General features: G+C 40.8%; 5 protein-coding genes and 3 non-coding genes across 18 annotated transcripts in view; 2 read left to right on the forward strand and 6 right to left on the reverse strand.

Moving 5' to 3' along the window:
* The window catches only part of LOC116043966 (disco-interacting protein 2 homolog C), a 270,352-nt gene extending 268,282 nt beyond the window's left edge, over positions 1–2,070 (reverse strand). For all 5 annotated transcript variants that reach the window (XM_031291012.2, XM_031291010.2, XM_031291011.2 and 2 more), the window contains exon 1: positions 1,804–2,070. In XM_031291012.2, coding sequence (XP_031146872.1) covers positions 1,804–1,882 — 79 coding nt within the window. In that variant the 5' untranslated portion in view covers positions 1,883–2,070. The remainder of the gene's footprint in view (positions 1–1,803) is intronic.
* Positions 2,071–20,951: 18,881 nt separating this feature from the next.
* Positions 20,952–78,833, reverse strand: LOC116043956 (la-related protein 4B). Of its 3 annotated transcripts, none has more exons than XM_031290992.2 (17): positions 78,260–78,833; positions 71,180–71,313; positions 59,699–59,852; positions 54,842–55,015; positions 48,818–48,896; positions 46,839–46,975; positions 44,119–44,222; positions 38,675–38,785; positions 36,754–36,807; positions 35,923–36,129; positions 33,389–33,495; positions 32,810–33,073; positions 30,928–30,973; positions 29,784–29,951; positions 28,696–28,877; positions 26,291–26,402; positions 20,952–24,259 (listed from the first exon to the last, which is right to left on the reverse strand). In XM_031290992.2, exons 2-17 carry the CDS (start codon positions 71,258–71,260, stop codon positions 23,918–23,920), a joined length of 2,322 nt encoding a protein of 773 aa, XP_031146852.1. In that variant the 5' UTR covers positions 71,261–71,313; positions 78,260–78,833; the 3' UTR covers positions 20,952–23,917. The 3 variants fall into 3 exon arrangements, with proteins under 3 accessions (XP_031146852.1, XP_031146853.1, XP_031146851.1); XM_031290993.2 differs by having other exon boundaries at positions 30,928–30,952; positions 48,818–48,899; XM_031290991.2 differs by having other exon boundaries at positions 48,818–48,899.
* Positions 78,834–80,951: 2,118 nt separating this feature from the next.
* Positions 80,952–96,539, forward strand: gtpbp4 (GTP binding protein 4). 2 transcript variants are annotated; one of them, XR_004103578.1, is made up of 18 exons: positions 80,952–81,095; positions 82,281–82,451; positions 82,881–82,984; positions 84,540–84,676; positions 85,452–85,552; positions 86,128–86,220; positions 86,708–86,899; positions 88,299–88,364; positions 88,590–88,679; positions 90,415–90,525; positions 90,629–90,706; positions 91,198–91,249; positions 91,343–91,443; positions 92,355–92,552; positions 93,821–93,886; positions 94,650–94,793; positions 95,714–95,933; positions 95,972–96,539. XR_004103578.1 is itself a non-coding variant. In XM_031290982.1 (17 exons), the coding sequence occupies exons 1-17, from the start codon at positions 81,048–81,050 to the stop codon at positions 95,864–95,866; spliced, it is 1,905 nt and encodes a 634-aa protein (XP_031146842.1). In that variant the 5' UTR covers positions 80,952–81,047; the 3' UTR covers positions 95,867–96,539. The 2 variants fall into 2 exon arrangements, 1 of the variants encoding a protein (XP_031146842.1); XM_031290982.1 differs by having other exon boundaries at positions 95,714–96,539.
* Positions 96,540–97,184: 645 nt separating this feature from the next.
* On the forward strand, positions 97,185–119,351 carry LOC116043931 (WD repeat-containing protein 37). Of its 4 annotated transcripts, XM_036004751.1 has the most exons (16): positions 97,185–97,371; positions 98,801–98,968; positions 102,697–102,732; positions 106,049–106,145; positions 107,220–107,315; positions 107,458–107,522; positions 108,165–108,251; positions 112,053–112,188; positions 112,649–112,720; positions 113,067–113,111; positions 114,242–114,318; positions 114,412–114,649; positions 115,588–115,729; positions 116,839–116,973; positions 117,342–117,456; positions 118,302–119,351. In XM_036004751.1, the coding sequence occupies exons 2-16, from the start codon at positions 98,831–98,833 to the stop codon at positions 118,431–118,433; spliced, it is 1,611 nt and encodes a 536-aa protein (XP_035860644.1). In that variant the 5' UTR covers positions 97,185–97,371; positions 98,801–98,830; the 3' UTR covers positions 118,434–119,351. The 4 variants fall into 4 exon arrangements, with proteins under 4 accessions (XP_035860644.1, XP_031146822.1, XP_035860645.1 ...); XM_031290962.2 differs by lacking the exon at positions 108,165–108,251 and having other exon boundaries at positions 97,186–97,371; XM_036004752.1 differs by lacking the exon at positions 102,697–102,732 and having other exon boundaries at positions 97,186–97,371.
* Positions 119,352–126,815: 7,464 nt separating this feature from the next.
* LOC116043951 (double-stranded RNA-specific editase B2) overlaps positions 126,816–144,179 on the reverse strand; it is a 64,778-nt gene continuing 47,414 nt past the window's right edge. Inside the window, exons 2-10 of the mRNA XM_031290985.2 lie at positions 142,132–142,218; positions 139,228–140,174; positions 134,098–134,218; positions 131,661–131,829; positions 131,073–131,227; positions 129,581–129,734; positions 128,813–128,994; positions 127,886–128,067; positions 126,816–127,663 (exon numbers count right to left, since the gene is read on the reverse strand). Of these exons, the coding sequence (XP_031146845.2) occupies positions 127,499–127,663; positions 127,886–128,067; positions 128,813–128,994; positions 129,581–129,734; positions 131,073–131,227; positions 131,661–131,829; positions 134,098–134,218; positions 139,228–140,174; positions 142,132–142,218 (2,162 nt within the window). The 3' untranslated portion in view covers positions 126,816–127,498. The remainder of the gene's footprint in view (positions 127,664–127,885; positions 128,068–128,812; positions 128,995–129,580; positions 129,735–131,072; positions 131,228–131,660; positions 131,830–134,097; positions 134,219–139,227; positions 140,175–142,131; positions 142,219–144,179) is intronic.
* Positions 135,543–135,624, reverse strand: trnas-uga. Its single transcript has one exon. It is a non-coding gene; the product is annotated as a tRNA-Ser (tRNA).
* Positions 136,711–136,792, reverse strand: trnas-uga. Its single transcript has one exon. It is a non-coding gene; the product is annotated as a tRNA-Ser (tRNA).
* On the reverse strand, positions 137,096–137,177 carry trnas-cga. Its single transcript has one exon. It is a non-coding gene; the product is annotated as a tRNA-Ser (tRNA).

Here is a 144,179-nt window from a genome sequence, read left to right on the forward strand (position 1 = left end):
AATATTTTGGGGTTTGCAATTTGCACAAAAAGCAATTTAAAAAAGGTGTTAAATTGGTTTCTCGCAGTGGTGTAGTCTAATGTATTGTAGTGAGTATACTGTACTGTATATGTACGGGCTTATATATATATATATATATATATATATATATATATAGGCCAGAATGGGCATTTTTTGAGCATCAAAGACTTCATTTCCTGAATTCTGACATACTTTTATGCACCAATTTCATGTGGAAATACCTTTATTTAGCCTATGCGAAGGAAAAAAACACAGATGACAATTCAAAATATATCAAAATTATAATGGAAAGTATGTTGTTGCGTGTCATTGGGCATTTTTAAGTGGGTATATGGAAATCCTGGAGCTTTCTTAGTGGGTATACTGCGTATACCTGCGTTTCACGTAGACTACACCACTGGTAGCGCCTGGGTAGCTCACCTGGTGGAGCAGGCGCCCATGTATGGAGGTTTACTCCTCGACGCTGCGGCCGCAGGTTCGACTCTGCCCTGCGGCCCTTTGTTGCATGTCGTCGTCCCCCCCCCCCTTCCCTTTTAATGTCTTCAGCTGTCCTGTATAAATAAAGGCCTAAAGGCCTAAAATGCCCAAAAGATTCTCTTAAAAAAATTGGTTTCTGGACACTTGTGTTGCTCACTTTTTAATTAATGCATTGAACAAATATCATGAATCAATGTCTGCAGCCCTCATTATGAAATTCTTGTAGAGTTTTGTAGTTTTGTTGCAAACATTTGTCCACTAATCAACTAAAACAACTTTTCACATAACTACATTGCTGCTTTTTGGTTTCATATCATCGTAAATTGAACGTAACTGCAAAAAAAAAGATGATAAATTGGTTTCTGGACCATTGTAATTGGCATCATTTTACAGTTTTGTAGCAATTTAAAGATTGAGAATCAGTTCATTCATTGAAAATAACCAATGGCTGCAGGCCTCATTACAACATTCTTGTAGAGTTTTGTAATTTTGTTGGGTGCAAGAAAGTGTACTTTAGGGTGGTATTTATCTGCCGTGATGGAAAGATGGCTGCTTTTCTGTTTTATAACATTTTAAACTGAATGTTTGGGGTAAAAAAAAAAAGCAATTGTAAGGTGTTAAATTAGTTGTTGGACACCTGTAGTGCTCATTCTCATTGGAGAAGGCAGTCAATAATGAAATGAATTAAAGGCTGCATCACTCATAATATCACTACTACTTCCTGTAGTTTTGTAGTTTTCTTGGGTGCAGCCTAAATATTCAAGGGTTAATATTGTGCTTTTTTTAATCTTGTATGGTATTTCTATAATGTTCATATGATAGGCTACCTGGTGCTAAGTAATGACTCTTGTGTTGTGTTTCTGTAGTAAGTTCTATGATATTTCTGTGCACTTTTTTGACATTTTTATCTCTATTTAGACAGTTTTGATGCTATATTTATACAATAATCTTTTTTGAAATATCAGAGGAATATTATAGGAATACTATAGTTCTTCCAAAGCACGTCAAGTCTGTTCCCACTTCACCATTTCACTGCCACACCGCCAAAACACCACATTCCCTGCATCCAAATCACAGCCAGAAAAACCAAAACCAATGGAAATGTGGGACTTGAACTTGTGGCAGTTGGAGCTCAACACTTTTCCTCCCCGCAGCTCAAACTCTGAACCGGTTCGTCCTCTCAGCAGAGACCGACCAGCAGCGACACAAACACCCCCCAGAGCAGCAGCAGCAGCAGCCGCAGCAGCAGCAGCAGAGCCCGGGGAACAGCCGCCCGAAGCTCCGCGGTGAAATCCAAGTACTCACCCTCGGATAACTCCAGCTCCAGCTCGGCCAGTCTGGCCCGCACCTCCGCAGGAAGCGGCACCGGGTCCCGGTCCGCCATTCCGCCGTAACAAACCGACTTAAATCTCTGTTTTCCCGTGTCTTTCTGCCTCTTTTCTCTCTCCAGGCTTCTCCACAAACCCCCCAAATATCCAAAGTCAGTCGGACTGAGAGACTCTGCGTGTCGCTCTCTGTGCGGCAGCAGCGCTGTTAGCTCTCCGCACACACCAACGTTAAGCTAGAAAAAGCATGGCAGCTCTGCTTCCGGTAGTTTTATTTTAAAAATAAAAGCCGAATTGGCACACGCTATATATGGAGGATCATACCCAAATGGCCAAATAACGGTGTTACAGCTTTACTGTAGCTCATATAATGTAAGTATAATATATCAAATGAATGTTTTCTTTTCTCCATACACTTCTTTCTTTCTTTCTTTCTTCTTTGATTTCTTCTTCTTCTTCCTTTACTTCTTAGTCTCATGTAGTTCTCCCCATCTTTTGTGTTGCGTTGCATTACACACAAGAGTAAAATACAAATATTAATTAAAAACGTCTTTTTTTAAATTATTTTTTAAATATAGCCCATGTTCATTATATTGATTTCACATTGCATTAAAGACAATGTTTTTGGTTACAATTTATTCCGAAAAAGTTGGCATCATTGACTTTTGTGGTATGTATTTTATATTTTTATATTATATCTATCTTTCATTATGAAATACAGCTTAAAAAAAATAAACTGATTAGACTGATTGAGTGAATATAGTTTACACACAAAAGCAAATATCAAATAATTTCTATAAAGTCGTCTACAGACCAAACAGGACGCATAAGGTGTCTTCAGAAAGTTAAACGCAAAGCAGACTAAAATACACTAATTAAGATTTTAAACAATCCTTCTTTACTCACCAAACTGCTCTTGTGCTTTTATTTTGACGGTACACTCATCCGTCTTCCTGTGTGACGCTGGTTAATTGTATGTGACTTCATGCAGCTCGCAGGTAGATTATTATAGTCTGTCGGTGACTTTGGACAGATTATAGAAATAAAATAAATGAACGCACGTCATTTTATATCCATTGACTTCTAAGAACAAGTTGTTGTTTTATGTTTGAAAGGGAAAAAAATGATTAAAAATAATAATCAAATAACCGTCAGAGGGCGCCAGACATCCATCCATCCATCTATCTATATATCTATCCACCTGTCCATCCATCTATCCATCCATCCATCTATCCATCTATCCATCTATCTACCCACCCACCCTTGTTTATCGGTGTTTTTTGCCCCCAACGGCACTAGGATTAGGCACTGGTTAAGGTTATGGTTAAGGTTAGGGTTATGGTTATGGTTAAAGTTAGGGTTATGGTTAAGGTTATGGTTATGGTTAAGGTTAGGGTTATGGTTAAAGTTAGGGTTATGGTTAAGGTTATGGTTAGGGTTAAGGTTAGGGTTATGGTTATGGTTAAAGTTAGGGTTATGGTTAAGGTTATGGTTAGGGTTAAGGTTAGGGTTATGGTTATGGTTAAAGTTAGGGTTATGGTTAAGGTTAGGGTTATGGTTAAGGTTATGGTTAGGGTTAAGGTTAGGGTTATGGTTAAGGTTATGGTTAGGGTTAAGGTTAGGGTTATGGTTAAGGTTATGGTTAGGGTTAAGGTTAGGGTTAGGTGCCTTGGAGGCAGCGGTCGCAGCGCTGCCTGGAAGGAGCCATTGGGGGCAAAAAACACCATCGAGCATCTACTCTTCTATCTATCTATCTATCTATCTATCTATCTATCTATCTATCTATCTATCTATGCAGATAAACCACATATTCCTCATACAGAACAACAACATTATTAAATTCAAAAACATCAAACCAAAGAGAACAGTTACAGATGACAGATATTGGCTTTGTATTGAATGTTGTTGTTTTTTTTACACATTATGTAACACATAAACTAAGCACAAGAAGTCCCATGTTTAAAAAAAGTGATGTGCCAGTGCTGAAGGGGCACACTACAAGTCAGTGCAGTCAAGAGTTATAAAGTTGTAGTGTCAGTGGTAAGCTATGAAGAGCTTTTCAGCTTATTGTTTTAGTGTTATGACCCGAAACTTTACTATAATAGTTTTACCTGATATCAGACAGAATTGTCAACAGGTTCCACTCAGTGGAGTCAGCGGATTCAAAGGTCTAGACCCATCACGCAAGAAATATCTATCAGTTTAAGAGCCAGACACTCAGAGCCGGAGTCATGACCGACTTAATCCAGTCCAAGTCAAGTCCACAGTCATCATCATCATCATCCTCATCATCATCATCATCATCAACATCATCATCATCATCAACATCAACATCAGGACGGTGCAGATGAAGAAGCAGCGTCCTGTGTGAACACGCTGCCATCTTGTGGCTCTTCTCGCTCATCAGGACCAACTGACACCTAAAATTCAATTCACACATATTTTTTTAAGAATCAAATTTTCAGAATCTGTAGTAATATTAAAACTATAAGGTCCAGGAATCTTGGACCGGGATACATAATAACCTATGTGGGATTGCAGGGACCCAGGTTCCATTTCAGCTCCCAGATTATTCGTTCTGGGAGATGGGTCAGTCCTCAACGGGATGGATATAAGCACATAAGAAGCTGGGTCCAGACTAGTTTAATGGTCAGACAGATTATTTTAAGAGGATGGAAGAATGAAGGGGTGCCGTCAATCCAGGAGTGGACTTGGGTGGCGGCGTTTGAAAAAATGTCATACAAACGGTTTTCCAGACTGGATGTCTATACCAAGGTGCAATCTCCCGTGCGCAAATTTTTTTCCCCCTACTATGGCCACGCCAAGACCCTCCCTTCCATAGCATTCACACACTACTATTGGCCAGGCGTCCAGGCTTACACAAGGTAATGTAACCCGATTTGGTCCTGTCCCCTGACCAATTGGCTATCCTAACCTTAACCACTCATGGTCAATGCCTAACCCCAACCAATCGAGCTGCTTCGTAGGGTGTGGCCATAGTAGGATTCGTAATAATACGCCTCCCGCGCTGAGTAGTGATGCACATGCGGAAGTGCCAAAAACTGCAGTTCATCGAGTGGCCGCTTGAGACCGGATCCAGAAGTGAGTCAATTTCCATAGACCCCCATGTTAAAAATGCCCAACTTTACAGCAGAATTAAACATGTTTACAGCCTGGTACACAAAAACGTATTTAGTCTGTATAGCTAAGTTTACCCTTCATGAAAACACAACGCTTCAGATGTAAAGTTATTCGCTGTCAAAGTGACGTCGACCCAATCGTCCCGTTCTTCTTTTACTAAACCCAACGCCCCCGTTCTTCTTTTACTAAACCCAACCGTCCCGTTCTTCTTTTCCTAAACCCAACGTCCCGTTCTTCTTTTCCTAAACCCAACCGTCCCGTTCTTCTTTTCCTAAACCCAACCGTCCCGTTCTTCTTTTACTAAACCCAACCGTCCCGTTCTTCTTTTCCTAAACCCAATCGTCCCGTTCTTCTTTTACTAAACCCAACGCCCCCGTTCTTCTTTTACTAAACCCAACCGTCCCGTTCTTCTTTTCCTAAACCCAACGTTCCGTTCTTCTTTTCCTAAACCCAACCGTCCCGTTCTTCTTTTCCTAAACCCAACGTCCCGTTCTTCTTTTCCTAAACCCAACCGTCCCGTTCTTCTTTTCCTAAACCCAACCGTCCCGTTCTTCTTTTACTAAACCCAACCGTCCCGTTCTTCTTTTCCTAAACCCAACTGTCCCGTTCTTCTTTTCCTAAACCCAACTGTCCCGTTCTTCTTTTCCTAAACCCAACCGTCCCGTTCTTCTTTTCCTAAACCCAACCGTCCCGTTCTTCTTTTCCTAAACCCAACTGTCCCGTTCTTCTTTTCCTAAACCCAACCGTCCCGTTCTTCTTTTCCTAAACCCAACCGTCCCGTTCTTCTTTTCCTAAACCCAACCGTCCCGTTCTTCTTTTACTAAACCCAACGCCCCCGTTCTTCTTTTACTAAACCCAACGCCCCCGTTCTTCTTTTCCTAAACCCAACCGTCCCGTTCTTCTTTTACTAAACCCAACCGTCCCGTTCTTCTTTTCCTAAACCCAATCGTCCCGTTCTTCTTTTACTAAACCCAACGCCCCCGTTCTTCTTTTCCTAAACCCAACTGTCCCGTTCTTCTTTTCCTAAACCCAACTGTCCCGTTCTTCTTTTCCTAAACCCAACCGTCCCGTTCTTCTTTTCCTAAACCCAACCGTCCCGTTCTTCTTTTCCTAAACCCAACTGTCCCGTTCTTCTTTTCCTAAACCCAACCGTCCCGTTCTTCTTTTCCTAAACCCAACCGTCCCGTTCTTCTTTTCCTAAACCCAACGCCCCCGTTCTTCTTTTCCTAAACCCAACCGTCCCGTTCTTCTTTTCCTAAACCCAACCGTCCCGTTCTTCTTTTCCTAAACCCAACCGTCCCGTTCTTCTTTTCCTAAACCCAACGCCCCCGTTCTTCTTTTCCTAAACCCAACCGTCCCATTTTTCTTTTCCTAAACCGAACTGTCCCGTTCTTCTTTTCCTAAAAACCGTCCCGTTGTTGTCCCACGCGTCATGGAAAGCCTACCCATGACCTTTTCCTTAACTTAAGGGGCCATGTTAATTTCACGGAATTGTTCCGTGGGCTGATCACGGAATTTTCGGCGATTCCGTGAAACTGCCACAGATTTTGAGTTAAGGGGCCGTGTTCATTTCACGGAATTCTGTGAAATCAGCAGCCAAAAAAGTGTAATAATTGCTTTAGGTAATAAAGAATATAAAGTTAGCTATATGTTTATATACATCGCTGTTAATAGCAGTAATATCACACAAAGCTTTAGTCCCCTGTGGACATTAATATGAGCACTGTTTTCACTAGTGGGTGGGGAATTAAAGATAATCATAAATATTATCAAAATGCGGACACGGTACACATGGATTTGATTCAAATTGTTCTTTAAACATGTAAGGATATTAAGTAGGCTACAGATTTAGATTGTATTTGTGGTGGTAAATTATCTGACCGGATTGAGGGGGACCTGAGTTAGTCGCTGCAGCAGCTCAGATTCAGCCATCGCAAGGCCCGGTCTATTACACTGTACAAACCACCCCCTTCACTCTGAATTCGTAACACTCCCGTCAGGCCACAGATTTAGAGCAGGGGCGGAGCCAGACAATATAAACATTCGGGGCTTAGCCCAAACCTAGGGGGGTCCGGGGGCATGCTCCCCCGGTGGAGATTTTTTTCCCAATTACGTCAGCTAAATGCACTATTTTTCAGGCTGTTTGAGATAATAGAATGCCTAAAATTCTATACACTATCTGGGAAAATGATGATAGTTACTCAGTAAAAAATAAAAAAATCACCCAGTGGAGCCTCCAACCTATTTTGTATTTAATTGTTCTCCAGCTGTAGTGAATCCAAAACACCAACAATGTTAAGGATGACTCATTTTCACCCCTGGCAACTAAAAAGAGGCAACCATTATCTGACTATTTTGAAGTTAGCCTACATAGGTAAAATTGGAATTTGGTGTAAACATCATTACTAATCTTAAGAGTTCAGTTCTGTTTAGTTTGTGCTTAGCTGATAAATTTGCTCCATCAGAATCCATGAAATGGAAAAAAGAACAATTGAAGCTGTAACTGCACAACAAGGTTCATCGTGTATCAACAATACACAAGTATTAATAATGTAATATAATAAAACAATAAAAATCTGTTTTAGAACAAGAACAATTTATTAATTCATGCATTTCAATTTATACAAAAATTATCCTTAACAGGTAAAATAGAAATTTAGAAAGAAAGCAGTACAGGTGAGGATGGAGGCCAGGTGAGGATGAAGACCAGGTGAGGATGGAGGCCAGGTGAGGATGGAGGCCAGGTGAGGATGAAGACCAGGTGAGGATGAAGACCAGGTGATGATGGAGGCCAGGTGAGGATGAAGGCCAGGTGAGGATGGAGGCCAGGTGAGGATGGAGGCCAGGTGAGGATGGAGGCCAGGTGAGGATGGAGGCCAGGTGAGGATGGAGGCCAGGTGAGGATGGAGGCCAGGTGAGGATGAAGGCCAGGTGAGGATGGAGGCCAGGTGAGGATGAAGGCCAGGTGAGGATGAAGGCCAGGTGAGGATGGAGGCCAGGTGAGGATGGAGGCCAGGTGAGGATGGAGGCCAGGTGAGGATGAAGGCCAGGTGAGGATGAAGGCCAGGTGAGGATGGAGGCCAGGTGAGGATGGAGGCCAGGTGATGATGGAGGCCAGGTGAGGATGGAGGCCAGGTGATGATGGAGGCCAGGTGAGGATGAAGGCCAGGTGAGGAGGGTAGTGATGGTGTCGAGAGGAAGAAGAGCGGCAGCACTTCTGATAATCCTGCAAGAAATGATAAGCACAAATCAATCAGAGGCAAAACATACAACTAATAATCAAACAAACCTAACACCTTTTTAGGGGACATTTTTTGGCCTGTGGTATCCACCTTATTATTCACGGAAGAGTGGCACGGACATTTGTAAATGGAATGTGTCTGGCGTCCGATGTCATCCGCTTACAGTTATTTCTAGCTGTACAAAAAAGCTTGTTATGCTTCTTGATATTGGAAACTGGTATTTTTCTACCCTACCCTATTATTTTGATGTATTGAATTTGTCATAATAGTAAACACTAGTTTGTAGCACAAATATTTTTATCATTAACAGCACTTTGTTATTCATCTCGTTATTTCCCTATGAACCGGAAGTCTCACACATTCACAGAAAATAGCTTACTTAGCTTCAAAGTTGAAAAATAAGGTGGATATACTGATTGCATGTTACGCATATGGACTATATGAGGGGTGGAGGGGGGAAAATTGAGTTTTGATTTACATGAGCTGTAAGCCCTTATCATCAAGATTAAAACAATAAAAGGCTTGAAATATTTTACTTTTTATGTAATGAATGTAGAATATATTAAAGATTTACTTTTTAAATTAAAGTATGGGGGGAAAAAAAACACTTTTCCAGTGATATTGATGCATCTGTACTTGGAATTGTTGTCATCAGGAGGAGGAAATAAACGCTCATGTCTTTCTGATCTTTATCACTATATTTCTCGATTAGTCTCTCTTCTTATCCCACTAATGTGCCGAGATTAGCTGTAAAACATGCCCTGAGATAACTTAGCATTTGACACAAGCTGTGTGTAGCCCCCCCCACCCCCCTGTGTACATGACAAATCATCAGACAAATCATCCGCCCATCTCTATTAGCAACTAATTTCTCTTAATAACAGCTAGAGCTTAGATCGGCCCAAAAAATCAAGCCCGAACCTGCCCGAGCCCGAGCACGTTGCGTCCGAGCCCGGCCCGGCCCGACACATTAACTGTAATTATGAGCCCGAGCCCGATTTAAACCAGACAATTTTTTTAATACGTGGGCCGTTAAAACTGACGTTCTCAACTACAATTCAGAGTTGTTGGAACTACAGAAATCTGTTTAGAATAATACAACAAGGACGAAGCCTGTAAACTGCTGTTTGTTTAGAAAGGAACTGAATGAAGAAACGTAAAAAAAAAAAAGAAACAATGATGAACAACATATTGTTGTCACTGCCCACGACTTGTTTAAACTGCTTCCATACCTCCGACTTTCCTCCACACTTGCTCAAAGTTAATTCTCCTGTTTTTCTTTTTTTCTTTACATCTTCAAGCTCCCGGTGTGATGCGTGCGAGAGGAGGAGACTCCGCGCATGAAGTGCTGCATTTTGTAACTGCAGCCTAACTTTTGTAGGCTACACATTTGTTACTTTTATATAGCCTATATATATATATTTATAATATTTCTGATTATGGCATAGCTTTCTCCCCACCCAAATAGGATAATAAGGTAATAGATAAAAAAAAAAAAAAAAAAAAAAAAAAAAAAATTGCTTGATCAAGGGTCCGGCCCGGCCCGAGGATGTGGCGGAAAATAACGGCCCGAGCCCGACCCGAGGTCCGGTCTGGCTCGGGTCGGGCTCGGGCCGAGAATCTAAACTCTAATAACAGCTAAAAATGTTAACTCGCTAGCTAGCCAGCAATACAGTCACTTAACTCAAGAGTTACAACAGCGGATTCACAAACCTGCAACGCTTGTCCGCGGTTCCTCTGACGCTGCTCCTGAATCTGAGTCTGTTACTATGGTTACTAGTGTTCCTGTTCCGTATAAAAAAACTTTGTTCTTCAGCCGGTTAGCCAGTAAGCTCGCGACACCGATGAAACATACAACATGACAACAGCCCGCCAGCCCCCGATGACAAGTTAACGACGAAGAAGAAGATTTATATTCTTCTTCGTTAGTTTTTATTGGCAGTTGGCAAACAAGCAGAGTGATGCGCGATGCGTCACCGTCCGCCACCACGCACGTTAATAGAGCTTTTGTTTCATTTTTTTGCCGCTCCAGTCAGAAAGACTGAGAGAGGAAATTAAACAAAGTTGAAGTTATTTTAAAAAACCTAAAAGATTCGGGGCTTTTGACAAAACATTCGGGGCTTAAGCTCAATTAGCCACCCCCCCCGCTCCGCCGATGATTTAGAGTACCCCGGTTCAAGAGCAATAGGAGTAAAAACTCCTTTGTTCCATGTGCATAACTCGGATTAATTTGCAAATGTAACATAGTACTTTTTTTGTTTTTAGACATTGCTCCAGTGGTGATAAATGGTGTTGTGTGTATTACATACAGGAAACCTTTTTGTAGGCTATTCATGTCCTTGTATTGCTGTCCTGTCGACTTGTATGTTGTTTGAATATGTTTCTTTTTATCTTCTGACTGCATATCAAGTTTCCCATTTGGGATAATAAAGTGACTGAACTGAACTGATCACAAACCCTAGCACCGTGGTCTGATCCAGGAGCGCCCCGTCCCCCCTCACTGGCCGCCCACTGTGACCGGGGCTTGGCTTCGCAATGGCTGAATTTGAGGTGCTACAACCGCTCTAACGTTCATCCAGGCTGCCGACCTCCTGATAGCAGGGAGGAGGGCCTGCAGGTGAGCTAAGAACTTGGAGGTTTTAGTTTTTATACATGCATGTTAAGTTTGTGTAACGTTACTATCTCAACAACAAATGAAATATGTTTTGTCCATCCATCCATCTTCGTCCGCTTATCCGGTATCGGGTCGCGGGGGTAGCAGCTCCAGCAGCTTGTTTTATAATTTATTTATTTATTTATAGTTATAGCTATACAGCTGCAATAGTTAGTTAAAAGTAATGGCTATACAGCTGAAATAGTTAGCTAAAAGTAATGGCTATACAGCTGAAATAGTTAGCTAAAAGTAATGGCTATACAGCTGAAATAGTTAGCTAAAAGTAATGGCTATACAGCTGAAATAGTTAGCTAAAAGTAATGGCTATACAGCTGAAATAGTTAGCTAAAAGTAATGGCTATACAGCAGAAATAGTTAGCTAAAAGTAATGACTATACAGCAGAAATAGTTAGCTAAAAGTAATGACTTTACAGCAGAAATAGTTAGCTAAAAGTAATGGCTAAACAGTTGAAATAGTTAGCTAAAAGTAACAACTATACAGCTGAAATAGTTAGCTAAAAGTAATGACTATACAGCTGCAATAGTTAGCTAAAAGTAACAACTATACAGCTGAAATAGTTAGCTAAAAGTAATGACTATACAGCTGCAATAGTTAGCTAAAAGTAATGGATATACAGCTGAAATAGTTAGCTAAAAGTAATGACTATACAGTTGAAATAGTTAGCTAAAAGTAATGGATAAACAGCTGAAATAGTTAGCTAAAGTACTGCATAAGCGGCTAATAAAGCTAAAAGTAACGACTATACAGCTGAAATAGTTAGCTAAAAGTAATGACTATACAGCTGCAATAGTTAGCTAAAAGTAATGACTATACAGTTGAAATAATTAGCTAAAAGTAACGACTATACAGCTGAAATAGTTAGCTAAAAGTAACGACTATACAGCTGCAATAGTTAGCTAAAAGTAATGACTATACAGTTGAAATAATTAGCTAAAAGTAACGACTATACAGTTGAAATAGTTAGCTAAGTAACGACTATACAGCTGAAATAGTTAGCTAAAAGTAATGACTATACAGCTGCAATAGTTAGCTAAAAGTAATGGCTAAACAGTTTAAATAGTTAGCTAAAAGTAATGGATAAACAGCTGAAATAGTTAGCTAAAGTACTGCATAAGCGGCTAATAAAGCTAAAAGTAGGTCTACTAACTAAACAGTTTAAATACTTAGCTTAAAGTAATGGATACATGGTTAAATCATTTTGCAATCTAAATATCGCCAGTTCAACAAGTATGAAAATGTTAATATCTACTTTTATGTAATGAGTTGTGTTATACATTTGGAACATACATTGGGAATTGATGGAGTACATGAGTTCATCTGACAGATATACTCAGAAAACACAGACGCTGAAGGTGAAAACTCCCACTTGACTCTGCAGTACTGCATCTTTTGAAACTGCAGATTTTCAGAGAGAGCCAGAGGATTTCCTTTGCCGCAGTTTCAGAGGAATCAGCCGCCAACTTCCAGTTTAATCCGTCGGTCGATGCTTTTGATCCTCAAAGGATTCTAAACCCTGCAGCCTTCAGAGGGGAAACCTGAAAACCTGTCCAAACGTCCCAAAGCCTTAAATAGCTGGGTAAGTTAGCGTACAGGCATATTTAAAGATAATATAAATGCATATTATGGAGGTAAGAATCTGACTCGCACAAAACCTCAATTTTAAATCCTAAAATCTTTGCATCTGTGTTTTTTCTCTGTGAGTATTTGTCGATTACAGATAAATGTTACGTGTAGGCCAAAGGTAGAAGCAGTATTCAGATCTTTTACTTAAGTAGAAGTATCAATACCCAGAGTTGTGACCAAGTCGTCTTTGCTAAAGACCTAACCAAGTCTTGAGTCATTTGGTCCGAGTCTTAAGCCAAGTCTCGAGTCAATTCCAAAATCAAGTCCCTTTTTTTTATACAGGCAAGATAAAGCTGATGCTTATTATATTTATATGTATTTATTGATGATTGATGTTACGTGTTGCCATAGCGAGATGTCATCCAATCATGACCATCACATACTGGGAAGATTTTTGAGTCGTCCAATCATGATTCAGTTTGTGCTGCTGCCGTCGCACAACACACTTGATCGTTAGATGCAACAATAAATTATATTACAGCTAACATTCAAACTTATGAATACACAGAAGTCATCCGAGTCATCAAGTCTCCAGTCAAGTCAAGAATCATTACTGCTTTTATTTGCAGGAATGTACATAAATGCGCTTATAATTTAAGGGAAATACATTAGCACTATCTAAGATAACCCACAGGGTTTATTATACTCCAGAGAAATTAAATAAAATGAACAATGACATATCATTCCTCTCTTGGCTTTGTAAGAAATATAAAAAGGTACTTTTTTTCCCCACATGCTTTGGTCATGTGAACAACTTTTTTGTTACAAAGCTGATATCTGTTTAAATGCATCTGTTCCCCTTTCACCTCGTTTATGTCTTTTGGGAATTAATATGTCTGACAAGTTGAATAAATATGTAAGTATGCGCATAGATCTTGCTTTGATGGCAGCTAGGAAATGCATAGCTTTAAAATGGAAGGCGTCTAAACCCCCAGCAATGTTAGAAATAAAAGTCCTGCTTTCAAGATCTTATTTAAAAGTACAAAAGGGAGTGAAGCTGGGAGAATGTATTGAAACATTTCTATCTATTGTGATTGCAGTTAAGAAACCTATATGTAATGTTAGGTATTCGTTTGAATTAGGGCTGCCAGCATTAATGCGTTAATTTTTTTTTTTCCTTTTTTTTTTTTTTTTTAAAATCGTATTCATCGTATGCCGCCATTTATTAATTTATTTTCACTTCACTTGGGTTTGCGTCGTGCCTAACAGGCTACTATTTTGCCGTACTTCCTCGTAACATCTTGTCTGCACTTCTCTCTGATGCTCTGAAACAGACGTTACAGGCAACAGAAACATCGCTGCACGTGAGGCTAGTTAACACTATACTCAACAGCAGCTAACGTTAGCCTACCGCTAGCTAGTTAACACTATACTCAACAGCAGCTAACGTTAGCTTACCGCTAGCTAGTTAACACTATACTCAACAGCAGCTAACGTTAGCTTACCGCTAGCTAGTTAACACTATACTCAACAGTAGCTAACGTTAGCCTACCACTAGCTAGTTAACACTATACTCAACAGCAGCTAACGTTAGCCTACCGCTAGCTAGTTAACACTATACTCAACAGCAGCCAACGTTAGCTTACCGCTAGCTAGTTAACACTATACTCGACAGCAGCTAACGTTAGCCTACCGCTAGCTAATTAACACTATACTCAACAGCAGCTAACATTAGCCTACCGCGAGCTAGTAGCTGGATTAAACACGGTTACAATGCTGACAGCTAACGCTGAACGGTGTAAAGTCTGTCTGTATTTCACTGTAGAGGATTCCGACACCGGGGTGTAACAATCTGCAGCTGCTGTTGTCGGAAAAACACAGACGGTGCGTTCAATGAAACTGGTAATTTACAGCCTCGTGGTGCATTCAAAGTTGTTAAATGCCCTTTTCCCATCTGGTGGTTGTTTTTGTCATTCAACAGCTATTTACTAGTGAAATAAGTTATTGTTATAGTGATTACATTATTATTAAATCATTTAATTTTGATATGGCCTTAGCAATAAACAAGCCATTCTTTAATGTTGCCAACTGTTTAGTACCCTTCTTTTTTAACTTTCTTAAAAAGTATCGGTTCAGGCACCGTTAAGGCACCGGTACCGTTTTAAAAGTACCGCTTTAGCAACAATACCCAACCCTAATATTGACTCTAGATTCAAATGTGTGACTAGGTTAAATATATAATAAACAAATACAAATCTTAAAATCAAGTTCATAAAGTAACTTTCTTTGCATTCATTTGATTCCCAATCAACAGCCACTGGTAAGAATGGCTTTCCATTGTTAATACGTACTTAAACTGTTCTGAAATGCAAAATAATAGAATTTTAATCATGTGATAAAACATGCGATTAACTATAGAAATTCAACGATTAATTGCGATTTAGAAAATGTAATCGTTTGACAGCCCTAGTTTGAATCATAAATAAACAAATGGTCAAGAGAGAAAATACGAGGGGTGCACGATTCAGAAAATGTCAACATTCAAAATCGATTTGATTCAAAAACGATTCGATTAAAAAAAACGATTCACAGTAGGTAAATGTAGTTACTTTTCCCATGTGATTACAATGTGTACATCACAAATTACAATTACATGTGACAATTTAAAAAAAATTTAAATAATTTATTTTTTTTAATTACAAAATAATCGATTTTTGTAATTCTATGAATCTATTTTGAGATCAGTAGAGCCTGAATCGCGATTCGAATGTGAATCGATTTATTTTGCACACCCCTAGAAAATACATTTAAAACAAAAAAAGGTGCACAAGCCAAAAGAAAAAGACAGCGGCTCCTCAACAGTGCCTAAATCTTTATTTTTCAGTAAGCTACATTTTTTTTTTTCCTCTCCAAATTAGACAGTTTTACATCATGACACAGTAACTTAAATTATCTATAGCCGACATGTACGCTTGATTCCAGTCTCGATGGAAGAATAGACCCACACACACAAAAAACAAAAAAATAAAGTAAAAAAAGAAAAGAAAAATCAAAACAAAAAAGCCCTCTTGGAACCTCCGTTCCACATCTGTTAAAGGTGTCGTTAGGCAAAGTTATCTGTCCAAACCCCAACAGGATGACGTCATCGATTGTCCACAGCGGTTACAGAGCACGGTTACGAGTGTTAATGAGTTAAACCACAGTGAGTTGATAAAGAGATCCGAGTCTTGTTCCAGTCAGTTGGTGTGCATTCGTTATTATATATATATATATATATATATATATATATATATATATATATATATATATGTATATATATCTTTGAGAAATCAAAGCTCCATTTTTTTTTTTACGACAAGATGCAACCCTTGAGGAAGAAAACAGAATGGCACTGTCAAAAAAAAAAAAAAAAAAAAAAAAAAAACAGGAAGTAAGGAGGAGACAGAGAGCTGAGGCGAATGACAGGCTGATATGAGGCTCCGTGTAGAAGTCCATGAGAAGAAAAAATAATAATAGAAAGCTCCTCAAAAACGCCAGGATGTGAGCGTTTAGGGTTAATGCCGGCGATACAGGAGAGGCGTGCAGAACAGTCTTTACCGCCAAAATGAGAGATCCCTTTGAAAGCGGTACCATACAGTCTGGAGGTACCTGCACTTTGCATCAGTCTGGGTTTCTGGGTGGTACGCTTATGTATTCCACACATGCACACATTCACAGTTCAGGGATGCCCAGTTTTTGGATAATCGGCGTTTGTGTTTTTTACGTCTCAAAAAGTCTGCGGTCGAACGTGCCTCGACCCTCGGCACGCTGTCGACCGCTCGTACAACGCCGCACGGAAATCTGCTCCTACGGTCAGTGCTGTCACATTGTAGATCTCTCCAGATGTGAAAAGTCTTTGATGGAATCCCAAAAAAATAAAATAAAATAAAAGCCATAGATGGCAAGCGCTCAGCGATGTACAGGTTTTAACTTGCCCAGTCGAGACAAAAAAAGCAACAGCTGTTATTATGGCACAGTTACTGGTTTTCTTTGCCACATCAAAATGCAGTCCAAGTGTGATTGGAACGGTTTTAAACAGACACCTCAATGTGCGCACGTTACTGTACTGTATGTGCCAGAAAAAGTATGTCACTCTGAAACACGTGTCAAAACAACAACTCCAGTTGAGCTTCTGTCCCCAACTCCCACCCCCCAAAAACAAAAACGTATACATTTATTTCTCAGGAAAGGAAGTCGTAAAAGCTGAGGAACATGAACAATAAACCTCAAACGGATTAAAAAAAAAAAAAAGGCAGAGACCTATCGCTGAGTGGATGTCTTGTGTGGTAGCGACGTCGACCCTCGGGTGGGGACTTTTTTTTTTTAGCTCAACCTGCTGCAGCGACAACAGCTTCAACATTTCACTTTATTTCCCAAAAAGTGTCTTAACAGATGAGACCACACCCCCCCCTTCCCTGTTTTCACGTCGCCAAAATGTACAATCCACAGACCCGTAAATGGGTCGTCAACTTTGCAGGTGGCTGCCAAAAAATAAATAAAACCCCACCTCGAGCGTCCTGCACGGTACGAGCTGAATGTGCTTAATTTTGAGATATATATATATATATAGCCCATCGGCATCAACCCGTCACGCCGCCTTTCAGCACAGCGTGTCTCGAAGACAAAAGACAAAACTGGGACGTGTCCATCACGCATCGCTCTTTTATTTCTCAGATGGTTAGAGGAGATGCAGCTCGTAGGGAAGGGTTAAGGTCAAACATCAGTGCAGCGATAAGTCGCGCTAATAAAGAGAGCCATAAGTTCTGCCCCATTTCTTCGTTTTTGCTCCCCGTTCCTCTCTCTAGCTTTCGGCGGTCGTCTTTTGTCACAGACTGTTTCTTTCATCGCTCTGAAAAAGTTTAAAAACGAAGTTCCTGTAGTTTCTTTCTGTCCGTAATTCTAAGAGGGAACAAGCAACGGCAACCCGTAAACAACCTACCACAACCGACATGCAGAAGTTACTTTCCACAAAAGCAAAGGGGAGACGTAAAGGAATCATTTTTTTAAACCAATCGTAACTGTATTCGACTCAACCGGAAACCAAAAACAATTTAAAAAAAATGAGAACCCCAGCACCGATACCAACACAATTTGGACCCCGCCCAGCTTCTGTGGTCTGGGGTCAGTCTGAATTCTGAGGACCTTTACTGTACAATTAAAAAAGAAAAAACACCCCATTTCAATAAAGATAAACTCAAAACGTACTAGCATTCAACAACTACATCTCCCATGAGTTTTTGCCATATATACCAACTATTTCAAGTACCAAAAGCTGGCGTAGAATGTCTGGTCTGATTTGGTCACAGAGTTCCTCATTTACATTGGTTTGATTTGAGCAAAGTTCTTCGACAAACACCCCTAATTTTGAAGTAAGGTGCTGAAACTCAAGATATTATAAAAAAGGGACTAGTCGTAGAAATTCAGATAACGGATAAGAGACAAGATATCCAGCCCTATTCGTGAGAGCTGTAGCTGTTGTATGCTAACAAAATTAGCATTTTCATCTGTCTTTATCTAAACTGTTCAACATCAAGTGAATCCGCCTAACCACTTTCTTTCTGAGAGTTTGAGTGGATCAATACCTTCCTATACTCTTTACGTGTGTACGCCGAAAACAGAGCTGGAGTCAGGACGTGATTAGCATAGCTTAGCATAACGACTGGAAACGGGTGAAAACAGCTAGCCTAGCTCTGTCCAAACACACCTACCAGCACTTCTAAATCTTACAAATTAACATGCATCTTGTTCGTTTAATCCGTTAACAAACAGCAATGTAAACACGACCATTTGCGATGTTTAAGCGCTACGTTCTGGTCACCCTTTGTCAAAAAATACAAACAAATTGGCATTTTTAACAGTTAAGTTTGTGTGCAAATTAGGCAAACAACAAACATGTTAAATAATGAGCTGTGGAGGTGTTTGGTAGATGCGTTTCTAACCCTCTAAGTTCCTCAAATGTGACCATGTGACCACCCAGTACAGCAAAAGATTCTCATTCATCTTTCAATACGGACAGAAGAACCACAAATAGTTTCAGCAAAACCTGATAAAAGAGGGAAACCCTTGGCCTTGAAGAGAGCAAAAACAGCGGCAGAACTTCAGCTCTCTGTTGCATTAACACGGTCTAAAATTAGATATTGTCGAGTCATGCTGCCCACCTCACGTGGACACAATGCAATGATTATATACACTGCTGAGCTGCATTACGTATGAACATGTCATCATCATCGGCGTATAATCGATGTTCGGTATTAGTGTTATCGTCTACATGAGGATACTTTCCCCCTGGATATTAATACGATTCGGTTAATGTTGCTTTTACGTTACATCTATTCATCGTCTTGGCATTATAAACCGTCGTATTTAAAGACGTCAAAAAATACCTTGCATTAGTAGCTGCTGCACAGCGACGACAAAAAAAAAAAATCTCAAGTAGTGCCTTTTTTTGTTTCTTGCATCAGTATTCAAACTTCTAGATTTTTGTATCTGGAAAAAATATATATATTTCAAGCGTAAAAAGTAAAAGAAAAAGAAGCCAGAGCTTTAAAGAGGATGCTGGTGGACACGCAGCTTTGTAAGGTCCGTTAATGAGATGCTTGTCAGTAGCACAGGCGCTTTCCAATTAGTGCACAGTGGGGCTGAGACACACCTGTACACCCAGGTGCAACAGATCACACACGTACGAAAAAAATGGAATGAAAGACGACAAACTTAAAACAAAGAAATGTACAATCAGACAAGCTGCTCAACCTGCAGAGGGGAGCAGAATTCAAACTCTGCACACCCCAAAAAACTAAAAAATTAAATGTTAAAGAAAAATATTTTCCAAAAAGCACGACATTGTTTTTGTTTTTACAGTTTTTTCTTTTTTTACATCCTACATCCGGCTCGATAGCGACATTAATAGTTCAACAAGATCAATATATTTTTTTTTTTTATCATCATTTTAAGGTACCTCTTATATTTTTCTGAGTATTTACAACTGTACAAGCAAAAGCACACACTTCAAAGTGCACAAATCAAATACAGTATTGACTAGTTTTGCATTTACAAGGTTTATATCCCGCCCCCACCCCCAAATAAACCTGAAACTACAAGAAACAAAAACAATCATTTTTTTCCCGTACATTTTACACACAAAAAAAGGTTAAAGAAAGAAAATGCTGCTAAATTTGTACTTCCTCTCTCTCTCTCTCTCTCTCTCTCTCTGTGTAAGACTTGCGACGTCTGGTACGACTAAATATTCTCCACGTGTCACGCTTCGTTAACATTTTGGGGATTTTTTTGTGTGAAAAGAAATAAACTCTATGCTTGTCTTGTATAAAAAGTTAAGGCAAAGTCATTTTTCAAGTTTAAATAAAATTCAAGTTTCTCAAACACTGGATGGAAATTCTTGTTTTTTGTGTATGTATGTATGTATGTATGTGTGTGTGTGTGTGTGTGTGTATATATTACATATACACACACACATATATATATATACACATACATACATATATATATATATATACACATATATATGTGTGTATGTATGTGTATATATATATTACACATATATATATGTGTGTAATATATGTGTGTGTAATATATATATATATATTACACATATATATACATATATATACATATATATATACACACACACATATATATATATATATATATGTGTAATATATATATATTACATATATATATACACATACATATCTATACATATATATACACATACATATCTATACATATATATATATACATATACACATCTATATCTATATATATATATCTATATCTATATATATCTATATCTATATATATCTATATCTATATATCTATATCTATATATATCTATATATATATATCTCTACACACAGACACACACATTCATATATATCTATATAGCAAGAGAGACTTTGATGCTTTTTCTTCTCCCTAAAAAGAAAACTTCACGATATTTCTCATGAAATAACCAGCGTTGGTTTATAAATAGGTGGATATGGTGCACTCTTTTACCATTTCCACCGATGAGAAAATAATAATCGACCCATCCGAGTGCATCTCAGTCCTTCAAAAAAAAAAAAAAAAAAAAAAATAGAAATGTTTTTTAGTAAACTCTAGATTTTGCGTCCAAATCAAAAGCAGCTGTGAGCAGGAGGACAGGCTTTTTAAATGAAGCTGAGCGCCCCCCCCCTCCAGATGGGCTCCTGTTTTATGCTTAGTGGGATTACCCATAATGCTCCTTGTCGCAGGAAGACTTTTGGCGAGACATGCGAGGGGTCCCACGTCGTTAAGTTTGCGTTTAACCCCCGACAGATAGTGTGTATAATACAGTGGTATTTATTCATGGGTGCTTTTGCATCTGAGGCGACAACTTTAAAAAGAGATTACACCCGAGCACGCGACGAATGATCAGGGAGGTATGAGACTAACCCTTCGACATATCATAATTACAGTTTTATCATTAGGTTTTTACCATTTCGTCCCAGCCAATTACATTTTTAGAATACAGTAAAACATCTGCGACTCGGTTGGTTATCTGGCTGCTACAGTAGACGGACCTCCCCAACAAAAAAAGCTGAATTTGACACCAGTTTCCTCCCTGTATCTGAATTCTTGCTACTTCACTCTGACGAAAGGGATGAAAACGTCACACCAGCCCACCGACTAACCAGCTGTCGCCCGAATCGCTGCTCGATTGAAGTCCCGTTGAGCCTGATTCTGTGCGGTCGCCAGCGTTGGCGTCTCCGCCCGAGGGCGAGCTAAGCATGTAAAAAGGCTGTTTTCCTTTTACACTCTGTGCTTTGAATTGAACTCCCGTCAGGCGCAATTTATCCCCAACAACACAGGAGTGAAGCAGTAAGAAGGAGCGTGTGCTTTGGTAAATCCTTTCCAGTCTTTTTTTTTATTGATTTTATTTTTTAAGAAACAACTCAGGATTAATCCAAGTGTGCAAACTCAAACTGGAAGAAGCCGACGAGGGAGCATGCCGACAGAGAAAAACAAAAACAACCCGAGTGGTTAACGACTCGCCAAAGAGGAAGAAGGGAGAGCTGAACATCGTCACCCAGAGGATGGATCATACATACGACCGTTTTCAGATTTCCCCGATCGCATTTCCTGCTGTAAACCCACCCGCTCTTATCTGCCCGCCGACGGTTTGTTCAAAGCTTGAATTCTTAAAAAGGACGTTTGGTTCAGCGCCGTTCAGATGAGCCCCGACGGGACTCCCAACATTTCTTTCACGCTCCGACATGGCAAACTACATTCCAAAATAAACACACGCTCATCATTTACCTTGATCGGTTGTTTGTCGTAAACATTCTGGGTCTAATCAACCGTCTAACTTTCCATATTCAACAGTTTCACAAGCATTCTTTTCCATAGAAATCCTCATTGATACAGAACCAGAGGCCAAAAATCTAAACCACGGCATGCCTGTAAGAGCACCAACTCCTTCAGCGAAAAAAAAAACAAACAAGCTAGATAGAAATCTGTAAAGTCATTCGACGCTGTATATAAACGTCCATCCTTCACCACAGTGTGTTTTCAACAGGCATCCACAAAAGGCACAACAACGAAAAAAACAAAACAAAAAAAAGGCTTCAGCGATTGTGTCTACAGAGAGGGTGTCACAGGGAAACTATTTTTATTTTTTTCCTTCCCTCGAATTTCAGGATCAATTCCCTTTTTTTTTTTTTTCGCTTCAGGTACTTATAATCTAATGCGTTTGCCTGCGAGCTTGAGAAAAAAAACAAAAAAAAACCGCTAACAGTGCAAATAAAGTCCCGTCGACGTAAATCGAGTATTTTCTACGTAGACTTATCAGTCGAGCTGGAGTAACAGGTTCCAGGATTCTAGCACCATATCTGGGAGAAAGAAATGAGAAACATCACACCGTCACCTCCCTGTACCAAAACTCTGAACTCTTGGTGCATTTCAGGCGGGAAATTAGCACTCTGCGTCCACTGAAGGGTCACGGCGTCTCGGCAGACGATCGGAGCGAGAACGCCCCATTTAACCGAGCGTCCGAATGGTAGCTAGTGTTCATTTTTCTCCGTCCTGAACGCAGCTCACCCGCGTTCCCTCGCCTCCAGGGGGAACCGAACCGCTTCAGACAGGACGCAGCCGTTTTATCATCACAATTGGATTTTTAAATTTGTCTCCCTATGACCCACGTCCCCCGTCCCCCCCGCCTCGCCTCTTCCTTAGACAGTATGTGCCTGCTGATAGTTTAATTCCACAGTTTTTTTTTTTTTTTTTTTTTTAACAGGAAATGAAAAGAGAGGAGAGCGTAGCTGTGAAAGCTTGCTCTGCTTTTCCCAAAAAAATGCAATGCCACAAAATGCTTCACGCGCACGCACCGCGAGCAACTACAAACAAAAACGGCCCGAGCCACTTCCAGACATTTTCGACGGCCTACTTTGTCTCGAAGCGTACGTTTCGGTTGCAGATACCCACGTGCCCTCCGCGTCTGGCGCTCAAACCAGCACGGATGTCACATCACGGCCGTTAGACACAAGCTATGCAATACAGCTAAGCTAGTTAGCAGTGTTAGCACACAGTAAACAAAAAACAACAACAACAACACAGCGGAGGCAGGTGATCCTTTACAGAAAAAAAAAAAAAAAATGATCGAAGGAAGAAATCGCTGAGGCGACGCTCAGCGACGATCAGCAGGAGGAACTGTACCGATAGTCCACAGTCAAAGCTGAAAATAAAAAAAATTAAAAAACAAACAAACGAAAATCATCTAGTGTAAATAAACCTACAAAAAAAAAAGAAAAAAAAAAAAAAAGTTTGAGGCGACGTACACCAAAAGATCAGAGTCTTGTTTTGATGAGATTTAGATGTTAAGTCTTGCATATGGATGTGAACATGTGTTTAAAAACACATCAGCTAATTATGAGCCATAATTAAGCTACATAGAGATGCACAAGAGTGCCACTCGACATGCAAACAAGCCCCCTCGCTATGAGAGCCAATCAGGGCGGAGTCGGTTGTACGCGTGGCCCTTCCCATCATCCACCCAAGTGGCTTCCGACCACGCCCTGACGCTTCGCACACAAGACTAGTGTAATCCCACCGGGGGCCATTTGGACAGAACGAATACATTTCAGTGTCGTCTGTGCCGACTTAGAAAGCCAACACAACTACGCGATGCAAAAAGAGAAATGGAGAAATAAGACTGAAATAAAAAAAAAAAAATAAATAGAATAAAAAGAATGAAACGGTGCTCTACATGCACAGTAAAGTGCTTTTTGTCTGCAAGCCCTGATCCAGGAAAGAAGGCGTCCTCTATTCTCGTTTGTGACCGGTGATTCTGGGATATAAGTATTGAGTAGCCCTGACTTATATTTCCTTTTTTATGTTTTTTTTTTTTTTTTTAGACGCATCCATGGAGTGTAGTGGGGGGGTGGGCGGGGGGCAGGGAGTTGCCCTACTGCGGGGACTTGGGCGGGGTGTGGTGTGGATCTTTGCTGGGCGTTTTCCCTGGGTGCGAGGGCGGGGAGGCCCACCGGCCGGCCGGCCTTCGCGCCTCCCTCGCGGGTCTGCCCGGGGTGACGGCAGTCGAGCCGGGTTTGGAGGAGGGGGGGTATGTCTCTCTGGCCTTGGCCTCCCCTGCAGGAGGAGGGGCGGCGGCGGCGTCGGGGCACTTCCTCTCCTCGCCCCCGGGGGCGGCGCAGGCTGGCTTGGCTTCCTTGGGGGTCGGTGGGTGCTGTGATGTCGCCGTGTCCTTCACCCGCTGGCAGATCTCAGCGTAGGAGGGCTTCCTCAGCTCCTGGCAGGAAAACAACAACAACAACAACAACAACAACTGAGTCAGGAAATATTCTGCACAGCGCGCCCGTCTACTGGCCTCCATGTCTTTCTGCACACCTGTTAATGAATATTTCCAAATACGATTTATGTTTTCACCACAGTTTGGACGATACGATAACACAGTTAACACAGATTTTCTACCAGCACAGACATTGTTATACAACCATCTTTACCATGTTTAAGTACTTAAGTTATTGGCTAATTCTGTGAATTAACTATCTGACTAATCATTTCCACGTCATCGTTTTATCTGTAAACGGTAGAACTAAATGATAGGACATAAAAACTATCAAGGCAAATGACCACCATTTACCTTGAAAACGAAAATGTAGTGGATATATGATATATAGATATGGCAGTTTAAGACAAATTGATTGTTGAATAAAGCATTTCTTATTATTCATGTAACCCCTGGATTCATACTACTTCAGGTATTACACTTAATATGTTTAACGTACAAAGCATCTCTGTTCTCAGTGCTATTCAGAGGACGGGGACAACGTGTCTGAAATGATAATGCTTGACCCTGAAGCTGGATAAATAACAGCTATCCTCACTCACTGGGGCATACATGCACTTGATGTACGTGTGTTGCTGTGGGTCCCTCTGCAAATGATTAAATACACCTAGAGAAAAATGTTGTCTAAAAGTGTTTATTCAAACAAGAATTGCCATCAGAGCGCGTACCATGAAGGCTCTCTCTCCCCCTTTCCTCTCTGTCACTATGTAAATAAAGCTTAAGAAATGCCTACAAAAATAAAGCCACCAATCTTAAAACATGGCTGTTACTACTACTGTACTGTGCAAAAATCTGAAAAACGATGAGTTAATGAAATGTCAACATTTTCAGAGGTTCAACCTGACAGCAGTGATGTTTCTGAGCAAGTTATTGAACCCACATTTGGTGTGTAGACAGATTTTAATTCGCTGTACCCAACATAACCTTTGGGGATTTCTCTTCACATCTACATCTTTCTGTCATCCTGTTTCAGCTGCAGCTTTCAGCACTTCTCTTACTGCAATTCTTAAAACTAAAGCCGAGGGGAATGTCACCAGAACTGAAGCAGAGATTGTTTTTTTTTCTGCCAGAGCCAGCCTTTCCTTAAAGGTCCCATGGCATGAAAATTTCACTTTTGGGTTTTTTAACATTAATATGCGTTCCCCCAGCCTGCCTATGGTCCCCCAGTGGCTAGAAATGGTGATAGGTGTAAACCGAGCCCTGGGTATCCTGCTCTGCCTTTGAGAAAATGAAAGATCAGATGGGCCGATCTGGAATCTTCCCTTTATGACGTCATAAGGAGAAAGGTTACCTCCCCTTTCTCTGGTTTACCCGCCCAGAGAATTTGGCCCACCCATGAGAGAGAGAGAGACATCATGGCTTTCAAACGACCAAAGTGGTAGTTGGTCAAGGCCACACCAGTACACCACCACAGTATTAGGGGACCACTAAGGTCTATATAAAAGAGACTTCAGATACAGTATTAGGGGACCACTAAGGTCTATATAAAAGAGACTTCAGATACAGTATTAGAGGACCACTAAGGTCTATATAAAAGAGACTACAGATACAGTATTAGGGGACCACTAAGGTCTATATAAAAGAGACTTCAGATACAGTATTAGGGGACCACTAAGGCCTAGATAAAAGCATCCAAAAAGCAGCATGTCATAGGACATTTAAAATGGCACCAATTTTCTTCAAGAGCCTTATGGGAGAGTGGCAACTGCGATCAATTCCGAATAACAAAAACTTTCCTTGCAGTTGTTAAAACTAAATCTTTTAGACAGACACCTGTATAGGTTTTCAAAAACGCACAACTTGTTTTCCCAGGAGTTACTTGTTTGTAATCAAAATCAATATGAAACGGTTTAAGGGCAGGATTAAGGGGTGATTAATTTCCCCCCTTTTTGTTCATGCTGAGATTGATTTGTATGAGAGGTTGAGGTGAGACACCGAATACAAAGTTAAAGAAGAAATCAATATACTGACTGTGGCTGCGCCGTTGACTTGCACCGATTTGCTTGCAGTGGAGAGCGTGCCGGGAACTCGCTCCACAGACAACTGCACCTCCTTCGACTTCACCTCCGTCACCTTCACCTCCCTGAAACAAACACAAACAAGGAGGCAACGCAGTGTCAGATAGGTGGTGAAAAGGTCGCGAAACATGACAGGAACTCAATGTGAGCAGCGGGACTGACTCACGTGCGAATTACATGATCATTACAGCACCTAGGAAGCCTGTCAGAGTATTTATGGGGGAGAAAAGCTATGTTCTGTGAACATGGGGAGAAAAAAAAAAAATCGAAAGAGAGAGAAGAGCAACACACAGCAAATTTGATGCTCAGTGATGTCTGTAGCGTACAGCGGATGCACAGTACAGTAAAAAAAGTAGTAGTCGAGGTAAAGCAGCCGGGATGAGGGACAGATGTCATGAAATTACTGCTTTTCTGGTTGTCAGGGCAGTGTCATAGCTTCCCGCTGTGTTATTGTACACATGGACATTAACATGACTGGATACAGAGTTTTATAAACCTTGTCTTGTCTTTAAATTATATGACTGCAGATGTCAACTGCAACAGAGAAAGGTGATGAGAAGGACAGGTAGCACAGCGGGACGTAGAGACTCTCAGCTCTGGTGCTGAATGCCAACAAAGACGGCTAAACTACTCATCACCCTGATTGCTGGCATCGATGTGAAATAATTTGAGTCTTTAAGGCTGATTTATGCTTCTGTGTTAAAGTGCATAAATAATTGTATTTAGAGGTTGTATCAGCATAGGTTTACATGGTTTAATTACCAAAAAACACCATATTTTATGTTGTACTGCACATTGCTGCAGCTCCTCTTTTCACCCTGTGTGTTGAGCTCTCTGTTTTAGCTACAGAGTGAGACCTCTCACTTCTGTTACATCTTTGTTGGGAGTCGCACATGCTCAGTAGCTAGGTAAGGACTACTAGCCAGTCAGAAGCAGAGTATGAGGACGTGCCCTGACAGTAGCTAGGTAAGGACTACTAGCCAGTCAGAAGCAGAGTATGAGGGCGTGCCCTGACAGTACCTAGGTAAGGACTACTAGCCAGTCAGAAGCAGAGTATGAGGGCGTGCCCTGACAGTACCTAGGTAAGGACTACTAGCCAGTCAGAAGCAGAGTATGAGGGCGTGCCATGCTAGCAGCTAGGTGAGCATTATAACGTGTGTTACAAAGTGACTAAGTCCCTTTGGGGTGGACTTTGGGCTTTTTTCACTTTGTAAACCTATAACATGCACAAAAAAGATATATAACACAATAAAGGAAAGGGAAAAAGCCAAAAAGCATAATATGAGCACTTTAAATCGACGCCGTGGGTACGTAAGTAGGTACATGGAGATGCCGACCCTACGCCGTAGCCTGACGTGCACCTCTCAAAAAATTTAACTACACGTCGCGGCGACGCACGTTACTTGGCCGTGACTTTGTAACATTGCATTCCACCAACCCCCCCGACTCATTTCCTGGTTCTCTTTCTCCATAAACAACATGAAATCAAGGAGAGGGTTAACTTTTCCTGCTACAGATTTCCCACCGTGGTCAGAAAGAACAGGGGAGACACTTTGTTTCTCTCACTGTGACTCTCTAGATTCCTCCCTCCAAAGCTAATCACAGACACTTTCTCACTTGCTCTGCCACACACTCGACAGACAGACACACAGACAGACAGACACACACACACGCGCGCTGGCCCTGCTATTATCTTAAAGAGATCGACGCACACACCAACGCACAAATATAAACTTCAGGCCACTTACGTAGGCTACTGAGAAGGCTCTGCAGGGAGCCTCCACAGAACCATAAATCAGCTTTAACAGGTGAAACATGATGCTTGATGTGTCAGCTGTTCTAGCACTGCAGGTGCACCGTGTAGTGCAGTTTACCCGGCAGAGGCCATGATTACCAAAGCATTTCTCACAGTTCTAGAAAAAAATGGATTATTGAAAAAGCAGTTATTGTTTTTATTTCATTATTATTTTATAACTGAAAAAGCAGGAGGAACCAAGTTGAGTTAACAAAGTCTCTAACCTTTAGAAACGCTATCCCAAACTTCACTCAGAGTTGAAAAATTGAGATTGAGTTACAGACCTAATTCTGACACACCTCATAAGTCACCGGTGTCTTGCCCTTTACCGTTTGTTCTCAGGTGTATCCTTAAATGCCATTGGCTTCTACGCTTGTCCGGAAAACAGATCAGCTGTATTTGTTATCTGTAGCCTCTTAAAAGTTACAACGCACAGCGCCCCTCTAGCCATTGCCAGTATTTCCATTTTCTCTTGCAGTTACTGCACGTAACGTGCATCAACTTCTCAATTTAAAATGCCCATGGTTACACTTCGCATTCAACGCGGTCAGTGTGGTTCTTACGCAGCTGGGAGGGAGGGAGCGGGACTGTGTGGCGGGCCGGTGGCTGGGGTCAGAGTCGAGGCTGCGGCTGGGGTCGGCGAGGGCTGGAAGCTTGTGGGCATCGGGGACGGGGAGGTCCGAAGCGGCTCTTTGGGGCCCGCTGGAGACAGCGCTCCTCCAACACTGGAATCAGCACTTACATTCTGCAATGAAAACACACAAACAGGAAGATATTAAAAGCATAAAAGCAAGTTCTTCTAGTAGTATCATCATCATCATCATCATCATCATCATCATCAGTTCAACTTTCTATACTACCTAAATATTGAAGGAACAGGAATATTTGATAATAAATCTACAGTCTTGGTGCTGCAGCTAACCTTGAATTCGTTAAAAAAAGTTCGATACCGATACCCTGACTTCAATACCGGTTCCTAAACAATACTTTTTTCGATACCAATTTTATAAAAACAAAAAGAAATTACGGCACAATCTTGTTATTTATTTTTCAGCTCCTACTACGTGAGCCGTCTCTGTGCGTAACTGAGTTTTTCCTGTGTGCCTCTGCGACGTGTAACGTTCGACAGCCAATCACAGACATTATTAGATCTTGGTAGAAGCGTGCTGCGTGCTTATTGGCTCACTGACGCTGATGAGATTTACTCCTCAGGTATTGAAATTGGGTATTGAATGACGAGCCATTTTTCGATACTCTATACTTTAGAGGGAATTCAGTCGAATTCGGTACCCAGCCCTAGAATTCTCATAACTAAGTAGGTTTGAAACGCAGCATCTAAAGGTTGTAGTTACTCTCCTCCTCCACTCTTCTGTCCTCCTGCCTGTGACCCAGAAATCGATCTTAGCGCGCCATGTTAAAGGATGTCTCAATTCCTAAAATGCATCTCCAGGAGAAAGGAGGCTCGACGGAAAAGCTATGAGCGAGGACGCACAGGTTTATCCTTTGCGTAACTTTGATTACTAAATTTGAGAGATCATTTCTTAACTCTTCTTAATTTCTCGATAACATAAAGGGGCTGAACGATATCCTTGTAATACACGGATGACAAGGACACCCAGTGAGTTAGCTCAGTTTCAGTGCCAGTCCTTACCCGCTCCTTGGCGTTTCCGACGACTACGCTGCTGGCCAGCCGGTTGTCGAACACGTCGTCGGTCTTGAGCTGGCCGGCTGCTCCGGGCAGGGGAGGGAAGCTGGAGAGACCCAGCTCGAAGCTCGGAGACGGGGGTTTGGGAGGAGGCGGCGACTGAGGCGTCACTCTCTAAACGGCGGCAACAAACACAGAGTCAGCGCAAAACTTTAAGAGGAGGAGGAGGGGAAAGAAACATCTTTCAAACACAAAGTCAAACTCTAATCAGACGATGGGGCGTCTGCCGATAGCTCTTGACCCACTGTGAGCTTAAAAACAGAAAACAACGACACTAAGGGCCCTATTTTAACGATCTAAGCGCATGGCGTGAAGCGCCTGCCGCAGGTGTGTTTAGGGCGTGTCCAAATCCACTTTTGCTAGTTTGACGGCGGGAAAAAAAGGGTCCGTGAGCCGGGCGCATGGTTCTAAAGGGTCGTACTGAGTGTCTTCATTAATCAGAGTTGTATTTTGGGCGTAACATGCAATCAACCAATCAGAGATCATCTCCCATTCCCTTTAAAAGCCAGGCGCGTTTGGACCTTGGAGCATTGCTATTATGATGGAGGATTTGCACCGTAATATTTTTATTTGTAATATTTTGCGTGTGTGTGTGCTGCTGCGCTTCCCTGTGTGTGTAACAAGCATAGTGTGCGCGCTGGGCATAGGCCTAGGAGCATTTTAGTAATTTGCTGTTAAAATAACAATGAAATGCTGCGTTATTGACTTTAGACCAGGTTTTTGTTGGTCAATGGCGCGATCACTTCCCGCTGCCTCAAGATAGCAATACGCCCAGAATGCACCTGAACACACCTCCCTGTAAGACCAGCACGCCCATGGGGCGCACAGATGGGCACCGGTGCATTTGCTATTTAAACGACGCGGACGCTGGACGGGAAATTGACAACTGCGTCGGTCTTAAACTAGCAAAGACACTTGCGTCGGGCTTTCCGCTGCGCTGCGCCGGGTGCAAGATAGGACCCTAATATACATAATGACATTACAGGATCAATTTAATCCTGCTTTCATCGTTTCCTTTACATTTGTCTAAATTAGCTAAATTCATACCAAGGGTACATTAGAATGATGAGGACAACAAAAAGGTACTTACTGTAAACTTTTCGTCCCTCTTTTTCCTAGAAGCAGAAACATTTTTCCTTTAAGAAAGAGAACACTTCACTTTACAAACATCCAGTCTAGCTGAAACAATGACTACACCTTGCACAATGTAAAAAAGAAAAGAAAAAAGATGACTTCTGCACCACATTAACCATATTTAATTGAGTATTTGCATCATTTGATTTAACGGCCTGCAGGTTCACGTCTCAAGACTGACTGACAAAGTTAGATCCAATATCCACTGTTAATGCACACATATTTTATAGTGATCTCACAGGTTTTTTTCCCACATAGAAAGATTGTGTGTGAGTGACTGTGTCCTCTCTCCCCCCACCCATATGCATCAAAGAGGTGTTACTACGCAGATTACCGCTGTGACGTGCATCATGTCTGTGTGCTTTTTTTCTGACTATAGCAATTAAGTATTTCTTTAATCTCAATTTATACTATTGCTTTGGACCTTCAACCTTTTTTACATGTTGAGTTCAAGAGGCTCCCTTCAGGGTGGAGGTAGCACTAATAGATACAGATTGTCCTTTGTTCCATCTGCTATTAGTTTCTTGTAAACAATCTATAACCCCCGTATGTCATTCATCGTGACAGTGTAGGAGAGATGATCGTGTGCCGTGTATGATGCATCATTTGTGTTGGACTACAGTCTATGAAAGCAAATTTAACCCTCAGGGTGGCCGGGTTGGGTCAGTGGGTAGAGCAGGCGCACATTTACATAGAGGTTTATGCCTCGACGCAGAAGGTCCAGGGTTTGAGTCCGACCTGTGACGATTTCCTGCCTGTCTTCCCCCTCTCTCTCCCCCCCCTTTCTCACCTAGCCGTCCTGTCCATTAAAGGCGGAAAAGCCCAAAAAATAATATTCAAAAGAAGAAAAAAAAAACCTAACCTTGAATCTTTCCAGTTGTACTGATTTGAAATTGATAAGTATTGCTTGTGGGAGCTTTTGAACCACTTCAAAAACAACAACATTAAAATACAAATGATTTTGGATCAAAGACAAAAGTTTCCACAACTCCTCTAAGTATCTGTTAGCGATCTCTAAATAATTAATCCAATGTGTAACTGTATTCATATTGCTACTACTACATACTACTACATTTTCGGCACGGTTTGGCTTAAAAAACAAACAGCGCGGACCTATCGAGTATCGGCCCAGTTTAAATGTAAAGCTGGCGGTCGCTACTTTGGTGGAACTGAAGCCTTTTGGACATTACTTTAGAAATTGATAATAAATAAATCTATATTTAAAGGCCCTAATGTTTTGATTTGTAGCTAGCGACGTTCAATGTGAAGATGGTTGATCATCTACCCTAGGGTTGGGTATCGTTGGGATTTTTACGATTTCGATGCCGAACTGGTACTTTTAAAACGATTCCGATTCCTAAACAGATTCTTGAAAAACTGAAAAATGACATCAAAGAAAGGCTTTAACGTCCGTTTTGGTGAGCCCGGAGGGAAAATATGGCATTTTAAAAGTAGCCTACATTTACGGTAGCTAGCTAACGGTAGACTACAGAGAGTGTGATATTTTTACATCCGTTTCGGTGTGACGGAGGGAAAATATTTCAGTCGACACATTCAGTGGAACTGAAATGAGGAACCGGAATTTGCATTCTAATCCGGTCCGATTCCTACCGGTTGCGTAGTGGAACCAGGTTTCGCTACCCAACCCTACATCTACCTGGTGAAATTGTACATGTATAAATGTTTCCACAGATGCAAAGATCAGACCATCTAAAAGTGCCGGGTGTTAAAAAAACCACAGAAAGAAAACGCATCATCAGGACAGCACGGTGCCACTATTGAACCACAGCCGTTGAGCAGCACGTAGCCAGTACTTCTGCTCTGGAGCAGTGCCGTACCTTCCTCGGCCGATACCCAGGGAGTAGTCCGGGGTTATGGGCTCGGTCACGCGCCCCGTGCCCACGGTGTCTCTGCGAGGGAAGGCTGCGGTGGAGGGTAACCTGGTTCGGGGCTGGCTGGCGGGGAGTCGTGTCGGCGGGCTGCTGCGGATCCCGTTGAGCCGATCGCTGGGGAAGCTGGGAAAGAGACCCGGGCTGTCCAGAAGCCCGGCGCTGCGGTCCGCTGTGGGGATGGTCGGCCTCAAGTGAGGTTTACTGTGATTCCTGCAGGACACGGGAACACTTCACTCAACAGGTGTGACGTGTGAAAAATGACTCCGCAAGAACAATGACAACAATAAGCTGCATATAATGGAGACTTTTTTTTGATGTTGAGAGACAGATTTTAAAACTGAAATTAACTAAAAGATATCAGATAGGTCTACTGTTTGTGTCTATTTGTCAAAAGGAGAAAGCGAACACTTCTGAAAATAAATTCAGACATTTAACCATATTCAGGACTTTGGGTTTAGAGAATATGAGCTGAGAAAGTCCCAACTTCATTGTAAGACAGATACAAAAATAATAAGCCATTCAAACCTGTTCCTGGGCGAGTAGTGTCTGACAGTGAGGGGGGACGTCGCTGGTTTGAAACTGTGTGATGTGGTAAATCCATTGATGAACCGGTTGTTGTGAAACGGGGAAACCTGGTCAACAGAAAACATTCAAACGTAGTCATCCTCAACATTATCAAAAGCACTGGTACAAAAGGTGACCGTCAAGGCTTTAATGTAGATCATTTACCGTTAACACGCAACTGACTAAACACCACTTTCTTGACTTCAATGACTCCAAAGTCTTTTTTTGAAAAACTAGGGCTGTCAAAATAACGCGTTCATTTCGATTAATTAATCTGAGAAAAAAATAACGCGTTAAGAAAAATAACGCAGATTAATCTATTCCATATTGACGTTTGACCCGGAGCCGTTCTAGCCACCATTGGACTGTAAAATGAAAGAGGGAGACGAGAATGTGCTGCCTGGATCATTAATTATTCTCTCTGATGCTCTGAAGACGATAGGCAACACAAACACCGCTGCCTACCACTAGCTAGTTAACACTATACACAACAGTAGCTAACGTTAGCCTACCGCTAGCTAGTTAACACTATACTCAACAGTAGCCAACGTTAGCCTACCACTAGCTAGTTAACACTATACTCAACAGCAGCTAACGTTAGCCTACCGCTAGCTAGTTAACACTATACTCAACAGTAGCTAACGTTAGCCTACTGCTAGCTAGTTAACACTATACTCAACAGCAGCTAACGTTAGCCTACCACTAGCTAGTTAACACTATACTCAACAGCAGCTAACGTTAGCCTACCGCTAGCTAGTTAACACTATACTCAACAGTAGCTAACGTTAGCCTACCGCTAGCTAGTAGCTAGATTAAACACGGTTACAATGCTGACAGCTAACGCTGAACGGTGTAAAGTTTGACTGTGTTTTACTGTAGAGGATTCAACACCGGGATGTAACAATCTGCAGCTGCCGTCGGAGAAACACAGATGGTGCGTTCGATGAAACTGGTAAACCACAGCCTCGTGGTGCATTTGAAGTTATTGTAATTGTCCATTTCCCATCTGATGGTTGTTTTTGTCATTCAACAGCAATTTACTAGTGAAATAAGTTATTGTTATAGTTGTTATATTATTATTAAATCATTTAATTTTGACCATATGGCCTTAGCAATAAACAAGCCGTTCTTTAATGTCACCAACTGTTGTTTAGTACCCTTTTTTTGGTTAATTATGTATGCGATTAATTTCGATTAATTAATCACAGAGTATGAAATTAATTAGATTAAATTATTTAATCGATTGACAGCCCTATGAAAAACATTTGTTTGTATCGTTGGTTGTTATCAGGGTTTCTACTAGGGCTGCACGATATTAGGAAAATATCTATTAGTGATTATTTTGACTGATATTGTGATTGCGATGATTCACGATATTAGAGGGAATGATCATTTTTGTATCATTATTCTCATTTTCATTGAAAAATATATTTTTTTTTTTTAAATGATTGAAGTGTGATTTTTTGAGAGGATCTGTACCAAACAAAGATTTTTTTCTTAAGTCTGTAGGATAGGATTTGTTGGCCGGGACATCTTTGCAGCCCCACATTACTTTATTTTAGAATGGTCTGACAAATATTTTGCCTTTAACAAATATTGCGCCCCCCAGCGATTTGGATATTGCACTAGTCCATATTGCGATTTCGATACAATTGCGATTAATTGTGCAGCCTTAGTTTCGAAAGGTTTCACCAAGTCAAATTGAAGAATTTTTAAGACCTTTTTAAGACCATTATGAATGAAATGTAAGACCTATATCACAACATAAATAAAAAACTAAGTCAGAGTCAACAAACATAGTCTGAAACTATTCCACGATTTCTTCATTGGCATTATAGGACTGGTGTCTAGACTGGCTGCAAAATAAGTTGCATGTTGGTCTATTTGTAGTTGTAATACAGCGAATTATATATTTAGACTAGCGACAGAAAGAACTACAACACCACAGAATAATAATAATAAAAAATAAAAATATTCTAAAGCGCTGCATGGACGTAGGAAAATTAAGACCTGTTGAAAATTATTTAAATCCTAGAACACAATACTTCACCTAATTTAAGACTTCTTAAAGCTATAGTGCGTAGTTTCTGTCGCCCCCATGAGGAATTCTAAGTAATGACAACATCACTGTCGGCGCGTCCACATGATACAAGCCTTTCCGTGACCGCCCCCACCCCTCCTCCACAGTTGCTAGTAGCCAAGGAGGACACGGAGGATTAAAAAAAATATGATGGACTCTTCAGAAGAGGTAACTATCTTCACTCAAGCTTCTGCGCGGGAAAGTTGCCGGACGACACAATCTTCTGAACGTAGTCATACTGAGAGACACAGAGAGAGTTGTGTGGAGCTGATAGTCTTAATTAGCTTTGTAGCAACTCATTTGGCAACGGCTTGAATGTAACGGACGTTCATTAATATCAAAAAGTTACGCACTAAAGCTTTAAGGCCTACAATTTTAATATTCTCCCGATTCAAATCTCCCCGCTTACTCTTACCATTGTGGGGTCGATGAAGCTGTGTGTGGTCGACCAGGCCTGCGGCGTGATGAGGCTGTACAAGGGAAACTGCTGCTGGGGGCTGTAAACCGGCGGGATGTAGTAGGAAGTGTAGCGCTGCTGGGCGTATGGGTTCACCTCCACCGGCCGGTAGCCGTTCTTTGGCATGAAAGTGTTGATAGCGATTGCCTTCGCCTTTATCCTCGCCTGGGAGGGAGGGAGAGGGGAGAGAGAGAGAGAGAGATTAGCAGCAGCCAGCAAGCGTGGATGCATTGTACATTTCTTTGCATTTTTTAAACACCTGGGCCTTCTAAGAATTACACATTAAAAAAAAAAAGAGCCAACATCAGCGTTTAAATGTTTTTGGCTGAATGTGAAGAAGCAACTTAACACATCTCTCCCATTATTCATCCTGTTTAAGATAGAACTTTATTGATCCCATGCAGCAGTTACAGTACAAAGTAAGAAAAGAGTGCAAATAAACAAAATGTATACGATAAAGATTTCCAGTAAGGTGCAAAAACAAATGTACACAATGCTAGAAATGTTAACAGGTTAACAGTAAGTGTCATAAATATAAACCGGTGAAAGGTAAGGTGCAAATCCAAAATATTCACAATTAAATTGACGACAATTGACCAAAGTTCATACTGATAAGTATATGATGCTGTCTTTTAAAAAAAAAAGGTTATTGTTTAAAGCTATAGTGCGTAGTTTCATGCCTCTCCCATGAGGAATTCTAAGTAATGACAACAAAACTTTTGGCGCGTCCACATGATGCGCACCACCCCAAAAGCCTCAACTAGCGCACAGTAATGTAATGTAACCTACCTTAATAGGCTTCCCTTGAAAAGTCTTCACCTCCTCACGGAGATACTGATAGGCCTTTATTAAGAGAAAAAGAACAACACGGTGTTAGAAACAGAAATACGAACGACAACTTGATTCATCGGAGTACTACAAGAATCATTAAGGACTAAATTATCAACAGCGCAATCACTCAAACAAGGTAAAAAAAATGATGTTGGGAAAACAAAGTACATTAGTTGGAAAGAGTTTTAAGAAAGAGGGGAAGCAATATGAGAAAATTGGGAAATGATCCAGCACATATAAAACAAGTTGATTGAGAGATAGAAGGAAAATGTAGTATGGGCTTAAAGGTCCCATGGCATGAAAATTTCACTTTATGAGGTTTTTAAACATTAATATGAGTTCCCCCAGCCTGCCTATGGTCCCCCAGTGTCTAGAAATGGTGATAGGTGTAAACCGAGCCCTGGGTATCCTGCTCTGCCTTTGAGAAAATGAAAGATCAGATGGGCCGATCTGGAATCTTCCCTTTATGACGTCATAAGGAGAAAGGTTACCTCCCCTTTCTCTGGTTTGCCCGCCCAGAGAATTTGGCCCACCCATGAGAGAGAGAGAGACATCATGGCTTTCAAACGAGCAAAGTGGTAGTTGGTCAAGGCCACACCCCCACCCTCCACCTTGCCCCTCCTCCTCAATAGCATTTAAAGCTACAGACACAGAAATGGCACATCCTAAGGAAAGCTCATTGTGGGACTGGCTCTAGTGGCTGTAATTCTGCTCCAAGGCTGAATTTCAGGAAAGAGACTTCAGATACAGTATTAGGGGACCACTAAGGTCTATATAAAAGAGACTTCAGATACAGTATTAGGGGACCACTAAGGTCTATATAAAAGAGACTTCAGATACAGTATTAGGGGACCACTAAGGCCTATATAAAAGAGACTTCAGATACAGTATTAGGGGACCACTAAGGCCTATATAAAAGAGACTTCAGATACAGTATTAGGGGACCACTAAGGTCTATATAAAAGAGACTTCAGATACAGTATTAGGGGACCACTAAGGTCTATATAAAAGAGACTTCAGATACAGTATTAGGGGACCACTAAGGTCTATATAAAAGAGACTTCAGATACAGTATTAGGGGACCACTAAGGTCTATATAAAAGAGACTTCAGATACAGTATTAGGGGACCACTAAGGTCTATATAAAAGAGACTTCAGATACAGTATTAGGGGACCACTAAGGTCTATATAAAAGCATCCAAAAAGCACCATGTCATGGGACCTTTAAAGACTGTCTTTTTGTCCCGTGTTATATGCCAAATAAAGGTCAACACAATTTATTTTTAAAAGAAATATTTAATTCCTCTTCCTGTAAAACATAAAACTAGCTAAACCCACTTGAGCATTAGCTCGTGAGATCATCATCTAGCAGAGCAGTATCATTGGAGGCAGTGACTGAGTAATGGACTCGGACTCTAATCGCTATTCTCTGGACTTGTGACTCAACTTGGACTCATGAGCACTGATGACTTGGACTCGAGGATTCATGAAATAGGACTCTGAAGATGGATGAAGTTTCTGACTACTTTTATGCGTAATTGTGACGGTGAAGGAAAATTTGACTCGGACTCGAGTCGCTATTCTCTGGACTTGTGACTCGACATCTTTGTTGACTCGACTATAACACCGATTGGAGGTGTACGTCTGGATGTCACTTGGCAAAAACGTTAACATAAAAAAAGCAAAAGAAGTAGTAGTAAAGATATGACTCATTAGTTTCACCCTCATCCCAATTCTCCTAACCCAACAACGCAGGTGAGAGTGTTTGTGGAGGCCAATAGGGCTTGAGACCAACTCTTGTTTCGCTGTGACTTTAAGGAGAATAATAAATACCAGTCAAATAATAAAGTGTAGGATTTCTTGTCACTTTTGTTGTTACCTGCTGTGCATCTGCTTCTGATTCAAAGGTGATGAACCAGTTGTCGTTGTATGCAAATTCACAGTTGATGAACTTGGGTAAGTTGTCCCCTTTAAAAAGAGCCTCGACCTCCTGCAGAACAAAACAGGAGATCAAGTTATTTTTATAGTGACGCACTAAAACAACCTTTCCAGACAGCAGCAGCTATGCATGCACCAGTAAATAAAATTCAAACCAAACCAATTACGAATGGAGTCATACAGGAAAAAATGAGTTTGACCGAAAACCAAGCAGCAACCTCCGGTGCTATAGTGAGAGTGGCCCCTGGAGGCTGGCTCCAAAAGGTAGTCAATCCCCACTAGTCTATCTTCTTGCCGTTCCACTTCTGGGATTGCTCCGGTGCCGCAGGAAATTCCGCCGGATGCATGCATTTTTGCCGATGTCAGTTACCTTCCTCTTTCTTTGTGTTGTCGTTCTAACCTGCGGTGGATTCATGAGGACTATGGTTACCTGCTCCTCAGATCTCTGCAGGGTAAATCCAGACAGCTAGCTAGACTATCTGTCCAATCTGAGTTTTCTCTCGCACAACTATTTAACAGCGGCTCCGTGTGGAGCTTAGCACCGCCCATGACAATTGTGATTGGTTTAAAGAAATGCCAATAGACGAGAGCACGTTTTCTCCCATCCGGAATGCTATGTGGACTAGAGCTGAAGATCTTTGCCCGAACCCGATGGGTTCGGTCTTCATTTCTATCATTTTACACAGGCTTGCGCTCCGGGTTGCGTGGTAACTGAGCGGTCAGGTGATGCCTTTATTTAGTATTGATTAGTTAATCCCGATTAATCGCTGAATTTCTATAGTTAATAGCGATTAATCGCATATTTTAATCACATGATTAAAATTCTATTATTTTGCATTTCAGAACAGTTTTTAAGTACATATTAAAAATGGAAAGCAATTTTTACCAGTGTGTCTTGATTGGGAATCAAATGAATGCAAAGAAAGTTACTTTATGAACTTGACTTTAAGATTTGTATTTGTTTAGTATTTATTTACTGTAAACAAAAGAAAAATGTGTGAATCTGTCATTATTGCACAATTACTCCAAGTACCTAACTAAAAATCCCTATCCTTACTAGAGTCAATATAGTGTTTAGTAACTCCTAAATAATGTTGATTACTCACTGACGTCCAGTGATCACCGGTTAATGAGACAGCGTTTGCAGCACCTTGCAGCAGTTCCAGTGTGGCTGCTTTCTCCGTGTGGTACAGGCTGTGTATGGTGAAACTACTGTCCCCCTGGACGGCAACGAGACAGGTCAGAACATGCCAACCATAGTACGTCTTTAAGACCAGAGTCCTCTACGATGCTGACAGGTCTGCAGTTAGTTGCCACTCATTTCGCAAGAGCTGTAGTAATTTTTTTGGATTTGGTTTCATCCACAGGTCGGCAAGTAGGACTCTTTGCCTGAGCGGGTAGCATGCTAGCAGGTGGCATCAACCTGAGTGACGTTAATTAGCTCATAGGTAGTAGTTCAAGCTTGACGTGCTTCGGTGATATTTTAATCCGGCTTTACACAATGTGCATGTGGTTTTCGACTTGTCTACTGAGCCGTCCGGGAGTTTTGGAAAATAAAAAGCGCAATTCAGAATTGTGTTGCTGCTGTCTTTCTCCATCACGCCTGCAGCCTGCAGCAGCAGGATGTGTTACGAGAAGTATCGCAGCTTGATGATAAGTAACGGTGCTGCAAAGGGTCAAAATAGTAGCCTGTTAGGCACAACGCGAAGCCGAGTGAAGTGTAAAATAAATTCATAAATTCCGGCATGCGATTGAAAAAATTTAACGCGTTAATGCTGACAGCCCTATATATATATATATATATATATATATATATATATATATATATATATATAACACAATAAAGGAAAGGGAAAAAGCCAAACAGCATAATATGAGCACTTTAAAACATTACACGCTTGTGTAACATTTAGGAACTGAGTAATTCTGTGACTTAGATTTCAGGCTTGTTTTGTTTGAAAACAGAACTGAACTACATTCTCACTTGCCACACCTAATGAACACTGGACTCAAAAAAACATAATAAAAAAAGAGAGCACCCAAAACTCAATATGCCTGGGAAATTAACACCAGAATGTAGTTGCGTTGCATGCAGAGCTGCTGCATGTTTGTTTTTAAGAGCTATGGGTCAATTATCATTTCTAAATCCTGCTGTAAATAATTTAGTTGGCTCTGAATACTTCATGTGGCTGATACATTTTGTTATGTGCCTGTACTGCTGTTGATGCACAATAAATAAAGTAAATTAAATAACAACAATATTAGGTTTCCTCCCTTGATTTTGACCCCGTCATTGGTTCTGAATAGGCTTGCTGCGGCAGTCGGTGGTACACGGTTGTCGAGCATACGTCGATTACATTTCTTCCCCACTTTTTTTTTATAGAAAGAAAACCCCTTTTAAATGGGCTCATACAAATTTTTACCAATACATTTCAGGGACATTTTCATGACCATACGTTCCTCTGAAATGTCCGGGTATACATGAAAAATAAGGATAAAAATATACATCCTTAAATTAATGACAAGCTATATGGTGTCATACAAAAATCAACATGTATTCAACACTGAAACCAGTACGATGTTTACAGAATAAAATCTGTCAAACCCTGAGAACGCCATTATCTAGTCCTAATTGACAAATTTCTGGGAGGCAACGATATTTGAAAAATAAATAAGTAAATAAAAGTGTCCAGTAACAGACATTAACTTCAAAAGGCAGCAGTATCAGAGAGAAACCGTTTTTTGGAATACAAGATTTTGTAACCAAGATTTTTTCTTTCCCTCTATGCAGGAAGAACCCTGCATTTCACTTTGGCTCCAACAATGGGAGGAGTTCAGCTCTATTGAATCAATAAAAACATTCAACTGCACATTACAAACATTCAGCAGAGAATTTGCAAATCAAAAAAAAGTTCCATCTGCAGCTCCATTAATCAAATGATCATTAACGTACCATTTTATGGCCTGCGCCTTTAACGGTGACACAAATGAATACAACAATGTAAAATGTAAGAGATACTGCAGAGCTGAAAATGTACCGCTGGGACAACCCTCTTTAACTCAGAGTCTGTCCAACTGAAAATGTGCTGTCATGCTGAGGCAGATAAGCATTATTGCAAATATTCTACAGCTCGACTACGGCCGTAGCAGGAAAAGGCTTCAGAATGACATTAGACTTCCTAAAAATCTGCACTGTAGCGTTGGTGAGACCTGTGCTGTGGCTGCATTAGTGGAAAAAGAAGGACGGCCTGTGCCTCTATATTGAAATCCTGACCGGGTGAAGGGAACCACAGATGAGACGTTTAACTTGGATGTATGAATGCAGGATGGGCTCCATTCTCTCGACGCCATCCTGCAGTCATTCAACCGATTCTATTATACAGATGGTGTTCTGCAGACTAAATAGCCTCTGGATTCCACATGCATCACCGAGACCTAGGATTGGGCAAGCTACTGATATTAGCTACAACCAATGATGCATTCGAAATTCTGTTTTTTTTTTTTTTAAGATTCTTTTTTTGGCCATTTTTAGGCCTTTATTTTCACAGGACGGCTGAAGACATGAAAGGGGAGAGAGAGGGGGAATGACATGCAGCAAATGACTGCAGGTCGGAGTCCAACCCGCGGCCGCTGCGGCGAGGAGTAAACCTCTATATACAGTATGTGCGCCCGCTCTACCAACTGAGCTAACCCGGCCACCAATTCTGTTTTTTTTTTTTTTTTTTTTTTTTTTTTTTTAATTATTCTGGATTCATAAAAATGGCTAATTGGTGCATGTAAAAGCAGTTACACACCGGGCCGATAATCGGCCGTTGGACAGTCTGGCGAGGTCGGTGACTCGAGTCTGTTCGGTGTGTTCCGTGCCGTCGTCCGTTGGAGGAGCCGTCGGCCTTCATTTTGGCCGACCTGACATGCTCAGTCGGAGACAGGGCCGTCGGGACTCACCCGGAAATGGCGAGCGGGATGAGCGTGACTAAGCTTCTCAAAATCTGACGAAAATCTTTTAAACTGACCTTTGTTGATCTGAAATGAAGACAGATTCAGCAACTGCACGGCCTATTTCTCGCTTAAAATGTTTTCACAAACACGTTTCGGTGAACTATTTTAGTACGATATAAGATCGTAATCTGAATGAGTCGCCGGTAATGGCCGTTCGAAAAATCCAAAATCCGGAAGCAGCAGCCAGATCCACGTGACGCGTTCGTCCAATCAGCTGCCGGTTTTCATTTTTTGGGCGACAATACAGATTAGCGCTGCCTGCTGTTATGGAGACGTATTACGTCTCGTCTCTTCGGTGTGTTCTGAGGAACTTTTTTGACCAACTCGGGGAGACTGATCAGTCCAACTGCCTTTCCTGCCAACGGTCGGCCGTCTGGTTGGTGTGTAACTGCCATAAGAGCCTGCCTCTCTTAGTTATGCTATTATAACTCTAGACTGCTGGGGGAAGCTCCTTCCAAGGACACAATGAGCTGCTCCCTCTTCTCTCTTTTCACTTGTCTCCTTTTGTGTGCATCTTAGTCCCAGAAATGCCTGTTACTAACCTAGCTCTGGGGAGTTTTCTCCCCGGAGTCCCTTTGCTTCTTCTTCACCCAGAACATCGCCTTGGAATTGGGTGGCACCTACACCGGGGTCCTGGGTGCAGCTGACGCTATGGACTTACTACACCCTGCTACGCTCTGCGATTCCCCACAGTGTCCGACTGCGTCCTGCCGCGTCCAACCGCGTCCACCCAGGCTGCTGTGCCACACCACACCCCGTAACGCCCTGCTGTACCCTACTATGACATGAACTACTACGACTACCATTGTGATCACTGTTTCACTATCTTTATTATGACTATTATTGCCACCATTCACCACTCCCCCAACTGGTGCCGTCAGACACCGCCTACCAAGAGTCTGGGTCTGTCCGAGGTTTCTTCCTAACAAAAAAGGGAGTTTTTCCTCGCCACTGTCGCAATAGCTACTGCTAATGCTTGCTCTTGAGGCAACCACTGTAATAGTTGGGGCTTCGTAAACTACAGAGTTTGGTCTAGACCTACTCTATCTGTAAAGTGTCTCGAGATAACTCTTGTTATGATTTGATACTATAAATAAAATTGAATTGAAATTGAATTGAATAAGAAAACTAAATAACCAGATAAGCAGAGACGACATTTTAAGTTAAGTTTAAACACCACACAAGTGTAATTTCAGCTCTAATTTGTGTCACATACGGTTGTAACTTGAAAATGAAAAATAAATATCAGGATGATCTAGTTGAAGACATACCAAGAAACGTGACTAGACCGTGAAGTCAAACTATCAATCGCACATCCAGACATGTTTGGTACCTTCAACGCACATATGTTATGACATTATGTTACACCACGCGACATCCACTGACCTCTATAGGCGTGCTCTCAGGAACCTCCCTGAGGATCACGATGCAGCGGTTCTGATTGGGCCGCACCTTCTCCCCCTTCTCATCCACTTGGACCAATGGCAGAGCTGGAGATTAGAACGACAGAAAGGCATTTACAGATTTTGGTTGGAATTAAAAACAAAAGAAAAAACACACACTGACCGTCTTTTAACCTTGAACTCCTTACTCTTAGGGCCTTTTCACACCTGAAAGTAAGTCCGAACCAAGGTCTACTCTTCCTAGGTGGCATTGTTTGCTCGAGTTTCGTGCAATCAGTCAATTCTGCCGGTGAGCTCAGCTGTCACACGCCTCGCCTCTCGCCCCACCAAGGTCCTAGTTTTTGTTACATTTTATACATTCGATCCAGCACTAAAGAACCATACATGACATACAGGGCTCAGTGTAAGTGAATACACCCATGCTAAAGTTGACTAAAAAGAGGAATAAAAAAAAAAAAAAAACATCTTTTGGAAATTGATCTTAATGCCTCAATTTAAAAAATGAGGAAAAATCCAACCTTTAAGGACACCAATTTTCTTTGTGAATGAATAATGTATCGTAAATAAATAAATGTTCTTCCTTAAAATACAGGGGGCATAAGTAAGTACACCCCTATGTTAAATTCCCATAGAGGCAGGCAGATTTTTATTTTTAAAGGCCAGTTATTTCATGGATCCAGGATACTATACATCCTGATAAAGTTCCCTTGGCCTTTGGAATTAAAATAGCCCCACATCATCACATACCCTTCACCATACCTAGAGACTGGCATGGGGTACTTTCCATAAAATCATCTCTCAATTCAAATCAAACCAGCTATTAGGCTAATTGTAATAAAACCATGCCAATCTCTAGGTATGGTGAAGGGTATGTGATGATGTGGGGCTATTTTAATTGCAAAGGCCAAGGGAACTTTATCAGGATGTATAGTATCCTGGATCCATGAAATAACTGGCCTTTAAAAATGCCCCCTGTATTTTAAGGAACAACATTTATTTATTTACGATACATTATTCATTCACAAAGAAAATTGGTGTCCTTAAAGATTGGATTTTTCCTATTTTTTTTAAATTAAGGCATTAAGATCAATTTCCAAAAGATGATTTTTTTATTCCTCTTTTTAGTCAACTTTAGCATGGGTGGGAGCTGAGTCTCCTGATACTTGTACATTTACTACCCACTTAACAACTTAAAAACTAGTTTCTTCTCAGCTCCAATCGCCAACAATTGCCCGACCACACACTTGCTATGTACACACTAAGCGCTGAGCCACCCTCCGTGTAGGGTGTTCCCTACTCTCGTAACATGACGATAGCCTGCCCAAACTTCCTGTAATTGGTCCGAAAGTCCTTACCTTGCACGGCAGCTGGATTTTCGCGATATCAATATCACATGAAAATCCATCTGGTCAGGCTTCAGAGTAGCGCTTTTGTGTCCGAACAGCAGCGGACCGAACCAATCAGCGTCCGGTGAGGAAACAAACCGGACCTAGTTAAAATTGTATCCGTTGTCAAGGGGAGGTTTTACACCTGTAATTTTGATTTCGGATCACACTGAAAAGTCAGAAAGCCCGGACTAAACAAGGTAGGTGAGAAAGCACCCTTAGTCTTTTAAGGCGCTGACACACCAACCCGATTATCGGCCGTCGGACAGTCTGGCGAGGTCGGTGACCCGAGTCTGTATGGTGTGTTCCGTGCCATCGGCGTTCGTTTGGGCCGATTTGACTTGTTGAATCGGCCAGTCGCACTCAATGACCAATTACCTGAAATGACGAGCGGGATGAGCGTGATGAACGCCTCTCAAAATCTGATGAAAATCTTTTAAACTGTCTTTTGTTGATCTGAAATGAAGACGTATTCAGCAACTGCACGGCCTATTTCTCTCTTAAAAATGTTTTCAGAAACGCGTTTTGGTGAACTATTTTCATAAAATACGAGATCGTATTCCGAACGAGCCGCCATTTACGGTCTGGCTTTGAAATTCGGGAGAAGCCAGACCCACGTGACGCGTTCGTCCAATCAGCTGCCGGTTTAAATTTTGTTTTTTTGGCCGACAATACAGATTAGCGCCGCCTGCTGTTATGGAGACGTATTACGTCTCGCGCACGCGCAGAACGTACGCTCAAGTCGGCGTCGCTTCGGTGTGTTCTGAGGCACTTTTTTTGACCCACTCGGGGAGACTGATCGGTCCGACTGCCTTTTCGGCCGACGGTCGGCCGTCGGGTCGGTGTGTCAGAGCCTTTAAACTGTAAAGTGTCCGTGAGTGTTAACCTGGATGCCTCAAACCTAAGTGAAAAAGATGAAAAACTTATATATGAGGCCTAACAGCAGCACAAATAAGTTACAGTTTGTTTATCCTGACACCGTGCCATAAAATAAGAGCGCCGCTTCAAGCCAGACAGGATCAATTTATGTAGTGAATTAAGTATGTGGATAAATCAAAACACAAGCAGGTATGACTCTGCTGAATGCACTTTAACAGCCTCTCCTGGGAAATCAACCCGACCACATGCTGAAGGAGAAAAAAAAAATAAAATAAATAAAAATAATTCCCCGAGCCTGGTAGGTTTGTCTGGTTTTACAGCCTCCAGAGCAGGTAAGCAACAACATCATTAAAAGTCCTGTTTCACTCCCATTCTACCCGCCAACTAGAATCCTAAAAATGGATAACAAGGCAAACAATTAACCCCAAGTTTGACTCACATCGTAAAATGTCCACGATCAGCTCCACGTCCGTGCTGAGCTTTTTGACGTGGTCCAGGTTGGCCACCGTTACAATTGGCACATATTGGTCGCTGTCCATCTGGGAGATGAGGTACATGTCACTGGCCAGATTCTCCCTGATGGTAAGAGAAGAGCCAGAGGCGGTTAGCTCCGGTGACACACGTGCCAACGTGAAATCAAACCTTTATTTACACAGATTACGTTGACTGCACTTCTCCGATTACCACCTGCAGTGTCCTCACCTCAGAGGTGTCACGTTAAACCGCACTCTACGTCTACTGAGCATTAAGCCGCCTTGTTTGGGAAACCCAAAAGGTGACAAATACGGGAATGTGAACCAGTGCTCTTCTGGCCACCAGTGAAACTCTTGTACTTCAGATACTTCAGTCCACAGCTGTTGCACGCCTGGCTGCGTTATTTATGCAACTGTGAACCAAGTTTGTTTTCAAAGGAAATGTTACGTAGATGTTCATGGTTTCACTTTCTAGAAACATTTTTCTAAGTATTTCATAAGCAAACGTTCTGTCCTCCTGGTCTTTGTCTCTCCTGTCTGTCTCCTGGCTGCCAATTTGGTTCGGTTAGTCGTCGTTTTTTTTTTTGTGGAGAAGCTACCAGAACAGTAAACTATACTTGATGACAAGTTGATCCAAGTTTATGAAGAGGGGAGGAGAAAAAAAAAAAGCCACCACCACAGAGGCCTTCGACAGTATGATATAAAGCCTTCATTTAGACCACGCCTGACACACACACACACACACACACACACACACACAGAGAGAGAGAGAGAGAGAGGGAGGGAGACAACTGTGCTTCTAGTTGATTAGTCTTCATGAAATGAATACTGTGCCACTTAACTTTAATTTGATCTGGTAATGGATTGTTAGCAAACACAGCTAATAACATACACGGAAGCACTGCTCATGGAACAATTCTCTCTCTCTCTCTCTCATAAAAATCTACCTGCGGGTACTGAACAGTACACACTGCCTCATAATTAGTCGAAGGTGCACATGTTTACTTTCATAATTCTAATTTCATAATTAAATAGGTTTTACATTTTTATAGCTGCTACAGGATACATATCTGATCTGTAAATCACCTGCCCTGTGTTCTCTTGAGAAAATATTCAGAAGGCAAAAGGAAGAAATTTCATTTTATATTTTTTCGTTTAGTTTTTGTGATGCTATCGCGGTGACAAAATCTGCCCACAGGAAGACATGAACAGTACTCCACCCACCCACCCACACACACACACATCCACCCACCCACACACACCAACACACACCCCCACGGGGGGAAAGGTGCACTGCTAACGTCAGCTGCAGTCCAATTAGATAATTAGCTGCAGCACATGAACTGACATTTCCCCTAAAACCTTTATTCTTCCTGTTAATAATACAAACATGTACTGTATTGGGTTACTTATTAACATTGATGATAAAAAACATTTAAGGAGTTATAATAACCAGAGAGGGGGAAAGAATCCACCAAGTCATCCATAAGAGCCTTTCTTCTCAGGTCCCAGTGTTCTTTAATGATCACTTAAGAGCGGACATTTTTCTTGCTGTGGCTCAATTTAAGTGCTCCCCCCCCCCATTAACAAGTGTAAAACAGCTGCTGGACAACAATAGAAGTAGTGTTGTTGTTGTACATCAAAGGAATTCCTGAACAATTTGCGGTTTAGTATCTTATTTTCTCCTTCCTTCCTCTGTCCCATTGTAGGGAAAATGAGAATTGAGAATTTCTTTTTTAAAACGGGTTGACATTGCTCATCCAAAGAAAAGAACTACCAGTCATACACAATGACTACAATCTATAATTTAGAGAACGTGAATGATTAACCTCACCATTCAGTGCCTTGGTTTCCGAGAAAAACTATTTGCTGAAACCTCCGTGTAAGCAAACCCACTCCGTGTCAACCATACGGCCAGCGCCTCGTTAGAGATTATTGAACTCACCGGGAAAGACAGAACTCCAAGGTCTTCTTCAGGTGCTCCCTCAAGCCCTCCTGGGGACTCTCCTGTGGGGGATCGCTGCCTGCTGACACACAGGTGGAAGTGGTTGGGTAAATTAAAGAGCACCTTAACTAGTCCCTGACCCTGGGAGCAAAACATTCAATTAAAACCAGAGAAATGCAAGGCTGAAAAAGATAAATAAACTGAATTTAAAGCAGGATGAGGAAGAGCAGAGCCGCAGAACATTTCAAGGATTACTTACTATTAAGAAGTGCACACACAAAAGTGTATTTATACACAAAACATGCAACATGCTTGTTAGTACTTTAACAAAAACCCCAACCAGTGTAATTTCAGGTTAACCACCTTTGTTTTTTAAGCAAATTTACTAGGGCTGTCAGCACTGACGCGTTAATATATCTTTTAATCGCATTTATCGCATGCCGCCATTTATTAATTTATTTTACACTTCACTCGGCTTCGCGTCGTGCCTAACAGGCTACTACTTTGACCCTTTGCAGCACCGTTACTTATCATCAAGCTGCCATACTTCCTCGTAACACATCCTGCTGCTGCAGGCGTGATGGAGAAAGACAGCAGCAATAACTCTGAATGGAGCTTTTTATTTTCCAAAACTCCCGGACGGCTCGTAGACAAGTCAAAAGCCATATGCACGTTGTGTAAAGCCGAATTCAAATATAACCGAAGCACGTCAAGCTTGAGCTACCACCTACGGAGCTAAGCATATAGTTCAGTTAACGTGACTCAGAGTCAGGTTGATGCTAGCGGGCTCAGGCAAAGTACTATTTTGGAGACTGCTAGTTGCCGACCTGTGGATGAAACCAAATCCCCCAAAAAAAAATTCTTGCAAAATGGGTGAAATAATATACAAAATACAAATCTTAAAGTCAAGTTCATAAAGTTACTTTCTTTGCATTCATTTGATTCCCAATCAAGATACACTTGTAAGAATTGCTTTCCATTGTTAATATGTACTTAACTGTTCCGAAATGCAAAATAATAGAATTTTAATCATGTGATAAAACATGCGATTAATCGTGATTAACTATAGAAATTCAGCGATTAACCGCGATTAAGAAAAAAAAGGGAAAAGTTCAATGAGAATCAGGGTTTCCCGCAGCACTTTGCAGTTAAGGCGGCCGCCTTAACACACGCATGCCGCCTTAACTAAGTCTTCAAAAAAAAAAAATCCGCCATGTTACTCTGTCCTGTTTGAGTGGCTGTAATGTACTGTTGCATCAACACAGTCTGTAGGAAACAAGGTAACGGCGAGTTGTCAAGATACCACCAATCACAATGGAAAGAGCATTTGCTGGCGGTGAGTGTAACTGTCATTTATTCACATTTAAAGGGATAAATCGCCATTTCACCGTCGTAGTTTCTCAACAAATGTGTGGCCAGCTGGGGCATTCCCGGGCAGAGACGGGGTGAGTGGACTTCTCGGAGCGTTGGCATACGGCAGGCAGAGAGCATTTATATATGCATCTCTGTCCTGTTCTTCACATCAGTGAGGCTTTCTTCTCTTGTTTCAACGAAGTGAAAACATGACGAAGTGACTGGAACTATCCATCACCTCTCGCGCGTGGATTCTCAACGTCCCGGCTGCCGCCCGGTCTTTGAGACACAGCCGTTGTCGGTTTGTTTTAATCAATACATGCGGTTCACAATACACGGTTAGTTAGCGTAGTTAACACTACACACAGTGAAATGACGTGTCCTGTTTTTATTTCACGCATGCCATCTGCTTGAGTGAGTGAAGCTATGGGCTGAGCTCTGTTATCTCACAGCTGTTGGTTTTGGAGAGCGTGTCACGGAGGAAATGGGAGCAATGCCAGTAAAACTTTTTTTAAATAGTTTAATGAGCTTAACATTGCACATTGCAACTGTTATTTTAAAAAGCTGGTTATTTATTAATTATATCATTATTGCCCACCCCCGTCAGATGGCAACCCTACCACCTTAACTAACAAATTTTCTGCGGGAAACCCTGAGAATTAAACCGGGTCCAAGACTTAAACAAGGAACGGTTCTTGTAACTCACTACTGCAATACCCAGGGTGTAGGGCTGCACGATATTGGGGAAAAACTGACAGTGATATTTTTTTCCCCCTGCAATATATATTGCAATATGAAAAAAATGACAAAAAAAAAAAATGACAAATATGAAATAACTTTAAATAAATAATGCTTTACAAACACCAAAGCAAGTAAGCGCTGTGACTACTCTTCTGAAGAGATTTTGGAGAGGGACATTAGATGGTTAAATACACTGGTTGACTGACATGACACCATTGTATTAATATAATACTATCAATCCAGGCTAAAGTGAATGATATTAATAATGCATGCATGTTGCTTCCTCTAAATTTCAGGTTGTAGTCGACGGGGGCCTGCTTTGGTTGTTTGATACATTGATCAACACTGATTGTGATTGGTGGTTTCCCGTGCATGCAGAGCCTACATGTCACGCACTAGCAACAAACTGTGTATCCAAGAGCACTTCAATCAGTGGAAATTACATTATATCAGACACAGACTGCTGTTGTAGATTAGTGTTACGTTTCCATCGTCGCGGCTAGTAACCATAATGTTAGTTGGGACAGACGCCTTGTTTCTTAAAGCCTACTACACACCGAGCCGATAATCGGCCCTCGGACAGTCTGGCGAGGTCAGTGACTCGAGTCTGTTCGGTGTGTTCCGTGCCGTTGTCCGTCCGAGGTGCCGTCGACCTTCATTTTGGCCGATTTGACATGTATAATCGGCGGGGCGGACACTGCTGGCAGTCGGACTCTAATGACCCATCTGATTGGTAGGGATGAGCGTGACTAGAGTCACTAAAATCTTTTAAACTGACCTTTGTTGATCTGAAATGAAGACAGATTCAGCAACTGCACGGCCTATTTCTCGCTTAAAATGTTTTCAGAAACACGTTTCGGTGAACTATTTTAGTCCAATATGAGATCGTATTCTGAACGAGCCGCCATGACTTTGAACTTGAATTTCCGGAGAAACCAGAACCACGTGACGCGTTTGTCCAATCAGCTGCCGGTTTTCATTTTTGGGCGACAATACAGATTAGCGCCGCCTGCTGTTATGGAGACGTATTACGTCCCGTCTCTTCGGTGTGTTCTGAGGCACTTTTTTGACAACTCGGGGAGACTGATCAGTCCAACTGCCTTTTCTGCCGAGGGTCGGCCGTCTGGTCTGTGTGTCTGGGCCTTTAGGCTAACTTTATTAGCGTTAGCCTAGCTGGTAGCAGCTTTCTGCGGTGAAAAATGTCCAGGAGACGTCGTGATTACGTTGCATTAATCAGGTGATTTAGTTTCTCTTTGCAGCGTACGTAAAAAACTGGACTTCTGTAGCTTCACTACCCATGGAAAAGTATGTGCATCACTGTGTCGGCGGCAGCTGCCGCTTACGGTACTTTTCTACACACGGAGAGACTCATATCCCACAAACCCCGTCGGACTAACGTTCCGTCACATACACACGCTGCCCACATGGCCACCTGTCTTAAAGGGGAAGGGTCGGCCGGTAACGATCATGTAAAAGGAGAACGGTGAAAGTTCACTTTTCTATCAAGCCGCAAAGAAGTTGTAGCGTCAACATCGCAACGTCCTGCGATGTGACTATGTTTACAATATTTACCAAATCAATGGGGAAACATCTTGAAAACCAATCATATCTTTAAAATCGGAGTAAAATATATATCATTTGATTACATTTTTACTTGTTTTTTTTGTTTAGATTTTTGGGGAATTTTAGGCCTTATTTATAGACAGCTGAATACATGAAAGGGGGGAGGGGAGGAGATGACATGCAGCAAAGGGCCACAGGTCGGAGTCGAACCCCCGGCCGCTGTGTCGAGGAGTAAACCTCTGTATAAGGGCACGCTCTAGCAGGTGAGCTACCCAGGCGCCCACATTTTTATTTGTTTAAGAAATCAATTTAGCCGTCTTATTCTGAAGCACAGCTTTCGGAGCTGTACTAGTGGCTCATATACACATTGGAGTCTCTCTAATCATTTGCCAGCCTCCATAGACCAATCAGAGCTCAGGTTAATCGGCAGCGGATCATTGAGTGGGGGTGGAATCTCTGAAAACAATTGCACTTGCACAATGTTTTATAACCTTTGCGGACACTACGCCTCCCTTCAGCTTTGGGGGTGGTGTTGACGTTTCGTTCAGGTGGACGGCATTTGGAGACAAATGTCTCGTCACGGATATGGTCTGCTACTGGTCTATTAAACTTTAATGCTGCCATAAATAAAACAAACGACAAAAAGCTCTTAAGCGGTCACTGTATGCTTCAAGTCTATAAACTCTGCTACTTGAGACGGAGCACAGATCTTAACAACATGATCCCATTTCATCCCAATCGCTAAGAAAATAAAAGAGACATTACTGCTCAACAGGAGATTTACTACTCGGTACTTTGAAAGCACCTTGACACAAAAAATAAATCAATCACTTGCATCTTTAAAATCACATTGAATTAAGGCTGCACAATATTGTTTTTTTTATCGTCCTCACGATATCAACTCGCGCATAAACAAAAAAATAATCAGTAGAAAACTGCACTTTAAAATATAACTCACTTTTTTTAGTGGCGCCTTTTATATTTAATTCAATGTTCAATTTGTTCAATACAATAATGTTGAAATGATTTGATTTCAACCAGCAGTTTGTTGTATTTCAGCAGAATACTGAAAGCAGCAGAACTGAGAACGCTTTAATATGTTTATTTATTGTTAAGTAATATCGTTATCGCGATTTTTTAAAGCCCTAAAAACTATATCACATTAATAAAAATGGAAAAATTTGATTTTATCTTTTTACTTCAGCAGCCGCAAACCACACAGTAACATAAATCCTGTTTGATTTACTGAAAACCTACACAGCCACATGACATTTTGGTCCAGGTATTGATTAATAAACCATTAAACTAATTATTGTCCAGTTGTCCCTGACCGGGGTTGGGCATCGTTTGGATTTTAACAATTCGGATTCCAATTCCTCCTTTAGATTCCGGTTCTCATCGATTCTCGATTCCGATTCTTTGAGGGGTGGAGTTGAAACGGGTCACATGTCTATTTCACAGATGAGGACATTTTTATTTTTATTCAGTGGTGATTTACAGTTTTACCGGGCTTTTTCCAACATCAAATTAATCCGCACTTTAGAGCGCCGCTTACTGTGCTCCATGGCTGCAACACAATAAGCTTCAATCAGTCTGATTAGGTCTGAATGGCCCAAAAAATGCTTTTCCTTGTTTTCTATTTACTTTTTTTCTTCATTTTTGGACATATTAACATTATGTACCTCTTTTGATATATTTTAAAAGGCCCCCCCCATTTTTGAGATGTATGTGGTGAAACCCTCTATGGAATTGTCATGGGTGGGGCTTTTTTGGGCCGTTCAGACCTAATCAGACTGATTGAAGCCAGATGGCGTGTCAGCTGAATGTGAGCCCTACATATATCCCTTCATCAGATGTGTTTACAATTTGCCTGAAGAAGACCCAGTAGGGTCAAAACGTTGCATCTATATTAAATACGGGAGTTTAAAGCAGTGTTGCGGATATTACACATTTTTTCTTTTTAAGTATTTTCATTTGTCCTGCACCTGCCAGAAGGTGGGATGTGCACACAACTACTTTTATAAATTGCAACACAATAAGCGCCTGGAAGTACGGTGGCTGCAATGTAAAGCAAAACTTGCGCGTGTTAAATTTGAAACCGATGATCAGATCCCAAACGATCTGAAACGATTCTAATAAAGAAACGATTCCGTTGGAATCGTAATTTATTTAACGATTCCAAGTTGAAACCGGTTCTCGATAACCAATCCTATCCCTGTCTGGGTGCCCACACGACTAACATGTATACAATGTATGGTTGGGAGCTGTGCAAAGTCTCCGGACCTTGTAGACACACGGAGAATCCCCACTCATCTGCAGCCAGCCCACAGCCGGCTCCGACAAACAACCAATCACTAACCAGCCCACCTGTGCGCCCTGGTTGCCCAGGCTCGGGGTATTCTGTGTAGGCTGGCTCGGAGCACTCCAGGGTGACGGGCGCCACGGGGGCCGGCTCGGCCAGCATTACTGGCACCGGTGGAGGCTCATCTGGGTCAGTTAGAAGGGGCTCCTTGAAAGCCTTGCCTTCACTGGCTTCATAGCCTGTGAAAATCAACAAAGGGAGGTATAATAATTACTAAAAAGGTGTACGGATAGGAAATCTCAATAGCATGACTTGTAGAGATGGCCCGATACCATTTTTTGCTTCCCGATACCGATTCTGATACCTGAACTTGCGTATTGGCCGATACCGAGTACTGATCTGATACCAGTATGTCATATATTTTATTATGTTTTAACAGCTGTATACTACTCTCTCTGCATGGATGATATGATGTATAACAGCTGTATACTACTATCCCTGTATGATGATATGATGTATAACAGCTGTATACTACTATCCCTGTATGATGATATGATGTATAACAGCTGTATACTACTATCCCTGTATGATGATATGATGTATAACAGCTGTATACTACTATCTCTGTATGGATGTGATATTATTTATATATCTTTGTTGTCAGTCTGGCTCAGGTTAAACTCTTTGTGAAACATGAACAATGAACACCACAGAACTTTCTTTTATTATTCAGTTTGACAGTCAGTTATAACAGAAAAATAACAGAAACTACTTTAATGTAGATTTTCTTTAGGGCTTTATTACGTGGTATCGGATCGGTGCATTAACTCCAGTACTTCCCGATACCGATACCAGCGTTTTAGGCAGTATCGGAGCCGATACCGATACTGATACTGGTATTGGAACATCTCTAATGACTTCGTCAAGCGAAACCGTGTTGTTCTTAAAGAGAGCAAACTAAGATCAACAGAGTGGTGAGTCTGACATAAATAGGTTGTTGTACTGACTTAAATAGGGCTGCAGAACAAACAGTTTATTCAATTAAATAAAGACAACAGGAAGTGCTGAGGAAGAGTTTAGTTTGCGGGAAATTAAAGCAGGAAACGGATCAGAAAACTGGGAGATGAAGCAGCATGACACTTATAAAACAGAGGAAATTAGAAATAAAGATCGGTCTCTGATATGAAACCGGTAAAGCATACATTTAATAAGCCATTTCATAAGCCAAATTGTTCATACAATGAGTTCAGCAACTTGTGACAATGCCACGCAAATCATTTTGTATTATGTTACTCTACACATACAATATCCATATTTATTCTGTTTTTCTGATCACATATTCTGTTAATACAATGCCTATATCTATATTATTCTTACTACTAGTATGTTACTGCTACTACATTGCACATATCTGTACATGTTGTTCATACATTGTTCATATTACATAGCCATATTTATTCTGCTCTTATTACACTGCAATATATTTCTTGTCCTGTCTATGCACCACCTGTCTATACTTGAATGTCGCGTTGCACTTTTCTGCTTTTTTTGCACTTCTGGTTGGACGCAAACTGCATTTCGCTGTCTTTGTACTTGTACACTGCACAATGGCAATAAAGTTGAATCTAATCTTGAATCTAATCTAATATATGGCCATTTCAATAAAGACTCAAAGCCAAACAACCTTCTCGCCAACGCGCAGGAAGCAATTCATTTGAACTTTTAGATTGAATTGAAATAAATAGGAAGACCTGAATATCTTGTGAGCGGCAACGGTCACCACTGCCAGTTAACACCGCACTGTTTGACTGGCAGGTAATCTCTGTGAAGTGCAGCGTGCGTCATATTAGCACACTGGTTTTTGCAGTTCGTAAACCTGCAATTACCTGCTGTGTAACTGTTTTTTTAGACATCCAAGTTAATCCTCCAGACATCCCTTCACATTCACAACAGTCTAAAAACTGCAGACATCTCTTCATGTATTCTAGAGACAACCATCTGATCTGAATAATCTTCAAGAGGATGACTTTTAAAAAGAGCAACACAAACACTGAACACAAAGTTCATACCCCCAAGCCCTGAAGTTTAATTGAGCAAATGCACACAGACACAGATTAAGACTAATCCTTAGAGGGGGAGGTATTTAAAAGGAGAATTTAGAAAGTGCACATGGATGTTATACACTTCTTATATTTTTCTTTCAAAAAATGTATTTATTATTATTTCAAAAATTATTTAATTCACTAGATTTTTAAAAGACTAAACACACAAGATATTGTCGAACACTTGACCATGTAACGTGTTGACCTTTTATTAAGATTGTCAACATTTTAGACATGGAAACAAAGTTATTTGCTACCAAAATATGGGCGATCCAAAAGAAATTGAAAACTTATGAATGTTTAAAGAAACGTGTGAGAGTGGGGATTGTAGTGAGGTTAAAATGTTGGAAGCTTCCATTTTTTTGGGCATTTTTAGGCCTTTATTTCCTCAGGAGAGCTGAAGACATGACAGGGGAGAGAGAGGGGGAATGACCTGCAGCAAAGGGCCGCAGGTCGGAGTCAAACATGGGACCGCTGCATCGAGGTGTAAACCTCATACATATACGCGCCTACTCTACCAGTTGAGCTAACCCGGCCACGGAAGCGTCCATTTTTAATGCCAGAATTCAACACATAACTCCTTTACGGTGGTGAGCAACAGATACATATACAACTCCCATCTGCAGGTGCTGTTATTTCCAACAGATATAGCTATAGTGACATTGAGTAAGGAGGAGGAACTGGCCACTTGCAGCAAAAAAAAAAAAAGTTTCCTTCCCTGACGGCAAATTCACAATTACATTACATGTCATTTAGCTGACGCTTTTTATCCAAAGAGACTTACAATGGCTACATATGTCAGAGGTCGCACACCTCTGGAGCAACTATGACTTAAGTATCTTGCTCAGGGACACATTGGTTGACGTATCGCAGTGGGAATCAAACCCAGATCTCCCACTCCAGAGGAATGTGTCACATCCACTACGCCATCACCACCCATACAATAAGTCTGTAGTGGTGAAAGGAGGACAGTATTTGAATGGCCAGACTATATTACATCTCCAGTTTTATGCAATTCATTTTCTATAAATGTCCTTGCAGACGTAGGAGAACAAACAGGCCAGGGCGTCAATCAGAGTCAAACGGAGACTAATCAATAACTTCTGTTTCACCACCATATCCTTGTTGCCTCTGCGTTGCCTATACTTGGCTGGCCACATTAAAGTGAGTAATTACAGTCATTTGTGTGAAGGGAACAGTGACTGTGATTGGAATATTCATAGCTCACACCAAATTGAGCATGAATGATTTAAGAGGCGTCTCGGCATGACGAGATAATGGACAGAGGCCGGCTGCAAAGTATAATAAGGGGTTTCCAAGTAAAGGCCAACTGTTGTTTCAACAACAACACTACTAGATTATTACGGACATATTGTATTTGCATATATGTTGGCAGATGTGACACGAACTAAGCGGTAAGCTCTCTCTTTTATACCTCAGACTATCAGACGGCACAACAAGCACTTTAAACGTGCATTTTTATAGATTCTGTACTGTATTTATGTATTGTATATTGTATTTATTGTATTGTATTTATGCTCTATTTTTTTATGGGCATTAAGGCGGGTATGAGCACTGTAATTTCCATTTTTATGGATGAAATAAACTTGACTTTGAGATGAGCAGTAAATAGGCAGCTCCTTTCAATGCCTCAACTCCACCTAACCCGTTTTTGTTTTTTGTTTTTTTACTACGAGCAGTGTTCAAGTCCAGCTGACACTTCAATTCCTTTTAGTTCTTCAAATTCAACCCCTCTCAGCATAGTAACACACAAACACCGCAAGTGCTTTAAGTTCTTACACATCTGTTACTTCCATACCAATACAACTCCAAGAAATCCAATTTTTAAAAGACCTTAAAAAGGGATATTTAAAATAACAAATCTCCCATTTTGGAGAAGCAGACAGGAGAACCGACACAGAAGCTAAAAAAATTACTGCTGTTGATGAAGGCAGCAGCTAAACATATTTTAGACACCTAAAAACTAAAAAAATAAGGTTACTAATAAGGTTACGATATATTTAGATTATTATAACCGCTTTTCCTTGCCACCAGACAGCCTTTTTTTACAGGTAACTGAAGCCACCAGGCTCCTATGTCAAAACCAGTAATTGTACCTCACATAACACAGGAGTGGATGGTCTACTGCTGCCTCGATCAGTTCGGTTTTTTGTTTGGGTTATTGTGCGACTTTCATGAATCTGAACTAACCCTTTAAAACACTAAAGTCACACAATACCACGGACAAACTAACCGGTCTCGGCGGTGGTAGATGAGCAATCCCCGTGTTCCGAGAGGTAAAATAACAGCTTCAGTTCCCTGTTGTTAAGGACTGTGACAGCAAGGTAAAGCGGTGGAAATATTCTAAATATAGCATACACTTAAACGGATACTGATTTTTTAAATGATTAGTACTCGTAAATGTTACAGTATGAAGCCAGTGCACACATCCTTGCCTGATAGGTGGCGCTAGACCGAGAGGAAGAGCTGCACAAAGAGGTCTCACTCTACTTTAAAATTGTAGCGTTGTTTTTTAACTTTTTTATTCTACCATCTGCATCTTTAATGGACGTCATGTATTCGATACTTTGACAGTCTAATAATGAGCCCATTATTAAAAAGTGGCAGGAATCTTTTTAGTGTCTTTCTAGCTTTTTAATTGCCATCTGCATCCCATTTTCATCGGTGTTTAGATTACTTCTGTTGACTTTCTACTCTCATGTGTATTGCAGATGCAGTGCATTTATATTTAGTTTAATTTGCTGAAAGGGCCAATAAAACAGCGGCCAACATATTTTGCATCCCAAATCGTTGGCTGACCTTCTGGGCCGGGGTCGGCCGAACTATCGCAGCCTTCCTTCCATGGCTGCAGGGCAGCAGTTGTGGTGTCCGCACTCCCGCTGTGGTCCAAGCTAAACATGTGGTTGGCCCATGCTTTCGCATTGGGGTTGAGGTCTGAAACCTTGGCGGATTCCTGTGAAAAGAACACATTAAATCATAGAGGTCAATGTTAGCGGACGCAAACCTGCATGATAATAAAAAAGAAAGACAAATATTCACCAAGTTATTGTACTTAATTTTTTTTAATTCATAAGAATGTACGGAGAGTGTTCTAGTAATTATATAAAAATAGAATACAATATGCAACATATTATTACACTCTACGGAAAGCTGACAAATTCACATATTGTACATTTTAACCTGCCAGTGAAATTGTGGACGAGGAAAATAGACCCCAGTGCAACAGATTTTGTATAAAAACAAGACTGACATATTGAAACCATATATGTTTTTAGTTATTTAAAGTTTGATATGATATTAACCTGCTTAAGGATCCATAACCGTTAAAACAGTTATGGGATATCACAAGTTATACTGTTGTGTATGCCCTTTTACATTTTGCCAGTGGGAATATAGTTACTTTACAATGTATTTGCATTATTTAAATTAATATTTAGACCGTTGTCCTACGTATTGTTTTTGAAAGCATTTTTAGTTCCATCAGCGTCTCTGTTGACTAGATTTTCACTCATTTCACCATGCAAGCTGAAAAAAACTGAAAAGGTGCTTCACACATTACACGTGCACAACACTGTGCTTACAAGTCGTTTTTGCTTATTTGACAATATAGCCTGTTAGAACAAGTGTTTGCAGATCGGCAAGGAAACCAGGCAGTGGCTTATTATTGCTTAACAGCAAAGAACATGTTGCCGAACTACACTTAGACAGACCGCATAATCAGGAAAACAATTAGAGCAAAATCAAAACTGAAAGTTTAAACTGACGACCCATGTAATTTCCTTTTTGCTAAGCTTACTGGCAAACACAGGGGAGAAAAAAGAGGGACTGACCGTCACTTTAACTGAATCTTTGCACGAGTAAATAAGGTACAGAAGGGCCCACGATTTTAATGAATTTTCTGACTTGAGCAACAGGAATCCTTTAATAGATGCTCATCAATCATCCCTAACACTAAATGTCAGCTGCCTGCTGGACATACTCACAGGATCAAAGCAGCAGTTGAGCATGCATGTCTCACAGGTTAACAAACTGTAACCCAGAGCCGTGGTCAGAGCCAGCGTTTCATTGAAGTCCTGAGGCAAAGCAGGCCAGGCGCTTCCTGACGGTGGGGATATAAGGCTCCACTGCATCCAATCCATGATTAACACACATAAACAGACTAAGTATCTCCACAGGCAGGCAGAGGGAGACTCTCGACCCACATTGTACGCCTTAAGCCGGGCTCCTTAAAGGGACGCTGCGACCACCGCACCTCTCTAAAATCATCCTCGTCAAACCACAAGCACTGACACTCTCCGATCTACTGGGTTGATTCAACAAATCTGATGACAGCACTGAGGCTCCACTGCCCCGGTGGGCTAGGCTGACGTTGCAGAAGCTGACTGGCTGTCTTGCTCCTGTTGAGCAGCCATCTCGGCTTTGGTTTTGTCGCCGTAGCACTGAGTCATTCTCCAGCAAAATACTGGAGCTGTGGAGGGAGTGTTGAGTTGCACACCTGAGCCTGCTCCAGTGATCCATGTGCTAAATCAACCCGGGAGGCATCACTTAAATTAAATCAGCCCTCTTGAGCCTGGGTTTAAATAGATTATTCTGCTAACGAGTCGAGTCGCTGAGGCAAAAGAAAGGCTGGGAAATCCTGCTCCTTGTTCAAGAAGCAACAGTTAAAAGAGTTAAATATAGAATTTGCCACAGAAACAAAAGAAGAAGGATTAAAAAAGGAAAAAGTTAAGGAGGTAAGACTGACTTCATACAAGATGAGCAGCAAAAGACATTGTTCCTGGGTCGTATTTCACAAACGCTGCACTTGGAGATCATTCAGGATGTGTCTGGCCAGACAGACACACATCCCCGCCCTGTGCTATTAATCCAGCCCTGCTCTAATGAAAAACTCCCACTCCTGTCCGAGCCCGCTGCCATAGAAACTGTTGCTGACATCACCGGATATGTGTTCGTTCTGGCCACCACTTGACCTTTGAAATTTTTTTTTTTTTAAATGTTCCCTTCCTTCAAAGAGGAGGAAAAGGTTATCCACTTCCCTGATTGAGGGTGTATTTTGGGAGGAGACGAGAAGATGTGATTCATCATGAAGCGCGGACAGAGACAAGTTATTGTCAGTGTCATCGTAGAGCAGCCGGTGTAGCGCTGGGTTTATTGCTCTGCCTGTCTGATCGAGGCAAGCTCACAGCAGCAGACAAAAACAGAAAGACAGCAGACACGCAAGAGTCCTTCAGGGGGAGAAGACAAAAAAAAAACAAAAAACAGCTGAATTTGGACGTATCTGTCCGTCTGCAGACCTGAGGCTCATCTTCACTCTGACAGCTGCAGAGCTGAAGGGAACAGCGGGCCAGATTGGTGCTGAGCAATCGGGAGTCAAGCGCATCACAATTACTGTAAAATGCTTCGCCCCGTGCACCATTTCCTGCTGCATTAGTCTAATTTAGCATCAACAGAAGTGGCTCAAGGTGATGAAGTTGTACCAATGCAGTCACACGACGAAAACACCACTGGCAAGCAAAGTTATGCACAACCTGTTGTGGTTACAGCAAAACGTGCATAATTAGATTCATTGTGAAAAATGCTTTCCAAAACATTCCGTTTTTTTAAGACTGCAAAAATAGATTTTTCCATTTTGGTTTATTCATTGATGTAAATAGGCTTTGTTCATGCTCATTAACGACAAGTTTCCACTAAAGGGAAAAATAATCCCACCAGTCAATCGGAGCTTTGAATGCAGGATTAAAAACGGGGGACATCATCTTTCTTCAAATCCACAAGCTACCCATCTGCATTCATGAACAAAATGCTGGGAAAATGGCCACAAAATTGGCAAATGGCATGTGTGAGATCGATACGTCTGTAAAGGTTGTTGAAAAATCGACTTTCAGAAATGACAACTCTTGTATTGGGATTTTTCTACAAGTAACGGCAGCTTTTGTGTTGACCAACAATGACATCTGGACAGATTCGTAACTTGCTGAAGTTGGCTAAAGTGCGTTATGTTCCAGCCTTACTTATTCTGTAGTAACATACAAGTGCCACAAGAAAAATGTAGCACTACATTGTAAGTACTGTATGGAAACCGTGCAATACACTGAATTTTCCACAACGCGGTCCTGCTAATGTCTTACAAGAAAATCTTTTTGAAATAATTGCTCCATCCACTGAAACTTTTAAATTTGAAACCAATACAGGAAGTGTTTGTATAACAAGCATGATGCAGTTACAGCAATTTGAAAGGGCCAATGGGAGCAAATCAGATAAAAGGAGGCATCATACTAAAATACCACTAAATATATTTATCAAACGGAGAGAATTAGAAACGAAGGCCTGTCTCTAATATAAGCCTGCATCGGTCTCTTTTTTTTTGCCTTTATTTGATAAGAAAGCTGAGATATGAAAGGGGAGAGAGGCGGGAAGACATGCAGGAAAACTGTAACAGGGCGGACCTGAACCCTGGACCTTCTGCATCAAGGACCAAACCCTTGCATATGTGCGCCCGCTCTACCAACCGAGCCAACCGGCCACAGCCTGCTTCAGTCTTAATGAATTCAGTCTATCTTGCTACCGCAAGAAGGCCTGGGGAATAATCTATTGTTCACCAATTTTAGGTAAACTCATATTGTGATATTATGTTTTCCTTTTACAAAAGTCAAAATTAATGTTTCCAGGCAGTTTGTAGTTAGAAACTCCAAAACAAAAACCGTATTTAAGGTTTAGTCTGATAAAAAAAACACGACAGTTGAAACAGTTCATCGCACTAAACTATTTTATTACTTTAATGTACTATAGTTATAGATCTGTATTGATTTTCTAGGCATATTCCCCAGCTCCATAGGCGTAATTTACAGGGGGGGATGGGGGCGTTGGAACCACCCCCAATAATCACAACTGGCCAGTACAACCCACCCCAAAAACCTTTTATTATTTCCTTTACATAAAAAAAGACATGAGCACCATAAATTGATAGAAACATTCACCAGAATGCAGAAAAAGGAAGTGTTAGAAGCTCAAAATTTAAATTTTGCCCAAAAGTGAGGATCTCAACAGCACCCCCAATGTTCAACCCAAAGTTACGCCCTTGACCAGCTCTAACTATAAGTCCACTGCTGACTTCGACAGATGTGACCAAGTTAGAAATTGATAAGATTTCACAAACTTTTTTTTTTGCACTTTGTCGGACTTCAGCACAATCTCTAAATGCTACACCGTTTTAAGATCATAGTTCTGACATAAAAAAAATAGCCCAAGGAATCAAGTTTGACATCCAACACTGCAAATATTTCACCCCATCTGTGCCGTAAATGGTTAAAAACGGATGTGTCGTGTGAAGTAGGCCTGCAGCGACGCGTCGACGTCAAAATTACGTCGACGTCGTATTTTTGCGTCGACGCTTCGCCACACACACGTGGGAGACCAAAACATTGCAGGAAACAGCAACCTCCTCACAGAATTCCCAACAAAGCCCTGCAAAAAGCCCCATGAAAAGAAGAAGTCCTAAAAAAACAGCTCACCCTTAATCATCGAGGGTATGGGAATACTTATAATATAGTCCCAAGTACTAACGTTAGCTAAATTAATTTCATGTTTGTGTAGTGTGTTGTGTAGCCTGCGCACTTAGGTGGTGCTAGCTAACTATCTTAGCTCTCCGTGCAGTTTGTTCGTGCTAGGTTAGTAGCTAACGTTAACGTTAGCTAGCTACTGGCGCCTAGGCAGCTGTGTTTAGCTAACGTTAGTTATCATCTAATGTTGGCTTGAATGGTAGCTAGCTTACAGCTGCAGAACACAGCTATCTATAGTAGCTAACGTTAGCTACTAACCTAGCACGAACAAACTGCACAGAGAGCTAAGATGCGTTGGTTAGCCTAGCACCACCAAAGTGCACAGCTGCATTAGCATGTAAACCTACAGAATAGCAGTTAAGAGAGTCAGTTTGATTATGCATCAGGTTTTATGTTGGGACTGTTATGTTGTGTTAAACACTCTCAGGAATGTCTGTACAGTGCACTGCACAGTGTTTTTCTTTTTTGCACTACAACTTGATTTTTTTGAACAAGAGAGTTATGTTGGTACTGTAAAAGAGTAAACAGGCTGGCCTTTCATTTTGTATAACAGTAAAATAATTATTTTATTTTGTGTAAAGCAGAAGATTTTTTGCTGTGCAAAATTGTTTAATAAAATATATTAAGAATTTTTTGGTATTTATTTGAGATACATTATGGTTTTTATTAATCGAGCAACAGAAAAATAATCGTTATATTAATCGTCCAATTAGTCGTTAGATTAGTCGACTAATCGATAAAATAATCGCCCGATTAATCGTTTAATAAATAATCGTTTACCCCCAGCTCTAGTGTGAAGTTTTACTTAATCAGCCATGTAAAGCTGATAAATATCAGTGTGACATAACATTAGCAGCAGCATGGGGTTGAGTTGAGCCATTTAGGTTTCTTCTGGTTTTTCAGAGCTGGACTACTGACTAAGAATGAGCAGCATTTTGTTTCTGCGCCCACATTTGGTATTACTTCCACATTCATACACAAACAAAGCATTTTTATACCTGCAAATGCCCTTTAACTAAATTCTGGCTTGGCTCTTACAGTAACGTTCCCAGATGAGGAATCTAATACCAGTTGGAGTCCTCTTTTCTTTCCAGCTTTTGTCTGTAACGGATTTCCTTCTACATGCAGGGCTGTAAATAGGTCATGTTCAAATTTCTGCTCGGTTTCTAACACATATGTGCAAAGCATATGGTGCATCATCTCTGTGTGTATGCATGTGGTGTGAATAAGGAATGAGTTGGAAAACACACGGGTTTGGTAGCGCCACATGGCTTGTGTTACCATGGCACCAGTTTGATTTGGGGCTACACTAGATTTTAATTTACTTAGAAGATTCATAACTGGATTTTACATAAGCTGTATTCTTAATTTGAATATCCACTTAGTGCTCTAAGTTCAAATATTTCCAAGTTAATATTCCATAATCAATGATTGTGCCAGTTTAATTATGTTCTACAGTCATGTAGCATTAAGTGTGCAGCAGCCTTAGCAACAGGGTTTTCTATCTTAATTCTGATGGAATTACTGACATTTTGTGTGTCTTGGTTGACGTTTCAATTTTACTTCTTGTGGTTCCAACACTGTTTTTTCATACATTACACATTTTGGAAATCTTAATAAAGTATACTGACAGCAGCAGAGCAACATGTAAAGCGACAAGTCTATAAGCAAAAAAAGTGAATATATAAAAGATAACCTGGACTGAACTACTTCTTTGCAGACGTCTTGTGCATTTTATGACTTTAAAAAAGTGTGGGGTGAAGTATTTTCTATAATGTCTCAGACTTTGTTCAGGAACCTTTACATCCTGAACTGTGTGTATTCAACCCTGGAAGCAGTATTTCGGTTCTCTGAACGCTTTTCCCACCACTAATCCCGGCTTGTAATGAGACCTACAGCCTGAGGCATTTGCCCACTGGAGTTGGCCCCTTCCTTTTCGCTGCCAATCTTCTTTCCAATCTTGAGCGTGTGTAAATGACAGTGGGGGGGGGAAAGACAGCAGGCTCTTTCCATTTCCTAATTTTGGAGCACTCCGGAATAATAACTTTTTCTTTGCCTGAAGGCCATCCGCTTATTTATAACCCATTTCCTTAGTTCCACATTCTTTCCTATTTGAAGAGGTTGATTGAAACCCATCAAGGAAACATGGAGACACATCCCTGCGCTCGCTTTGTGACAGACATAGGTTAACTTTCTCAATTCAATTCATCCTCTGTCGTGAAGCAGCAGTCGTAAATTAACATCACTACTAAAGAAAGTGTTGAGACCGAGAAAGACTTTCCTCTAAAAAACAGAAAGAAGCATGATCTCTGATCCGAGGAAGAATGATTTAAGGCGCTGGAGCTTGAAACTTAACTGCAACCAAGCCAGGGAGTGATTTGGAACCTGAACACTCCCCCCCCCCCCCCAAAGCCAGTGTTGGTGCCAAATATTGTTAAAGTAAAGTTTTTTCATCTAGTTTACGCAGCTTCTATAACTCACCACTTACTTTGGGTCTAACTTTCTTTCAGCCGTGTCTTTTCTTAGGAAACAACAAGAAATCTAAACAACAGTTTATTAAGTGGCTGGCAGATGGGGAAAGTTTACTTGTCAGTCAGAATTTACAATATTTGGCTGGAGGCTGGTGCAAAAACCCACCCTGGTGACTGTATTTAGCCCCGTCGGTCTTTCCTAAAGTGCCACATGTGCTACCATCAATCAAACCAGCAGGGTTGTGTAGCACCCTGGCAGAATCATAACCTATACAGCCTGGGCAAATGATTTGCCAAGCCTGTGGGGATGTGAAATTACTTACAAAGGGAGGTCTGTGAGAAAAGAGACACCTTAGAATGAATAGGGCTTCCTCATTGCAGTACACTTTAAACCCTAGGATGTTTTTGCTTCATTTTTACTTCTTGAATCTACAGGCTTTCCGGCACAGACACTACATTTCTTAGCTAGACATGGCAAATTTTACTCCCAAGATAGGTTTGGTTTGTCGGTGGTATGACACGTTCTAGGACAAATGTTTATAATTTGCATGCATGTCCAAGGGATTTCAATAAACGGCAAAAATACATATGTAAAAACACAGGAGAGTGTCATTCTCTCATGCCTTGCTTTATGTTGTCCAGTTGTTGTAGCCAGTTCTCAGCAGGTACTTCTTTCGGTTCACCTGCCCACAAACATCAACCACTTCCCTCCGCACCTCATAAAGACCCATTTACATCACCTCAACCTCCGAGGACTAAGTGCAGCGATGACTGCAACAAGATATCGTTTTGTCTTTGGGATGGATGACGACAGGCAGAGCACTAAACTATCAGCTCAGACGAAACGTGGGTCCTGAGGCAACATTTCTAAAAAAAAAAAAATTAAAAAAAATAGTTTCCAAAATAATAGTTACAACTCTGCTGGATGTTTCCTCTCTATTACGATGATGAAAACTATTGACTTGGGTTTAGTTATAATAGCAAATGTCTGGTGGTGCCCTTTTGTAATTCTAGACACACCCATCACAAATAGAGACGATGGATTTACATCAAAAGATGCTGTCACTAATGACTTGAGGCCACAGAATGAATATTTAACTGTGGATTATCTGGGAGGTGCAAAAGCCTCAACAGCAACAGGAACATAAGGTTACGTCTGTGATCAATGGAGCCACTACAGGCTCATGAAAAGCAAGAAATACAAAAACAGGTCATGGTTATTTAGTTAGATGAGTTGCTACTTCTCTCTGCTTCACACACTTCTCTATTATACATAATCAGTGTGGGAAATTAATAGCAGCTGAAAGCAGGCTGCGGCAGTTATCTTACTTTCCAATCTGCCGCTCGTCTGGTTACAAAAAGCAAAAATATTGATAACTTGACAAATAATATTAATAAAGCCAACTTAGATCAATGAGAAACATCTAGAAAATGGGCGGCAGAACCTGTTTGAACAAAATTCTTATTTGCAATTGATTCCTACATTTCCAAAAAGACTTTATACCAGACCGTACGTATTATAGCATGCAGGGGTGGGCGATATGATGTATACTGTGACAAAATATACGTCAACTGTCAGAGATTTTCCATAATATTCCTTAGATATCTACACTTGAATAAAATCATTATGAAGAACGTTGCAAATCCCTGAGTAGGGTTGGGTGCGCATCCGGTAGGAATCGGACCGGATTAGAATGCAAATTCCGGTTCCTCATTTCGGTTCCACTCGATGTGTCGACTGAAATATTTTCCCTCTGTTGCTCCGAAACGGACGTAAAAATATCACCCTCTCTCTGTAGTCTACCGTTAGCTAGCTACCGTAAATGTAGGCTACTTTTTAAAAAAATTTCAAGAATCGGTTTAAGTATCGGTTCCGCCTCGGAATCGTAAAAATCCAAACGATGCCCAACCCTAACCCTGAGCAGTTGTTATATTGGATTTTTGTAAGAATTTGCATTAATGGCATTTCATTTAAAAATATTTTGGCAATTTACAACAATTTAAACTGGGCTTGTGACACCACAACATTTACATTTTATCTACATTGCTGTAGATTAAACTACCCAACATAACCGTAAAATGCAACATACACAATGCAGCAGTAATATTACATAATATACATTTATGTGTTGTGTTTACTTTCTATTGATATACAAAATATGAAGTCAAATTTTAAGACTCCCAGTTTTCAAACTACAAGGAAAAGTTTCTGTTTATCTGTCAGTGGTAAACATATTCCAATTCAAAAAGATGTTCAAAGACATTATATTCCAGAGGTACAGAGAAACAGTGCAATTAATAACCTGGGCTTATATTGAACAATTTGTGGTATGTGTATAATTATTGTTGTGTATGGGTAAATATATTAATGTGAATAGAACTTCTGACAATATATTTTCATTGATTACAGATCTATTATCTCTATAGCCTTATTATTTTGTAGCTAACTCATTTAATATGATAGAAAGGGTACAAAAGGGGTAGGAGTACATCAGTTTGACTTCTTCCTACTCCTTTTTGCATGTGTAAATAGATGTCTTTAAGTACTGGAAATTATGGAGTTTTATTTTTTATTACTATTGTTTTCTGAGGTTTTATTTTATTTACATGTTCAAAATAAAAGATATCAATCAATCAATCCATTTTTTTGTTCAATGGATAACCTGCTGCTGTAAGGTAAGATAAACATGCACAACAAGTGAGTCTCAATGAATGCCAACAGCTCAATTTGAACCAAGAAAGAAGTATGGTCAATAGTGCAAAACTTACAAGGCAACAAGTTGCATTTAACAAAACATTTTATTGTACAATATGTCTAGGGAGAGGGTGGATAGGTTTTTCATTTAATGGGCAATCTTCAAAGAAAATTTGACCTCTTACTGAGAGAGATAGATGGCATAAAGCAGGCCAGAAAACTTCAACAGCAAGTCTGTTTTCATAGGCATACTACGCTATCGGGCAAGGACAAGGCCGAAACTTGGATGTCACGGATGAGGTATTCACACCTCACCCCCGCAGCCGAGCACTCATGTTCACACAGCCACGGTCTTCCACTCCTGTTGTTGTTAGTGCTAGATCCGGCCCTGCAGTCAGAACTTTCACTGACAAACCTCAGACACCACCCACATCCCCACCCACACACACACACACACATCCCCACACACACACACACCCCCACACACACACATACACATCCACACACACACATACACATCCACACACACACACACACACACACACACACACACACACACACACACACACGCGCGGTTGGTCTCTAAAGCTTTCACATCAGCTCTGCAACTGAAAAAAATGTGAAGTAATAAGCTACTTGCACAACGCTCTTTTTACTACGATCATCCACATTCATGTTGCTGACACAATCATGAGTCATTGATGCATTGCCTAAAAAACAATGCGAGTAATGACTATAAATTATTAATTAACCAAGAAAAAACCTTTGTAGATACAAAGCTAGCCACGTCATCTAGTCGAGCAAGCTACCATTCATTGCAACAATTAACAACTTTAACAAGAACTGTAATAACGGAAGATAAACTTTGTATGCCAACAAACGCCAATAACTGCAATTAATGTAAGGCAATGTTGAGCGTAATGTTGAGTAACTAACATCTAGTTATGTTACCATTAGCTTGGGAAGTGTTGCTAACTGCAATTGTAATCCAACTACAGTAGTTACTTCACAATAAAAAATGAACTTAAACTGGCTACACAAGAGCCACGCATGAGCCCAACACCCATATCATATCTATTTTCAAACTTCCTGACATCTAATTCCTTCAGTTTCAAATCGGGTCCTCGCAACCGTCTGTGCTCGCGTCCTAAATATAAAATAGCATATACCATGATGAAGGATTTTATCCATATTACCCAACCGTAATGGGAAACGCTCCAATACAACATATTACTGAGTCATTATTTGTTAATCTACTCATTTGTTTATGATTGATGTTTGTACTGCCAGCCATTTCCATGACAGTATTGGAGGGAATGATTCACTATAATGTTATTCTTATTTATGACAGTCTCATTTATCACTACAATTAGATTTTTGCTCCCCATTTGTTGTGATATTTCACACTTTTCTAATACATTTCTACAACTAAAACTTCTAAACCTTTTGGGGATTTTCATGGTCACTGGAAAGACTTAAATGTATTAAGATGCATACAAATTTCGGCAGCACAACATGTAAAAAAAAACATGCATCTGTGTATGTAAAAACTCACCAAATGAGAGTTCTCTTTTGCCTCTTGTACTTGCTGCACCTGTGGTCCGGCTACAACTTTCGTGTCCTGGTCAGAAGTCATGAGCCGTCTGCTTCTTGGCTCCTCAGGGAGAAGTCTCTGTGTCACCAAGTAAGCTACAGGGGGGGGGAGGCAGAGGGGACAAACAAGTTAGATTCAAGAATGGGTGTTTATCACACAACTGTGGCTTAATATCAGTTGTTACACGTGTACGATGAAAAAGGCCAGGGGGGCAGTGTCCGATAGTTACTTTATAAAAGCCTGTCGGGGACTGGTGAACTTTAAAATATAAAAACAAAACTGGGCGCCGGGTTAGCTCAATTGGTAGAGCAGGCGCACATATATAGAGGTTTACACCTCGACGCAGCGGTCCCGGGTTCGACTCCGACCCGCGGCCCTTTGCAGCATGTCATCCCCATGTCATGCCCTCTCTCTCCCCCCTTTCATTTCTTCAGCTATCCTGTCAATAAAGGCCGAAAAAAGGCCCAAAAAATAATCTAAAAAAAGAAGAAAGAACTCTCATATGTGTGTGTGTGTGTGTGTGTGTGTGTGTGTGTGTGTGTGTGTGTGTGTGTGTATGTATATATATATATATATATATATATATATATATATATATATATATATATATATATATATATATATATATATATATATATATATATATATATATATATATATATATATCAAACTTCCATGTTGCCCGGGACTCTTGGGGATTTATCTAAACACAAATTCTACTGGCACTCTCTTGCCAAAACACCGAAACAATACTTCTAAAAAAGGAAACGTTCAAACCAATGTGACAAGGAAATGTGAAAAGTAATCTCTTGCTAACACAATGGTCTGACTCATTCGCCAAGCTGGAGGAGAGACAGGTTTAACAGATATTAAAGGGCTATAAACTGGAACAACCAAACCAACAGTGTTGCACCGGCACAACCGTCACTTAAAGTTCACACGGGTTGAAAAATATGTCGCCTGAGGATACCGCTCACTGGTTTACAGTAACTCAGAACACGTTTCACGTAATACAAAGTGAAAAGAAAAACAAACCGACTGGGATTAACTCGGACTTGATCAAGAACACACCAAATGGTTAGTAAAGAAAATAATCTGTGGGTTATTCAATAACAAAAATAACTGCTGGTTGTGGCCCTAGTGAGGAGCCTGCAACAACTGGCTTTGCTGATTCAAGAAAAGCGGTTTAATAGGAGATCAAAATTTGATTAAATTGAATTCACTCGCTGTCAATCAGCCCTGTAATTGCTTCAGCACAGCCGACTATCCGCTCCACACCTCGGTTAGTAAGGGTGTAGTCTATATCCACGGCGTTCCACTTCTGGGATTGCTCTGTTGCCGCTGGAAAATCCGCCAGATTTCAGTCATTTAGGCCGGATATCCGTTGCCTTGGGCTTCCTTTGTGTTGGCGTTTTAACTATATTAGCTTTAGCCTGGCTGGTAGCAGCTTTCTACGGTGAAAAATGATTGTCGTGATTACGTTGCATTAATCAGGCGATTTAGTTTCTCTTTGCAGCGAACATAAAACACTGACTTCTGTAGCTTCACTACCCATGGAAAACATGTGCATCACAAGCTCAGTTTCCATCCACTTGTCAATCGAATTATCTGAAGTTTGGTAAAAAAACTCATGCCAATAAAGCTGGTGAAAGTGTGTTTCCATCCAACGGCTTTAAAGCGAATAAAAACCTGTGCGTAATGACGTCACATGCTGTTTTGCGGGCAAATTGGTATATCGAATTGATTGGAGACATTTTAAGGTGTTTCCGTTCATTTTCGCACTGAATCGCTCAACATTCAAGCTAACATTTGCGAACAAAGTTTTGCCAGACAAAATGGATCGCGCCATCTACCAACAAATGATCAATATTGCACAAGTTGTAATAGTGCTTATGTGCCAGCTGATAGCGACATATCACGCTATAATAAGAAAACGACGCTATCAACACATTGCTGTGATGATGCAGATGCACGTAAATGCCCGACGACAACGGAGGCGGCCTGTGGTGTGGGAACGACAGCGTTATATTTTGCTCGTAAATTAAATTCAAAAAGTCTCTTGTCTCCTCGTTCGTCCAATTCCATCTGTCTTTGTTGACACCCGCCATGTGTGCAAACAGAGCGGAAATACTGGGTGGAAATTAACTACAACTTCTTCGTTTCGTGGCGGGTTGCAACCATAAAATGACCTAAAACTTAATCGCAATTCATTATTTATTCGGCAAATAACGTTTCCATCAGCGTTTATCACAAAAGCCGTATATCGATCAAGATAAAATCCGATGAGACCAAACGTATTTCCTTTGAGTCGATATTCATGAAATTCAATCGAATTTTACTGTTTCCATAAGGCATTTTTCATTCAATAGCACTTGATTCGGATAAAAACGTGTGGATGGAAACACAGCTACTGTGTCAGTGGCAGCTGCCGCTTACGGTACTTTTCTACACACGGAGAGCCTCACATTGCCCTAACAAACCCCGTCGGACTAACGTTCCGTCACATACACACGCTGCCCACATGGCCACCTGTCTTACCGTGGATTTCCACAGGATGCAGAACGTCTGCGGACCGGCTCCGCTGCAGAACGGCTGCGTGCGTCCGTCCGTCAATACCCACCAGGTCCGGATTTGTTACGTAACGGCTGCGGCCAGCCGACCACGAGATCTCGCAAGTTCACGTATGTTTGCGCGATATAACAGGATGTAGTTTCTATAAACACAGGTTGCTATGCCATTTTTAGACTAGACTTGTATGCAATATAATATCTGACCTTTGTTTTCAACTACATTCAGGGGTTAAAGTGAAAAAAATCCTGAGCCTGAACTTTTTTCGGGGGTGGGGAGAAACTGCACAGACGGACTTGTCTTTAATGGCACCATTTACTTTCAAGTATTACGGCTGTATGTTAAAATTGTAACTGAAATACGTAAATAATGTAAAATAAATAAAATATGAGATGCCATGAGTGTTCATGTAACTCGCATGTTGATTTGAAAGCGACAGGCTAGTTAACGCTTTGTTGTCTTCTGCTAGTTTTCTACACAGGGTGACCAGTGGCTGCCAAATTGTGAATGACAAATCACGTTCCGCAATAAATGTGCACAAACACATTTTTAAGTCGCAGACACGGTCAGTCACAGACAACGGTGCGTCAGCTGTTAACAGTTGCTCCCGGCAACGTCGTGGTTAAGTTGAGTGCACGGGCAGCGGCTCTATGACCGGGGCCTAACTCATGACGAGCAAGCACTTTCTTTACCGCTGCTGGCATATAGTAGCTTCCTCGAGCAAAACGTGCAGAAACAAGCACCGGGCTCTCCCAGTTTCTGGCACCAACTGCCAAAAGGCTCGCCGTCTCTACCTACTTATTCTATCCACGCCCAGTGCCATTTCTTTTTGAGTCCTTTATCCATGGGTAGGACATCATCCCCAGGCTTCATGAACTAGCGCTCCATGCTTTCACCGACGACGCTAACGTCACCTATGGATCTCAATCACACTGCGTTGCCGGGACCCGCCCTGCTCTGCTTCCGATAGGCGTGTAACGTTAGTTAGACCTGCGTTCCTCTCATGTGATTGGTAGGTGAAATCAATTGACTCGGAAATTTTTAAACCGCACGCAAGTTTACCAAATTTTATTTTATTTTTTTTCCTCACGGCTGCACGCCGGAGATCCGACACGGTGCCGGAATACTTTAGGCCCCTTACATTGTCAAATTCAAAAACATGTATTAACAACATAACAACTTATATCTATAACCTGCCATCTAGTTTCTCTCTTGTAACTGCAGTCTTCTTCACAGAAGACGACATTCAAGTTCACAACAAAACTAACAATAAAACAGCCGTGTCCATAGCCATCTCTGAACAATTAAGCGCCTTAAACTATTTCCAAACAGCTGAACATACAGTATACCACACAGATTAACTTCCATGTTAGTCGTGCTGCCAGTGGAAGAACATGGTACACGCACATAGCAGAGCTTGCAAACTGTGGCTTTTTTCGTCGACAACGCGAACATTGTCACCATAGCTCACTGGAAATCCAAAATACTTCCACACCCGCGACTTCAGTGAAAGAGGAGGGGGTTCTGCCGATGGGTCTCCTACATCTGCAGTTGCCGTGCTATCTTTTGACCGGCTGTAGCTACATTAGAGGAGGTTGACTGACTCGCAGCACTTCAACAATGTGTGTTGACGAACTGACCGAAGAGCCGGTTAATTAACCCGAGTAGTGTCACTGAACCGGGAGAATGAACCGACTCACTCCTGTTTGTGGTTTTACCTCGTTCGTGCCGGCTGGCAGCGCTTCGCTCAAGCTGAGCGCGATCGGTGTATGCTCAGTTGTGTGTTGAAATTTATTGTTAAGAGGATAACCCCTTGAGATGAAGCATCTCATTTTCGAGGGGGTCCTAGCTGGTGTGTAGCTGGTCTTCTTCTGCTACTGTGTGTGTAGTAATCTAGCTCATTAGCGCCTCCACTGGACTGGTGGTAGAATCAATCAGGAAATACGCTACCTCGAGCAGGCTACACGTGTGTTTTTCTCCCCTTGGCAAGCCGACCGGTCGACAATTCCATTTTTTTAATTCGAAATCCGAGATTGTGACTTCATTTCGGTCGATTTCGATTCAAAACGAGTTTTCAACATTACTCTTGCATCTCTAAGGCTGAAATTTCAGCACCAGCAGCCCGATTGGCTAATCCCTAAGGCTACATCTGACCTCAATGTTACACATCACAGAGAAAAAGAGTGAGGAGGAGGACCCCAGAGTCCAAACATCACTGGAAACTGCTTTTTTTCTGTCCCGTTGGAGCCATTTGTTAGAGCAGCAATAATCCGCCACAACAATCGCGTGCCTGTCTCTGACACGGGCCCTCGCGGTGTTTGCACACAAAGCAGAAAAAGAATGGCATTGCTTTAAAGCTGGTGACCTTTGATCCACATACTGATACCCATACACGGCATGTGTGTGTGTATGTGTGTTTGTGTCATGCCACCGCGATGAATGGGGCTAAACACATCTCCACATCCATACAAGGCGGCTATCAAAACAGCCGTTGTGTGATAGGACTTTTCTGAACAGTAGCCTTTAAACCTGTCAACTGAAATGTGTGGGTTTTTTTCCAACCACAGTGTGGAACAAGCAAATAAAATGAATACCAGGCTGAAGTGATATGTTAAATAAATATTATTTCTGCGATTTTGCAGCATTCACATGTAGGTTTAGACCAAGATTGGTGAGCCACTCAAAAGCCTACTTGCAAAGAGGCCTCTCGTCAAAAAAACAAAAATAAACAAATTGAGCAACTGATCTAAACATGGCCATACACATCCTACACTGCTACAAATCCTGAGAGTTTGTTATGTTTTGGAAACAACTGCTAATGTCATGTATAAACTGCGTCAATACATTTCTAACTTCATGGGGTTTATCCTCCTACATCAGTCACAGAAACTATTTTTACATAATTCTGTGAAAATCTCACAATGTTCACCTTTAAAAAAAAAAGGTGCACTATGAGTTCCTGCATGGTTTCAGCCGATTTCATTTGTGTCTCAAATCGTAGGCATCTCTCCTTGACCCGCTAGCTGCCTGCCCCCTGAACACACCGTGGAACAGCCCGGTCTCAGGAGACCACACAGGGGTTGTAAGAGTCAACAAACACTAGAGGCACAGGATAGGCACCAAAACACAACAAACCACATTCCAGCCAATCACTGACAAGATGGTTGGGGGAGTGGGGTGGGGGTTAGTGACAGTTAGTTAGTCACGACAGTTACGGAAACACGGGGGGAGGGGCGGTGTTTGTATTTACTTGGAACTTCAACAGAAGTGACCAAGCAGGAACTCATAGTGCACCTTTAAACAAGTTTTTATTTATTTTAATCTTCAACCATAAAACACCAAACAGTTTAGAGATAGAGAGAGTTAAACCACAATGCAGCACTATATTAACAAGCCTACAAACCTATATTTTACAAACACACAATCTTGCAGCATGATGCAGAAAAAAACAAAAAACAAAAGCTGTACTGGAAGTGACCATGTCTTGGTATTGATGAAATATGGTGTAGAGGGTAATCACATGATAACCTTTACTAACGCAGTTTGACCTGATTATGATACATCCCCTAAAAAAGACTGACCCCCGGTCACAGTGCATGGCATTTCCTCTACAGATGAAGTGAGTCCGTCTAAACAAGGTCTAGACAAGGCCTGAACCAAAACACAAGCTCGGCTCGGTCCTCCTCCTCTTCCTCCTCCTCCCTTCACTGCATTGTTTCCACCCTACATAAATCACAAGAGGTGATTTATAACCCAAATTGCTTCTCTGTTGTTGCAAAATATGTCTGTTGGTGGGGGCCAAGAGGGGTTTATTTTTAGTCGGTGGGTAACCGGTGGTGGAGGGTGTTCACCGGGCATCTTACATGTCCCTGTGGGGGGGGGGGGTGTTGAACCAGTGTTTATCTCCCATCTCTCCATCCAAAACAAGGCTACCGTGCGCTTCAGATGCGTTGGTTTGCCACAACTTTACTAGGCGAGCATTGCAAATTCTACTGAAGACGCAATGCAGGCGTATTTAGTAGCTGACACAGCCGAGAAAGACTGCAGCTCACATGCCATGCCCATGCCAAGGGCCAGGCACAGCGGCGACGCTCCTTCCTTCGTCACCGGGCTATAAGCAGCTTCACGGGAGCTAAGAACAGGCTGAATTTCTGTAGTAAGTGGACAAAATGGCGAGGCTTTTCAACCGTTAACACGCCATAACATGTTGTTTGAAAGTTGACTCGGGCTAGAAAGTAGCAGCCATGTCTAGTAAGCTGGCTTACAGCAGCATCCAATGAAAGATGGCGACCTCCGGCGTGATTTCGCGGATTCCCCCCCATCGTTTTGAATCAAGCTAATTTTTAGTTAGCAAGCAAGCTAACTTAGCCACTTCCCAGAGCAGAAATATAACAAGTGTGTAACCCGTGTGTTTGTTATTCGTGTGTCCAATTTGACATGACAATTAAGTTTGAAAAACAGTTTCTTACTCACCTGTCAACTGTCTTACAGCACGATGCAAATACTATGGTGTGGTAGTGGCAGCTGATGGTGGTGTTGGACTGAGGCCTTAAAATACGCAGGGTATTAGCTAGCAGGCTATATCGAGCACGCTAGGTAGAAGCGACCGGCTTATCGCTCTAAACCTCACAGCAAATAGTCGGCAAATTTCAGGGGGGGAAAGCCACGACCTGTAGCAGTGCAGGGACAAAACGACGCCCCCAAAAAACTGTCTCCGAAAACGAGCTCCTCCGACCAGCACTGCAAGCTAGTTAGCTAAGAGTTAGCTCTAGCTAGCTTGCCTATCAACTTTGTGCAGTCGGGACTCGATAAATCTGGCGCCTGGAATTTCACGCGAAGCAATTTCCTCACGGTCAACAGCAGGCTGTACGGGAGGGGGAGTCAAAAACCAGCATACAAAGCCTGAAACCGAGAAATTAAACGTTACTCGAAGTCTCAACGCTTCCGATCGATCAAACACTCGGTGCAGCTAAAGATGAGAGAGGCGGGGAGGAGGGGGGGCGGAATGGAGAAGTCGCCGTTTCCTTTCCCTTTCGTGTGCAGCGCAAAGATCGTCTATGGTGTTGTTGATGGAGCACTCAAAACTAAAAAGGCCAGTCATCCGGTATTATCGGATAGACACTACAGCCAAAAACATCATTTTTCAATTTTGAGATATTGCTTCCATAACATGTCTTTTTTTCCAGACTAGTGGGGAAAAAAACATCCAAAAATACACAATTAGGTGTTATTTTATACTACATTTTATCTATTTATCTAATTGTGTACCTAATTGTGTATTTTTGGATGTTTTTTTCCCACTAGTCTGGAAAAAAAAATCCAAAAATACACAATTAGGTGTTATTTTATACTACACTTTATCTATTTGCGCATGTAGATTTCTCCTAATTTTTTCAATTTTGAGATATTGGGCTATTTTGCTTCCATAACATGTAACAAAATAGCACCTAATTGTGTATTGTGTACAATTAGGTGATATTTTATACTACACTTTATCTATTTATCTAATTGTGTACCTAATTGTGTATTTTTGGATGTTTTTTTCCCCACTAGTCTGGAAAAAAAAATCCAAAAATACACAATTAGGTGTTATTTTATACTACACTTTATCTATTTGCGCATGTAGATTTCTCCTAAATTTTTCAATTTTGAGATATTGGGCTATTTTGCTTCCATAACATGTGTTTTTTTCCAGACTATTGGGAAAAAAACATCCAAAAATACACAATTAGGTGTTATTTTATACTACATGTATCTATTTGCGCATGTAGATTTCTCCTAAATTCACCAAAAGTTAGCATTCATTCGTCATTTGCATATTTAAACATACACATTTCAGAAAACTTGTAATATAAAGAAAAATGAATGTCTTAAGTAATCAACTGGGGAAGTTTTTACGGTGCTATCTATGAGTTAAAAATAAAAAATAAAATTTTTTTTAAAAAAAATATATATATATATATATATTTTTTTTTTTTGTATGTGTGTGTATGTATATATATATTTTTTTCCCCCATTCTCCTGTAGTGTCTGCCCTTTAAAAAAAAAACAATACTTGTTTCATAAAATTCAGGATGTTTTAATTGTTCTGATATAACAATGTGTATTTTGCTTTATAATATTTGTTTATGTTTGTCTTGTGTTGGACCCCAGGAAGAATAGTCTTTACTACGGTGATGACTAATGGGGATCCTTAATAAACAATAAACTCACAATAGTCTAATTTAAAACATTTTAAAAATAAAATGTACTATATCAGTTTTTTGTGTGTGCTTTTTCATATTTTGACATTTCCTTTTCGTGTGCAGCACAAAGATCGTCTATAGTGTTATTGATGGAGCACTCAAAAAGAGATATTAAGTCATTTTTTGGGATACTATCTCATTATTTTGAGATATACTTCGTCATTAATGTGAGATACTAAGTTATCATTTTAAGATACTATGTCGGTATTTTGAGACACTAAGTCATTATATAGAGATATATAGAGATACTAAATGGGCCCCTGAATGGGGCCCCTGAGCCTAAACTACACCAGCTAGCCAGAACGAGGAAGAGACCATCGCAGTATTGAATAATTGGAGCCCAGACGCAATTTTGTAATTTTCTCAATTTCTGATCCTCTGAGTAAAAACAGAAAATTGGAAAAACAGGTTAAAGATCCAATTTTTTTAATTTGTCAAGGCGGGAAAAAAATGAAAAATTGGACATTTGAACCCATTTTTCTGTTTTTCCAAATGTCCGTTTGTGCTTAGAAAATTGAACTGATAAGCGTTACACTGACCTGTTGGGAACCGGAGGGTTGCTGGTTCAAGTCCCCATACGGACCAAAGTATGGTGGTGGACTGGTAGCTGGAGAAGTGCCAGTTCACCTCCTGGGCACTGCCTATATGCTCTTGAGCAAGGCACCAAACCCCCAACTGCTCGGGGACCCGTCTCTCCATTAGTGCATGTAGAGGTACTGAGCATGTGTGTGTAATTCAGGCCTGTGTGTAATGTGTATAATAATAACAACAGTGGAAACATTGTAATTTCCCTTGCGGAATTAATACAAGTATAAATTATTATTATTATTATTATTTTTATTAATAATAATAAATAAATATTTAGATAATGTTGTTTTTCTATGCCTGTATTCGGCCATTAGGGGGCGATGTGAAGGAAAACTCGACAGTGTTTTTCAGCGTCTTTTCCGGTTCCAACGGAAGGAGGCGCTTTCCTTTCCCCGTGCCGTCAGCGGACTACAACGTGTCGCGACAAAATGGCACTTTATAATTTCAAGAAGATTATGGTGGTTCCCACCGCAAAGGTACGTTTTGTTCGTCGTCTTTAGGCTTTTAAACGGGTGGCGTTTTGTCAGTCTTGTTATTGAGCGTTAAGAGACAGTGGAAGGTGTAAAAAACATGGTGGGCTCCTGGTGGGAAGGAAAACACGTGCTGAGCTGCTGTAACGTTAACGTAAAGAGACAGCAGCAGCAGGTTTCTAACGAAATAACGTTATGTCCCCGTATTCTATGTAGTTACGACTTATGAGTTAGTATAAAAGGAGGTCAAAGTGCCAACTATTGGACCTGGCATTAGGCTATAAATAGGCTTTCTTGTCCAGTTGACGTGAGCCAAGATATGTCACGCACCAAACTCCGTTCGAAAGCCTGGACGTTTAAGACGCATAATTCTCCTGTCAGCAAGGATCTACTATCCATCAAGTAGGCCTAGCACATATTAAATCAAGCTAAACTCGTGCTTATCACTGTTGCTCCAACAGTGTCTGTCCATTTAAAAACTATGTCGCTAACAGGGAGCTTTGGTCACAAAAGTTAGTTCCTCTCTCCAGAAGAAGAACATGTGCTATTTGTATTGCGTGTATGCCGAATTAACAAGAGGACACGGATTGTTTTGGACATAACACAAAAAGTTCTTATAAGGTGACAGCGTTTGCCGACAAGCGATTATATATTAAACTGACCGATTTCTTAATGAAGTTTGGCAGGACTGGGTGGAAATATAGTCAAGTCAGCTTTATTGTCAGATGTGCTATACATGCATGACATACAAATTAAATTTCAGTCCTCTCAGACCCACGGTTCAAAATGCAATAAAAAAATGAGTGTTCTATAATTAGAAAAGACAGAATAATCAATCAACAATTTAACATGACATGAAAACCAAACTCTATAACTATAGGAAGACATCATGTATTTTGTGGATGAATGTTAAATAGAGGTTCCAGTATTGATACATATGAAATACAAATAACATGACAGTAAATGTAACTAGTAATATGCAAAGTAAGTACAAGTTAAGACAATAAAGGCCAAAGACATATCAGATGAGGCAAATAATGAAGTTACACAAACTTCTTTTTAAGGAAAAAAATCTTAAGCTTTCAAAAAATAAAATGGTAATGAATGTTTTGTTTGTCTAGTTTCCGATTAATGAAAAAAAAAAGTGTCTTTTCTTCACTAATAACTTGCGTACGTTTTCCCTCTTTGCAGGAATTCATCGACATCACTTTATCCAAAACACAAAGGAAGACGCCCACGGTGGTACACAAGCATTACCAGATCCACCGCATCCGACATTTTTACATGCGAAAGGTGAAGTTCACTCAGCAGAACTACCATGACCGCCTCTCGCAGATCCTCACCGACTTCCCCAAGCTCGACGTAAGTCAAGATGCTTCGAAAAGTCTCTTGTGTGCTTTAAATAACCAGTGTTTACTTTTGCCTGACACCAACAATGGATTGTTCTCTCCCTGATTGTGCATTGTGTCATGTGTGCAATATGTAGGCTATTGGGGTTGGGCAATATGTTAGTTGTGCAATATCTCATTGTGCAAGGGCTGTGCAACACTTATTGCGGAGAATGCAGCCGACGGGGTTGTTCAATTAAAAACTGCCACTGAAAGGAGGAGTTAATGTGCTTACTATACAGTATAGGTACCTGTCTAATGTGTATGAGAGCATGTGTTGACAGATGCTTATTTTCTGTATTTGGTGTTGTCTTTGTAAAGCTGCGGAACGTACAAATGAGTCCAAAACAAATCTCAAAGTTGATCTTATCTTAATCGGTTTGTGAAATTTGTCTCTCTTCAGGACATCCATCCATTCTACGCTGACCTGATGAATGTGTTGTATGACAAAGACCATTATAAGTTGGCCTTGGGACAGATAAACATCGCCAAGAATCTAATTGACAAGTAAGTTAGTCTAAAATGTTATATTTGTTGTCTTGCATATTGTTGCCCATTGCTGCGGTTGACTAACTTTTTAATCTTTAAGGAAATGGAAATGTTAAAATCTGACAGGAAAGAGCTGTGAGTTAGTGAATGTTGAAGTTGCAGGGTTAACCAGAAGACCATGAAATTTAAATTCAAATGTCAGTCAGTCAGGGTTTCCCCTGCTATATAAGGGTTAGGTTCAGCACCGGAGCCGTTTTGAACAGCACCTAAAGCCGAATGAATGTAACTAAAAGACTTTTCTTAGATCTAATGATTGTAGTTTGGCTTCTTTAGCTTTTAAGTTTTTTATCTTTAAGCTTTTTGAGTGCTTATTTTCTGCTCTAGGTTTTCCAACGTTTTAGACACAGATATGGTGATAATAACGGTGCAAAATGATGTAAAAAAAAAAAAAAAAATGTGACGCAAAACTACCACAGAGGGGCACAAACTGACTACATTGACTCAAAATAACCCCAAAGAAACCAAAAATGACCAAAAAAATCAAACAGGACTACAAAGAGACAAAAAAATGTATAGGGCAATTGCTTTTGATTGTTATTGAAAAACGTGACATCCTCTTGAGGAATGGCGCCTAAACCCCCCCACCCAAACGTGCGCCCCAAAGTCTTCCACAAAGCCAGGGAAAACGCTGAATCAGTTTAAGTTGAAGTCCAGATAACGTGACTGAGATTTAGTTGAGCCGGGCAGCTGGAAGACTGATGATGATGATGATGATGACGACGACGACAACAATCCCTGCTATCTGTCAATTTTAAAATGAGGTTTACAGTTTGTTGTTTTTTCTCGCTCTGACTGGATAAAGTAAAGCCAGCAAGTGCTTATTGTCTTTGTCCGTTAATATACACAAATGTACCTGGAACAAGGTCTAACACATAATCAAAATAGTTATAAAAGGGAAGGAAACACCTAGCCTGACAAGCCAGACCCACATCAAGGTGTTGGGTCTGGGAACTCCCCATTGGCAGGGCTCAATCTGAGGGGCGGGATAAACGATTGTCTTTCAAATTCCCTCTGCACGCAGTAGGATAGCGCTACAACCAGGCAGAGCAACGCTAGTTGATAGATTCAACTTTTGCCGTATCCGGTCGGCAAAACTCCGAACACATCTTCCTTTTTTAAGAATGACTTCAGTGCCGTTCTTTGTTCTTTTCTCAGAGAAAAGCTGAACTCCAAGTCTTCCAGAGTCGCGGCCAAAGCCGATTCCAAAGACCATCTTCTTTGTTTTCTAGTAGCAGGGAATTCACACGGAACCGTCGCAACTCTGCTGTCCTTACGTTAAGCCCGCCCACCGACTCTGTACACAATGTGATTGGCCTGACCAGAGTTTGGTTTTTCCAGCTCGCAAGCCAACGGAGAGTTGCTAGACTGACCCTGGCTGCAAATTACATTTGCTGCCGCTAGGGTGGCCTAGATTTCTAGGCTAGGGCACACCATCATCACCTGCAATTAAACATAACTTAGAAAGGGATAAAAGACAAGCTTGTAACATTTTTTTTTTTTTTCCAACTTCCAGTGTTGCCAAAGACTACGTGCGCCTGATGAAGTATGGAGATTCTCTGTACCGGTGTAAACAGCTGAAGAGAGCCGCTCTGGGTCGTATGTGCACCATCCTGAAACGACAGAAGTCGAGTCTGGAGTATCTGGAACAAGGTAATAAAGAGGCTCCGTGTCCTGTGGCTGGAAGGCTGTAACGGAGGCCTTTTCAGAAAATAAAAATCAGATTTTTCCATAGATTAATTGATCATTTGTTGGCTTCACACGGGTCAAAGGTATCCCATCAAATTCTGCTTTTGTTTTATTCAATCACCTGAGAGGTTTTTAAAGCCTGTTTTTAAAATACTTTTCTGACCATAAAATGTTCCTTCACACTTACACACATGAATTATACACAGCTGCTTTGTCAGGAAATCGAAAATAACGTTTCCCAACTCGGCAAGCAAACGCAAGAATGTACAACCTGGTATCATGAGCATCCACGAAGGGAGGAATCTCAAGAAAATTACGTAAATAAATGATATCAAAAATTAAATCATACTTTCAGAGAAACAATGTTAGTTTTGGCCAAATTCACTGTTAAATCCATACCGCACCTTATCACATTTGTAATTTAAAATAAGTAATTACACGAGCCAATCGATTTAAAAACATGCCCATCTTGTTTAAAAACTTTTCTGTTTTTTAACGTGAAAATAACTAATCTCGTGGCGCCCTGCTAGCTCACCTGGAATAGAGCGTGCGCCCCATGTACCAAGGCTCAGTCCTTACTGCAGTGGCCCAGGGTTGGAATCTGACCTGTGGCCCTGTGCTGCATGTCTTCCCCCTCTCTCTCCCTGCTTTCCTGTCTGCCTGTATCACTTAAAGGACAAAATGCCCAAAAATAATCTTAAAACTAACAACTAATCTCCCTGTCGTCCCCCATCCACAGTGCGCCAGCATCTGTCCCGTTTGCCGAGCATCGACCCCAACACGAGGACTCTGCTTCTGTGTGGTTACCCCAACGTCGGCAAGTCCAGTTTCATCAACAAGGTAAACGGCTCCCTGGGAAATACTTTGGTAACGGCTGCGCGTGAGTCTGTGCGGTCCAGACTCGTACACACTCATTGGCTGCGGGATGTTTCAGGTGGACTTCCCCTCGTTTAACCCTTGTGTTGTCTTCCAGTCGACCGTGCAACTTTTTATGTTTCTGGGTCAAAATTTACTTATTTTTTTTACGTTTTTTTTGTCACTTCTTACCAATGTTTTTGACACATTTTGGCGCTTTTTGGACGTTTTTTTTTTATTTCTTTTTTTCACATTATTGAAGCTATTTCTGACATTTTTTGTCACTCTTCAACATTCTTTTATCATTTTTTTTTCTCCAAATGCTGTAAAATTGAATAAAACGCCCAAATTCAATGAAAGTACTGAGCTGATCTTTTATTTTACTTGTGAAGAGCAATGATCGTATGGAACCATCCACGTTATTTCTTTGAAATGGGGTTGAAAGAAACCCAAATTTCTGATTTATAGAAACGTTTTTAAATATGGGTCAAATTTGACCCGAAGACAACGGGAGGGTTAAGTAAAGTTTAACATTGTGTAAATGGTCTTCCTTTTGTCAGGTGACCAGAGCAGATGTCGATGTCCAGCCGTACGCTTTCACCACCAAGTCTCTGTTCGTGGGTCACATGGACTACCGATACCTCCGCTGGCAGGTGAGACGCTGCAGCTCATGAGGTGCATTCACACCAAAAAAAAGTGATCCGGCCCGGATGTCCATCACCTTCCGCTTTCTTAGTGTCTGCATTTTAAACTCCGGTGGATTTCTGAGGACTATGGTTAACTGCTCCTCAGATCTCTGCAGGGTAAATCCAGACAGCTAGCTAGACTATCTGTCCAATCTGAGTTTTCTGTCGCACGACTAAAACTACTTTTGAACGTACACACGTTCCACCAAAACAAGTTCCTTCCCGAGGCTATTTTGCAGAGGCACCGTTATTGTGTCTAGCGCCGCCCAAGACGATTGTGATTGATTTAAAGAAATGCCAATAAACCAGAGCACGTTTTCCTCCCATCCCGGAATGCTGTGTGGACTCGCCAGACCCTCCTTTGCTGCGCTGTGGAGATAGGTCTAGAAATGCGAGATTATTCTTATGCCGACTCTTAGTGTGTGTGTGTGTGTGTGTGTGTGTGTGTGTGTAGGTGGTGGACACCCCTGGTATCCTGGACCACCCTCTGGAGGACAGGAACACCATCGAGATGCAGGCCATCACGGCTCTGGCTCACCTGCGAGCGGCGGTCCTTTACGTCATGGACGTATCGGAGCAGTGCGGCCACAACCTGCAGCAGCAGCTGGAGCTCTTCAACAGCATCAAACCCCTGTTCGCCAACAAGGTCAGACTCCCGTAACGTTACAGCGGCTGTGTTCAGCAGCAGGTGGCAGAGACAACGCAGGGGGTTGTTTAGCCCGAGGGCAGGGCCCGGCTGGGGCCAGTCACAGACCGATGGCAGTATTCGTGGAGAGCCTGGTGGTTTCTGTGATCACAGAATCATGGACGGAATTGCGAAATTGAGGTTTATTCCCGGATCTAACACGCGTTGGGTGTTGTATTGTTTAAAGATTTCTGACATGGTCCCACCTTTTTTCAGTTTGAAAGCTTCTGACTGAATAATATATATATTTTTTTTTAAATAGAACCGTTGTAATCAATGGAGCAGGTTGCAGGGACAAAGTACATTTGCGTTGCGCTTTTGTGTTTATATTTCGTAGAACGTTGATGTGCATATTTCCTCCAGTGATCAGCTGCGACCGTGTTGACGCTGCTGACCTTTTCAGAGTCTGAAATGAGGGCGCCACCTGTTTCCTAAAGATGCACAAATGAATTTAGCTGTGCCACTGCTGTAAACGGACACTTAACGTAATTACAGAGATATTGGGATTATTTCTGGTTAAAAAGAAAAATATGAATGTTCTCAGTTTTTCCATGAACAAGTTTAAAGTTGGCAATTTTTGACTTAAAGAGAATACTTTGACTTATGAGCAGCAGTTAGTTCTGGGATGTTATGACTGTGGGATGGCATCAGAACATGAAAAACGCCGTAGGTGCAAACTTTGCTTTCAGAAATCGACAGGAAAGTGCATTTTCCCTAGCCTGGTTGACACCAGACCCTTCTCAGTTGTAACTGAGAGTGGGTCTGGGGAACGTTCATTCACAGCTCATTTCCAAAGGGGCGTCACCAACGGACGCCGCTCAAATGCCTCTGGGCACAATTCAACCTATCAGACCAACGATCCGGGTGACGTAGCAGCGACACCGGCGTCAACGGGTTGCTGCGCTTCGGCGGCCGTCACGTTGAATGTAAACAAAAAGCTGCTCGTCATCGTGTAAAGGCCGCCTCAACGGTTGTGATTGGTGCCTCGATTTGGAAAAATTTGGAAATGGGCTTGAATGGGCTCTTGGCCAGACGGACTTGCAGAGCAAATCTCAAATTTGCCAGAAGTTCGTCAGGGTTTTCCCAGGCTACATTTTTCCTGGTTCTTGTACTTTTGAAACCTTTCACAAATCAGAACTGGCTCTCAAAACCCAACCATCCATCTAACCACAGAATTTAATTTAAGCAAAGGCAAAATCCGCAGTTAGTGTCTCTGTTAGTGGAAAGTATCCTGCATGTTTAGCATCTCTCTCTCTCTCTCTCTCTCTGAGGATTAATAAAAGATGAAAAAGCATTGGTTTTGACAGCGTAATATGTGAGAGTGCAAGTAATTGAAGTAATGTTGTCTCGCTCCCCGCAGCCTCTCATCATTGTGGCCAACAAATGTGATGTGAGGAAGATCAACGAGCTGCCTGAGGAGAACCAGGTGGGTGATTTACAGTTAAGACCCAGTTTGATCTGCCTGAAATGTCTCCAAGGCTCTGATTTAGTCCCAAAATCAGGTGGTTGAGGTGACTTAGAAATACACTTGTAGGGAGTTATGTGTTTGTTTTAGTGAAACCTAAATATTAAACTGCAGAAATGGGATTTATACTGATTGGGTTTATCAGCACAAGGGTTTATCTTTGACTGTTGTCTTTTTGGCTGGCAGAAAATCTTTGCCGATCTCTCTACCGAGGGAATCTCTGTGATTGAGACCAGCACCCTGACCGAGGAGGGAGTCATGCAAGTTAAAAACGAGGTGAGCTGCAGCGAACTTCAGGCTCCCCCTGACACGTGGATTACGCTTCTGCGGGGGCTCCACGCAGAGCTTTTCTCAGTGTGTGGGTGTGTGTTGTGGGTGTGCCGCATCAGAGCGAGTGCCGACTCTTCAGTCACAGTGAGAGAAACAAAGCGTCTCCCCTGTTCTTTCTGGCCACGGTGGGAAATCTGTAGCAGGAAAATTAGCCCTCTCTTTTGATTTCATGGGGTTTATGAAGAAGGAGAACCAGGAAATGAGTGTGTGTGGTGGGGGGGGGGGATGCAACGCTGCCAAGCGGACCAATCACAGTTGTTGCGGCGTGTAGTTAGACTTTTTGAGAGGTGCACGTCAGGCTACGGCGTAGGGTCGCTATCTCCACGTACCTACGTACGTACCCACAGCGTCGATTTAACCCAGAACCATAAATTGGCCTTTAGCCCTGGAGGTCAGTGTTGTAGTCGAGTCACCAACTGTCGATTCTCGAGCCCCCAGTGTTCGAGTCCAAGTCACCAAAGAAGAGTCCGAGTCGAGTCACCATTACCTGAGTTCGAGTCTCGAGCCCCCAGTGTTCGAGTCATCAAGGTTGAGTCTGTGTTGAATTCCAAGACTGCCCACATTTCTCCACTCTGGCATCTTTTTAAAGAGCTGATATACTAATAAAATAGGGTCCACATCAAACCAAAATCACACCGCTGTCACGATTGCAAAGGGAGTTTATTTACTGACTTTTTAGCGGTGCTCTTTCCAGCATTGGATGTAAGATCCGTGTAGGCGAGTCACGATCCGGGGCGCATCTCTCTGCATTTTCCAAATGTGAACATGCAGTAGGGAGGCCGCGAATCACGCACTACAGTTGCATCAATATCCATTCCTTTGTTACGAGAGTAGTGAAAGTGAGAGCGAGAATGCAGCGATAAGTGAGTGACGTCAGTGAGTGTGTTGTCAAGCGAGGAGAGCGAGCGGTAGCGGTGTCCGACTTGAGAAGCGTATGTGTGGCTGTGAGGAAAAAGCGAGAGAAAAAAAAGAGATCCCAAAGACGATGTAAAGTGACTTAACAATAAACAAGAAGCTTCTCAAGACATGGTGGCTTCATCTTTTGTTAATGCTGTCGGTGAAGTAAAGGGTGTTACCCCCAAAAGAGCATCAGCCCTGGATGGAACGTGTCCCCAGCTGCTTCCCGGCTGGTCTTGAAGCCCGAAACAGGAAAAGTGTAACATCTTCTATAAATTTTTTTATAACCTATTAAGTCAGAAACTTCATCCAACGTCCGATTTTATATATAGTCGAGTCTCGAGTCCTCAGTCCGAGAGTCCAGGACGATATCACTTGCGATAAACGGATATTAAAGTGTACTCAGTTCTGCATTTCTGCTGCTTTCAGTATTCTGCTATAATACAAAAGAAAGTGTTACAACAAATTTGTAAAACCAATAAAATGAAATAATTTCCAACATTCTTTTATTTACCAAATTGAACATTGAATTGAATATAAAAGGTAGCACTGAACAAAGTTAAATTTTAAAGTACAGTTTTCTGATTTTCTTTTAGCTAACACAAGAAATGTGATTGCCTTTTGCGATGTGTACGTTATATTGCGCCAGTTATTGCAATGATGATAAAAAAAAAAACATATCGTGCAGCCCTATTAAGGAACATAGTATTGTTGTTGTTGCTGTGAGTGAGCGTTGTTGTTGTTGTGGTGGTGGTTCATGGTCGTTGTCGTGCATGTTTGCCAGGCCTGCGACAGGCTCCTCTCCCATCGGGTCGAAAACAAGATGAAGGGCAAGAAGGTCCACGACGTTCTCAACCGACTCCACCTGGCCATGCCCGCCAAGAGAGACGACAAGGTAAACGCACGGACTCGATCAGAAGCCTGACAAACGGCACCCTCTCGTTCGTTGCTGCTGTTGTGTTTTAGCCGTCTGCTGATATCAGGCCTGTCGTTTCTAGGAGAGGCCTCCGTTCATCCCAGAGGGAGCCTTGACGCGCAAGAAGGCGATGGAGGTGGACGCACCCAAACGCAAACTGGTACGTCCCGTGTTTCAGGGTGTCCGCGGGGTCTAAAATAAAAGTCTAAAATTTCAAAATCCAAATTTTAGGCCTGGAAAAAGTCCTAAATCTCAAAGTATTGTGTTCTAGATCTTAAATAATTTTACACGGGTCTTAATTTTCCTACGCCCAAGTAACGCCTCTAATGCTCAACTTTTTTTTACATTCCTTTGTGTTCTTTCTTTCACTCGTCCAAATATAATTCGCTGTATATGTACAGAGTATTATTTCTCCGTGTCGCTTTTAATCAATTTTAATACATTTATTTACTCTGCAAGTACTTTTGTGACTCTGCATGTCGTGATATATGTCTTAAATTTCATTCATAAAGGTCTTAAATTTGACTTGTTGAACGCTGCAGAAACCCTGGGTTAGCTTCAGGCATAAGGTCAAAGAGACAACGGCGCTTTCGTTGACATAAAACGTCTCTCTGTATGGCTGTATCCTAAAACATTTTATTCATTTCGCAGGAGAGGGATCTGGAGATTGAGCTCGGCGATGACTACATCCTGGACCTACAGAGTAAGACGAGTTTTCCGTTTTCCCCCACTATGAATTTGTAGAAAGTAAATGCTTCAATCTGCAATGCTGATCTTTTTTCTTTTTTTTTTAAAGAATACTGGGATCTGATGAACGAAGACGAGAAGCACGATAGGGTCCCTGAGGTGTGGGAGGGCCACAACATCGCCGATTACATTGACCCTGAAATCATGATGGTGAGTCGCCGCAGAGAGATTGGCATGGTTTTATGTCGGTTAGCCTAATGGCTGGTTTGATTTGCATTGAGAGATGATTTTATGGAAAGTACCCCATGCCAATCTCTAGGTATGGTGAAGGGTATGTGATGATGTGGGGCTATTTTAATTCCAAAGGCCAAGGGAACTTTATCAGGATGTATAGTATCCTGGATCCATGAAATAACTGGCCTTTAAACATAAAAGTCTGCCTGCCTCTATGGGAATTTAACATAGGGGTGTACTTACTTATGCCCCCTGTATTTTAAGGGAGAACATTTATTAATTTACGATACATTATTCATTCAAAAAGAAAATTGGTGTCCTTGAAGGTTGGATTTTTCCTCATTTTTTTTTAATTAAGGCATTAAGATCAGGATTTTTTATTCCTCTTTTTAGTCAACTTTAGCATGGGTGTATTCACTTATGCTGAGCACTAGAGGTAAGGTAGCCGAGCAGGATTGACTGTGCCTTCCACGTGTATGTTTAACATTAAAACCTAAGTATAAATAATATCCATTCATTGTCATCCATCCCGCCTAGTTTAATATGCAACTCAATTGTATATGTAGTAAGGGGTCCCTACTCTGTCTCTCTTCAGCTAAGGGGTCCTTGGCCTATAAAATGTTGAAGTCCCCTGTTTTTAAATGACCTGTTTTGTCAATTTGTATTTATGGTTTTACAGAATGGTCAGAACACTGAGGCTTACCTGGTTATACAATACGATTAAATGATTCCTGGATTATTCTAGAGGAGCAAAGTATAGAAATGGAAAGGACGCATTTGTATGTATTTTTCCGTCTTCTAAACATCTCTCTCTCTCTCTCTCTCTCTCTCTCTCTCTCTCTCTCTCTCTCTCTCTCTCTCTCTCTCTCTCTCTCTCTCTCTCTCAGAAACTGGAGCTCCTGGAGAAGGAGGAGGAGCTGAAGGAGAAGGCCGGCGAGTACGACTCCGATGACGAGAGCGAGGACGAAGAGATGCAGGAGATCCGCATCCTGGCCAAACAGATCCGCGATAAGAAGCAGCTCATGGTCAGGAAGTCCAAAGATAAGGACGTGCACGGGCCACGCATGCCCAGGACCGCCACCAAGGTGAGGATACCGTTAATATATATATATATCGGCCTGACTAGTAAATGCATTCTCTAGTTTATATACGTGTTGGTATCATTTCATAATTCTCACTGTAGGAAGGCAGAGAGATATTTGAACATATTTGTTAATGTCTCAGTTATTTCCCCCTCATACTCTTAAGATTCCAGGTGTTCAGAGGTGTCTCCTTCCTAAATATAAGACGCGTTGTGTGCGTAAGACCTTCAAACTTGAGCGATTATGTTTGTAATGCTTTTCATTTTATTTTTGTAACATTTAAAGCAAAACGGAGCATTAGTTGATGTATAGTTGATTTAAAAACCCTGACAAATGTCGGCGCGACACTAGAGAAATCAGGAGACCTGAAGAAAAGTATTCCAATCTGAAACGCCTTTCAAGTTTGTCTCGTTTTGACGGTGTCATTGAACGTAGACGTCCACCCAAAGTATCTATTTGATACGTTGTCAAGTAGGTGTCTCCATTTTCATTCAACCCCTCAGCTCCACAGTGATCGTGCTTTTGTTTCATAAAATGACTTGAGAGCCTTTCTAACATTTGTCTAAAATCCACCTCTAACCTTGTGTGTGTGTGTGTCTCTCTCTCTCGCTGTGTGTGTGTCTGTCTGTCTGTCTGTCTGTCTGTCTCTCTCTGTCTGTCTCTGTGTGTGTGTCTGTCTCTGTCTCTTCTCTGTCTGTCTGTCTGTCTGTGTGTGTCTGTGTGTATGTCTCTCTGTGTGTGTGTGTGTGTGTGTGTGTGTGTGTGTGTCTGTCTGTCTCTGTGTGTGCCTCTGTGTGTGTGTGTGTGTGTGTGTGTGTCTCTTCTGTGTCTGTCTGTGTGTGTGTGTGTGTTTCTGTCTGTCTGTGTGTGTGTGTGTGTGTGTGTGTCTCTCTTCTCTGTCTCTGTCTGTCTCTGTGTGTGTGTGTCTGTCTCTGTGTCTTCTCTGTCTGTCTGTGTATGTCTCTCTGTGTGTGTGTGTCTGTGTGTATGTCTGTGTGTGTGTGTGTCTCTGTCTGTCTCTGTGTGTGTGTCTCTGTCTGTCTGTGTGTGTGTGTGTGTGTCTCTCTCTGTCTGTCTGTCTGTCTGTCTGTGTGTGTGTGTGTGTGTGTGTGTGTGTGTGTGTGTGTCTCTTCTCTGTCTGTGTGTGTGTGTGTGTGTGTGTGTGTGTGTGTGTCTGTGTGTATGTCTCGCTGTGTGTGTGTGTCTCTCTCTGTCTGTCTGTCTGTCTGTGTGTCTCTCTCTCTCTCTCTGTGTGTGTGTGTGTTGTACAGGTTGAAAGAAAGAACCTAGAGAAGGAGATGGGTGACCTCGGTCTGGACATGGATGACAAGGACGATGTAAGTTCTTCCTTTAGATCAGAAACCACCACTCTATGATATGATTGCGTTAATGTTGTGGACTGTGTCCTGTTTCATCATTTTGTTTGAAAATGTTACAAATTACAGCTTTTGTGTGTGTAGAATTTTAAACTTAAGTACTCATCAATCCAGTTATGACTACAGTATTAGTGGGCGTCATGATTCTGCAGCGGCAGGGCCCAGGGCTCCCGTCCTGTTGCACTTCAAAATCCTGAAATAGTGAATTTGAGAGAAATATGAAGAATTTGAAGTTACAAGATGTCCCCTAAACCTCTGTTACCTCTCTTAGAACAGATTAGAATAGATCTTTGTCATTGTTTTCAACAGCCAAACACAGTTTAGCAGCTGTCAAATATGACTTCCAGACAAACAGAAAAAGAACATTGAAATAGTAAAATATAACAATCAAGATAAATAAACACGATGAGGCGGCACTATATACACACGATGTCCTTGAATTAAAATGTCAGATTCTGTCATTGTCAGTTTTTAAGTAGTTATTTCACCAGGATTTTCTATCTTCATCAGATTATATTTAAATCACATGGCCTTTGATTTCTAATTTTGCACAATGCCATTTTTTTTGCAGACTTCATATCTTAACCCGAAACGTGAAAGCATTGAGTCCTACGCCAAATAAGCCCTTGAAGTAGTCCCTGTGAATGCCTGAATCCTGCTACAGAAGTAGTTCTCCCAAACACAGAAACGGTGATTTCATGACTCATTCCTCCTGTGTTTTCAGAGCCACTACGCACAGCAGGCCCGGCGGTCCCGAAGCGTCGCCAAGAAACGCAAGCGCGAAGTTTCCGTCACGCCGCTCTCCAAAACCCGCAGCCAGAGCGCCTCCCGTCCACCGCGGGACCAGTCTGGTTTACGTGATCCAAAGGTACGTAACGGTGTCTTCACGGATGAGGCCTACGAGTTTGTGGAGATTGGAGATTTCTTGGGAAGACAACTTATTTCTTTTTCTTTTTTTTTTTAATAATTATTTTATTTATTATTTATATTAAGAAGTAATGCATATACCAGCATACTGTAATTTCATACTCCAGAGTACAGCTCCTACTAGTAACAGTATTCCTCTACTCCACATGATCTTAAACCACACTCATGCATGCTCATACTCATACTTTTACACACTACACACACACACACACACACACACACACCCCTACCCAACCATACACTCTCCATGCTTCCACTCATCCACATATACCATTCATTCCCACTCATCCACATATATCTTTCACATTTTTGACACACAAACGCATCGCAAAAGGCTGCGCCAAAGACACTCCGAATTTTGTTAGTTGAAAAGACTATCAGTAGAAAACTGCACTTTAAAATTAACTAACTAAAGTAACTCATTCTGTTAATGGTTCAATTTGTTCAATGAAATGTTGGAAATGATTTCCTTTCATGTGATTTAAATTCAGCAAGTAATTTGCTGTATTTTAGCAGACTACTGAAAGCAGCAGAAATGCAGAACTGAGTTTATTTATCGCGAGTAATATTATCGCGATATTCAACGGTATTGCATATTTTCCTCATTTCGTGCAGCCCTATTCATAAATGTTATTGGCTACTGATAAATATAGGCTTAGGTTGCGAAACATGCCTCCGCCTCAAACACCATTGGGTGAAACATGTTATATTTGTTTTCACATTAAGCAATTAAAAAACTGTACAATATTTATATTTGTGTACAATGTATGCACAGACATTCACAAGGTGCATTAGATAAATCCCCTGTTCTAAAAGTGAACGTGAAGAGAACTCACGTCAGCGTTTTTGTTTGTTCCTCAGATGGCGAGGAAGGCAAAGAACATGATGAAGAACTCCCAGAGAGACATGAACCGCCAAGGCAAGAAGGGAGAGGCAGACCGACACGTGTTTGACCTCAAACCCAAACACCTCCTGGCCGGGAAGAGGAAGTCCGGCACCCACGATCGCAGATAAAACGGCTATTTCTGGACTGTTGAGACCCGGCCACTCTTTTTGGGAAAGAGAGGCTTCTGTGTGGAGACAGTATTTGTGTCTTCATTCTATACATTTCCCCCCAGCAGTAAAAAGAACATGAAATATTTTTCCTTTTTTAAGCAAGGAAACTCATGTAGTATTTTTGTGACATGGGAGCGTCATCTTTGACGATGTTGGCGCCATAGAAAACTGTAAAGCTGCTGGGGAAATGCACCAACCCATGTAACTCATTAGTAATTATAACAACAGTGTGTCTTTTAATTGTCAGCCTTCACACTTTTGCTCACAAAAGATCTCGTAAAACGGAACTATATGGAAAAGCAGCGACTCAGAAACCAGTTGTGTAATAATAATAATGTCTTATTTTGTTAATGCGGTTGTCATGATCAAAAATTTACACCCTGATTAACAGAAAAAATACATGTCAAATATTGTTGAGTTGTTAAACTCATATGCATATGATTTCACAAGTTTCTTTTCCTCTTGGCAACAGCAGTTAAGTGACCCTGGCTGTGTGCCTTACAGCTTGTATGTGGCTCAGGAAATGCTGGGTTTATTTTGGATGAAGTGATGATGATGATCCTTTACAATTCTCCCTGTGATACATATTCACTAACAAGGGAGAGATTAATAAATATATACATGAACTAAACTGCTGTCTGTCAGGTTGTTTTACACACATTCCTCTATTCCACGTGCTTTTATTTTGAAAAATCGAAATTGTGCCCCGAACTTATTTTTCTGTGTGGTTTTAACTTCACTGTATCTACCTGTATTGTGTTGGAAATTTTGTTTATAATAATTTTACTATTGTCGTTGGCGTTCCATTCTTTGGCACGGAAATAGCGACCAGATCAAACTGTATTTGGATTTTAGCAATTTAAGCCATTACTTGCTTCTATCACACACGTTGGAAAATACGAGGTAACATCTACAGCCTTCAACAGCAACTATTGTATTCGGCATATATTTTATTTTATAAGAACCGTCTACAATAACGATATAATTACACACTGTAAATGGTTGTAGGATTGTGTCCGATAAAGACTGCCTACGACGTGCTTAAAAGTGCGTCTGTTAATTATCTTACTATTTTGATTTTATTTTCTAATGGGAATTCCTTTTCAGTGTTTTTATTATGCCGAATTAACAGTAAGGTGCAGTTTATTTTTTAAAAACCTATAATAGTTGATATGTTAAGGTGCTGGCGTGTGGTAACACCCAAGAAGACCATAAACTAACCCCTTTCAGAGTAGAGTATGGTGGGCTTTTCACGTTCTACAATTGGATTTTATTGTGAAAAACCCCGGGCCGGAATTGGCTTCGTTATCTTTTTCTCACGTAACGGAGCTCGTCAACTGTCAACACGGATTCTGGACACACAAAAAAACTGCGCTGCATTCTCACACATTGACGAAAATGTTGGAAACTGCGACATTTATCACAATATCCCGGAATAAAACTTTGTGTATGTAGACTTTCTGGTAAGTTATTTTTTTCTATGTTTGGGAAGGTTGTTTTACCCGTTAGCCCATTAGCATGTTTGGCACCATCATCAGCTAAAGGGGATAACGGTAGCTTTGCTTAGCTTAACGCTATGTTGAGCATCGCGCTGTAACGAGGCTTAACAATGTCTAGACGTGCTAATGTTAACGTTCACGTACAGCCAGGGAATTGTATTAATTATTTCGTATTTTCCTCCGAATGTACCGCAACGTAATGTATCTTAAATGTCTTTTTCATTGCCCTCAACAAGAGGAACTATAACTACCAGCCAAGGTGTCTGACAGCTAAACAAGGCAGCTTGGATGACAGAAATGTCTTCATTTGTTAAAAGGCTCGCCGGTGAGAGACCTTCCTATGTGGCAAAGGGCAAATAATTGTGACTTCTGGAGCACAGCTTATGTTATGTTATGTCGTTACTGTGATATGAGCATTCATGACAATGACTGTCTCCTCCTGATACCCAGATGAGTTGAGTCCTAGGGCTGTGCAATGAATCGATTTTTGACCAATATTGACCAAAATAATCGTGATTCTTTCCATAATCGAGCACCCCTTTTGTGTCATGTGTGTCACTACAAGTAGGCCTGTGCCTTTTAAAGAAATTCAAGTTAGGAAAAGAAAATATGAGACTTGCATTATTTTTCTTTGCCGTTATTATGATACATACATTTAAGGTAATGGATCATGACAAAACTTACAATCTACAGGCTTTGAGATTGCATTAATTATTTAGCAGTTTGTATGATAATGTGTGAAAGAAAGATAATCATTAGTTAGTTACATCCTTATGTTGCATGTATTTTGATTGGATTGGTAGTTGGTTAAAACCAGCTATTTTAGGATGTTACCGTGGGCTTTGGAAACTTTGGCATGGGCATTTTTCACATTTTTGTGACTTTTTATTGACTAAATTGATGAATCTAATAATTGAAAATATAACTGACAGATTCACTGTCAATTATAATTTGTTGCAGTCCCTATTAAACAGTGTAAATGCTTGTTTAAAACGATAGTTGTAGCTTCTATTAACTTTACAGTCCAATGTGTTGAACGTTAACTAGACTTGGTGAAGTAATTTTGTTGCTCCATAGCTGAACATTTCAGCTTTCTTCAGCAAAATATAGGAAGAAACGGTTCTGTTATTGTTGCACACTTCTCAGTTTCTATCTCTCATGTTTCACCTTAAGGTACCCACTGTGGGTGTAATGAGCGCGTATGCACAGCAACACTCTGTCTCACACTCATTCATTTTGTCATTTCACACAGTCACACGAGGAAGCTGCCAAATACAACACCCTGCCAAGTGTAGTTGTTGAGTGACGGACTCGCACCCAGATTATTTCCCACCGGGATTTTGTTGTCTTGATTCTAGTTTCACCTTCTTTCCTTTTGATGTTGTACTTTCAGACTGTGGTTACATCAGGTTTGGAAGGAGGGATGCCTGTGGAGAGTGGGAGCAGCGCTGCCGCCCGCCAGGCCAAGCAGAAGAGGAAGTCCCACAGCTTGTCCATCCGCCGGACCAACAGCACCGAGCAGGAGCGCTCCGGCCTGCAGAGAGACATGCTGGAGGGACAGGTGACGACTCGCTCATTTACTTGGGAACCAGCAATTATCAGCCTGGACGATTATCCAGGCCGATATTTGGCAATTTGCAGATTATCTGTATTTGTGTTTTATTTTACCAATAACCGATAAAGTTAATTATTAAAAAGTGCGCTACAGCTCGGTAAGCAGTCTACAACACTTGCAATAAGCTGTTAGCATGTCTAGACTTCAGGAAGCTATTTTTGTATTTATTTCTTTGACTGTGTATTATGTTTAGTGTTACATTTTTATTACATAGTTGCCTGAAGCATTTAAACAAACTTTTGTGTTGGAGTTTGTAACATTCCAAAATGTAAATTTTTACGTAAATGCATATCGGTTCCAAATATCCCTTAACGGTTTCATTTACTACAAATAATCGGTATCGATATCGGCCCTGAAAAAACAGTCGGCCCCTATCATTCACACAGTGAAAATACACAAAGTCACCAGAAAAAAATGTTAACCAAGTATTTAAATAGTCATAACTTCTAGGCAAAAACCCACTAGATATACCAAGCTGAACTTCCTGCTGCTCATCTGGAAGCGTCAAACTCCTCCTGTCTGTCATCATTAGCTTGCTAACTGTCGTGCTGTTGCTGCCAGCCCCCGTAGCCTCTCGTTGTAAGCCTAAGCCAATTAGGTTTTGATGCACCCATTTAGAGGGGACATAATGGTTTATAATACTGTTGCCGACTTAAGCGTGCCACAATTACAGCATGATTGCTGTAAAGTTATTTTAACTCAGTGGATAAAACAGATGGATTCAGAACAGGCAACGGCATTTGCACTTTGCTCAGGGGGATTGCTTAGATCAGCGGTGCTTGTTCCTGGTTCTGATGCTGTGTTCGAGGCAACCCATAACTCGTGTTTTCACAACCTTCTCCCCGTGAAAGTGCCCTGGAACGACAGTCAAACCCGTAACTTACTCCCTGTGAACTGGTACCAGATGGTTGTACTCCCAGTTACAGTTTTTGACGTCTCACACACGTAAACAACAATGGCGACCTCTGTTGATGCTGTACAGATGCCAGTGATTAACGGTGAGAAATAGAAATAAATACACATGAATAGGCAACGTAAAGTAATTCCGCACATTGTAATCAAAACAATACACATATGATTGTGTACTACTACAGGTTATGTTTATTAAATGAAGCCCAAAATATGTCACCAACTAGAAATTGCTAGTATCAGCTAGCGCTAGCTAACGTCAACGTTAGGTAGCCGCTAGTTAATGTTAGGTAGCCTAACCTGAACCCTGCCAATGTTTAGCTAGCCAGCTTTGACGGTGTTGCCTGGAACGCTACCAAGTCGTGAGTCGTGACTTGAAGTCGTAACTTACGGGCTAAAAATTGTGTCTGGAACGCAGCATTAGGAACAAGAGACCTGCTGGGTTTCAATCTGGCCAATAAGGAACTGAATTACTCCAGGGATGCTGGGTAAACACAGTGACCCAGAGTTAATTATCTGAAAGATGGTAATCCCCCCCAAAAAAAGGAGTGAGATAAACTGAATCAAGGATTGGCTACATTCCTCTTAGATGTAAACTTGTGAGGAAAGTATCCATCATATCTTTATTCTGTGTTTAAGCTCAGTGAATTTTCACTTGCCAATTTGTACGACCTGAACACAACTGAGGTTCTAAACGGCGCCCCCATAGTTCCTCCAGAGCCACAGAAGACATTATACGCTGCTCCCAAAGGCTCTGGAATACTTCTCAGTAAACTGAACTTCAAGTGTAAAATTGGTGGCATACTCCTTTATTATTATTATTATTATTATTATTATTATTATTATTATAAGATAAACCAAAAGAGAGGTTGCATGGTTTGCTGCTTCATGCTAACTGGAGATCAATTATACATGAAATCATAGTTAAAGTGCTCATATTCTTTTTGGCTTTTTCCCTTTCTGTTATCGTGTTATATATATTTTTTGTGCATGTTATAGGTTTACAAAGTGAAAAAGCCCAAAGTCCACCCCAAAGGGACTTACCATCTCCAACAGAAAACACTGTTCACAAACTGCTCCAAACAGCTCTATTGTAGTCCAGCCTTTACTTCAGAGACAAACGTGGTCACTTTGGAACACACGTTATAATGCTCACCTAGCTGCTAGCATGGTACGCCCTCATACTCTGCTTCTGACTGGCTAGTAGTCCTTACCTAGCTACTGCGCATGTGCGACTCCCAACAAAGATGTTACAGCAGTGAGAGGTCTCACTCTGTAGCTAAAACAGAGAGCTCAACACACAGGGTGAAAAGAGGAGCTGCAGCAATGAGCAGTACAACAAAAATATGGTGTTTTTTTTTTTTTTAAATTAAACTATATAAACCTATTCTGATATAACCTCTAAATCCAATTATGAACCTGAAAATGAGCATGATATGAGCACTTAACAGTTAACATAAACACAATTTTACTTTGCCATAGGCGCTTTATTTGGACTCAAAGTCATAACTTTTATTGCATTCAGGTTTTCTGATGCCCTTTTGATGTTTTTTTTACATTTTGCTTTGTGTTGTCCCCTATCCTGGAAGAAAGTTTTGTCTCAGCGCTTTATGGTTAAAACAACAAATAAATTTAACTTGAATTTGCACAAATGCTAACAGGACTGTGGGTTAAGGGAAGCTGTATTACTGTCTGTAGAGTCCAAATCTAGTTTGTTATAACGGTTTCAACAACTCTATTTGATTAATAAACGTGCCAAAACTAGGTGAATTACAACTTTTCCATTAATTTGGGCTCTGCATCACATAACCTGATATAGATGAACATACATTTTTTTCCTGGGTATAACTGTTATGCAGTGAGAGAACTTGGACATTAAACCTCAGTCTATGGACCTTTTTCACAGCAGACATTTTTGACTTGTCATAGAAGGAAAAGCACAGCTGAAATTGATCACCTTAACGATGGCTCAATTCCATCAAGTGTCCCAGTGAGCTATTTCAGTGAGTCAGCATGCACAATACCAGGACCTCTCCTAAGTGGAATACAGCCATCATTAATCATTTTGAATACACCTGTGCTTTCCCTACTACGACATGTCAACATGTCTGCCGTGATAAAGGTCTCCTTGCACTCGGGGCCTGATAAATGAGGCGCTGTGTTCTTCCTGCAAAGACAAAAGAAGGAAAAACACAGGTGCAAATGATACGATTAGCGATGGCTGAACTCTTTTTAACTGACAGAGGCATCATTAGTGTTATTAGTAGCACCTGTGCTTCTCCTGCTATGAACAAGTCAAACTGTTGGCTGTGAAAAAGGCATACAACCATATGAAGAAATGAGACCAATTACCTTTTGTACTGATTTCCCCACCGGTACACTTACGCGAGGTAAAACCTTCTGTGAGAGCAAAATAAGATCGTGGATTAAATGATTAACTCTTACTTTTCTAGATATGTTTATCATGAAGATTCCTCTTGATGTTTAGAGGAGCTTACTTTTTTTTTTTTTTTCCTGACAACTTGCAGATACATTTAACACCCTAAATGAAAGAAAAAGGGTTTATTATTGCTAGCTTGAATGTGGAAGCTGAATTTATGATCTACAGTTGAACATACATAATCACGTACACCCAGTAACCATAAAGTTATTCTGGATTTTGGCCACTTGCAAGGAGCTGTGTCTAACCCAACATGGTGCAAGCAGTGTAATCCCTTCCTCATGACCTTTTTGTTTTTTTTCACTCTGGTCCTTTTTGGTCCCAGTCCTCTGATAATCTGGAATCCCTCATGAGAATGGAGGTAAGTCTCAGGTGTTTCAGACAGTAGTGTGACTCCTCAAATAGTTTTTTTTTTTTTAGAGCTAGCTTTTAAGGTGTAGTTTAGGTTTGATTAGAGCTCAGAGTTGGTGTTGTGTGGTGGTTCTGAAATTGATTTCTTTATTTTGAATCAATATATACTTTTCCTTTTTATTTTTTAAATGTGATGTTCTTCATATTCCAGCAACAGTTAAGGCTCAGATATACTAGCTTTTTAACCATGCATACGTGTCGACTTGCCTGCGTTCTTTGCGTGTACCTGGAGGATTAAACGTGTATCCGCTGGGGTCAAAGTCTCGGTATCGGCACCGGTATAGAAAATGTTTTAACGATACCCAGCCCTACTAATGACTCAATTCTCTGTGTTTCTGATTTTAGATGGTGAGAGAAAGTAGATTTAACTGTTCTGTAAGTTTAACAGATCGTGATACATGTGTCTGAACGGTTTGCTGTCTTTCCAGATGTCAGACGGGCTCTAGACACATGCAGATGTATGCAAGGCTTTATGCAACATGCATATGCCCATTTCCTGTGTTTTCTGTTTTCTGTGTGCACTATTGCACAAACCTTTTCTGCTGCCAACGTCAGCCTGTGAATGCTAACGGCACACTTGACTGGTTTCTTTAGAAAATATAGCTGCGAGCAGCAATTCAGCCCAAGCCAAGAGTGCGTTATGCAGAGTACACTGCACTCAGGTACAAAGACACACTGAGCCATTTCATTATGATTGGACAAAGCTTTGAGGAGATGTGGCCTGGAGTGGGAATTTCTGTAAAATAGAGGCTCACAAACAAGAGAATGTCTTTGGAGTTGTAATGTCACGTTTGCAAACGAGGGCAGCTCGATTATTAAAAATATATAATCACAATTATTTTGGTCAGTATTAAAATCACGATTATTTAACACAGTTACTCGTTGACTTTTGGAAAGATGTTGCCTTTATTGAACAGGGAAACGGTTAAACAAATCAACAGTGAAAACACCTTGAAATGTGAAATTTCCCTTAATACTTTTCCAGTTGAACTTTTTGAATTGCCCTTAGAATAAAAATATATATTACATATGTTGGCTAAGTGAGTTTACCCTTGGGGAGGGGCCAACGTGCGCGTGTTATTCAGATCACAAGACAAAATAAGAGTTACTTGCAAATCGCAATGTGCAGAATCATTGTTTTTCTCAATAACATTGTTTTTGTGATCGTTGGGAGCCAGAATTGCAATCAAAATTCGATTAATTGCATTGGTTTATATTCAGTATATCAAAAATGCCTCCCAAGAGGGGAGAGTGTAACTTATTGTGTCTTAATCAGACAACCTGCAGCTGCTATATTTGTTTTGATACATTGGATACACAGGCTCCGTCTTTGGCTTTAAGGGTGTCTGCTTGCCAACAACTAAACACGGACAATCGGTTCATAAAAGGATAGTTATGTTTTCCAATAGTGCTTTTGCGTTACATGGCCCACTTCTTGTTCGTGTCTGTGCTGTTGACTCTGTCACAATAAATGATTTTATGAACTACAGACGTGTAAAAACTACTCGCTGCTGTAATAGCTTACTACTCCGATTTATTGCATTGTGACTCATAAGTAGGCCTTATAGTTTTTTGTTTTAAAGAATTGGTGTCGATCAGTGTTAATTTGAATGGGTTTAAATTAATAAACATTGCATTTGATAATCAATAATAGGGATAGACCAACGTTTTTTTGGCAGTTTGCAGATGATCCGTATCTGTTTTATTTGCCTGATAACCGATAAAGTTAATGAATTAAAAAGTGGTCTACTTTGGCTCGGCACCAGCTTTGTGTCTGTCCCTCTGCTTACTTCATTTTAATATCGGTTTCATTAACTAATAATTGGTATCGGTATCAGCCTTAAAAAAATAGTATTGGTCGGTCCCTAATCAATAATACAAGTCCACTTGAAAATGAATTATAAACACACCAGTTACAGCACAAATTTTTAAGAATAACCAGTACATTGGTCCTAGGCTTTATCATTTTACTCCTATTTGTTTTTAGTTGTTTATTTCATTCAAGATTTAATTTATTTATTTATGTACTTATTTTTCTCGTATTTGTGGCACTGTCTGTTCTATTTAATTCATTTATTTTTTTTGTTTGTAGCTTCCATTCTCAACCTTTGGTCAATGTGATTCGTGGATAAATAAATGTCTGTATGTAGAGTTAAGTTGAATTCCTGAAACTGTTGTTTTTCAGCTTGATGAGGGGGAAAATGCTGTTCTACTGTACGTTTAATACTAATAAATAAACCAGGGAGAAGGAAAGAGTAATTACCATTAATTTAACCATGTATTGAGTATCTAATTTTAATTTGCTTTGAGGCACAAAATCAACAACTTATTGTCATTTTCTTCCCATTTTCCTCTTCACTCCTTGTTTATATAAATAAAGTAATGGACTATGGTCATCACAGGAGGACTTACTATACTGTAAACTAGTATTGAGTGTCTTGCTGCATGCACACGGACAACAAATCAGTTCATACTGAGCGTCTTTTAAAAAGGTTGGGTATGTCAGCTATTATATGCTTTTAATTTAGAGTATCTGCTTTTCATTGAACATTTCCTGCTCACTGTTGAGTTTACATCTCTGATCCTGAGATAATATATATATGATGATGATATAATGATATGGTACATATGATATCACAAGGAATAGGTGAGTTTTGAATACTTAAATGTGCCTGGTAACAATAAGTTCAATGGGATCTTGTCCATAATGTGTTTTTTAACTGAAACATTGCACGGTGGTACATTGGAATTGATGTTATGTGTTTGCTTGTTCAAGCCAACAGGCCACAGTTTAAAGCCTGTTTGTAGGCTGTCTAAAAACACATTCTGGCAGTTGTAAGGCTGTGCTCTGTAACCCTTTTTTATTGATTCTTTCCTGTTGGAGCCTGAAACACAAGTTCACTCTTATTTCCTTCCTCAAGGTTTTTATTGTGTGATAGGAGTGTTTTCGTCTGGCTTTTTGTTGCAGTGGTACGTTTTGTATTGGTGGTGCCAAATAACAAACTTGTTTTGTATGAAGGCTTACAAATACTTCACAGTCTCATCTCTGTAATATCTTATTTTACTGCATAGTTTTATTTTATTTTGGACATTGAGTTCTTTTTTTCTGACCTTCAGTGATGTGATTTAGTGATTTATCCCTTTTTTTTTTTTAACACCCAGTATTTGAACTGAAGCACCAGCCTCACATACACTTCCAGCTTCTCCCCTCAGCGATGAGCCGATGTTTCCAGGTTGTTTCATGCGCTCCCTTTGTCTCCCTGCAGGACTCCAAACTGCCTCTGTCTCTGAGGAGCAATCTGCTGGACCTGTTCAGTCAGATCGAGAGGGAGTTTGAAAACCTCTACATAGAAAACCTGGAATGTAAGTCAATAAGTATTTTTAAATTAAATATGCTTTTTAACTGCGGTCAATTAAAATCCAGTATACCCAGTACAGCTGTCTCCTGCATTTATGTGTGCAGCTAGACAGGAACAAACTCCCGCTAAGTGCTTTTGCTGAAGGGCAATTTGACTGTAATTGTTGAGGAGAAGCACATTTGTTTTTAACCACATTTCTTCATCTAGTCAAACACAGCTTCTGTTTTTCTACCCTTGGAGCTACAAAAATCAATTAGGCAAGGCAAATTTATTTATAGAGCACTTTCTCATACACAGGTCATTCAAAGTGCTTTACAGGCAGAAACAACAACAACAAATATACAATTGAGATACATGAGAAGACAAACATTATAAAGGGGTAACATAGTTTAAAAACAAATAAAGTAATTCAAATACCATCAAGCAAGACTAATTATGCTACCTGTTCTTGTGACAAATAATGTAGCATTTGACTGAGAAATATGTTTTGATTATGTCATTAAAGAGCAAGAATACATTTACAAAAGATAATAAAAGTAGACCATGTCTCTTAAATTCAACAACTATTTGACTTTCTTTGAAAAAGTCATTCTCACATTGATTCTTTTTGCTATTAAAACAACGGATAAGAATGGCATTCAGTTTTACATTTGCAGTGATTAGTAAAGTAACAACATTGCTATAAACCAAATGATGTATTCAATTACAAGCACAGGCATTTTTTGGTGTCACTGCTGATTTTTGGTCTGATCCTTTAGAGATTTCTGTCTCGAAGAGGCCATTGCAGGAGTTTTTGAGCAGGATAATTTCAGGATCTCCCATGATGTCTGCTCGTGGAACAAGTATCTTATACTAGACTTGTTAGCCAGCTACCTAACAAAGACACAGCATGTTTATTTTCTGACCTGAGCCTCTCTGATAGGCTTTTATAAACACAAAGCTCCTATTCTTCCCTGGCAAGTAACCTGGTCTGAACATGGCGCCATGATGGCAGTGAAACCCGTGCTGTGTTCCAGTTCAGAGTGCAGTTGGTCTTATTGCTGCCAGTCTTTTAACATGTGACCTGTTTGACTCTCAGTACGCCGAGAAATCGAAACGCTGAATGACCGTTTGGCTGCAGAAGGGCAGACTTTCGAAGGGGCAGATTTAGCCAAAGGAGCACTGAAAACGAAAGGTGGGACACATTTCACTCTCCTTTCACATCAGGTTTATGTGCATTTCAGATGGCATGTATTTAGTGAAATGTCTACATGAATTACTTTTTTACTTTTTTTTTTTTTATTATCAATTTATATATTATTTCTGACAATCCACAGCGAGCCATAGCACCAGCCAGCTGTCACAAAAACTAAAGACGACCTACAAGGCTTCCACAAGCAAGGTAAATACCTTTTTATTTTAAAAACATTTTGCCATTGCAAAAAAAAAAAAAGGAATAAGATTTGTAGAGAAAGTATCCAGAAATTGTTAAATCATTGTTTTACATATTATAGATTTAAAGTCTGCTTGCATAGGTGTGTGTTTATATTTATCATATGGTTTTATCACAGGGTACCCGCGGGGTCTTAAAAGAAAAAAATATTCGAAAAATAAGGCCTCAAAAGTCTTAAATTTCTTTAGAAAGTCTTAAAATTCATTCACAAAGGTCTTACATTTGTATTGTCCTTTCATAAGATTAAATAACTCCATTGTTTTATCACAAAGCATGTACGTAATCGAGTACTAAAATAAAATGTATTAAGTTCAAGTACTATTTTCATAGCCTAAAACCCTTTCTGATATTCCATAATATCCTGCATACTTTTGCCAGTATGTTCATGAAGTTGGTATTAAATTTCATTCTAAATGATATTAAAAAGGTCTTAAATGTAACTTGTGGGAACCCGGGGGTACCTTGTATCAAAGCATTGTTGAAGATGCAATGCTTTGAGAACACTGTCCATTGACTTCTATCAGGTGAATAAATCGGCTTCAATGTTTTCGTCAGTGAACTGCTGTCTTTCTTCACCTTCTTTGCTCGTAGCCGCGTTCAAACTCTTGCCATGCCAGAGTAGGTGGATCCCGCAACTTCGGTGTAACCGGTTGGGAGTTGTGGGGTGGAGACTCATGGGTAAACTTGTTGCTTTCTCCCCCTTGTGTGCCAATATGCATGAACAGCCCAGCCAGGGGGTCGACACTCCCTCCCCAAGAGACTTGGTCATTCAAATGTAGGAGTTTGAGCTTTTCTATCAGTTTCTGGTGTGAGATAAAATACGACTTTATTATCTCACTAACAGGCTTCTTCAGTTTGCACCTCCTTGGTTTTCATTTAGCTTCTTGTTGGCATTCACATAATGGTACACTACGGAGACATCGTTAACATGAAGCAGCGGTTACCTCAAAATGCCTTTTTGCGCCTTGATTAATAAAATACTCAAGGTGGAGGAGCATTTGTTGGCTGCTTTAGATCATTGCTCGAGGCAGAGTGTGGTCTGCTGAAAATTGCACAGCCATATCAGATTTAGCTTTTTATTTAAATTTTTTGAATCCTTTTAAGAATAACAAACGTTCACAAAGATTTGAGTAGGTGATACCCTTTTTTTTTTTTTTTTTTTAAAGCACTCTGTTAACAGATGTATCAGGTATAGTGACTTGAAAGAAGTCAGCTCTCTCAAATTACAAAAATAAACACACAGCGTTTTTATATAAATATATAAAAACTCTGTGTGTTTATACAGAGACATACAGAGAGGTACATTTTAGTTCAGTCAGTTAAAACATCCTCCACCCGGGTAGCTCACCATGTAGAGGCTCAGTCTTTACCGCAGCGGTCGCAGGTTCAAATCTGACCTGCAGCCCTTTGCTGCCTGTCATCTCTCTCTCTCTCTCTCTCTCTCTCTCTCTCTCTCTCTCTCTCTCTCTCTCTCTCTCTCTCTCTCTCTCTCTCTCTCTCTCTCCCTCCCTCCCTCTCTCCCCCACTCCCCCTCCCTCCCCCCTTTAAGCTGTCTTGTCAAAATAAAGAGAATTTTTGTTGCGTATTTTGGACAGGACAGCTTAGACTTGAAAGGGGAGAGAGAGGGGAATGACATGCAGCAAAGGGCCGCAGGTCAGACCAGGAACCCGCGGCCGCTGCGTCAAAGACTGAGCCTCTGTATATGGGCGCGCGCTCTAACAGGTGAGATACCCAGGCACCCCCAAAAAAATTATCTTTAAAAAAAAAATATTCGCTGGCACTGGATCGATCTAAATGACCTCAGTCTTATATTTGAAATTTCTCTACTGGCAGTTTTTGTATTTATATCTACAAAAAGCTAAAATCAGCCAACATAATGGTTTACTTAAACTTCTATCACGTGCTAACTTTTGCTAGTTGTTTCTGTAACTAAAGTTGTTTTCACAAATACTGATTTGAAAAATACATCCCTTTTTAATTTATTGATTGTAAAACAAGCTGAATCTTGATGTGGCTACAGCAGACTGCACACTGAAGCTACGAAGTGTAGAGCATTAACCTGCTGGATGCGTTAGATCCTCCACTCGGCTAGTTACTTAAAGCTTATTTTGCAATGCTTCGCGTTTCCTTAAACCTTCCAGTCCCTGTTGCTTCTTCTTTTTAAATGCAGCAAGTTGCTTCAGTTAAAACATTTTGTTCTGGATTCATCCTCATTCTCACAAATTACTGTCCATCCAGAGTCAGCTGTCACTTTTACATTGTCACACTGCGTTATGCATTATCTGACAAACTTAAAGACGCAATTTTTCTATTCTTTTTACGAGACAATCTGCCGTAATGCTTGCAAACAACCAACAACCACTGGTTCCCACCATGCTTAGCGATGGTATTTTTCATCATATCTGCAGCATCACTTCTATCTGTTTTATTTTGACTATAATTTGTTGATTTAATACCTTGTTAACAGATAGAAAAATGAACGGAAATGCTCTGTCGTATGTGTAGCCTGAGATACATTTTTCACATGAATGATGCCGTTCTTTATGCTCTCCTGCTTCCTTTCAGTTGGAAGTTATTTAGTGGTCTGTTTCCAAAACGAACCGAGGGTCCAGTTTGTATCATCCCTATCTTTAACGTAAACATCTCGACCAAACCTTGATACAACCGATAATTATTACTGATCAATTCTTTGTCACACCATAACACAGTATTTTTTTGCCCCCTCTTTTTCCCCCTTCTAGATATTTCTTTTTCTTCTTTTTTTGCAGTTTTGCATTTATAGTAATCCTGGTATGGGAAATGCAGTTTACAGTACTGATACTTAATGTTTCTGCATTTGTGTTGATACCAGATCTGGGTTGACTGGTCTTTGATGTTTGTTTAGCCCTTGTGTTGTCTTCCCGTTGACCATGAACTTGTTCTCTTTCCGGGTCAAAATTGAAAATGTCGTCCCGGCGTTTTTGTCACTTATTCCGATGCTTTTGACAATTTTTTGTTTTGTTTTTGTTTTAAACGTTTTTGTCACTTATTTCAAAGCTTTTAAAAAAAAAAAATGAATTGTCAATAAACCTAAGTTCTATGACATACCTAATTTTTCAGTTAAAAAAAAAAAGCAGAAATTATGATTTTATTTTGACTAATAGTTAAGATCAGAGGATTTTGAGTTTTGTTATGTCAAAGTTTAGTCAGGATACTGTTTTGAAACCATTTAATTTTTCTTTTCAAATGCTATAAAATTCTATAAAACACCCAAAATTCAATGAAAGTAATCATTTTATTTAACCTGCAAATGTTTTATGGGCTCCATACAACGTACATGCATGCATCCAAGTTATTTTGGGGCATTTGGTTGAAAGAACCCCATATTTCTGAATTTTTTAATTTTTTAATTTTTTTTTTAAACGGGTCAAATTAGACCCGAGGACAACACAAGGGTTAAAAAGCATTTGGAGCATCAGATTGGTGGCGACCCCCACCTAGCATGTGCTTAAAAACAAGCTTAAAGCTATAGTGCGTAGTTTCTGTCGCCCCCATGAGGAATTCTAAGTAATGACGACAACGCTGTCGGCGCGTCCACATGATACAAGCCTTCCGTGATCGCGTACACACCCCCACCCCTCCTCCACAGTGGCTAGTAGCCAAGGAGGACACAGAGGATTAAAAAAACATGGACTCTTCAGAAGAGGTAACTATCTTCACTCGAGCTTCTGCGCGGCAAAGTCGCCGGACAACACAATCTTCTGAACATAGTCATACTGAGAAATCCAGAGAGAGTTGTGTGGAGCTGATAGTCTTAATTAGCTTTGTAGCAACTCATTTGGCGATGGTTTGAATGTAACGAACGTTCATTAATGTCAAAAAGTTACGCACTAAAGCTTTAAAACAAATGCCAATAAAGATTTTTTTTTTTGGGGAGGTAAAACCTCTTGAACCCAGGACTGATATGAATAACGCTGTTGACAACCAAAGCTTCTTTAGCCCTGGCATACTACACGGACCCTGCTGAGCAGCTCTTCAGTTCTGCTGACCCGCTTCCTCCCTCTGTCCGACCAGGGTTCCTACACAGCTCTGCAAAAGTCTGAAAAATTAAAATTGCATCATTTCCAGGCCTTGAAATGTTTGTAAAAATGAGGAACGAGTGTGAGGAAAATGTGAAACCTTTAAATTTTATTTTATTATACTTAGGTTTTAAATATTTAAGTCACTAATTTGATAAAAAAAAAAATGATTTTTAAAATAAGAGGCCTTAATTATCTCTAATAATGATCACTGTTGGGTCTTATTAACCCCCCAAAATGCCAATTTCCAAGTGTGACAATGCTAAAACACGTCAGTGTTAATACCCACACAACAAACATGTAGAAGTAATAGATATAAAACGTGTAGAAGATGAAGTTTTTGAGAAGTGTGTAGGAACCCTGTTAGGTTCAGTACTGTGATTTCCCTTCTGTGTTAACGTGAGTTTGATGTCGGTGTCAGATTGTGTCCAGTTTCAAAGCGACCACGTCCAGAGCGGTGTGCCAGCTGGTCAAGGAGTATGTCGGCCACAGAGACGGCATCTGGGACCTGAGCGTCACCAGGACACAACCTGTGGTGCTCGGTACTGCATCTGCAGGTAGTTCACTCATTTTTTTATTGTTAATATCTTTCCTCAAATGTTTTTTTTTTTTTTTACTTGTTTGCTTTCTCTTTGGCTTAATCTTTTGTTTTCTGTCTTTAACTCACCTTGTTATTCTTCTCTGAACCAACTATGTTGAAGAATATTTTGTTTCTAAGTTTGTTTTTTCCCTTAAATCAAATGGCAGTGTTCCTGGTTTTCACACTGTCAATGTTGAAAATGTCAAGGCTTCTTGTCCATTTTTAGAAATGCATTTGTCAAATCTAAATACATATTTTAATTCCAAGGAAGTTAATTTCATGCTAGATTTAACTTCAGAAACTCTGTATTCAAACAATTTGTAAAACCCAAACCAAAAAAACACACTTGAATGTACACAGTAATGAAAAATTGCTTTAACTCTAAATCTCATCTTTCTTTTCCCTCTTTTGTGTCCATCCGTACTCTGTCTCAACAGATCATTCTGCGATGCTGTGGAGCATTGAGACGGGAAAGTGTCTCCTCAAATATATGGGCCATCAAGGATCAGGTAGAGTCAGAAATGTAAAGTACAAGTATAAAAATAGATCTAATTAAATTCACTAGACTGTCCTCACAGACAGAGCCTCGCTTCAGGGCACGTTTTAAAAGGTTTGCCAACATGATGACCTGCTGAATGCTGAAGTGAAAATCTCCAGCCCTTACTGTTACAAAGTTGTACATTTTTAGAAAATGTAGGTAATCTCTTCAAAATATGTTAATTTCTTTTTAACTCATCAAATAAAGGCTAATTGGAAGCGGCCATCAGAAAATTGAAGGTCAGGATTAAGTACTATCACAATAGTGTCTGTTATGGCGTGACGTAATCCATCTACTGTATGTCTCTGTCTCCGCAGTCAACTCGATCAAGTTCCACCCCACTGAACAGATGGCTCTAACAGGTAAAGATCCACTGAAACTGAAACATCCTTAAAATTCTCGGTGGTAGCAGCCACATCAGGTGGTTTTCTGTATATTTCTTTACTGCAGCAGCTGCAGTGCTTCCACAGCGGGAATAATCAACTTGCACATATCAAAATAAGAGCTATCCGAGGAAGGTTACAAAACAAGGGCATCTGGACTTGGTTAAAGCTGCTCGAAGACTATTTGTCTCTTATCTGAGAGACTTCGTCACTTCTGAACTGAAGAACTAAACTGAAGAAGACTCTCGGTCCAGTTGCCCTTGTTGTTAAACCTTCCTTGGATAACTATAACCTGGATGACTGAGAAGCTGTAAAACCTCTCGTAGCCTAACCTGGAATGGGCGTAAGATTGAAATGTGTGTCGAAATGAACCTCAACATCTACAACAACATTTCAAACATGAACATGTTAAAAAAAATAAAAAGATAAATAAGAACATGTACATTTCAGTACAGGCAAGAAAACCAACACAAACAGAACCCTCAGCAAACATACTGTATCTTTCAAAATTAGTAAATGACTCAAATAAGCATTTCCATGTTCAACAAGAGTAAGAACAATGTATATATTATAAATACACACATGCATACATGCCTATATACATACTTACACACACACATGCACATGCATACACACACATGCATACACACATTTACACATACATACACTCATGCACACACGCATGCATACACTCATGCACACACGCATACACGCATGCATACACGCATGCATACACGCACACGCGCATACACTCATGCATACACTCATGCACACACGCATACACGCATGCATACACGCATGCACGCACACGCGCATACACGCATGCATACACTCATGCACACATGCATGCATACACTCATGCACACACGCATACACACATGCATACACACGCATACACACATACACACACGTACATGGTTTTTTCTTTTCCAATTATTATTATTATTATAAAATATATTTTTAATGTTTTACTACAAGTTTTGACCTCAAAGTAGAACTGTGGACACAAATGGTGGCGTGTCTTTACACACTTCTTTCATACAGTGATATTTTTAGGGAGGGTCATCTTGGCTCTGATATTGGTTTTGCCCCATCTCTCTCCTCTTCAGCCTCTGGAGACCAGACGGCTCACATCTGGAGATACATGGTGCAGCTGCCGACTCCACAGCCAGTTGCTGACATCAGCGTAAGTGTCAACAGCACTACCAACGTGATAGTGTGTGTTACTGAGCTATTGAAACTTTCATTGTTTCTGAAACTTAATTTCTTTTGTCGGCAGCAAACACCCTGCGAAGACGACGTGGACTTTTCGGATAAAGACGAGGCCGACGTCGAGGTTGAGGGTCCAAACGACTGTCCTTCTGTCCGCGTGGCAACCACGACTCTACGCAGCCATCAGGGTGTGGTGATCGCCGCTGATTGGCTGGTCGGAGGCAAACAGGTTGTGACGGCCTCCTGGGACCGGGCCGCCAACCTGTACGACGTGGAGACCTCAGAGTTGGTCCACTCACTCACTGGTAGGATGAAGCGACTATTGCACTGTTACTGTGCTCAGTGTGTGTTTATTATAACACTTTTGGACTCCAACAGCATGTATGCAGTATTCTAGTGTGTGTGAACTCTATCCAATCTATCCATCTTTTTAATTCTAGTGGAGACACGGTAATGTTGTACTTCTACCTTTTACACAATGTGTTGCGGCTGTAAGCAGTCCAACAAAGTGATGCCGCGAGGGACTAAACACTGAGAGGTGTATAAACACACTGTGACGTGCTCGAGATTGTATTGCAATGATTTATTCCTCCACACGTAAAATACAACAAGCACTGCAGTTACCAAATGTAAAGTTACTTTGTGAGTCGAAATAAGTGCGTTGGTGCGGCGGTCGACAGAAAGCGTTCGCTCCCAGGCTCACCCCCTTCTCTGTCTAAGCCCAAAAAACCAAGGTGAAGTAAACAAATATGTTATCACTTCCGCTCAAACCGCAATGAAAACGCCCACCACCTACAATATAAGTGCACAACACAATAATCAACAAACAACATAAATGAGATCATAAGAAACCATAAGATCATAAACAACATACAATATGTGGCTCCTACACAATGTATTACTTTCACAGGGAACTAGATTAAAGTTGGGAGTGTTTAATACTCGTAAATGCAGCAAGGAACTATTTTCAGATGCTTTTTCATTTCAGTGTATCAGTTTGGTCAGTAATGATAGCCCCATGCTCAACTCTCTTTGACCACCTTGGAGCTGGGAGAAATTCAGGGGTTTGTCTCCCAACAAGTCAGCCTTGAACCCGGCGGTATCACTGTGGAATCAACCACCCTGCTGCCGGATAAATTAGGTTCTAGAAAAGGAGGTGTAGATATGAGAAAAAGATGAAAATGTGTAAGGATGCAACAAAAGGTCATTTTTAAATGGAGAGATTTTCTCGTTGTGTGTTCAGGTCATGACCAGGAGCTGACCCACTGCTGCACACACCCCACCCAGCGTCTGGTGGTCACCTCGTCCAGAGACACCACCTTCAGGCTGTGGGACTTCAGAGACCCGTCCATCCACTCTGTCAATGTCTTCCAGGGACACACTGAGTCAGTCTAACACACACACACACACACACGCGCGCGCACACACGCACGCCATCTATTCCACTCTCCTGTCATTTCCATGATCCCGTTTTGGATGTTAGATTTTTTTTTTTAAATATGTATGTCGGGACAAAAGTGTTGATTGAAATCATTTTTGATTAATTATAATTATTTTGGCAGAGGACAGCGTAGAAATGGTGGAGAGAAAAAGGGGTATTACATGCAACTAAGGTACCAAGGCTGAAATTGAACCCGGGATGTGGCCGGGTTGGCTCAGTGGTAGAGCAGGCGCACATATACTGAGAGGTTTATGCCTCGACGCAGAGGTCCATGGTTTGAATCCGACCTGTGACGATTTCCTGCATGTCATCCCCCTCTCTCTCCCCTTTCTCACCTAGCTGTCCTGTCAAATTAAAGACGGAAAAGCCCAAAATAATTATTACTTTTTTTCTCGCTTAATCGATTAGTTGTTTGGTCCAGAAAATGTCAGAAAATGGTGAAAAATGTGGATCAGTCTTTCCCAAAGTCCAAGATGACGTCCTCAAATGTCTTGTTGAGAATTTTAGCTTTTTTTCCATGAAAAATGATTCAAACTGATTCATCAAAAGTAATAGTTGACAACTAATGGTTTCATCTTTGTGGCTCTAGTGCAGTGTTGTTCATGAAGTTTGTTAATTTTGTATCATGGGAAGGGTAATGAACTTTGGCTTTTAGTTGTGGCTATAATCTCTTGACATTGAGTCATTATTTTGTGTTCTTTTTGTTTTTCAGTTTTTTTTTAATGTATTTTTATTATACTTAAACAAAATTTAAATATACTATAATTTAAATGTACATGTAATTGTAATTTGTGCCACAGGGGGGCGATACAACATTAGTTGTAACTGCTACACAGGAGAAACTTGAAGTAATCTTCTACTGTATGAAACAATTTACTCAGTATTCAGCTCCCTAAATACTGAATGAAGAACGCAGTTGTAAACGGCAATATTTTTCAAACAAACACGGCGAGAACAAACCTTCTTAACAGTCAAGTTGCTACAGTCCAGGCTGCCGCCGCCGCCGCTCTTCTTTAACCATCAGTCTAAACGTTGTCTTCTTGTCCTGCGCAGCACGGTGACGTCTGCTGTGTTCACGGTGGGCGACAACGTGGTGTCTGGGAGCGATGATCGGACAGTCAAAGTGTGGGACCTGAAGAACATGAGGTCGCCCATAGCAACCATCCGCACTGACTCCGCTGTCAACAGGTCTGTGAGCTGTAAACATGCCAACAGATGTGTTATAGTGTAGTGATATACAGCTTCTCCAGTGTTTGTATTCATTTAGTGATGGACACGCAGAGGAAGCTAAATAGAATGAACTGTTTATGATTTTATATCTTTTACACAACTAATATTCATAATATAGGATCTTTTTTTGGATTTAGATATCTGCTTCAATTGGGTTTAATTCAGCTGATAACAGCAAACTGATTTTTTTTTTTTTTTTTTAAATGGCATTGTAGCTGAAAACCTTTTCTTTCAAAGCCATTGGAAATTATTCATGCTGTTATGATATAGTACCACGTGTTGCAGTTGGAATTTGATCCCTTTCATCCTGCCGTTGTCGTGTCCAGGATCAGCGTGTCGGTGAACCAGAAAATCATCGCTCTTCCTCACGACAATCGGCAGGTCCGGCTGTTCGACATGTCCGGGGTGCGACTGGCTCGGCTCCCACGAAGCAACAGACAGGTCAGTCAGTGGAGGAGGAAGGGCCTCTGAATCGCCCCTCACAGTTTACGCGCGCGCACACACACACACACACACACACACACACACACACACACACACACACACACACACACACACACACACACACCCCTTTCAGTGTGAAATGAGTTATTGCTCTGGATTAAAAATGACCATTTGGAAAAGGTCATCATTCATCTGTACTATATAATGGTATCAATTTAAAGACTTAAAACATAATAGTTACTCTTCCTATGTTGAAATTTACCTCTTACAGCATGTGATGGGAATCTTTCTAAATAACATAAAATCCTCCCAAAAGATTTTAAATGGCTATCCATCATGTTGACAGCAGATTACGTTTAAATTTCAGAGATTTGCATTTTTATGTCTTTGAGTTCAACACTTACTGAGTTTGCTTTTAAAGCTTGCAAGACCGTTGAATATCGTTGTCCTCCTCCTGAGTTCAAGTGAAAGATTTTGGTGTTTCCTGTTGCTCTGAATGCTGAATCAGGTTTTGAGTCACTACTTTTGCCAGAAGAATACATTTTAAATGTCATTGACTTGAAATAAAACCCAACCATGGGGCTCCCTGCTGGTGAAGCAATTGCAACATCCTCAGGTTAAAGTCCAGACAGGGATCTTTGTTACGTATCGCATATGGCAAAAATAAAGAAATAAAATGCATAGAAGCACCACAGATTTTATATTTGCAGCAACTTGCATTTGCACCATTTAATAATCAGTAAGAAATTCAGAATATATCGTCATCAGACTACTTTGTGGTCTTACAACCCCTCACATGTCCTCAGTGTTGAACAGTTTCTGTGTTGTATGTCGTGGTTTAGGGTCACCGCCGGATGGTGTGCTGCTCCGCCTGGTGTGAAGACAACACCTCCTGCAACCTTTTCACCTGCGGCTTCGACCGGCAGGCCATCGGCTGGAACATCAACATCCCCGCCCTGCTGCAGGAGAAATGACCTCCTGCTACTGTCACTTTACTGTGAAACTCCACCCAAAGTCTGTCTTTGGAGCATCAAACACTCACATCCTGCGGGCTTAAAAGGTGGCTTTAAAAAAAAAAAGTTAAATTTTATCCTTCTTTTTGTCTGTGAAAACTTGTCGCATGATGTAATCGATGTAACTTCAGCTATCGCTCAATGACAGATAAAATTACAGACTTTTAACAGCTGTCTTTTGAGTTCACAGGAGGTCAGTTTTTGACACTTCAAGCTCCCTGAAGTCTGACCTCCCCCAGACTGAGGAGGGCAGGAAAGAAAAAGCACTTGTGCTCGCTGTCTACTGCATCTGTTACGCTCTCTTAACTCATCACCGCCAATATACACAGATCACATGTGTGTGGTTTTTCTGCGTGGAAGCGATTCCTCCCCATCCAAAAGATGAAAAAAAACAACCTGTGAACCACTGATGATAAAAAGCACAGAGACGTAACGTAGGATAGGCTTCGTCGTCTTTGTTAAAAACCAACAAAAAAAAAGACGCTGAAGAGTTGGGTTAGTGAGATGCTGATTTAAGCAAATCTATTCTGTGCCACTAACAGCAGATTTATGTTTGAATAAGAGTCTGACGCTTTAAAGGAAAACCCCACTAGTTCGATATAATCAATTTGGTGTTTGCAGCAGTTACTCTGTGATAACTTGGCCATTTGGCTTCTTAAATGTCCTGATTGTTATGATTGCTGAACATTGGTGCAAAATAATAGCACAAGAAAGAAGCACTCACTCTTGTAATTGACGCTAAAATTCTTAGCTAAACACCTATAATACACTTTTAAACCGGACATCATATTACCACTGCTTGGTTCTGCTGAGCTCAGATGTTCAGGAGATAAGTAATGCACCTTTTTGAAAATACTTATAGCTTTTCATTGCTGTTTTTAGAAGAAAAAACCCCCCGCATTTGCAGCTTATCTACATAGTCAACACAGAATGGAAAACAGCTGAGTTTCAGCTGATGGCTGGTAGGATTGTTGACACTTTGGCAAATAATGGTCTTATTTTCTAGTAAAAATCTAGATGGCTGATAAAGGAACTTTACTTGTTTCTCTTCTGTGGCCACCTGAAAAAAATGTGAGTAAAAGTATTTCCTGTGCTGGCAGTGGTGCTGTGTAGAGCCCGACCGATAAAGGATTTTTGAGGCCGATATCGATTCAAATATTTGGTGATTTTAAAAATACGATATTCCGATATATCAGCTGATATATATATTTTTTTTAATCCAGAAATGTATCGATCGGGCTCTAGTGCTGTGTTAGAACTAGTACGGTTTTTCTCCAGTGTGGTTACATACGCTTGTATGTTGTTAGCACGGTGTTATACTACAGATCACGGTTCTGGATGGCTTTCAGACTGAACCTGAACAAGCTTGTTAAAAGTAGGAACTCACTTATAAGAACTATGACTTATAAGAAAGGAAACAATTATGCCGGTATAAAGCTACAAAAAACATGATTTATTCCAACAGAGAGGCGGTGACTTCCATTAAAGGAAGCTATATGTGGTGTTTTTATTAGTGCCATTTGCACAACTATATCCAGCCTGAATGGACTGAAAGACACAAATATAAAATCATAAATTACTTCTTTAAATCTTGTGTAATTGTAACCTAAAAGAGAAATCAAACACATAAATAGTTCATCTTGACTTCTTTTGCATTCTTTTGAGGCAGAAGGAGCAAACTCCAAACTATTATCTGCCCACCAATATATAAATAAGACTCTTGCTTTAATAATTAATGTTTGTAGAGCTTCCAGTCACTAGAGGCAGCACTAAAGTCAGTGAACGAGGAAGACATCCTGCCCCGTTTTTAATTTGTGTGAATTATAATTAAATTTTAATTTGCAGATTGATTTTCAGCAGTTTTCTTTAACAAATTTAGCAAAAACACTTGAGTTATTTAAAATTGAAATGTTGAGTTCTGTTTGATAGCCATCCAGATTTCCTGGTCGCAGTTATTGTTTCTCTCGGTTTCTCTCCACTGTGGAGCCACACAAGTATGGCTTTTTTCCAGTGTGGATGCTGTTTGTTTTTTTTTCCTCTCCCAGTACTGCCACTGGTGTGGTCTCTCTTTTAGTTTGTTATATTATATCTCGTGTTATAAACTGAAACTCTTAAATTGGTCACATACGTCTGCTTCCTGTCCTGTGTGGAGGCTTTAGTGTGTTCTTCACTGACTGTGTTGGTCCCAGTAGACAGGTTTTTCTGCAGTATGACATCCCACATTGTATTTGAATGTGCATTGGTCACTCAGCTCACAGTGTTGTCTGGATCTGACTGCGTTTCTGCTTCTGTAAAGCCATGAACCAGCCACTGTGTGTCTAGTAGACAGAAAAAAGTCATCTCCCTGCCCTGTCGACAGTTTATTGTTAGAGGCGGATAGATGTGTAGACGTTGTACCATCTAAGCCTTGTGTGCAGGGAGGAAAGGGGATTTCAGTGTTTCTGTTCGTGTGCAAACACATCTTTAGTCTCTTAAAGCAGCACCTGTTGAAATGGTTGTTAGGCAGGGCTGGGTACTGAGACACAATATATAGTGTACCCTATGTTATACAAATTTTTTAGAGTATGGAGACCTTTTTTCCACCGTAGACACTTCCAGGAAATAACTAACCTTTTTAGGAACTAAAGAGCTTCATCCTTGATTTGCAAGGAACCAGCGTCTAAGTTTACTTCCTGGCCTGCAAAAACTTTACGATGGCTCAGAGAGTATCAGGGTGGAGTGGCAACTACTATCAAAATCAAGGCGAGGGCTGGACGTTTCTTGTAATGTTAACTGATGTTAAAGTTATGTAGTTGACTCTGTGACAAAGTCTTTAAAAAAAGTCACTTAAAAAATTCAGTGTGCGACAAAGAACTAGCAAGTGAGTAAGAGAATCCAAACTTTATTTTGTAATTAATTCAAGGAGGTTATGCACTAAAATAGAAATAAATAAACCCAAAACACTCAGCTGACTGTTGCTGCTTTGCAGACAGCTCTGGTGTTTTCAGCCTTTTTTCACGTCGTTGTGATGTCCTTTTTTAAATGTCACAGTTGTGCAACTGTAAACTATAAAGAGCAACACCATGGCTCTCTGTTGTTCAGACGAATTGGCTAAATTTTCACAGATCTTCAAATGCGGAGACCACACAAGCAGAAATATACAAAAAGGGGCATTTTAGTTCCTGAATTTAGTTTCTCTAGCTCTTTAGTTCCTGGGACTATTTGGTCAAAAAGGGGCTTTCAGGAGTTTGGTCAGCTGGTCACTTAATGCAGTATATAATTACAACAGTGCGTTTCAAATATTAAGCCATTAGCTTAATTATAACGTGCAACAAGAAAAACCCTAAAAGGAAGAAATGAGAACTTGTAGCTGCTACTTGTAAATTTTTATTGACTCAAATTGAAAAATAATCCTGAAATTGTGCACTTTAAATGACAGGGGAATTCTTCATCCACAATTTTTGTTCACATAGGAAGTGACAATAAGTAGTTAGACAACTTAAGAGCTTGAATAAGGATGAAAAGTTTTGTTTTCAGAAGTAAATGCATCTATTGGCTTCCATTTTTAATCGTCTTGAGCTCAAACCTATAGCTATTAATTCTAACGTTCATCCACAAATCTTAAAACTTATTGAACAATATTAATTTGAATAAAAACATAACATAATGTTACTATGTTACTAGCTGGGAGGAGGCCTCGGGGAAGACCCAGGACTAGGTGGAGGGATTATATCTCCAACCTGGCCTGGGAACGCCTCGGGATCCCCCAGTCGGAGCTGGTTAATGTGGCTCGGGAAAGGGAAGTTTGGGGTCCCCTGCTGGAGCTGCTACCCCCGCGACCCGTTACCGGATAAGCGGAAGAAGATGGATGGATGGATAATGTTACTAAACACATGGACACCGATAAGTCTACACAGAGATAACTCTTTGTACTAGCATGACCATTTGACTAAACTCCCACAAAGCCTGTCGAATCCTTTTAAAAATTGAGAGATTTACACACTGAGTTCTCATGTCAGGGCATTTTAAGCAGGGAATAAAAGAAGTGCTGCTTTCAGTAGAGAAAGGCAAATTTGTACATGTAACATTAAGTAACTCACTTTAGCATATAATGAAAGCTAATTTGATTCAAAAACAAAAAGTGATTCATTTAAAACCAGCGTCAGATTTTAAATATTTAGTAACTGATGTTCCTCGGATGCCCAGCCCTGCCGATGTACCAATACTTGACATGATTGTAAAAAAACAAACTTATTTTTCTAGTTTCTCGCGGTTCCCTTTAGTCATTGGTGTTGTAGGGGATTCTGTCAGTGTCATATTTGTTATGGTACTTAAAACTAGAAACTAGAAATCTTTTGAGGAGTGTCGTGATGCATTTTGCTGTCACCTGCTTTGCTTTCCCACTGCCACTAAAACAGCCAAAGTGTGTGTGTGTGTGTGTGTGTGTGTGTGTGTGTGTGTGTGTGTGTGTGTGTGTGTGTGTGTGTGTGTGAGAGACTGTCTGTCTGTGGTGATACAAATCAACGTCTAAAAACGTGTTTAATGTTGTGATAACAGGCAGTTCAACTGTTGTACTCGTGAGTTACGGCATTAACACGACGAACAAGCACAGTCCATTTAAACTGATTGTTTTTCTACGTCTAGCTTTAGATTTGTAGAGTGTTTGCTGGTTAGTAACAACAGCCTTCATTCAAACAAGTACATCACAAACACATATGTGTATATTTGGTAACACTATACAGCTGCCTTTTTCCGCGTTTTACCCAGCGAAATGTATTTCTAACAATAGAAAATTCTTAGAAATACCATGTTTGTTGAAGTAAATTTGGAATTTTACAGGTGTATAAACGGCATAGTTACATTTAAGATCAAATAAATGCAGATGATCTGTAACAAACTAAAGTAAATACAGTACTTGTCAAATGTAAAGTGTTAACCTCCTTTTACGTTAAAACCGTAACATTTGTATCATAAATTGTAATATATGAAGAAAGTAGCCAGTTTTGGCTGTATGTATTTCAGCTGCAGCCATTGTATTAGCCTTTATAGCTTGATGACATGATTTTGGTTCATCTGCCAAAGGCTTTACATTCACATAAAACTGAGTTAATTTTGTCATTTTTACCAGGGATGGCGACTGATGAAAGTCACAAATGTCAGCTGCAGACTAAACTTTCCTAAAAGCAAATTTTAAGTATTGTACATTATGTTTAAATACTTTTTTTGTAGTGTAGTTATTTATATTCGTTTCCAGGTGTGTATTTTGAAATTCTATTTTTTTCACTGTAGGAATGCACTTTTGCTCAGAAGTACTTCAATGATCGGTAGCTTTATTTTTCCATTTTATTTACTCCAGCTGCAGTGAGCAATTATTTAAAATAATTTTAGCAGAAATATGAGATGAGACCATTGATGTGTTTTCCCTAAATCCATTCTGAAGAAGGAGTCATCCCTGGTTTAACTGACAAAACATTTAGTTTGTGTGAAGGAAATTTACAAGGTGTGTGTGATCTCTACTTTATCCAATACTGTTTTCTTCCTTGCGGAGAGTTTAAACAAGTTTCACTGCACTGAACTGCATTTTCTACCAACACTGAGCCACTATGCTGCCACATTCATATTCATGTTAATATTGTTAACACTCTCAATCACAATGGAAAACCAGATCACATCATCACTGAGCATCAGCCATCGCCAATCCACCGTCGTGAAGCCTTGTTAAACTGTGACTCCTTGGTGTTAACAGTGTTTTGTGTGACAAACGTGGTTGATGTAGAACAACAAACACCACAGCTCAGTTCTCGGAAGAAGAAAAAAAACCTGTTGGATTGACTTGACAGCAGTTTTGTGGGTTATAGCTGTGTAATAAGTAACAAGCATCTGCTTGTTAAAAATAAACCATTTTGTGCTGTTTGAACGTTTTGGTGGTTTGAGTTTTTTTTGGGTTGTTTAATTCTCTTTGCAAAGCGTTCAGATATTTTTCTCAGAAGTTGGTAGCGACCAAAAACAGAGCTAAAAGAGAATATTTGACATACATTCATCAGGTGGACACAGACACAAAGACTCCTAATAAATCATCATGTTGCTGCTGGATGTGTAAATAAGCAGTAAAACAGTTTGGTAACAAGTTCATCATATCAACTTAAGATGTCTAAATGTTGTTTGCAGCTTGTTTCCACTGCCCCCAAAGTGCCATTGTTGCAGGCTTAAGTTTTTTTATTTAAAAGATGCATTAGAAGAATTGAAATTGACTATTCCGATCCTAACGTCTTTTTAAAATCAGAAATTGAATTAGAATTCTTAAAAGTTGCTTTTTAAAAGCAACTCATTTCTTTCAAATAGAGATTTGTCGCAATACTATTAGGACATTATTTAAAATTATATATCTACGTTTTGGACGTAAGTAAACATCCAGTAACCTCCACTGTCTAAAACTGGGGATGCTATCATGTCTTACGCTTGCGTTTGCACACAAGTCACATCATAGTAATTAAAGAATGTTTTTGTGCACGTCAGGAGCACAAGGCCCAAAATGAAGATCCTAAGAGTACCTCAGCTTATCAATTATATGAAGTATTTTTTGGACAATGTGAAGCGCTCCTGTAAGTGACCATTTTTACATACCTGAGCAACAGATTTTGAGCTTTGACTCTGAAGTGAAACAAACACGAACTAACACAAGTAGGATAATTTATTCCCAGTGATTAAAAATAGTCATGACCAATATAGACTACACACGTTCTGCACACCTAATAATAAAAGTTTACATAGCATTCCACACCATCCGTACCTTTCAGTAGAAGTACTCCTTTACATTCCTTACCTCAGAAAACTGTAAATAAACACCAGGAGACACTGACTACACGGGAATAACATTTTTCAGAGAAATAAGAGCCTTTGGGGTATTTGTAATTACATTAATCATTTAAAGAGATAATTGGAAGAAATCTAGAGGGCAGGAAATAAAGGGAAACAAAAAGAATTTCATTTCATGTCAGTAAAACCTGGACTCTCCATCTTGTAATGCACACAATATCCTCTAGGGGGCGGCATGCCTTCACTCTTGAGCCTCATACACTGGCACTCCCCAAAACGGTTTAAAAAAAATTAAGGGTGAAGAACTAACATAATTGAACAGGTGAGACATACAGTTGCATCAAAGATACATTACTGAAACAATAGAACACAAATTTTGGAAAAGTACACAAACACAAACAAGAACAAAATTAAAATTTGAGTTCAGTATTAAAAGAAACCAGAAGCTGTTGTGAAGGGGAGATAAATCTGCTCACACAGTTATGGTGGGTGTCCATATTGACCCTTTGCAAACACGTCACACGACCACGTGACGGCGCCATGACGGACGGCGGAAGCACAGGCTAAACAGTAGTGGACGAGCGGAAAGTTTCATAGTTTCAATCAGTTTGAAATACATAACACTAAATAAACTATTTGTGGCTTTATATGGTTTCTTCTATTGAACAACAAGTTGTCGTGCCGTTATCGGTCGAGGTAGGGCATCTGGTAGGTGCTCACAAAGAGCAGTATTTGGAGAAGTTGGAGATAGCAGGATTGGATACCGACCCTTAATTCGTTCTCCCTCCGTTTTCACGGACCTCATTAAATCACAGAGTCTGCCCGACTTCAAGTTTTAGAGTGCCTTTGTGGCTCTTAACAGACACAAAATGCAATTAATATGTCTGTGCCACATGAACAGGGCCCTTACGTGTCAACAAGATGCGTTTTCAACTCAGACATTGTTTAAATTCACCTACCCTGGTCCCTGTCTCAGTCCTGTTGATAGCTAGCTTGCCCTGCTAGCTGATAGCCGTTAGCTGCTAGCTGCCGTCCGGTGAGTGTATTCAGACAGGCTTCTGTGATAATGATGTTTTCACTGATGGGATCGCCCCCCCTTCCCAGCATTGCACGCTAGTGGGCTCGCCACCAGTTTCTCTTCACTGAGCTCCATAGACTAATATTAACAGTCTATGCTGACCGCTGACAAGCAAAGAAAACAGTTGACACCCTCCTACAACTGCGATGGCTGCAGCTGATTGGACGAACGCGTCACGTGGGTCTGTGTGCTCCAGGATTTCAAAACTGACCATAATAGCGGCTTGTTCTGTACACGCTCTTATTTTACGAAAATAGTTCACCGAAACATGTTTCTGAAAACATTTTAAGCGAAAAATAGGCCATGCAGTTGCTGAATCTGTCTTCATTTCAGATCGACAAATCTGAGTTTAAAAGATTTCCGTCAGCTTTTGAGAGGCGGCCGCTCCTCATTTGCATAAAGTTGGCTGGATTCAACTTTATGCAAATGAGGACCGGGTGACTCGACGCCCCGCTTCTCCAAAGTCCACGCAACGCTACCAGAATGCATTGCACGGCTGCTCCCATAGAGATGAATAGGAAGCGGAGAAATGACGCTGACAATGGACACACACCATTACACTGTGGGGACTCGCCATGGTTGACAAAAACCTGGTCCCCTCAAGGTAAACCATTTAAATGTTAGGTTTTTGGTTAAGTTTAGATTATATGGCGAAGTTAGTCATGTAGTGGTTATGGTTAAGGTTAGGGTAAGTCTCCAATATATTCATTGAGCTTTCATTGATATAAGTCAATGCAATGTCCTCCTAAGTAACAAAAACAAGTTTTTTGTGTGTATGCGCTTCTGTATTATAGTGTTTGTGAGGACCAAAATGGGATTTAGATCTTATAAGTGAGGACACTATTGCGATTTGTTAAATTTTACCCAAACACTGTATATTGCTTAGTTAAACTTACAGAAAATATCTTCAATTTTACTCCAGTGAGCTAGCTAGTAAGCTAAGTGGCTACAGTGACATGGTTAAGGTTTAAGCTTGCAGCTAGCAAGTTAGTTAGTTAGCTAGCTAGTTAATCATTGCTCATGTGAGATAAATAGAGATAAAGTTACCAACTTTCTGCTCTTTCTAGTGTCACATTCTTGGTACCTCATTCACTCAAAGAAAACCATACATGAATTTCACTCTAACCCTCCATATTCAGCTTTAAACAGTTTTTCACACATTGACGTTGAAGTGACCTAGTTCTGGAGGTTTTCTGAGCCATGATCCCAGCCCCCCACCCTGCAGAGCGCTGGTAAACTGCTGCATCGCCCTTTGGTAGCGTCCGGCAGCCATCTTGGCAGCAGAATATGTCCCTGGAGTGGTGTCTGCAGCATTAAACTGAGAAAGTAAGACAGAAACATGCTTCGCTGTTATAACGTAATAATCTAAATACACTTATTAAAAAGTGAGATTTGTGGGTAATAATACCACAATGTGAAAATGATACACTACAAGTAAAGTCCTGCAAACCTTACTTAAGTAAACCAACCACTTTTCTGCCAACCTCCCTTCCTCCTGAGGAGGTTCAGTGTTTCCAGTCTCTGAGTGTCTCGGACCCACCTGCTGCTGCAGCCTCTGCCAGCGTGCGAACATGGAGCGCTTGCAGAGCTGTGACGGCGTCCCTGAGTCCTTCCTCCTTCCTGTGGAGGTGCTGATCTCCTCCAGGCCTCCGTCACCACAGCTCCAGTTCATGCTGACGTTTGGCGCCTTCCCTGTCGGCCGAACCTCGCTGCTGTTCAGACCTGTGCAGAGAGAAAAAGAAAGGGGTGAGAACAGATAGGTGACAACTATTTGGTGGATTGCCATGAAATTTCACTCATTCATGTTCCCCTCAGGATTAATTGTAATAAGTTTGGTGATCCTCTGGCTTTTCATCTCGCCGCCTCATCAGGTCAAAATGTTTTGGTTTACGACCAATTACCTGCAAAACTAATGACATTATAATCAGCCTCAGCTGTATTAATGTTAGCATGCTAACTCACCAAACTAAGATGATAAACATGCTAAACATAATAACAGCTTAACATCAGCATGTTTGCATTATGCACAAAGCACCACACTGCCTAAGTAGAGTCTCACATAGCCACAATAACCCAATGTAAAAATACTCCATTACAAGTACATTTTTACTTAAGTTAAAGTACAGAAAAATGTACATAAAGTATTTGAAATATCTCGTGCAATTCTTTCTTTTTTTCATCTCAATTGAAACAAACTTTCTGTGTATCACATCAGACGTACCAGACTGAGTGAATGAAATTGAACTGAGGAGCATTTTATTTTATTTTATTTTTTTTTTTTAACCTTTATTTATCCAGGTAAGTCGATTGAGAACAACTTCTCATTTGCAATGACGACCTGTCACATTCATACAGTTACACATTCCTACCTGGAAGCTGCCCAGTACAACCACAGTCTGATCTGCTGGCCACTGAGCAGCTCCACTATACAGCATTAATACTTGGTGTGTAAAACCTTTGGACCTACAGCCGAGCAGCAGTTGCTGTCGTCGGTACGGGAAGAGCAGATTCTTGACGGGTGTGAGGCGCCGTGCCATGGCCCGGCTCAGGTGACCCGTGTGGTTGAGCGTCCCCACCGTCAGGCTGTGCAGGTAAACTGGCTCCACCAGGTGAGACAGGAGGGCCCCCTGAAGGCCCACAACGCTCCACCTGTTGAGACAAACACTTTTTTTTAAACCGAGCAAAGTTGCAGTATGACGGTGGTTTGACAGCTTTTCAGCTGAGAAGATTTTCACTCAGGTCTCATTAATGTTGACTGTCTAGGCTGCAGCAAGCTGTTACTCTGCTGTACGAACTGAGTGAATATATTTGGGAACAATTAGATCTGGTCAGAAGAGTCAGGTTATAAACAAACCCAACAGTTTATCCAGATTATCTGTTGGCTTGTAAACCACTTTATTCAGAGGTGGAACTTAAAGTGATCGTAACTAAAATGTTGGTAATAATCCCTCATAGCACAAGGAAACTGTACAGTAAGTATGATAGGTCAAGGTTAAAGTCATTTATAATCTGTGATGGATGTTTACAACAGTTTATATCAGTCATAATTGGTATAAATTATAAAACTACAAAACCAAGACACAAGTTGTGACAAACAAATTATCCTTTAAAATAAAAAGTATTACAACTTTTTTTTGTAAATAATACATGCACATTTTATTACGCTGTCAACTGAAATTCCAACGTATTTTATTAAATATTAGAACACACCTTCCAGGCCTGATTATAAACTCACTTTGCCATCTTGTCAGTGCAGGACATGGTGACGGGAGGTTTGCCCTGCGCCACACCGGTCCAGTTCATATTGGCCATTGGCGCTGTGATGGGCAGCGTCCCCTCGCCTCCGTCCACCTTCACCCTGAGGTGACAGTGGAACCTCCTGCTGGGATCTGACATCAGAAGTAATAGAAGATGGAGACTTGACTGCAGGCAAAAGTGGCCCAAATCAGATTTTTTTGAAGTGAACAGGTCAGACTTCTTCAGAAGTAGTGTGAACACTCAAATCTAGTCCAAATCTGATTTTTTGAAATCAGGTTTAGACCACTTCCATATGTGGTCCTGAATCAGACCCAGATCTGATTTTTTTCAATGCGGCCGCAGTGTGAACAACTAAGGCGGATTTGATGTGACTTTTACGTCAATCCACATCGACATTTGTCACAGTTATGCGCCAGCAGGAGTTAGCTTAACGATGCTCATTAATGTTACGACTGCCATTACACAAACATTTTGAAATAAAAGCGAAAAATGCTTACTTCCTCCATAACCTCCCTAACTTTAGTGCAACAGCGTGCTGCGTCTGATGTCAATGTCATTGTTCTTTTGCGCATGCGGGTCTGTTCGAAACCGCAAACAGTTCACACTGGAATCTGATATAGGCCACATTTTAAAAGGTCATGTGAACAGCCAAAAAAATCGGATCTGAGCAAAAAATCTGAATTAAGCATCGAGACTTGCGGTGTGAACGTAGCCTTAAGGGCTGACGCATAAAGCAGACGGCAGAGAACTAGATGTGAGGCGTCACCAGAGTTGGGTTTCGTCGGCTCAACGTCTTCTCATGTCGCCTGTGTCTTGGCCATAAAGTTGTACTTGAACACACCACAAAATACCTTTTCAAAGATCTTTGGCGGGAATATTAGTACCTACTTTTGTTCCTACATTACCCAGAATGCTCAGGATTTTCACAGACTGGTTGTGAATGTTATTTTTACAAAGCTCTTCTTCATTCACACCCAAAACTGTCCTGTAGCTATATTATTTCCTATGACTCTTCTTCTGCTGAGAAGATGGATTCTATGTTTTTTAACTCTTTTGATGCATAAAGGAGCTGCTGAAAATATGTTGACGTGGATGGCATTTTATTCAGTCATCTACAAGAAGAGGAAATGAAGCTAGAAGTTCTGCTTTTTCTTAATTAATTAATGTTTTCACAGGGCTAAAGTGTTTTGTGATGGATTTGTCCTTTGAAAAAATAATGAAACTGTCTGAGGTTAGTGGTTTGTGCAGCAGCTGAGAACAGAATCTAAATAGCTGTAGAACAAATAGATTATTAAAGGTAAATGTGTCCACAACAAAGAAAAAATTGATAATAATACAAAAAACAAGGTGCAAATGTGCATCTAGATCTACAGAAGCAGAAATGTTAGATTTCTTGACATATTTGACAGACAAAACAACATGAGTCAGTATCATTTATCATCACCATCGTCTAAATGTGTTGGTCTCACATGCAGCTGTGGTCTCATAGGGACAGTTGAGTCGAGCGTCTCCACACGGCGATGAGCTGACGTACATGTGGAAGAGGACGCCATCCTGCAGTCGGAAGCCACCGCCGCCTTTATTTGGTACGAAGATCGATTGTTCCTCACTGTCTGCTGGCTTACTTCAAAGAGGAAAGACACCGAGAAGTTCAACATAAGACAGAGACAGGGTGAAAGAAACAAGACCAACAACAGACAAGGTATGAAACAGTATGAAACTGTGCCTTTCACTGTGGGTATTGGGACCCTAAAATATTTAAGAAAACCCCATTTCGTTCTCTGTGACATTAAGTTGTTGTGACTTAAATGAAAGTTAGAGTAAGAACCTTAGTTATAAATTAATGTAACTCAGCTAATCTGCTCCTAATGTGCTCGGAGCTGAGATTCACAGACGGCGTAGGGAAGTTAGAGATTTGGGAAGTGTGGACAATAAGAGAAAATACAGAATTATGCAAGCCTTGTACTCTAAATTAAAGCTGTTTAATTACCCTGAAGGCAAATTCTCCACAAAGAAAAACAAAATACTTATTTCAAGTTCTGGGCTGAGGATCTTACCGGAGCAGCAGCTCCAGCTGAGCATACAGGAATCGAACCAGCGCCCTCCGGCTTACGACTTCAGCGTGGCAGTCGCTGAGCGTACCGCCGTGGTCACTCACGTTGTCTGAGTCCAGACACTTAGTCCCCGTAGCCAGAGACACAACCTGCGCTGATCTGAGGTCAAATCCTGGAAAAGAAACGGAGGATGTGGGAAAAGTCCAACCCAAATGAAGATGGCCCTCCCCTTCGAAAAAATGTCCACATAAGTCGTTTGTTCAAGCAGCAATAACGACTTCTATTTATGTTTATAGGGGCGTCGCCATTGCCAGACCTTCCTCCACAGCGCTGCGGAGGAGGGTCTGGCGAGTCCACACAGCATTCTGTTTTATTGCCATTTTTTTAAACCAGTCACAATCGTCATGGGAGGTGCTAAGTGCTGGACGGAGCCACGGTGCCGCTGCAAAATAGCCTCGTGAAGGAACTTGTTTTGATGGAACATGCTCGTTCAAAAGTTGTTTTAGTCGTGCAACAGAAAACTCAGATTGGACAGATAGTCTAGCTAGCTGTCTGGATTTGCCCTGCAGAGATCTGAGGAGCAGTTAACCATAGTCCTCATAAATCCACCGGAGTTTAGAATTACAACACAAAGAAAGCGGAAGGTAACGGACTTCCGGCGGCAATGGAGCAATCCTGGAAGTGGAAGGTCGTGGATATAGACTAGAAGTAAAGTGACATAGAGAGAGAAGTAACTTCTGATTTGAACCAAACCACGAGCTTTCTCTAAACTTCACTTAGTATTTTTTTTGCCGAAACTGGGACCGTTTCACAACGTTAATGCTGTGTCTAAAACCGCGACCGTTACGTTCTCTGGTTTAGATATGACGACAGAAAATGCTCCTGTAGGTCTTATTAGATGGTAGGAAAAAAAAACGACCTATATCCTTATGGTTTGACTTGAAGAGTCACAGAAAAAGAAGAAAGAGATTACAGACAGCGGCGTGGCAACAAAAGGCTCCTTCTTGCTTCTTGTTTACGATATGATGATGATGGTAGGTCAGATTTTTTGAGTGGCAGCGCATTTAACAAATGCCAGATCATGCCAAAGAGGACAGAGGAACATACGTTCTGCTTATGGCGGCACAAAGCAGTTTAAGTTTGTCACAAAAACCCGCTGTGAGGAGCAGGAGTAAGAGAATTTATATTGAACATTCAGGCAAGTATAGTTGTAATTACCTATTTACCTAAATGACATTTCCTCTTTGCTCTCCTCCGCCTCGCCGTCCCGTCATATCCAGAACGCTAACTGGCTGAGACGGGCTGATGAAAAGTGTATGACTAAACAATCACTCCAACGCCTCAAAAACATGCTGTTGTGCTGCAATCTGGCCTCATCAGAGACTCACAGGACGGTAAAGACGACTGTCTGATCCGCAGGGTAATTTGAGGTATCTCGTTTGTTTGTTTTGCACATCTTCATGTAAGAGAGACTCGGATGCTCCTGAACTGTTCTGACTGCTTAAAATGACGAATTTCATTTTTCATCCCCGTTTTTAAAGCGAAGCGAAGATTCAGAGTCAGAAGACTGGATATTGTTTGAAATATTTTGGTATTTTTTTCAATATAATACCTGAACTTTGTTAAACTTGGATCAGACTACACGGTATTTTACTCTTTTAAGGGTAACTTTGGTATTTTTCAACCTGGACCCTATTCTTTCCCATTCCCATGTTTTTGTGCCTAAGTAACTGATGGGAACAACAATCTTTTAAAGTTGGTCCAGTATTGACCAAAACTGCTTCAGTCGGGACTCGGCAGCGGCGAAACAAGCTACAATGTAAGTTATAGGGCAATTGCGCACCTTCAATTTACGTCCACTAAAAGTGCTGTTTTTGCCATTAAAAGTGCTCAAATTATTATGTGTCTGACAGCGTTATGGAAACGATCCCTACAGAGATAGACCATTAAAAAAAAAAAAAAGTAAGATAATTTTTGTTTTACATAAAAATATCCCCGGAATATCTATCGCAAAACCCACCAGACTCCATTAAAATAAACAATACTTTTAGCATGTATAGAGCCAGCATATTTTCACATGTAAATGGGTGAATTAATGGTTTATTTCAACCAAACCAGAGTGGTGATTGTTGGAACAGTGGGAAAACGAACCAAGACGGCTTTTTGATTGATTTTGAGATTGATTTTGTTTCTGTCGACTTTGAATGAAGTGTGTTTTACAATGATAAAAAAATACTGTTAATTTAAATGGAGTCTGGTTGGGTTTGGCGATAGCAATTGCCCAATTACTAACATTATTTATTAACACATCCCAGAAGTTACCGAGTAACATAATCATTCATTTATCAGGGTGATGTTGTGTAGTATGATCCCGACAAAATTCCCCCTCACCCTCATCCTGTCACATCCGAGTTTTGACCGTTGTGTCTCCACCACTCACCTCTGGTCATTACAATGCCTGCCAGGACCTTGTGGCGGGCTTGTGAGGAGGTAGAGAAACAGCCGTCTGTCAGCTCTGAGTATTTCTCTCTCACCAGGTGGAAAATCGCCTCTGCGAAGAACTGCAGAAAAAGAAATGGAGGAGACAGTGTTTAAAGAGTGGAAGATGCATATTGAACGTCTCATTCTCATCCCTTATCTGAATTTTACATAAGCTTATTCAGGATTATTCATTAATATTCTGACTATGGTTGGTTAGCGATTTTGCCTCACCGTTTATTATTGTCTGTCTTACTTCTTTTATTCTTTCTTTATTTTGCCATGTTAGTTAGCTCTATCTACTAAAAACTAATTATTGCTATACCGGAGTACGTCGAGTTCCAAATACCATTTGAGCATTAAAAACTTACAAAACATCTCTTTTAAAGTTAATTTAGAGCAGATAAAAAATTTGCAATTTATTTGAAATTAATCGTGATTAAATGTTTCAACTGATTTGACAGCCCTTGTTTCTACATTTTACGTAAAAAGTTGGTTAATCTGCGTGCTATAGTCTGTTAAACCTATATTTAAACCTGAGGACATTGTGACTTCTGTGTCGACACACCGAATTCTTTGTCTGCAGGGATGCACCAACAGCTGTGACATTCGCCTGGACCACATTAGAGAATCTCTGACAGTCTGTCAGTGATGGCAGAGAGTTTTCTCATTCTAAACTCCCCCAGTCTGCAGAGGAAGAGCTGTAATATTGCTACTTGTCAAAATATGTCTAATTATATTTTTTGGCTGTCATTCTTTTTGGGGGGAGTTACAGTTAGTTGCTACGAAGTGCCAAGAGGAGCATCACAAATAAGTGTGGAGAATTAATAAGAGGAGAACCAGGGGTGCCTTTGACAAGATCATATCTAAATATCATATGGACGGCATTTATATACCGCTTTAAAATAGTCTTAACAACCATTGAGAGCCCTTCACACACTGTTGGCTGCTTTACAAACTGAACGTTGTTTTGGGCTGAATTTGCTGTGAGCAGAGTTTGAACCTGTGTGAGGAAACCCCATTGGATTTCAAGTCTAATGCCTTAACCACTTAACCACAATGGATGAGAAATAAAAAATATTGCCATTCCAACCACAATTAGATCTTCTCATCTCAGGCATTGACTCTGAAACAACCCTGCTGTGACCTGATTTCTCAGGTCCTCATTCATCCTCACTTAAGTATCACCGCTTCTCTCACAACTGAATCAACATATAGATTATGTCACATGCGATGCAGGCATGTTTAAGCATAAACTATAATCGCACTGTCCAGGGATGTGTGATAACGTACTGCAAGGAAGTCTAGCAGAAAGGTTATTTCTCAACATGTAGGCCTACAATATTTATATAAATCTGTTGAGTCTGCTTTATTTTATAAATCCAAGAATCTTGGCAGACTATTGTTCGCTGTGAGCAGGGTTTGAACCTGCGCGGGGAAACCCCATTGGATTTCAAGTCCAACGCCTTAACCACTCGGCCATCACAGCTGAAAAACACGTTCTTGGTTTAGACTCCTGAAGCCCCGAGCCCTGACAGATTTGACAGAAATTATTTGAAAATAATTTTGTTAATAGCATACTGATGCCCTTGGTCTGGAAGGATCCATACCTGTAACAACTGCTGAGGGCAAGAACTGGCACACACACATTATTTCTGTTTTTGGTCATTGTTGCTCTATTATGGTAGTTTGGAAGAATCTCTTTGCACGACAACCAACTCTAAAATCGAGGCCTACTCTGTAAGCCCATACTTCATTGTCAGAAACCTTTAACTTTAACAGATGACTTACACTATAAGCACACACTTTATTGCCTTTACTGTGAAGAAGCTATTCTTGAAGATGTTCTCTAACTCTCATTAATGGACAAAGCATCCGGTTCGGCGAAGTACTACAAATGCGGAAGTGCCTTAAACCTGCATTCTATCTGAATTCCAGCAGGGGGCGACAGGTGCAGTTGCAAAAGGAGTTCGGGTTCTGTAGAAGTCTATGAGAAAGGGACCCACTTCTCACTTGATTTATTACCTCAGTAAACATTTTCATAATGAGTTGATGGTCTCAATCGCTAGTTTTAAGTCTTCTGCAACACAGAATGATGTTAATTTTTTGAATAATAGTCTCGTTGATTTTAAAATCGATGATAAAGCAGGAGGTGTTTTAGGGCATGGCTATGATGTGATTGACAGTTTGCGGCCTGTCTTATATGTAATATATCTATGGGACAAAGATATATTTAAAACCTAGCGAAGCTAAATCTTAACTTGAATTATGTAGGCTAGCTTTCAGCAGCAGTTGCATCCAGATTGCCAGTGAAAGTGTGTAACGTAACGTAGAGTGTAAGAAGCGTTGCCAACTCTCAGCTAACGTAACAGTCAGTCAAGTGATAAAGTGTGAATGCCTGTGAATGTCTTGCCTGGGAAGGGATGTCATCATAAGTGACTGCTCTGGCCATAGTGTCAAACTTATTTACAAAGCATACAAAGATTTACCAGTGCTGCAGTGACTACAGTCAAGTTTTATTGGATGTTTGGTTTTAAGCTACTGAAACCATGTTTTTATTGTTGATGATAGAAATCACTGTGAGCAGGGTTTGAACCTGCGCGGGGAAACCCCATTGGATTTCAAGTCCAACGCCTTAACCACTTGGCCATCACAGCTGAAAAACAGGTTTTTGGTTTACACTCCTGAAGCCTCAAGCTCTGACATGACTTGACAGAAAAAAAACTTTGTTAATAGCATACTGATGCCGTTGGTGTGGAAGGATCCACGTGTACCTGTAACAACTGCTGAAGGCAAGAACTGGCACACATATTATTTCTGTTTTTGGTCATTGGCGCACTATTACGATAGTTTGGAAGAATCTCTGTGCACAACAACCAATTCTAAAACTGAGGCCTACTAAGCTACGGGAACCATGTTATCCAAACGCAAGCATCTAGAGTGTTATTAATGATAGAAACCGCTGTGAGCAGGGTTTGAACCTGCGCGGGGAAACCCCATTGGATTTCGAGTCCAACGCCTTAACCACTCGGCCATCACAGCTGCAAAATACTTGGTCACAAATATCAATTGTGCTAAATGCTCTTAACTTGTCTGCTGAATATTTGAATAACTTAGAAAGGCTGAATAACTTAAAAAGGCTGCTCAGTTCATCAGTCTCTTTCCTTAGGTTTGGAGAAAGCAGATGAAATATTTGACAGTCTGAATTGAGTTCAGTCGTAGCCGCAAATAATTCATGTTTGTTAAATGGGTATGTGATGATGAACTAGACTTTGTAGTTTTCGGCACACACCCACCTTTATGAGGTCCAACATACAGTATGTGTAACATTGAAACTCTTCATGTTTTTAACCGCCCCAAACTCCCAAAATATTACCAAGACCTGACCTCAGTGTCTATAACTATCTGTTTCTTAAATGTCTCGTCTCATTTTGTAAAAGCAGGTGTTTTATTTTTTCGGGAAGCGAAATTCTCTGGCTCAACATTTTCTGGATGACAGTGGCACAAGGTCGTGTGTAATGAGTGTGTTAAACAATTATCTGTCAGATTATTATGCTCTTCACACCGCCTTCCCGCTCCACCTCCGTCTCCTCGGTCTGCTGCCGCTCCTCCTTCATCCCTAATGTGCTGTAATAATGTTCATTAATGCGTCACGCCGCCTGACAGACAGTTCATATTGAAGGGGAGATGATGCTAAATGATCAGTCGGAGAAGCTGCAAAAATAAATCATCTGCTACACAAAGAGAAGGAAGGGAAGCTTTTTGCAAATTGTTACGTTTTTGGTGTGCCAGCCTAAAGCTTTTGTTCAAATTTAGAGCATATAAAAGCTTTTTTTCCTCCAAAATGTACCATTGCATACTCCTGTCTCGCTTTAAATCTCCCCAGGGTTTAATAAAATATCTACATTCCTTTGCACATTTGGACGGTGCTCTTCAGCTGAGCTGAGCTGATCTCAGACAAATCTTCTTGTATTCATTAAGCACGACAGCAAAAAGACGTCAAGGACAATTCTCTGATGCTCAGAGACATAATGAAGTTGTTTAGATGCTGCAGACGATGCATACAGGACACCATCCAGCTCTTAGACCTCAGGACATGATGGCCATGCTGATGTAAGGCACACTCCATTTGGTAGCATACGGCGCACCTCAGACCCATTTATCCAGACCATTTAGAAGACTGGCGAACGCTAAAGAGATGAAGGGCCAATTCAGTGTCACAACTGATGTTTCCAAGTAAGATAAATCTGCCTTTAACGATAAGAAGGGCATATACGGATACACTGAGTCTGTCTCCTCTCTCTATACTCTGTGTAAAATGCTGACCAGACATTTCTCTACACATTATACAATACAATACTTCTGAAAAACTGTTTATTATGTCTATTTTCCAGGTTTTTCTGTATGCGTTTTGTTTTGTTTGACAGTTTGATTTTCTCAGAGTGTACGATGTATGCATGAATGCACCATGAGTTTAAGAGGTGTACCTGAATGCACCATAAAGTCCCGTTGAACCTGCTCACTTTATCGTTTGTTGATTGTTTACATAAGTAAGGTTACGCTGTGTGGCTAGCTGCATGTTATTGGCTGGTGAGCTACACTGTCGTGTGTTGTTGTTGTTGTTGTTGTTTGTTTTTCGCACATGCGAGTAGGTGGGGGTGGAGAGAGAAAAAAAATACTGGGAGAAGCGCACCTGCTTTTGATCTCGATGATTGAAATTGAAAGCTCATTTCGATCGATTTTCGTTTTTGAATGAAAATCGTGACACCCCGAAATATTATGTCTGTGCAGTAGTGATTTGGGGGGTGGAGCCATGGTCCGCACTGGGCCAACCAATCCCAGCTGTCAATTACAATGTTTCTCCCCGTTTTTGTAGCATCAAAAAACGAATAAAAACCAAACTGATCAGAAAAATGAACACTTGAACAAACATCAGCGTGATCAGAACTACCTAAAATGACAGAAAACCATCTTTGAGGAAAATGTATTGAAGTGATTTTCAAGTTTGGCAAATGTCTTGTTTTTGTTAATCAAAAAGACATCTTTAAATCTAAATACTGTGGTGTAGTAAAGGGAATTCTGACCTACTCACCTGAGGTAGCTGATGTTTGGCTTTGCTGCCGTGGAGGCCCATCACCTTCCTCTCCGGTCCCAGAGTTACGTTGTAAATGGACTGCAGGGCGGCTGCTGCCGCCTGAGCCTTGGCCAGTCTTTTACTGTAGCCACACCCTTCAAAAACCCTCCCCTCCACCCTCACCACCATAACAAATCTCCTCATTGGTCTGCCATGAATCCTCTCCGTCAGGCACATGTACCTGAGTCCTGGTCGCAACTCATTGAGCAGCGCCACTGGGCTGAGGCGCCCTAGAAGTGAGCTGCTAAGGGCTCGTCTTTTTGGATTGGTTGAGAAGAAGTCCAGTGTGAGTCGGACAAGTCGTCTGTGGTTGTAAATGCTGTAGAAAACCTCATTTTTTGCTGTGTTGCAGTGCAGGAGATCACAGTTTTCAAACAGCGATGGCTCAAACTCTTTAAGGAATGCGTCAGGGATGTCCAGTTTATCTGCTGTAAAATCTGCAGGAGTGCTGGTGAAGTTCCCCATGGAGGCGTGAGCCTGGGAGGCGTTTGGGAACTGGATGAACGAGCGGAGAGCCAGTTCCGCAGCCCTCATCTTGGCCTGCTTTTTTGTTGGTCCTCTGCCCTCGAAGTGGAAACCATTTACCTCCACGCCCACAGAAAACACTGGAGCATGCAGTGGGCCAGTCTTTGACATGATCTCATACCGCAGACCGGGTCGTAGCTCGTTCAGCTGCACCAGCGCGTTCTTCTGAGCGACAGCCCAGGCTGCTCTCTTACAAGTCAAGTGGCTTTGGTAGAGCAGATGGTCTTTCCCATCCGCCAGTGGCTGTTTCCTCTTCAGAGCTCTTGGTCCGCGTTTGGGGAAGTTTGTGCAAAAGGTTGACGGATGATACTTCCGTAGTAGGTCACAGTCCACCTGGCTTTTATCATCTTCGTTCTCTTTCACCTCCAAACTGCTTGTACCTGTTGGCAGATCAAAATCATGACGGTGAACAAAACATGAAGGAAAAATGTGGTTCTTTTGTTAGAATCCCAATGCATTTTGTTAGTAGGACTACATGTAAGTAACACGAGTCTACAGCCATGTCAGCGGCCCTTCTGAGACTGTCCTGTGCGCTAAATGCTAACATCAGCATGTTTATCATCTTAGTTTAGCGTGTAGCATGCTAACATTTCCGCAAAACACAAAGCACAGGATGGGAATGTCATTAGTTTTGCAGAAATTTGGTCATAAACCAAAGTATTGGACACATTAAGTGTGTTTACATGCACTTACTGTAAGTAACCAGGTTACCGTGAATCTGCGTATACACACACTCGGTCAGTAATTACATTTCTCGCCTACGACCTTTTGTTTGGAAACATGGATTTCTTATTTAAACGATCATTCCCCAACAGCGCAAATTGGTCTAAATTTAACAATTAGTCAAATGTTCACTGGTGGAAACTAACTTTAGACTTTGTGTTAGTTTCACTTTATGGTGGCACTAGAGCAGTGGTTCTCAAACTTTTTGAACAAGCAGTCTTTATTGCTGTCAGTAGCTTCGTCCACTTGTAATGCAAAACGACTGTCTTTTAATTTTTCTATGAGTTGTTCCTCAAGATCACTTGAAATGTTGCATCTATGTCTCGCAACTGTGTCGCTTGACAGGGGGAGAGCTTTTAATTTTGCTGCACTTGTCTCGTCAAGCATAACTGACACCATGTCTAGAGCAGCGGGGAGAATGAGCTGCTCTGCAATTGTGTGTGGTTTTTTGCATTATGCAATTCTGTATGCCACTCTATATGAAGCCATCTGTGCTTTACTGTTTACTGATGCAGCTTTTACCATGCGAGTCTCCTGTTGACGGCATTCTGCCAGTTTTCTTTGAAAGAAATCAAGTGGCTTATTGACGTGACTGGGATGTGTGGTCTCTAGGTGTCTTCTTAATTTGTTGGGTCTCATACTGTCTGCTGCTAGCGGATTAAGACACAGAACACACATCGGTCTCTCCTCTGCCCCCACCACCGCTGAATCCAAGAGCAAGATACCCTTCATCATATTTTCTTTTCGGTTGGCTTTTTGGTTGATTAGGCCCATCTGGTTTGTGTCTCTCTGCTGGCGCTGGCTCGACAACTTTTGAGGTCTGTGTAACATATTTATCCATGTTGTGTTATTGCCCACACTAGCCTGCTACCCATCGGCGCGAAACATAGATATATACACATATATATCTGTTACACTTGGTGTCGCCCCCGGGGATGATCGGTCTAATAAGCGGCAACACACAGCTATAAGGACGGTTTGCTCTCACACGCACTGCATTTATAGTCACACAAACACACACACATGCGCGCAGTCACTCTCTAGTCTAGTGCGCGGTCTTGCTCCAGATTCTGGGAGATTGGCTCTCATTTGTGGGCATCAAGGAGCCGCTATCAATATGCGGGAGACTCCCAGAACTTCCGGGACAGTTGGGATGTCCAGATAAAGATATAAAGGCATAAAAAGGAAAATTTCCTCCCGTTTGGCACACCCCACCTGTCACGTCTCTATTCCCCACCACTTTGAGAACCGCTGCACTAGAGGAACATTCAAGTGATCAACAAAGTCAGTAGGATTCATCCTCTGGGGGTCATGAACTTTTGTACAACATTTCATGGCAATCCATCTAACAGTTGTTGAGATATTTCGGTCTGTACCAAAGTGGTGGACCAACCGACAGACAGACACTGCTATATGGGTGTTTTGTAAAGTAAAAAAAAGATGAAATGAGGTAAATGTTATGCACCAAAATCAACATAATACACATAATAATAAATTGTTTGTTACTTGGCTGCTGAGGTATCTTACTAATCTGTGGTAGCAGAACATGGAAAACATCAGTTTTATTGGCAGAAACCAAAACATTTTTAAAGTGGAAAGAGGAAAAATATGTACTTAAACTGTCGGCATCCTCAGCTGATGATGCTCCAGTATCCCAGTGTCTTATGGGGCCGATGAGGGTTGACAGCATGTTGACTCGTTCTGAAAAACAGGATCATATTGTTGGTTTTCTCCAGAGCATGACCCCGAATCATATATATCACACACAGAAAGATGCTTTATTTCACTATATGTCTTTTTTATATAAAAAAATACAACTCATCTCGGACATTTTTTGGTTTGTGAAATGAGCCCAATTACATTCACCATTCTGAATGCTTATACTGCATGGTTTTATATTCACTCCCAACCATAAAAAAAGTAATGAAATGGACTGCGGTAAACACGTTCATGGCGATAGTGCAAACGTAATGTGTGAGGCCGGGAGGGCCATTAGAGTTCCCACTTAAATGGATGGAAGTGAAAACAAATAGAAAAGGCGGCTCAGAGCCAACCGGGGTAATTGAAAGGTGTCTGTGATAAGGACGGAAGGTTTCAGACAGGAAGCGTCCAGGGGCTTAAAGCTTTGTCTTATTAACCCAGGCACACAGTTTTTGAATCAAGCACAATCGTTTTTCCATTAGATTTCAACGGATTTGGTGAATGCTTTGAGGGTTTCACAAAAACCGCCGTCTTTGGTGTGATTGATGTTTTTCTGTTAAGTGTATAAGAAATAACCTTTTGGTTCTTTGTTCCATAATGACATTTTGTCACACATAACAATGTGTGACAAATGTGTTGGTTATTCATCTTGACCCACGTCTTTTTTTCACTTCCCTCCAGTTTTTCTTTAGTTAGATGTTATCTAAAAAAAAAAAAGCTGTTGTTCATAGGTTATGGTCGGATGTTGAAGGGTATTGGAGAATCGTATGTGCACAATCTAGCTTTAGGCTTCTCAGAATAAAGAGAGCTTATATTAAAGGAAGAGGTGAGAAGTCCGAGAGACATCCATCCCTAGTTAATGATTGATGAAAACTGGTGGAAGATATTCCATAACAAAATAATTTAGGAGATTTTCACAAACATTTACTAGGAAACACATAACAAAGGACAAGAGGATTTGAAAAACATTGGGGTTAAACTTTATAATAACATCATGGATCAATTAAACTTTATTTAGTTAAAGTTTATATTTATTTTACTGGTAACAACCAATGCTATGAATATTAATGTTTAGTTATTAGTAATGCTATAATTGTGTGTATTTATATATTATATGAAGTATTGGTTGATTATTATTACCTCATCATTTGTAAACCTTTACGAAATTGTTTGTAAGCTGTGACTAAACATTATTTGGATGGCTTTGGTTAATAAATAATGTAAAGCATCTATAAACATAATTTAGATAGATATTATCAGTGCACAAATAATAAGAGGCATAAAAACATAAATTATAGCAAGAATTATTATTATTAAACATTATAGAATGAGGAATTCTAAGTAATGACGACAACAACACTGTCGGCGCATCCACATGATACAAGCCTTCGGTGATCGCGCTTCACCCCCACCCCTCCTCCACGCAGTTACTTGTAACCAAGGAGACACGAGGATTAAAAAAAAAAGGGTACAGTTAATTATCTTCACTCGATTTTCTGCACGCAAATGACACCATTTTCTAAACATAGCCATACTGAGAAATACAGAGAGTGTTTTGCAATTGCAATTTCTTGGCCACAGTAAATGCTCTTGACATGAAAGTTGAGACGCTTGTTTGGCATGCCGCTCTGAGGCTCTGTGCCAAATTTGGTGAAGATCTTCCATTAGGGGGCGCTATAATCAAGGTAGATGCGTTTCACAATTTACTACAGTCCTTGCAATTTACATTTGCCTCGCCACCGGAGAATTGCGCCAGGGAGGCTTGGACCCCGTCATAACTGCTTGCAGTTCTAGTTAACGTTGTATCAACTCATTTAGCAATGGCTTGAATGTAATGGACGTTCAATAATATAAAATAGTTGGTTACTAAAGCTTTAATTAACTATTTACCATTTATTATAGATTATAAAGTGTTACAAACATTGGTCTCCGTTCTTTTTATGTGCAGGCCGTACCTTCCT

This window comes from Sander lucioperca, chromosome 9 (assembly GCF_008315115.2).
Source record: "Sander lucioperca isolate FBNREF2018 chromosome 9, SLUC_FBN_1.2, whole genome shotgun sequence".
Taxonomy (NCBI): domain Eukaryota; kingdom Metazoa; phylum Chordata; class Actinopteri; order Perciformes; family Percidae; genus Sander; species Sander lucioperca.

Coding starts and splice junctions, on each gene's coding strand:
- LOC116043956 (XM_031290991.2), bottom strand. CDS start 71,260: ATGACTTCTGACCAGGACACGAAAGTTGTAGCCGGACCACAGGTGCAG. Junction 46,976..48,817: donor TTGGAGTTCTGTCTTTCCCG/GTGAGTTCAATA, acceptor TCTTACCATCAG/GGAGAATCTGGCCAGTGACA. Junction 33,496..35,922: donor GCTTCATCGACCCCACAATG/GTAAGAGTAAGC, acceptor TCTGTTGACCAG/GTTTCCCCGTTTCACAACAA.
- gtpbp4 (XM_031290982.1), top strand. CDS start 81,048: ATGGCACTTTATAATTTCAAGAAGATTATGGTGGTTCCCACCGCAAAG. Junction 82,452..82,880: donor CCGACTTCCCCAAGCTCGAC/GTAAGTCAAGAT, acceptor GTCTCTCTTCAG/GACATCCATCCATTCTACGC. Junction 86,900..88,298: donor AACCCCTGTTCGCCAACAAG/GTCAGACTCCCG, acceptor CGCTCCCCGCAG/CCTCTCATCATTGTGGCCAA.
- LOC116043931 (XM_036004751.1), top strand. CDS start 98,831: ATGCCTGTGGAGAGTGGGAGCAGCGCTGCCGCCCGCCAGGCCAAGCAG. Junction 107,523..108,164: donor ACAAGGCTTCCACAAGCAAG/GTAAATACCTTT, acceptor CTTTGCTCGTAG/CCGCGTTCAAACTCTTGCCA. Junction 114,319..114,411: donor AGCCAGTTGCTGACATCAGC/GTAAGTGTCAAC, acceptor TTTTGTCGGCAG/CAAACACCCTGCGAAGACGA.